The sequence below is a fragment of the Hemitrygon akajei genome, chromosome 5 (assembly GCF_048418815.1).
Source record: "Hemitrygon akajei chromosome 5, sHemAka1.3, whole genome shotgun sequence".
In the NCBI taxonomy this organism is placed as follows: Eukaryota; Metazoa; Chordata; class Chondrichthyes; order Myliobatiformes; family Dasyatidae; genus Hemitrygon; species Hemitrygon akajei.
In genome coordinates this window covers 42,127,245-42,249,140 of record NC_133128.1, presented here as the reverse complement: position 1 = coordinate 42,249,140, position 121,896 = coordinate 42,127,245, and the positions used below count along the sequence as shown (strand labels likewise).

The 121,896-nt window shown below is 40.8% G+C and overlaps 1 protein-coding gene and 1 long non-coding RNA gene across 3 annotated transcripts; one reads left to right on the top strand and one right to left on the bottom strand.

The window, feature by feature from the left end:
• Window positions 1-10,372: 10,372 nt before the first annotated feature.
• Window positions 10,373-86,490, top strand: LOC140727687 (uncharacterized). Its single transcript, XR_012098899.1, has 3 exons — window positions 10,373-10,554; window positions 75,395-75,485; window positions 85,759-86,490. It is a non-coding gene; the product is annotated as an uncharacterized lncRNA (long non-coding RNA).
• gpr156 (G protein-coupled receptor 156) lies at window positions 16,644-100,193 on the bottom strand. 2 transcript variants are annotated; one of them, XM_073045341.1, is made up of 10 exons: window positions 100,033-100,193; window positions 54,226-54,450; window positions 52,936-53,060; window positions 51,405-51,540; window positions 41,239-41,349; window positions 36,054-36,179; window positions 35,721-35,816; window positions 26,959-27,195; window positions 22,568-22,729; window positions 16,644-21,373 (listed from the first exon to the last, which is right to left on the bottom strand). In XM_073045341.1, exons 2-10 carry the CDS (start codon window positions 54,340-54,342, stop codon window positions 20,009-20,011), a joined length of 2,475 nt encoding a protein of 824 aa, XP_072901442.1. In that variant the 5' UTR covers window positions 54,343-54,450; window positions 100,033-100,193; the 3' UTR covers window positions 16,644-20,008. The 2 variants fall into 2 exon arrangements, with proteins under 2 accessions (XP_072901442.1, XP_072901444.1); XM_073045343.1 differs by lacking the exon at window positions 100,033-100,193 and having other exon boundaries at window positions 54,226-54,581.
• Between the last annotated feature and the right edge of the window lie 21,703 nt (window positions 100,194-121,896).

Genomic DNA, 121,896 nt, shown 5'->3' with positions numbered 1-121,896 from the left:
AACTCGAAAATGAAGGTATTGAATGATAGATGGGAAAACTGGTGAATCAGGAAACATCTAGGGTTGTATTGACTGGGAAATCCAAATTCTTGCTGAATAAGGTGAAATATAGGGAATGGTGTATGTTGTACATTTGTTTATTGGCGTTTAATACACTTTGAAGTGGTCTAGCAGCCAAGTCGTTTGTCAGGACAATTAGCAATGGACAACTAGGTGTGGTTTGACAAAGTCATTGATATCCTGGGACAAAAATAAATTGACCAAGTAACAAAAGTGTTCTTTTTTCCATAATCAAACAAAATCATATCTTTTTGGAATCTGATATTGTGATTATGAAAGAAAAAATTATTTCCCTGGTTTTCATTTAAAATATAAATTCAACACTTTGCATTGAACCACCTCCTGAACCACTGACCACCAAAAATATATATACTGATGGGCCCAACTTCATCTTCTTAGATTACCATTTGGAATTGAGAAAAACCCATTTCCCTTCCAGTTTTATGGGTTCATAGGAGCCTGTTGATACCAACATGAGAACTGCTGATCCTTCCGCATAAGGGCAAGTTGTGGCTAATGGGTTGTTCAACTGGGTAGCTTGTGAGGTGCTATGCTTCATCCACTTCTGTTTTCTCCCAATGCAGCCCTTTGTACCATCCCAAATGCTTCATCTCCACATTGAGTGGTCATGAGCTAGGAACTTCCAGGAATTAGTGCAGTGTTGTATTTCTTCCTGGAAGCTTTTAAACTATTGTTAAGCTAACTAATGTACTCAACATATTCTTTTCATTATCTCATGCACCATGCCTAATTATTTGGCCAGGGGAAAGCAGAATAAACAATAAGATATTGGATATCTAAAACATAAAGCAATCAGATGCTCTGAGAAGGTAAGTAAGAATCTGTGGAGCTGTTGTTTTAGGTGTTGACCCGGCCCCATCCATATTGGAAGTGAATATAAAAGCTGCTTCTGGATCTCTGCCCATGATGATACTGTAACATTTTTATCCTTCACTAAACTCACTAGTGGTATATTTGGCTGAGAACATAATGCTTTTAAGTTTGACTGCATGATTGCAAATTGCTGCATGACTACTCATTAATAACTGCAATATGTAAAATTTAAGATTTGTTTTTGTAATTATTTTTTCTAAGATTTTTCAGGGGGAAGAAATAATGTAGATAGTGCTAAACACAGAAACATACGAATAACTTGGTAGCACTTTTTTCAAACACTTTTTATATCTACTTCTTTTATTTGAAGTAGGGTTATTGGACCCTCAGTTTTAAAAATTTAACAATGATTTTTTCTTATTATCCTAGTGTTGGTAGTGCATTTCAGCATAGATATCGTATGGATTTAACACAGAAGTCACAAGCTGCAGTTTCAGAGCAGAGTATAAAATCTAAAAAATTGAGGGGAAGCTGACATTCATATGTAATGCTCTGTAGTTTGCAGCCTACCACCAGTAAACTATTTGATTGGGGCAAAAGCAGCCAGTATGAAAATGTAATGCTTGCTGCAAGATTAATGCATATATATCATGATGATATTCCTGGCACCAAAATATATATCAGTATTGATTGAATGGAAAGTGTTCCTTTTAATCTATTCATTTTATCCATGGCTGCTCAAATACAGAGGCAAGTACCGTCAGTGACATCTAAGGATTTAGTAATGGCAAAGATTGTTGCTTAGGTTCTCAACTCAGTTTATGGGACGAGAAGTCCATTTAGAAGATAGCATGAGAAATTGTTGTAAACGTGCTCTGTTCGGAGTTTGAGAGCGTAATAGATGATTGTAACACTTACCTGAGTGATAGTTGGTAATTAGCACATACCTGATAATTGTACGAATTACACACATTCTATTGACTTAACATCTAAATTTTAAAACAGACTGATAAGTTGGTTGATCAAGAAGACCATTGCAAGTCTCTGAATTCTAATTAGCACCTTGATTTCCTGAAATGTCTCCCACACATTGTGAAATTTTCACTAATAATTTTAATTTTACATGTTTTGCTGCTATTGTCTTAATTATGGAATAAAAAATTAAAACAATGGATCTGAAAATGTGAGACATTTTGCCTGAATACCCAATTTGTACTAAAATGCTTTACTTTCATTAATTCAAAATGCATCCAGCATTTAATTATATTGATTTTTTGTTCAGTTTCATACAAGCTAACTGCCAGTGTTTCAGTGACTTTGGTGCCTTAAGGGTTCTGTAAGTGAGGACCTGCCTCCTCTTTATTCTTATCAAGCTTTAATCCATATACATCTGCTAATGGACCAGATGAGAGTTGTTCTATCTTAAAAACACTAAAGCAGTGATGGTCTCTGTGTGTAGAGACAAAGTCCAATGATGTGGTTAATACATAACAGTGGTGAGAGAGTGCAGGAAAGAGAGATAAAAGCATATGAATGACACAAATATGTGTATGAAACAGAAGATGACCAGGACAAGGGTAAAAGGTGAAAGATAATGTATTATTAAATCTACAGGTGTGGATAAAAATGAAAGAAGTGACAGGCAAAAAATTGAGTAAGACTACAGAAGAGATCACTAATGGAATAACCACAGGAAAGTAAATAGGTGATTGGGAAATAGATGAGCAGATAAGGAATGATAAAGACAAAGCTGAGACAACATATCCTGTACATTAGAGACTGCAATCTACCTGGAATAAGACCCAGGACATCATTCGTACTCTTCCATTTTGAACCTAATTAAAACAGCAGCAAGTTATGGCTGATTCATGGATTCTTTCTCTGTATGTGGATGTGGTCTTCTATTAAAGATATATGTTTGTTTTCATGCAAGTAGACAGAGCTGTCGTGGATGTGGGTGTTGGTGTTATCTGTTAAATCAATTTTGATATGTGCTTTGATGCCAGGGATTTAATCATGATATACTGTATTATTTTCAGTGTTTACAAAATAAATGACAAACATGGAACTTCCACCCTTTTGTTGACACTATGTCATCACCTTTCAGGAAGGTTGTGTTGATGTAAATTAACGTGGACGCTGGCTACTGATAGAAGAGGTGCAATATGAGAATACAAGTAAATTCTGTTTCAGGAAGTTAAGGAACTAGAGGGCAAAGATTCAGCATTGGACATCCTTTTGATATGCTCAATTATAGTGTACGAGCGATCTTCAGCTATTTTCATGAATGTGTACATTGGTTATGAATAATATTTCCTCCAATAATCCAATTAGTGAAATGGTCTTATTTGTAGTTTGATGCAAGCTTTTCTCTTATGCCAACCCCTAGGGAATAGAGATATTAAATAGAGCCCAATATCATAAACAATGAACTATAAACTTTATGTAAGATTTCCTGTAATGAGCTGTATATTAAAGCAGGCATTTGTACAAAAGCCAAAACCATAAGCTAGCTTAGAAGTGGCAAGTTGCTTCTGTCTTTATGTATTATTTTCCTGGTCTTTTTCTTCTTGTCCGGTTTAATATGGATGTCAAAGATCACCACCTAGACCTTTCTTCTCTTCCCCAATTTCCAGGTAGAACTGTAGAAGCTGGGCATGGAAATTGAATTCCTAGTTAGTTTGCATCCTTGTCAAGTTTCCAATTCGCTACGTTAACAAATGTAATCTTCCAATGATTGAACTGATGTACTTATAAAAATACAAAAATTAAGAAACATAGTTTATGATGCTTTACTTTATGCATAGCCAATCCATCCCTGAAGACCTGGATTAATAGGGCAAAGCTTTGAGAAAGGTTGGTGGGGAAATTTATATTTAGCATTTAGAAAGCTTGATTTTACTGAAGTAAAATGTCTTGAATCCAAAAGATTAGAGGATCTGTCATGGCAGTTTTTATGCCTACTGCAATGCTACAGCAGGAAGTAAATGAAATGGGAATGGGAATAAACCACATGGCTGATCACAACTGATCTGATCTTGGCTTCCATTTCACTTTACAGTGATTTTCCTTTTCCATTAACTCCCCAGAAACAAAAAGAAATCTGCTTATCTCAGCATTGAATATATTGTATACAGTAATACAGCCTCTATAGCTATATGGAATGGAGAATTTCAAAGATCTGTGGCCCTCTAAACTTTAAAGTCTAAAAGATAAAATTGTGCTTTTTCTCTCAATCTACATAAACTGTTTCTAGCCATTCTAGACAGAAATCACCTACTGAGCATCTTCTTCAGAATCTTATTTTTCAATAAAGACATCTTTCGGTTTTCTCAACCTTCCCTCATAACACTGTGATAACCTGCAATGTGCAGTAACATCAATATGTGAAATGTTTCAAAGAAGTTTTACATAACTTTAGAATAAAGTTTATTACTGTTTAATCCATATAAGTTTCACATAAATAAAAAATGAAAGGTGATATGAGGATTGTCACAATTGTCTATATCTAAAATGAATATAATAAATTAATTCGATACATGTGATTAATGTTGAAATGGTTTCAAATTCATACACAGATAAATAAATGGGTGAGAAGATGCTAAGTGTAATATCAGAAGAAGAAGAATGAAGCAGTCCACTCTTGTTAAGTGGAATCTACAACATCCAATGTAGTCCTTATTTGTGAAGCATTTGAAATAGAATACAGAACAAAGTTTCATTTTTGTCAAATGTATTATTTTGGGAGTGGATGGAGGGGGTTTCAAATATAGGGAAATTGATATCATATAAACATATAACAACTACAGCACGGAAACAGGCCATCTCGGCCCTTGTAGTCCGTGCTGAACGCTTACTCTCACCTAGTCCCACTTACCTGCACTCAGCCCATAACCCTCCATTTCTTTCCTGTCCATATATCTATCCAATTTATTTTTTAAATGACAAAATCGAACCTGTCTCTACCACTTCTACTGGAAGCTCGTTCCACACAGCTACCACTCTCTGAGTAAAAAAGTTCCCCCTCGTGTTACCCCTAAACTTTTGCCCCTTAACTCTCAACTCATGTCCTCTTGTTTGAAGATCCCCTGCTCTCAATGGAAAAAGCCTATCCATGTCAACTCTATCTATCCCCCTCATAATTTTAAATACCTCTATCAAGTCCCCCCTCAACCTTCTACGCTCCAAAGAATAAAGACCTAACTTGTTCAACATTTCTCTGTAACTTAGATGCTGAAACCCAGGTAACATTCTAGTAAATCTCCTCTGTACTCTCTCTATTTTGTTGACATTTCCTATAATTTGGTGACCAGATGAGATAATTGGTCAGAAACTTCCAGTTTCTGCATTTAGTTCCAACATTTTAAACAATGTGTCTGCAAGTCCTCAAGAAAGTTGGTTGTCAATTTTAGTATTTTCATACTCTGATAATAACCTACCCATAATACAGAATAGCACGCACAAAATGCTGGAGGAACTCAACAGGGTGTACAGGGAATAGATAAGTCTCCTCAACATTTCAAAATGAGAAAACATGGATGAATTCAGGTGGTTGCAAACATTTCTAGCCTACAAGAATGTGATGTACTCCCATGTAGAAATGGTGGTCAGAATCTATCAGGGATTATCAAAGCCATAAACAATCTGCTGGAGGAATTTAGTAGGTCAAGCAGCATCTGTAGGAAGAAAGTAATAGTCATATTTTGGGTCAATACCCTGCAAAAGGACTGAAAGTGGAAAGGTGAGATGGCCACTATAAAAGGGAGAAGGGGAGACAGTAGTCTGAGGTGATTGGGGGACTGAGAAAAGGTGTAAAGTAACAGGTGAGTTGAACCAGATAGAGCAGTAAAGCATGGTTGAAGTTGGGAGACAGTGACAGGTTCATACAACCAAATGACTGGGTGTTCAGGTCTGTTGGTTCTATCTGCCTTCTCATGACTGTGTGGCAACTACATCATTACTGATAGCACTCAACATCAAAAAAGGGGATTTTTTAAAATCCAAGCACAACTGGCTGAAATGCCACATAAATCTTCTTCAAGCAATTGTAAGCAAGATTACTAAACTGCGGCCATGAAACTCTCATATCCTGGCAATCCATCCTCTAATCTCTTTGCACCTTGAACACTGCTTATTGAGTTGCAGCTCTGCTTATAGCAACGTATGGATAATTGGAACTCTGCCTGAAGAAATTAACAAGTCTCAATTTCCTAGAAAATACTACAGTAGTTTCTAGATCATTGTTGCTCCTACAATTAAAGGTGAGAGCAAGGCTTTGGGGAAATGATTAGGATACAGGTCTCCAAATAAGAGACTTTCTGCCCTTTCTCTTTCTGGATCCTCTTAATAATTTCCTTTCCTTTAGCCCTCCTCCTCCTCCTCCTCTGTGCTGTACTGGAGGTCCACATAGGATACAATAAAGGCTTTACAATTAAAACATGTTTGTGATTGAATTTATAAACTACTAAATTTCGCTGTGTTAAACTTGAGTTTCATAGAGTTGAAATGGTGTTACGATGTTTTTCCTGTTCCTGGAGCTTGCTGTCAGATGATCAAAGCGGACTAGAGCATTACTTTAGTGGCAACTGTTACTGGGATTGGTTAGCAATAGCACCATTATAAAGAAAATCCTTTGTACTAATGCTGTAAGAACTTGAAGAAACAATATTATAATGGAAAATGCAAATTTCTGACATACTTGGAAGCAGCAGGCAGTCAAGTCATTTTATGTCTTGCAATCCAAACCTCCCAATGAGTTTTGTTTGGGGCATTATTTACCAGGAAACTTAAAGTTCTTGTTATCATGTGCCCCAAACTCTGGATAGGATGAACAAGATAGGTTTGTAGATTGCTGCTATCCATCATTTGATAGGAACTAGCTGTGGAATAGATGTTGAACACCTGCTGATCGAACAGACTCCTCTGTCTAGGAGTTTTGTCTGATACATCCAGGTTGATTGCTAAATGTAGCACTAGATTTCTAGCATTTCTATATTTCTAAGGGCTACAACCTGCCCAAACAGAAAACAAGGTGCTATTCACAAGCCTACATTTGACATCTTTGAAACTGTGTGGGAAACCAAAGATGTAGATGCATGTTACAAGCTAAAGAATTAGCTTTTACAGTTTGTGTCAGAATTGGCTTTACTGAGGCAAAGTCATCCATCTGTAACATTAACAAAAGTTTTTTTCACTCTACAGATACTGTCCGATCAGCTAGGGTATTTCATGTATAAATTAATTATTTTATAATTAACATCAATCATCTTGCAATTTCAGATTCCTTGCAATTATAATATTCTTTGTATCAGTCCAAATATGTTGCTATGTTTCTTTCTGTCTTTATCTTTCATGTAATACATATGTATTACTCAAACTAAATTTCCACCATATCATATATTTTTTCCTCTCCAACACTACCCCTGCTAGATCATTTACAATACACTTGTTTTTCACTTTATCATTCTTTTGAAGAGCAAATGACCTGAGCTATTGACTTAGATTTTCTCCCCATACATACTGTCTAACATACTGTAAGTTTATATTGGAATGTTATTTTGCTTTGGAAAGTTCACATTAGCCATAATCCTAAAAGGAGATGAAGCAAATTGGTAACAAGGTTAATAATTTATAAATGGAGGTTAAAAATTCAAAAGCAAGGTGGCCATCCTGGGAATTCGTAAATCACAGGTTAGATTCTGAGAATGTTATAAATAATTATGGATTCCTGGTAATGCATAACAGCTTTAGATAAGGTCCAAAGTATGCTTATTGTATTATATCTAGTGATGAGGGACATACAGTAGGCTATGGTTAGCAAAGTTAGCAAAGTTCTACTTTTAAAAGAGGTTCAGAATTTGATAGAAATGTTCAAAATGATGAAATGTTTCAATTAAAGTAACTAATACACCACAGCAAATGAGCTGATAACCTAGATTAATTAGATTAAAAGAGAGTTGAAAGAACATGTTTACAAAGTCAAGTTAACAGGATCTGGACAATTCTGCCTGAAAAGGTGATGGATGTTAATTATAAAATAATTAATTAAAACAGGAATTAGACAGGTATTTGAGGATGAGAAATATATCAGGAAATAAATGGATGTGTGTTACTAAGTAGCCGATGTTTTAAAGAAGCTTCACAGTAACAATGGTCTGAATGACTTCCTGTGATGTAAGCTTCACTGCTTCTATGATTCCATGTTGTAACTCTGATCACGTTCAGAAGATGGCTTCACTTCCCACTATTTTGAGTTCTTTTGCAGCCTACTATTTTTATGATGAAAATTATTCATGTCCAAGGGCTTTAACGATTGAGATTGGCTGCATTGTTGCCTAGCAGCCAATACCTTGTGTAAATAACCTACCATGTTTAGAGATTTTCTTTTTTGTTCTGAGGATTTGGGTGTCAATGGCAAGGTTAGATTTTATGCTTTCATCTAATTGTCCTTGAACTGTGTGGCTTGCTTGGCTATTTCAAAGGGCAATTATGATTCAACCATACATTGAATCACATAGATTTCATCAGGTAAAAGCACCAGATTTCAAACAATAGGTTCTTAAGATAATGCATGTTAACCATTATGATATCTTTAAATTGAATTTTAATTAACTGAATTAAATTTTATGTGATGTGATTTGAACTATGACCTGAGGCAGTTAATTCAGCTCTTTGGATTACTATTTCAGTAATTTAGCAGCTATTCATGGTAACATTTCTCCTGTTGACATTGTTATGTATTATTGAATTAGATATATTTTTCAAGCCAATCATTGCCAAGTCAAATATTGGCAGAGGGTATATTTTAATATATTTTTCATTCTCTTTGTGATAGTAATGTAATTGAGATAAGCAATTTTTACCCATTTGGTATATACTTCAATTTACCTTTGGTAATAAATGAAAGATTTTTTTTGAAATAGTGTTAAACTTGAACAAAATCAGTGTTAATGATTATCTTTCTACCATCTCGTTTGAATGTTTATCATGGCATCAATACTAGAGAAAACTACCTGATGTACCTCAGATACGATCGTTCAAGAGGCAGAGAGAGGAGAGAGAGAGAGAGAGATGTTAAAAATGAGCCTTATAAAATTTGTAGTGATGATCTTTTAGTCATTAAAGAGATTATGAACAGGTATCTGCTATCAACTCTAATCTTTCATATGCCATCTGGTGCTGCTTGTTGAAACATCATAACCAACAATTATTGTAAGAATTTTCCAAAATACTGATCTCTGGAGTACAAACACTTATAAGTACGTGTTTGTTTTGTGTGTGTGTGTTTTCATCTATGCTTTTAGGTTTAGTAGATACCACTCCTATAGAAGAGGAAAGAGCAGGTAATTCTAAATCAGTCCAATACTATTTTTGGTACATTAGCTGGAATTAAAAGTAAGTGATTGGAAATGTTTATGTATTTCCCTCCCCAGCATGGTGTAGCTGAGTTCAGAACAGAGTGAAATAATGCTGAATCTTACATGAAGTCATCAGTTGCTCCTGACACAGTATGGTGTTGTTTTATCATTTAGGTTATTAATAAACAAATACCTTAGAAATAACATTATATTCCAAATTAGGAAAATCGTTTTGATTGAAACGTTGTGTAAGATACTCTTGTTGTATTTATATTTGTAAGTAAGATTGTGATTGAGTTTAATTTATTGAATGCTGAAACACTGCCTCAGTAAGATTTGTGTCTCTTGACATGATTTTATGGTCACATTAAGAAATTGCTTCACAGTTTTGAGCTAAGTAATAGGACAGTGATGGCAAAGAAATGAAAACAGATGGATATGCTGTTTTAAAGTTAATACATCCTTTTAGATACATTTTTCAAGATGTCACATCATGACATCATTATCGATGATAGTCTATATATCACATGCGATAAAACATCTTAACAAGTTATGGAATAGAGCAAGATCGGAAAATTTCTGCAACCAGATAAATATTAATATACGTTTCCCACAGAACTGTTTCAGGCTGGATTAATATTATAGATTGCTTAAGAGACAGCAAGGTAGCTTCTAGATTCAGGTTCCAAAACCAGCTGTAAACCATGTTGTTGATTCCAAAAAGGAAAGTCACCGTATGAACTGTCAGGTCGAACAATTTCCAGTGAACAGCGCAGCTGGGGAGCACAAAGACTCGACCGTCGAAATAGCATATTTTACAATGAAGTCTATACTGTATATTACTGCGCCCCTAGCTGTCCTATAATTCACTCTATTATAGAATAACTTGCTACATCTCGGTTCCAGCTGGGGGCACCGAAACTAACTGCGAGGACAAATTGCAGGTTTCAATCTTGCCTTCGCTGTCACACAGCTTCAAGAATTAAACCCATTCAATGCGGTTGGCATCTCTCGCGTAGAAACCTGGCGTCAATAATCTGCCAGCAGGCAGCTTCTGCTGGTTTCTGATAGAAGTTGGCTTTGTCGGGCTCTTTTATTTTTGCAGTTCCGCTTGACGAACTGTAACTCTTACATAGACTTGCGGATCTGTGACAGGACAAAATGCGCCCGGTGTCTGGGTTTATCTCCTTCCACGGTCCAGCGATGAGGGCATTCTCCTCACTCCGAGCGCCGATCCTTCTTAAAGGCCAAACCAATCAATCACATCGACTGTCTGCAGCTCGAAGTTCAATCAATTCTAAAGGTAGGAGGGAGTACACCGAGCAAACTGTACGGAGAGAAAACCTGCTTTCCCACCAATCATATCGTTGCTGACACGGACCATTACAGAAATACGTGGAGGGTGGGGACGTTGAGATTGTCATAGGGAAGAGGGCTTCAAATCTTGAATGGAGCAAAACTTGCTTTCGTATGGACTGGTTGAAACAAATGAACGTTTTGAATATAATATAGAAGATGCCAATCAAGATAAGGAGATTAACAAAATTAAGATGGAAAGGAATAGGTGGTTATTTGTGGCAGGGCAGTTAAAACAAAGCTCTGCGAGGAGCAGAGAAATGCTTTGTAATCTTTGTAAATTAAATCTTTGCAATATAATTTTTTACATCAATTATATATTACACCACAAAAAATAAATAAATTAAATCCAAGTTTATCTGATCAGTGTTTCCGATGTAATCAAGAAACTGGTACATTTTTACATTCTACATGGTCTTGCTCTAAAATTCAACCTTTTTGGACAAATTTAAGACTTTTATTGGAACAAATTACGGGAATAAAACTTCCTCATAATCCAATATTACTTTTACTAGGTGATATTGAAGGGACAAAACCAAAACTCAAACTTAATAAATATCAGAAAGAATTTATAAAAACTGCGCTGGCTGTAGCCAAAAAGGCTATTGCAATTACTTGGAAATCAGATACATATTTAAGTATAGATTGTTGGAAAAAAGAAATCTATGGCTGTATTCCATTAGAAAAAATTACTTATAACTTAAGAGATAAATATGAAACATTTTTGAAAATCTGGGGCCCTTATTTACAAAAGACAGGATTAAATATATAGGTGCTCTGAAGAGAAAATTAATGGCTACTTGGGGAAAGAAATAAATATATATACTAAAGTTATTAAGAACTCCATGGAGCATGTGGAGACCTACCAACAACCAGGCACTCTTTCTTTCTTTCTTTTCTTTCTTTCTTAATTTTTTTTATATAGGGTAGTTAGGGGGGAGGGATTAAGGGGAGGGGGGAAGGGTCACATATCTTTTTTTCTTCACTTGTAATCATTTAAAAATTTAAATAAAATTTAGAAAAAAAAAAAAAAGATATTATTATCCATTACAACGACTAGGAAAGAGGACTGGTAATTATTGTACCGGACTCATTCTACAAATATTCAAATAGAAAGTGAATTCCTCAGCTTAATAACCAGTAGCTAATGTACAGTAAGATACGGTGCAGTACACACGTTAGCAAACACACTTATTTGCATGCAAGCTTTAATGCAAAAGGTATTCAATAATTTATTATGACATATTAGATTAGGTTCTAGCAAAATTTAGCTGCAGGGCACCTACTGTACCAGCGATACAGGATAACACTTTTCTTCCAGTCTGAAGAGCATGTGAATTTTTGAGCATGGATTGTGCCAGACACCCTAATGGGAAGGATACGAACCATAATAGCATGAAATATAGGACAGAATTATGCCATTTGGCCCATCGAGTCTACTCCGTCCTTTCATCATGGCTGATTCAATTTAACTCTCAGCCCCAATCTCCTGTCTTCTCCCCATATCCCCTCATGCCCCGACCAACCAAGAATCTATCAACCTCTGCCTTAAATATACATAAACATGTGGCCTTCACAGCTGCCTGTGGCAAAGAATTCCACAGATTCACCACTCTCTGGCTAAAGAAATTCCTCCTCATCTCTTTTCTAAAAGGATTCCCCTCCATTCTGAGGCTGTGTCCTCTGGTCTTAGACACTCCCACCATAGGAAATAGCCTCTCCACATCCATTCTTTCAAGGCCTTTCACCATTCATTAAATTTCAATGCGGTCACTACTCAGTCTTCTGATTTCCAGTGAGTACAGGTCCAGAGTCATCAAACGCTCCTCATATGACAAGCCATTCAATCCTGGAATCATTTTTGTGAACCTCCTTTGAATACTCTCAAGTTTCAGCACATCCTTTCTAAGGGGCCCAAACCTGCTCACAATACTTCCAAGTGAGGCCTCACCAGAGCTTTATAAAGTTTCAGCATTACATCTTTGCATTTATATTCTAGTCCTCTTGAAATGAATGGTAACATTGCCGTTGCCTTCCTCAGCTGCAAATTAACTGTGAATTAACCTTTAGGGAATCCCAAGGTCTCCCAAGTCCCCTCATGTCTCAGTTTTTTGTATTTTCTCTCCATTTAGAAAATAGTCAACCCTTGCATTTCTTCTACCAAAATGCATGACTATACACTTCCCAGTACTGTATTTCATCTATTTCTTTGCCCATTCTCCTAATCTGTCTACATACTTCTGTAGCCTTTCTATTTCCTCAAAACTACCTGCCCTTCCAGCTATCTTCATATCAACTGCAAAGTTTGCAATGAAGCCATTAATTCCATCATCCAAATCACTGACATATAATGTAAAAAGAATAAGTCCCAACACAGACACCCACAGACACTAGTCACTGGCAGCCAGTCAGAAGAGGCTCCCTTTATTCCCACTCTTTGCCTCCTGCCAATCAGCCACTGCTTTATCCATGCTAGAATCTTTCCTGTAATACAGGAAAGGCTTGCAGCTTGTTAAGCAGTCTCATATATGACATGTTGTCAAAGGCCTTCTGAAAATCCAAGAACAAAACATCAGCCAATTCTCCTTTATCTATCCTGCTTGCTACTTCTTCAAAGAATTCAAACTGATTTGCCAGGCAAGATTTCCCCTTGTGGAAACCATGCTGACTGTGGCCTATTTTTTTTAAAATCATGTATCTCCAGAGAATACCCAGAGAGCTCATCCTTAATAATTGAGTCCAACATCTTCCCAACCACTAAGGTTAGACTAACTGGCCTATAGTTTCCTTTATTCTCCCTCTCTCCCTTCTTGAAGAGTGGAATGACATTTGTAATTTTCCAGTCTTCTAGAACCATTCCAGTATCCAGTGATTCTTGAAAGATCATTACTAATGCCTCCACAATATCTTCAGCCTCCTCTTTCATAACCCTGGGTGGCATACCATCTGGTCCAGATGGCTTATCTACCTTCAGATCTTTCAGTTTCCCAAGATCCTTCTCTCTAGTTCTGGTAACTTCACACACTTCATGCCCTGAAACCTGGAACTTCCACCATACTGCTAGTGTCTTCCACAGTGAAGACTGATGCAAAATACTTTTTCAGTTCATCTGCTATTTCATTGTCCCCCATTATTACCTTACCAGCATCATTTTCCAGTGGATCAATAACCACACTCACCTCTCTTTTACACTTTATGTATCTGAAGAAACTTTTGGTATCCTTAATATTATTGGCTAGCTTACTTTCGTATTCCATCTTTACCTTCATAAGGACTTTTTTGTTGCCTTCTGTTCATTTTTAAAAGCTTCCTAATCCTCTAACTCCCCCCTAATCTTTGCTCTATTATATGCCTTCTCTTTGGCTTTTATATTGGCTTTGACTTCTCTTGTTAGCCATGGTTATGTCATCTTTCTTTCAGAATACTTCTTCCTCTTTGGGATGTATATATCCTGTGGCTTCCAAATTGCTTCTAGAAATTCCAGCCATTGCTGCTCTGCCATCATCCCTGCCAGTGTTCTTTTCCAAACAATTACAGCTATCTCCTCTCTCATGCCTCTGTAATTCCCTTTACTCCACTGTAATACTGCAACATCTGATTTTAGTTTCTCCTTCTCAAATTTCAGGGTGAATTTGATCATATTATGATTACTTTCCCCTAAGGGTTCTTTTACCTTAAGTTTTCTAATCAATTTTGGTTATTGCACAACACCCAATCCAGATTATCTGATCCTCTAGTGAGCTCAACCATGAGCTGCTTTAAAAAGCCATCTTGTAGGCACTCTAGAAATTTCCCCTCCTGTAAACCAGCACCAACTTGATTTTCCCAATCTACCTGTATATTGAAGTCCCCATGACTATTGTAACACTGCCCTATTGGCATGCATTTTCTATATCTTGTTGTAATTTGTAGGCAACATCCTTATTACTGTCTGGGGAGGGGGGGTGTCTGTATACAACTTCCATCTGGGTCTTTTTACCCTTGCAGTTTCTTAGCTCTATCCACAATAATTAAACAATGATGATGATGTAGTTGATTCGTGTCCATATGTGGGGTCAGCAAATGATAGCAATGAAACTGAAAAACTGGGTGTCACCATTATAGCTAACTTTAGGTGCTCAAGAAGGAGAGGGGTAAAACATTCAATAATGAGACCCAAATCATTTGTTGGTAGTTTGTGCTCTTTGATTTCTATGATGCGTTGAACTAGTGAAATCATTGAACAATATCATATAACAAAAATAACAATAACAATGTGATATAACTCTCTTTGTCATATTATATATATTTTTACACAATGTATATCATACAATATCCTCCATTCATTGAACAATAGCAATTGTTCAGGAATTTAAGGTGACAAGATTTCTGTGATACTTGCTTGCTCCCATGCTAATCTAGACAACTGAGAGGATGTGTGAAGAGGAGGTGGTAGAGACTGATCTGAATGTGGAATACTTCACTAATAATTATTAAGCTCAGGGTTGCTAATATATTTCTGAATAGCATTCTGCTTCCAGACTAGAGCTAGAAATAATTGAAATACATCCAAATGTTATGTGAAGGGAGACATTGGTGCTATCACAAGCAAGCTAAATGGATTTCATTTTTGCAAGAGTATAGCAGGTTGCATGAACATGCAAGTCCTCCATGATGACTTTTAACTACAGTGCCCACTCCATCTGTGAAGACAACATGTCATTGTGTCATCTGCAGTTTGAGAAAGAGCCCTTTGAACTGCTTGGTAACAGTTGGCTTTGAAGGAGCCCTACAATTTCATTAGTGGGTCTCAAATTTCATGATGGTCATTAGATTTAACATTAGCACCAGGTACATTTTCTGTGTAGCCCTCTTATTGTAAGAAATAGAGGTCAGCCATTAGGTCCCTTGTGCCTGCTCCACCATTAAATAGTGACTGATCTATTACCTCAGCACAATACTCACACATTAACAGTAATCATTCACTTAACATCAATGCATCTTCCAATCTCAGTCTTAAATCTGCTGCTGTTCAGTAAACCCTCACTGCAAAAATTGTCATGCTCCATTCACAACCATAAATATGTTTAACCCTCTTGAATAAATTTTTAAAATCACCACTTTCTGGGTGAAGGAAGTTATTCATACCTCAGTCCTGAATGACCAACTTTTTTTTTTAGAGACTGTGAACTCTGGTTTTGGATACTGTGGCTTGTCAAAATATCATCCCTGCAGCTATCCCGTCAAGTCCATTAATAGTGTACATTTCAATGAAACTGTGCAGGAAGGAACACAGAAAGTATCTTTATGGCCAAATGATCCAGAACAATTCATCACGCTGCATTTCAAATAAATAATAACAATTTCTCATCTTCCTTTTCTAGCCATCACTGCACCTGCTTGACTACAATACCAGAATAAAAACCAACACAAAAATCAATATTCTAAACTTAATTCAAAACATTTCAAAACTCACATTTTCTAAGTGCCAGACTTGTGCATCCCTTTGGTGTTTTTGATCCTCTTACACAGTGCCTCAGCGGCTGCATCATGGCTAGAGAAGGCCACTGCTCTTTAGACAGCAAATGATACTGTGGGATAATCTCTCAAACAGTTCTCAGTTCTTGTTTTCACTTGTGGGAGAGTCAGGAGCAAGGGGTCAAAATAAAGGCAAGTCATTTAAAACTGAGTTGTACAGACATTTCTTCTCTGAAGGTTCTGAATCTCTGCAATTCTCTGTCTGAAGGATGACAGAGGCCTGATGATTAGATATACAGTATATAAGGTGGAAGTAGGTAAAAAGTTATTTGAATCAAAACTATTTTGAACCATTACAATACATAACAAGATGGTGATAGAAATCAAAAGCCAACTGTTCTCTAAAACCTGTTATTGGATGGTAGAGAAGCTAAGTGACAATCCACTGCAAATCGTTTTCCATACCGGTTTTTGTACACATTCGTATTAACATTTTCATGAATTTTTTTTCCGAACATTATATCAATACAAATTGTACAATATGCAAAACACACAGAAACTTTGAACCAAACAATTGAATATTATTCAATTTATCATATCTAACTTATTTATTTTCTTGTAACAAGTGGTCATCACTAATGTCCACAGATGCCATTAGGCTACAAAAGCAAAACCTACAATAAATACACATTATAATTATTATATAAATTAATGAAAATATTTGAAGACAATTTAAACTTTGGTTTTACAGCTTAGTACAGATAATTTGTGCAATATTTTCAGATTTTAAAAAATCTCTATTCTTTTGTTTCTGTGGTCTATTTTGATACTTTTATTTTGTTTATTTAAGTTGTGCAAAGGTGCAATGATACTAAGAATAGTGAAAGCATGACCTAAATAGCAAGATTCGTATGCTTTCAGAAAGAGAAAGAAAAGAAGATAGAAGTTTTTTCATAATGACTTGTACTCAGTGGCCACTTTATTATGTATATCTGCTCATTAATGCAAGTATCTAATTAGTTAATCATGTGGCAGCAACTAATTGTATAAAAGCATACAGACATGGTCAAAAGGTTCAGTTGTAGTTCAGACCAATCTTCAGAATGGGGAAGAAATGTGATCTAAGTGACTTTGACTGTGAAATGATTGTTAGTACCAGACAGGGTGGTCTGAATATCTTGAATCTCCTGGGATTTTCACACACAGTTGTCTCTGGAGTTTACAGAAAATGGTGCAATAAACAAAAAAAAACACATCCAGCGAGCAGCGGTTTTGTGCGCGAAAACACCTTGAAAATGATAGAGGTTGGAGAAGAATGGCCAGACTGGTTCAAGCTGACAGGAAGGCAACAGTAACTCAAATAACCACACGTTACAACAGTGGTATGCAGATGAGCATCTCTGCACAACACATTAAACCTTCAAGTGGATGGACTACAGCAGCAGAAAACCACAATATACACTTAGTGGCCACTTTACTAGGTACAGGAGATATCTCAGTAATTACACTGACCTAAAGAATATCATCAGTAGAATTTGCCTTAAAAAGACACAATTTTCTGGAGACAGCAAAACACTTGAAGCACATGTAGTCTTAAGTAAAGAATACTGAAAATACTTGGCGTGTCAAAAAGGACCTTGGATATAGAGGTACACAATTAAAATTTTAGGTGGGTGGTTCCATTGGACAGGTAAACAATGATATTGCATTCCAACAATATAATGGGTTTTATATGCTAAATAATTGGAAGAGGTTCCTTAAGGTTGTCATAGCTGGGGATGGTAGTAGGGTTAAGCTCCCACTACCTAATAAACCCAATGGCATGTGTCTTAAGTAGCCTCAGACAACGAAGTCTAGCTCCTGACCTTCAAGTGTGGCTTTGCTATTAAGCTCAATGGAACCATCTCTTCTAACAGAAGAGGCAAAGGCGGGTTACTGGTGTCTTAAAACCAGTCGCTTTGGACAGATGGGGTTTATCAGCCGTGTTTGGCGGCTCATCTAGGAGAAGGAAAACTCTGATCTCAAACTTATAGGGAAGGCTTTGGGAATAAACCCTGAGGAAAAATCTGGAGTTGGTGTCCCTAAGGCATTGAATTATGTTGAGTTCAATGTTGTCTGGCAACTCCTGCAACACCACTAGTGCAAACTGAGTCAACCTCTGCCTTTCCTTTGGATTCTTCAGCTACATGGAGAGGGAGAGCCTGCTACATGGGCAACAGCTGGATCTCCATGTTTAACTCCCCTGGCTTGTGTACTAGCTTGCATATCATGTGGACAGCTGGGATGCAACATCCATGGCCGACTCCAATAACTGAGGGCCTCGATTGGAAGAGAAAATCATCTGGGGCGGTGTGCACAGTGAAAGGGTGACAAATTAGCTGCCACAATTTTTCTTTCATTAAATACAATATTTTGTTCCACATTCTATGCCTCCAACATTGAATTTTAATCTCCACTGAGGATAAAAAGTACAGTGAATTTATACAAAATCCTGTTGAGGTAGACTGATAGTGAGACTGTGGGCATCATTATAGAATTATTATGGGAGTAAATGGTTCTGGTTACAAAGAAAAGCCCGAGAACCTGGGTTTTAGTTAATGGAGCAGAGAGGTTAATAGGGATTCTCAGACTTATGGAAGGTAAATTATGAAGATTGGTTGTCTTGACAAATCAGCAGTAGGGAGAAATCTGCAGCTAGGACTATGAGGAAATTTCATCAAATTTAGAAACAAATCATAAAAATATTTAAATGGAACAACAAAAAGAGCATATGATTAGAGATCTCCAGGTAAACAGCTGGGACAAATGCAGTCATGGTGAATTTCTGGATTTTTGACTAATTATTCAAAGATCCTAGCCTTGAAATCTGATAGTTATCATTCATAAATAAAAAACATTATAGTATTAATTATAGGGAAGAAATCATTCTAATATATTCTAAACAAACATTTTAAAATCTTAGATTACACTTCAAACAGAAACAAAATAATATGTACGTATAATATAGAAGCAAAATAATTTCCCACAATATTTTAATTTAAACACGTGGCTTTCATGAAGTTTTACATTCCTATCACCATAAATTAGGAGAATTCCATGCCTATTTTCTCAATATTCAACAGGTAAACAACTTGAGAGGTAACTCATACGTATCTGTATGTGCAAAGATAGACCATTTAATCACAGATCTTAATCACAGATGGAATTAATGTTTACTGTATTTGCTCCTGTCCTCCTTTTTATTTTTCTGTAAATAAAATGAGTTATTGTTGGACGGTATGTTGGCATAGCGGTTACTGTAACACTATTGCATCACTAGTGACATGGGTTCACTTCCACCACTTTCTATATGGAGTTTGTACATTCTCCCTGTGACCGCGTGGGTTTTCTCTGGGGGCTCCAGTTTCCTCCAAAGACATACAGGTTATTAGGTTCATTGGTTACATGGGTGTAATTGAGCGATATGGGCTCGTTGGAACAGTAAAACCTGTTACGGTGCTGTATCGCTAACTAAAAAAGTAATACTGGCTGAATTGATGCTTGAAATCCAATAGAACTTGGTGGCTGTACTGTCAAGTTAAATCAGTTCTCCTCTTCAGATATAAATAGTTTGGATTTCAAAATATTTTAGTGGTGGGAAGAGTTTGAGCTGAAAGATATATTTATATGTGCTGTAATTAATACTTAGGATTAGTTATGTATCTCATTTGTATGCATGAAAATTAATGTACATGGAAAATAACCCCGTTATTCTTTTTCTTAAGTATATAAAGGTCGATGTCCTACTACCCAGAAATCCCTATGGATGACATTTCAATTATATAACTATATTACTGATAGAAAAGAAAATAAATTCAATATTTCAACAAAACAATACCATCCTCTTTAAAGACAACCAACAACAAATTGGCAGATTTAAAAACATTTTAAGACTTTTAGAAAGATCATACAAATGTGGGTTTTAAGTCCTCTTTAAAATTAACAATTGGATGGTTTTGAGACCAATTGAATGTGTTATATTCCTCGCTGTCTGAAGTTTCTGAAGTACTAGAATTGCAGGAGCCTTCACAACACATTTCACAACATGGCCTGCGGTAATAACCCAATGTTTCATCTGAGCTGTTTGATTCTGAGTCTGAGTAATCATATTGGTATATTTCATGAGATCCCTCTTCACAGACTATGCACATTTCTTTTGAGGATAAGTATTTGTTCAGACCTGAATGGGATTTGTTAATGCATTCTCCTCCTGAAGTCAGGGAGTGGATATATCTGTCTCTTTGCTCCACTTTTTGAGGTGTTTTACAGCCATTGGGCTGCATTTGCATTTTCTTCACTAACCATGAAGTTGATAGACCGCTGGACTCACTTTCATCAGTTAGTATTTTGTGTTGAGTTCTTTGAAATTGACTATGATCAGTAGATAGTGTTTTTATTGTATCCCTATTTGATTCTTCATTGATATACTTTGTATAATGAGGTGATAAATATTGGAAATAATATGGAGGGTGTACACTCCTTGTTGAATAAAAAGGTGGTCTTCTTCGTCTCATTGTATATGGAGAAATATTATGACAGTGGTGTTTCAGCCACTGCATCGTCCTACCATACTGTTCAAGGTTTCGGGCTGGTAGGATCTGTCTTGCTCTATCTAGTGAATAGATAGCATTAACATTCAATTCTTGCAGAATCTCTTGTAGTTTCTCACTGTTCACAAATTTGGTTTTAGTCTCCTTTGTAGAAGGTTTCTCAGCTTTAATTGATGGTTGGACTGTAGAAAAGGCCAGCATTTCATCTTTGGGGTCCTGAATGATCTTCACATGGTCATTTGGCTTGCTCTGATTAACTAATTTCATTTTTGAGGCATCAAGTGACTTTTGGAAAGACCCTGTAATATTCTCAGGATTTGCTTGCTGTTCTGGATGGTTCTTAGTTTCTTCATACAAATCTTGAGAATCTATTAAGACTACTAGATCCTTCTGGGAATGCAGAACTGTTTCAGGGCTAATCTTGGTGTCATGAAAGATTTGTTCCAGACTACTTTGCAGTGACACAGGTTTACTATCTTGCTGTAATCCAGAGAGGCAATCTTGATTCTTCTGTATCTCTGACAAAGAGTCCTCGTTCAATAGATCTTCTGTTGCTATGTTGGGACACTTGACCTCAGAATTTATCAAAGGGCAGCAAGCAGTGCTAGATTGTGATGTCGGATCTCCAAGCCCATCGATGCATTCTGGTGCCATTAAATACATCAATCTCTCTTTCACCTTACTTACCTGCTCCTGTAAACATTCAATTGTTGCATTTTTCTAGGGAGAGAAAAAAATAAATTACTAATAGCTAAATTATGTTTTCCTGCAAACATTTAAATATAAAACCACAGGACTTATTCCTTAACAAGTGTCAATGATGGTGAGGTAATGTAGCAAACAGATTACCCTGTCATTTGCAACCACTGAACTAAGCAATAGTGAAAGAATGCAGTGTCAGATATAGAGCAGTAGATACTGCCCAGGCCATCACGGGTAAAGCCCTCCCCACCACTGAGTACATCCACCTGGAGAGCTGTCATAGGAAAGTAGCATCCTTCACCGTGGACCCCCACCATCCAGGTCGTGCTCTACTCTCGCTGCTGCCAACAGGAGCCTCAGGACTCACACCACAAGTTCAGGAACAGCTATTACCCCTCAACCACAGGGGATAACTACACTTGCCCCATCACTGAACTGTTCCCACAACCTATGACTCACTTTCAAGGACTCTTCATCTCATGATCTGGTTATTTTTTGCTTATTTATTATTATTATTTCTTATTTTCTTCTCGAATTTGCACAGTTTGTTGTATTTTGCACATTGGTTGTCCACCCTGTTGAGTACAGCTTTATGTTGATTTTTATTATGGTTACTAGATTTATTGAGTATGTCCTCAAGAGAGTGAATCTCAGGGTTGTATATGGTAACATATATGTACTTTGATAATAGATTTACTTTAAACTTTGATATGTCTACAGTTTGGAGAAGAAGCATTCTATGTCCTAAAGTTATCTATTTTCTTCTTTTTTGTGTGTTTTGATAACCATTTTAACCAAGACTGTGTTTGTTTGCAGGCAGTTTTTTAAAACAATGCTCTGTTGTCAATTGTCTTGGTGACTTACATGCAGATAAATTTTCAGGAAAAAGTATTTGTCATTATCATAAGTCATCCCTTTAATTTCTGAGTGTAATTTTGGATTTCCTGTACTATCCAGTATTCGCTAAGCCTTGTTCCAGTTGCCTCCCTGGGGTACTCAGCTGATCTGGAACTGCTTGGTTGCTGAGACCAAATTTAGCTCTTAAATTAGCTTGCAATCAATGTGAATAACCTTCAAACATTAGCACATGAATAAAGGTCACCTCCAGTGCTGGACAGCTGTTACTTGGGTACATTGGACTGTCTTGAACAACTCTCATTAATATATTAACAAGTGACAACATCTGGATTATACAGTTTTAAACCCCACCACCTCAGTGAGAAGACGTTTCATGGAATTATTCTCTCCAAGCAGGTGATAGATCTGCTCATCGCTGTACATGGAACGAAAAGTCTTGCTGGGACTATTGAAATATTTCGACATTTGATTAGGCGTATGGTTTAATTCTTCATCAAATTTCTTCCACTGTCTGACCTGTTAAGAGAGTTCAGATAATCAATTTGTATTGACTGCATTTCTTAGAAATTTACCAATGAAGCTGTCAAAAATAGCTAATGATGCATTCATTATGAAGTGCGCATCGCGAGTGGAAACAATATTAGAATGCCAAAATCATGGGCACGTTCAATTCCTGTAAGAGCAATAAACTCAGATTTGGTCCACAGTGCCATATTTTGCCCATGTAGAAAAAAAACATATTTGATTGCTATCTTTTCTAGAGAAAACCATAAACCAGGATTTCATTTAATTCATTCAATAAACAGGATCCTTAGCTAAAATGTTTATCATTACATTCTGGAAAGCAATGTTAAGTTTGCATCTTGGATATCTCCAAGGAAATATATTACAGAAAGTGGTCCAATACATCTTTGGTTTTTATAATGCTTAAGGTTTGTCCCATCTTGCTTGCAACATGGTCCAACCTTCTCCTTCTCTCAACTCGTCTACTGCTGAAATTATTATGTTTTTGTCACTTCCAGATCTCAATGGTGTTCTTCGCCAGCTTCCCTCTTCACATTTCTTCCGAGAGTTTACCTAAAATTTCTCCCACAGATGGTGTCTGACTTGCTGAGTATCAGCAGAATTTTCAGATTATATCCCTCATTCTCCCCTCTGTAAATTTTCCCTCACATCCCTCATTCTTCTCTCTGTAAATTCTCCCTCATATCGCTCATTCTCCCCTCTGTAAAATCCCCCTCATGAACCTCATTCTTCCCTCTGTAAATTCTCCCTCATGCCCCTCATTTTCCCCACTGTAAGTTCCCCCTCATTCTCCCCTCTCTAAATTTAAGATCAACCAAAATTCTACTCCCCATGATACAAATATGCCCAAGTACACTTGGGCTATTCACTCATTACCTACATGGCTCCCAAAGAACTTGATTTGAAAATTCTTGTTACTTTCAAAATTACATTGATCTTGCCTCTTTTTAACACCCCTCATAAATATTTTCATTTTACCATTTCTACCTTCTAAATGAGCCCCAAATTTATTTACAGCAGCAGTGGTAATGGTGTCTTCTGCTGCCAAGGCCCCAAGGTCTGGAATTTTCTGTCTGGATCACGCTGCTTCACTATCTCTCTGTTTCCATTAATATACTGTATTTCTTAAAAGATACCTCTTTGACCAAACATTTGTGGAGATCTGTGTCAAATTTTGTTCAAGAAAACTCCTGTAAAATGCTTGCACTGATACTTAAATATAAACAGTTACTCAATTTTACATCGCTATCTTTTAAGCTTTTCTCCAACTCTAATTCATCAATTATAATTTACTCATCCAGTTGATGTGGCAGTAAGTTCCAGATAATCATTTGCCTGATACTATACTGTGACTGAAAGTATGAACTGTTCTTTGTTCCTTTAATATTAAAATATATTGCTATTTGTAATTACACAATTGTGTTCATTTAAGGATCATGCATATTACCTTTAGCTTATCAAAAATATAATGTTACACACAACGGACAAACTGATGTTCTGATCATCATCTGAAATAAATCATTTTGTGGTACACTGTGAAGCTCTCTGCGTGCACTTAGCTGGTCAGTGAAAAGGTAATGTGATGTCAATGCACCAGTTCTGTGCCAATAAGCCTGCCTAGAACAGCACAGATAGATAAAGCTGCCACAGCACTGAGCATCTTCTAAAGCTAATAGCAACTGTTAAGATCGAGATTCTCTTTCTGCAGTAAAAATAACCCAAACAACTTGTGCCCCATGGGCCCGCGACCTATGGACACTTTACTGAACTCATCTCAGCCGAATCTGAAAGGCTAGTGCTGCTTGTTATGGGGTTTAGGCAGTAAGACCTTGAAGAGCAGCAGGGTTTGAATAAAATAATGGAGTGCTCTGGAGCAGGCCCGAACATGCCACGTAGACTAAAGTCTTCTGGGAACCTTTGATTCCTGGCAAAACCCCATCTCTATTTTTACCATTTGTCAAAAGATATTTGGGTTGTAAAGGGTCTCTGACATTCAGAATCACTTACATTAAAAACAAAGAGCTGACATTTTTCAAAGGAAATACAAACTAAAACACTTCTGAATCATTGAAAGCAAGCCATTAATTTAAAAAACTTAGTTTACTCTGTTTTTGAAACCTACAACCCTGAATGAAATCAATGAGCTAACAGTTCTTGCGCCAGTTTTAATCTGGCATAGGATCAGACAGCATTCTCCAACATAGTTTGTGGGGAATCTCAGCAAGGTTTAGCTCCACTACTGGATTCCAATTCAGACTTGAAGTGCAGCTGGGAATTAGCTGGAGCCAGCCAGGAAGTTTGATACTATCACGTTTGCCTATTTCCACATGGTGAGTCTGCAATTTTTTAAAGATCTGTTATTAAATACATGAAACAAGAAGTGTTGTAATGCACGTAGTAAAAGGGAGCATAAAACGTTGCCAAAAACAAATATGTGGGGCAGTGCACAGCTTTATTTAAAAACCTGCAAGAGCTGATGATCAGATAGATAATTGTGATGTTGCATGGTTAATCATATATAAAAATTATTATAGTTGCATTGATTTCTGCAGATAGTGCACATAACAGAGAATTCTACTTTTGGTTTGTGCTGACAAACTTATTTTATTAATTGCTGTAAAGCTTTAAATATATATATATTAGTACATTTTGCAATTCAGAAAGATGGGCAGATTGCAACTTCCAAAATTACGAATTTGGCTGACTGCTGGAAGTTATTCTGACTCACTCTTCATAGTGCTGCAACATAGCCTAAAATTAATATGGCTTGAGTTGGGCATCACGTAAAATAGGAAATGGAAGACAGTACTTAACCTGGACAAGTGTGAGGTCATACGTTTCAGGAGATCATGCAAATACAAATATCTATAATGTATGGCAGGTCTCTTAGGAGTATTGATTTACAGATTTCCCAACACAAGTCATTGTGTATAAAAGTTGGGAAGTTATCTTGCAGGTGTACAAAACTTAGGTTAGCCCATTGTACATGTATTTTATGCAGATCTAATCGTAAGAGTGTAGAAGACGTGCACTGGGATGTTGCCTGGATTACCTGAAGTATACATGCTTTGATAATAAATGTAGTTTGAACTTTGAAATTTGAGAGGAGAAAGCTTAAAGGAGGTAGCCAAGGTAAGATTATTTTGTTTATACAGATGGCGATAGGTGCTTGGAACTTGCCTGCAGGATTGGTGGTAGAAGCAGATATAACATCAATATTTATTAGACATTTAGACAGGCATGTGAATAGGCAGGGAAAAGAGGGATATGGACCATGTCCAGACAGATGGGATTAATTCAAATGGGCTTGTTCCTGTGCTTTTCTATGTTCTATGTAAGGGAATGGACCTTTGTGCTTCACAGTCCATGATGAGCATAGGTACAAAACAAATGGAAGAGGGGAAAGAAAAACACATGCATCATGTCATTCTGTAATGATAGAGATTTGCATTGAATGCGCAGGATATGCTTGAAAATTAGGAAAGACCTTGTGATGGAGCACAAACCTCAGTTTTGAGTAAGATTCAATGCAAAGACCTTGCATTGGCTTTTTCAGTGTCTTGAGAAGGGATGTAGTTAACAGCAGGGATCATAAGGAAGAAAGAAGCTTGTCCACCATTCAATAAAATCCTCAAACATAATTGTGCTCTCTCACGTGAGCCCTATAATCTTTCATTCCTTAGTGTCCAAAATATTCACCAGTCACAGCTGAATATACTCAATAACAACTGGTATGATGAATTCCAAGAATTCAATGGTCACTGAATAGAAACAAATAACCCTCATCTAACACCCAATAACTGTGAGAGGAAGAAAGTAATGCCTCTGGTCTTCTTCAATCAGTTGAGAAAAATGTAACTCACTAAATACTTGATGTTTGATATCACCAAGCGATTATAAAAAACATGCGGGTGATGAGGAAGTAAATTGATTGTCATTAGAATGCACATGCATGCAAATTCTATGTGAATGGTATCACCAATAGGCAGTAAGTTCAGAAGCTGAGACAGGAGATCAGAAGTGACTCTGGAGGTGATTGCCTCCTTTTTTCTAATCTCTTCACAGTTTAGAGATATGTTGGGTCTGAGACTTACAGTTGAGAGCCCGGCAAACTCAGCTCTATTAATTACTTGGATAATGAAGCTGGAGCCTGTCAGTGGTCAATCTTTATTTGTTGGGGACAAGATGCATTGGCTTCTTCTTTATTGACTTTTCCTTACCTGTGGAATGAAGATGAGACAGTTGATGGCTGAGGTACAAACAAATATTCCACCTGCAGTAATACCATAGGTTAGATTGGGCCAAGAATCCAAGAATCTGGTAACAGGAATGATTATTCCTGTAGTGAACATGGCCAAGTAAACTCCCACCATGATGGTGATGGTCTGGTTTACAGGGGGAGAGCTGACTTTGCTAGTTAAACCAGCTAAATATGTGCCATATAGCAGAAGACTTCCCTGTGTGAAAAAGAATAAATAGTTGTCAGTGCCATGTCATTGTTCTCCCAGAATTAAATAGTATAAACTGATTAATACTACAAAATAATGAAAACCAGTTGGACTAGATTACAACGTGATAATAAATGTTTACATATGGATGGAGTAGTTAAAATTAATTCCGACTGTGAGATGTTTCATGCTCCATATTACCTGTTCAAATGCTATAGAGAAAGTCATGTTTGAGAAGAAAGCAGAGTAGTTGAAACACTTACAGTACATATTCATGGATAGGAAATATTTGCTTGAGATCAAAGGAAGTGAAACAGCACAAAGTGATACCTGAGAGGTGGCAGGAGTATGAGTTACAGCAGTCACTGGAGGCATGCTAACAGGTATGAGAAACTGAACTGTACCTTTTAGAAGTAATAGAGGTACATTTTAATAATAACTAGTGGCAAACTAAAATCAATAGAAGAATGAGTGTGAGTCTTTATTAGTGGTGGAATTTTTACTGGGCTGCATTTAAATATTCAAAGGTATATGATATGACTAGAAGACCATTGGACCAGTTAAGTCTGAGGGTGAGACAGCTTGAATAACAATCCCAGAAGCAGATGGATTAAGGCCATGAGCTGAGACATAGGTAACCTTTTGTGACGGAAGTACTTGGAGTGAGAAATTCAGCTCAAACAGATACCAAGATAGTGAACCTATAATTAAGCACAAACAGCAAGATTATGGCTGCTCTTTTCCCTCAATTCCATTTTCTTGCCCATCCCATTCTCCCTAGTTTTCTCTTGGGTTTATTTCAAGTGCAAAAATCCGTTGACCTTTGCCTTGATTATTTTTGATGGCTGAACATTAGACTCTTCTGAAGTAATTCTAGATTTACATCACACTGGATAAAGAACTTTCGCCTCATCACAATTTTAATTGGCTTATCCCAAGAAAAAAAAACAAGTTCTATAGAAATCCACTAGAGAAATTTTATATATTTCACATGCACTTACCTCTCATTCTTAACTTTACCAAATGTGGATCAATCCTGTTCAATCTGTCCTTATGAGTCAACATTCCCAAACCATGAAAATCATTCAAGGAATTCAATCTAGTTAACTTATGCTTCACCACTTCCAAGACGTAGAGACTTCCATGGAGGTCATTGTTTTATTACATGTTTCCACACACATATTAAATTATAACCTGGGTTGTACCTAATTAGTTATCAGTTATGTTAGCATGACCTTGGAAGATACAAATTCTCTACAGAAGTTATTGGTGAAATGCGTTGGCAAAGTTCAGAACATTTTTATTGACCTGTTCTTCAAATATCAGCCAAATAGCTAAACAAATAGTTGGTCTTCCAGGACAGATCCCCTGGTTTGAAAATGTGTTTTTTTTTTCACTTCTATCCTAGCGTTTGGACATGTGAATTGAGGATGCATCTAAACTGTGTGGAGCAGAATCTGGGAGAAGGGATGGGCAGGGAAGGGAGGGGGTAGACAGCTTTGAGATGGGCCTGTGCAAATCTTAAATTTATATCCTGTTAAGTTTCATAAGATGATTAAGTTAACAAGTGGCCATTGTTTATTGACTACATGGAGTTAGATGTGTTGAAAGAATAAGTAAATTTAGGAAGGACAACAAAATTCTAGGGGCGTATAGCCCGATGGGAGTTTGGGGAGCTGGGTTAAGCACAATAGGCAGCGATTCAAACAGAGAGAGGAGAAATGGGTTAAAAATTCTATATCTGAATGCACGAAGTGTCAGAAATAAGGCAGATGAGCTTGAAGCCCAGGTGCAAATGGGTAACTATGATGTTGTTGGGATAACGGAGACATGGCTGCAGGGAGATCAGATCTGGGAAATGAATGTACAAGGGTATACGTGCTATCGTAGGGACAGAAATGTGGGCAGAGGGGGTGGGGTGGCCCTGTTGGTGAGGAATGAGATTCAGTCCTTTGCAAGGGGGGACATAGGGTCAGGAGAAGTAGAGTCTGTGTGGATAGAACTGAGGAACAGTAAGGGCAAAAGGACCCAAATGGGTGTTGTCTACAGGCCACCAAACAGCATGGATTTTGGGTGCAAGTTGAATAGGGAGTTAACATTGGCGTGTGGCAAAGGTAATGTTGCAGTAGTTATGGGGGATTTCAACATGCAGGTGAACTGGGAGAATCAGGTTGGTGCTGGACCCCAAGATAGGGAGTTTGTAGAGTGCCTACGGGATGCATTCTTGGAACAGCTTGTACGAGAGCCGACCAGGGACAAGGCTATTCTGGATTTAGTGTTATGTAATGAACAGGATTTGATAAGCGATCTTGCAGTAAAGGAGCCATTAGGAGGTAGTGATCATAATATGATAAGCTTTTATCTGCAATTTGAGAAGGATAAGGGCAGATCAGAGGTGTCAGTGTTGCAGATGAACAGGGGAAACTATGGAGCCATGAGGGAGGAGCTGGCCAAAGTTGACTGGATGGATAGCCTAGCAGAAAAGACAGTGGAACAGCAATGGCAGGTATTCTTGGGAATAATGCACAAGGTGCAAAATCAGTTCATCCCCCAGAGAAGGAAGGATTCAAAGGGGGGAAAGGGGCCACAGTGGTTGACAAAGGAAGTCAGAGATTGCATAGCATTTAAAAAAAAGGAAATATGACAGAGCTAAGGTGAGTGGGAGGACAGATGATTGGGAAGTTTTTAAGGAACAACAGAACTTAACTAAAAAGACAATACGGGGAGAAAAAATGAGGTACGAACGCAAGCTGGCCAGGAATATTAAGGAAGATAGCAAAAGCTTTTTTAGGTATGTGAAGAGAAAGAAGATAGTTAAGAACAATGTTGGGCCCTTGAAGAATGAATTGGGTGAAATTGTTATGGGAAACAGAGAAATGGCAGAAGAATTTAATGAGTACTTTAGATCTGTTTTCACTAAGGAAGACACAAGCAATCTCCCAGATGTATGGATGGGCCAAGGACATAGGGTAACAGAGGAAATGAAACAGATTGACATTCGGAAGGAAACGGTGATGAGAAGACTGATGGGACTGAAGGCTGACAAATCCCCAGGTCCAGATGGTCTGCACCCTAGGGTACTAAAGGAGGTGGCCCTGGAAATTGCGGATGCATTGGTAATCATTTTCCAATGTTCCTTAGATTCAGGATCAGTTCCTGAGGATTGGAGAATGGCTAATGTTATCCCACTTTTTAAGAAAGGAGGGAGGGAGAAAACAGAGAACTATCGACCTGTCAGCCTGACATCGGTGGTGGGGAAGATGCTAGAGTCCATTATTAAGGATGAAATAGTGGCATATCTAGATAGCAGTGATAGGATTGGGCCGAGCCAGCATGGATTTACCAAGGGTAAATCATGCTTGACTAATCTGTTGGAGTTTTTCGAGGATGTAACCAGGAAGTTAGACGGGGGAGATCCAGTGGATGTAGTGTACCTCGATTTTCAGAAGGCATTTGATAAGGTCCCACATAGAAGATTGGTGGGTAAAATCAAAGCTCAGGGCATCGGGGGGAAGGCATTGACATGGATAGAAAACTGGTTGGCAGATAGAAAGCAAAGAGTAACGGTGAATGGGTGTTTCTCGGAATGGCAGGTGGTGACTAGTGGGGTGCCACAGGGCTCGGTATTGGGACCACAGCTGTTTACCATTTACGTTAACGATTTGGATGAAGGCATAGAAAATAACATCAGAAAATTTGCTGATGATACTAAGCTGGGTGGCAGTGTGACATGTGATGAGGATGTTAGGAGAATTCAGGGTGACTTGGATAGGCTGGATGAGTGGGCAGATACTTGGCAGATGGCGTTTAATGTGAATAAGTGTGAGGTTATCCACTTTGGGAGTAAGAACAGGAAGGCAGATTATTATCTGATTGGTGTAGGGTTGGGTAAGGGAGAAATACAAAGAGATCTCGGAGTCCTTGTTCATCAGTCACTGAAGGTGAATGAGCAAGTGCAGCAGGCAGTGAGGAAGGCTAATGGAATGTCGGCCTTTATTACAAAGGGAATTGAGTACAAGAGCAAGGAAATCCTCTTGCATTTGTACAGAGCCCTGGTGAGACCACACCTGGAGTATTGTGTACAGTTTTGGTCTCCAGGGTTAAGGAAGGACATCCTGGCTGTAGAGGAAGTGCAGCGTAGATTCACGAGGTTAATTCCTGGGATGTCTGGACTGTCTTAAGCAGAGAGGTTAGAGAGACTGGGATTGTACATGCTGGAATTAAGGAGATTGAGAGGGGATCTGATTGAAACATATAAGATTATTAAGGGATTGGACAAGATAGAGGCAGGAAATATGTTCCAGATGCTGGGAGAGTCCAGTACCAGAGGGCATGGTTTGAGAATAAGGGGTAGGTCATTTAGGACAGAGTTAAGGAAAAACTTCTTCTCCCAGAGAGTTGTGGGGGTCTGGAATGCACTGCCTCGGAAGGTAGTGGAGGCCAGTTCTCTGGATGCTTTCAAGAAGGATCTAGATAGATATCTTATGGATAGGGGGAATCAAGGGATATGGGGACAAGGCAGGTACCGGGTATTGATGGTAATTGATCAGCCATGATCTCAAAATGGTGGTGCAGGCTCAAGGAGCCGAATGGTCTACTTCTGCACCTATTGTCTATTGTCTACAGTGGTGTCTTCAATACTATCATTCCAAGCAAACTCATCACCAAACTTCAGTTAATGCCTCCTTCTGCAAACAGATCTTTGACGTTCTGATTGACACACTACAATTAGTAAGAATACACAGCAACACCTCTGCCACCATTATTCTCATCACTGGTGTTCCTTTGCCTCAGCTCCCTTCCCTAATCCCACTGTAGGGGGCTTTATCTCAAATAATGGTGAGTTGAAGTACTGGAAGGAGATAGAGAGCTTAGTGACATGGTCAGGCAGAACTGTTCCTATTTCTCTTTTGGCTTCTCCCATTTTCTCCAGATTCAAGGGGCAGTCATGGGCCCCAGCTATGCTTACCTTTTTGTTGGTGATGTGGAACAGCCCTTGTTCCAAGCCTTCCCTGGTGATACTCCCCAACTCTTCCTGTGCTACATTGATGACTGCATTTGTGCTGCTTCATGCACTCATGCTGAGCTCGTCTATTTCAACTTTGCCTCCAACTTCCACCTGCTCTGAAATTCACTTGGTCCATTCTGACACCTCTTTCCCTTTTCTCGATCTGTCTCCATCTCTGTCTACTAACATGTTTTTTTTTTATAAACCTACTGATTCTCATGGCTATATTGACTTTTCATCCTGTCTCCTGTAAAAATGCTATTCCCTTTTCTCAGTTTTTTTTGTCTCTGCTGGGTCTATTTCCAAGATGAGGCTTTCCTTACCAGGACATCAGAGATGTCCTTCTTCAAACAACAGGGTTTCTTTCCACCACCATTGATGCTGACCTTACCCGCATCTTCTCCATTTCCTGGATATCTGTGCTCACCCCACATTCCTGCTGCCTTAACAGGGACAGAGTTTCTTTTGCCCTCACCTAACACCCCATGAGCCTCTGCATCCAACATATCATTCTCCACAACTTTTGCCATCTTCAAAAGGATCCTACCACCAAACCCATCTTTACCTCCCCCGCCCTCCCTCCCGCCCAACTCTCTGCTTTCCACAGGGATTGTTCTCTCCACGATTCCCTTGTCCTTTCCCAGTAATCTCCCTCCTGGCACATATTCCTGCGAGCGATAGGTATGCTATACCCACCCATTTACATCCTCCCTTGCTTCTATTCAGGGCCCCAAACAGTCCTTCCAGGGGAGGCAACACTTAGCCTGCAAATCTCTTGGTGTTGTCTATTGTATCTGGTACTCCTGATGCAGCCTACACTGGCGAGACCTGACATAAATTACGGGACCCCTTTTTCAAGCAGCACTGCTCCATCCACCAAAAGAGGAGTTTCCCAGTGGTCAACCATTTTAATTCCTATCCCCATTCCTATTCCGACATGTTGGTTCATGGTCTCCTCTTTTGCCACGATGAGGCCAGACTCATGGTGGAGGAGCAACACCTCATATTCCATCCAGGTAGCCTCCAACCCAATGGCACGACCATCCATTTCACCTCCAGTAAATTTTTCCCCCTTCCTATTCCCTTTTCTTCTATTTCCCACTCTCATCTCTTCTCTCCACCTGCCTATCGCCTCCCCCAGTGCCCCTCCTTCTTCCTTCTTTCCAACAGTCCACTCTCCTATCAGATTCCTTCCCCTCCAGCCCTTATAACCTTTCCCACCCACCTGGGTCCACTTATCACCTTCTAGCTAATTCTCTTTCCTCTCCCTCACTTTTTTATTCTGATGTCATCCCCCTGAGGAAGGGTCTCGGCTCAAAATGTCGACTGTTTGTTCATTTCCATTGATGCTGCTTGACCTGCTGAGTTGCTCCAGCATTTTGTGTGTGTTGCTTAGTGACATGGTGTCATGACAACTATCTTTCCCTTGATGTCAACAAAACAAGAGAGCTGGTCATTGAATTCAGAAAGGGGCATGGCGCATGTGCTTCTGTCTACAGTACATTAATAGTGCTGAGGGTGAGTGATTCGAGTTTCTAGGTGTGAACATAAACAATAGCTTTTTTGGGTCCAAATATGTTGATGACACAGCAAAGAAAGCTCACCAATGCTTCTACTTCCTCTCAAAGATCAAGAAATTTGGCATGCCCACACTGGCTCTGATCAATTTTTATTGATCCACCATGGAAAGAATTCTGAGTGCATAATGGATTGGTAACTGCTCTGCACGTGAGCACAAGAAACTGCAGAGACCTGTGGACACAGCTCAGCATATCACAAGAACCAGCCTCCCCTCTATGGACTCTGCCTATACTTCTCGCTGCCTCAGTAAAGCAAAAACCCCACTCACCCCTGGCATTTCCTCTTCTCCCTCTCCTATTGGGCAGAAGATACAAAACTCTGAAAGAACCTACCACCAGCTCAAGGACAGCTTCTATCCCACTGATATCAGACTCTTGAATGGACCTTTTGTACGATAAGATGGACTCTTGACCTTACAATCTACCTCCCTATGATCTTGTACTTTATCATTTACCCACACTGTACTTTTTGGTAGCTTTTACACTTTATTGTTATTGTTTTACCTTATTTTAGCTCAATGCTCTGTGTAATGATTGGATCTGTATAAACAGTATTGAGGACAAGCTTTTCACTGCATCTTGATACAGGTGACAATAATAAGCCAATACCAATAAACAGTGGATAACTTTTGGTTAGAAAGTTAAAACAATGAAGTAATGTCATGGAAATATTACTACAAATGTGTCATAACAGTAGTTATCTGGAGAAATTTTGGAGGCAGCCCAGGCTTGATATTGGGCATGCCTTTGGATAGTTAAAATGACTTTTGCATATTACAGAGAAGCTGTAAAAAGAATGTGTAAAAATAGTCAGATGGCAGATAACAATGGTGAAGGAGAAGGAAGTGTAGGCAAATACTTTCAAAAGCTTCAGGAAGTTTGAGGAAAACTAGTGTGCTGTTGTCAGATTGAGAATCAAACCACGGCAGCTTCTAGAAATTCTAAATAAAAAGTAAAATTGCTGAAAAATACACAAGTGGGTAAGTTTTAGTAGAACCAAGAGAATAAGTGTTCATATTTAAGGTTATTAACATTTTATCAGAAGTGGCCAATTCAGACACAAATTGGAAGGGTTGTTGAATCTTAAGGACTTTATTGTGTTATATTGGAAGGTGAAATACTGTTCCTCTAGTTTATGTAAGGTTTCATTGGAATGGTACAAGATGCCAAAGACATACAATGGATATGAATAGAGAAATAAAAATGACAGACGATTGGAAGCCCAGGATCACCCCGAAGATTGACTGGGGTGCTCTGCGAAGTCATCAGAAAATCAGAAACACCTTGGTAAATGTTAGGTCTGTCACGGTCAAACCATTACAATCAACATGGTGTGGTTTATTTTTCATTTTACAAAAAAAAGGTCAACATAAACAATTAACTTGAGTAACAAGAGGTGGCACAAGGTTGGTCGAGATAGAACAGAATGCCAGGTAAAATCAATTAGGAAGTAGTAATTGAACCAGAGTAACAGCTTGTTGTAAAGTATTCTTATTTCACCAATGGCACTGGGAGTGAAGCTGAACAAATCTGGGATTATAAACTGAAACCAGACAGATTAAAATCTCATAGAATTCCAAACTGTATACTGTGCAAACAGCAGAGAAAGCTTGCCAGCCCTACCCTGCCTGACCTACCTGTGATGCTATTCCCATATGACACTGTTGGCTCAATGCCCTAGCAAACAGCTTAATTGTTCAAATGATTGCTAAGAGGGTGTCTCATATCTTATCGGGTTAACCACATCTGCATGACATGAACTTAACTCCATTGCCATCGCCACAGATGCTGCCTAACCTGCTGAGTACTTCTAGCATTTTCTGTTTGTATTCCCATGGTTGGCCTCCCCTCACCCCTGAGACAGGTAACAAAACAAAAACAAAAAACAATCTTGAGCTTGAGCTTTCAAAGAACAAGAATGGGGGAAAAAAAAGACAAATTCTTACCTTCAGAAGTGAAATGAGAATAATCCAGATGTCTGTGTAATGAGAAGCACAACTTTTCATCACTGTGGCAGAGTAAGAAAGAGTTTTTTCAATTGCCTGTGGTATGAGAAATCATCCAGAAGAAAAAGATGAGGGAATATGGAAGACAATCTGACTTGTTTGTTTTCCATCCTGCCTGTGCAACACTTAGGAGACTGACTAATTTGAAACAAAATTAAAATAGTTTCACAAATGACATCTTATTTATCTTTATAAACAATTGGAATCACTACAATTAAAATAATTTTTGTTTTCATTCTTTAAATGAGCACTGAAATTAGAAGTTTTTATTACCCTTATTTCTGCGTTTAAGGACTGAATACATTCCAGTGGATCAGCAATACCCCATGTCAGCAGAACCAGTATATCCAAGCCAATTACTCCAGCTACCATTCCCAATAATTGAATGTCTTTGATTATCTGAAAGGCAAAGCAAATTCGGCTCATTGCATCTCAAAAACCTGAAAGCCCAATTTGTTACATCAGAAACAGGAATAGAAGCATTAAGCTATTACTAAAATAAGAATGGAATGTGCTAGAAATAATCAGCAGACCGAGCAGTATACAGGATTAATGGGCCACGATCATTGCCAGGCAATTGTCACACGTGGGAATTAGGCCTCAGTCTGCAGATCATATCTGCCTTTATCCTAGGTCATCCGGATGGCTTTTTGCTGGAGGCCTTTGTGCCTGGTTGTGAATGTCTCTGTTAATAAAACATTTAAAATAGATGCAAATTAATGTAAAAATTAGCAATACATTAAAGAGTGAAATTATTTTCAAACACATTTCTTTGATATAAAGTGATGAAAATGTTAATATAAATGAAATTATTATTTTTTTTTAATAATTCCAGTTCAGCTACCCAGACCCTCGATTCAGCACAGGAGCCCTAAGCATGGTACTAGTGACAGGGACAGTGACCAAGCAGCAGGTTACAGGCACAGCATCTGACCTCCAGTGTATTCCTAACATTCATACTCCCTGAAGAGGAGCAAATTCTGGCCACTGTTAGAGATTGATAACCTTCTGCAATATTCTATAAATTATGTGAGGTTTTTTATTTAGTTCATGTGCCAATTACAGCTTTTTCAGTGCTTCTCCAACCTATTTCTATACCAATTAATCTAAACATTACTAAACTTGAGGCTTCTTTATAACAATGCCTACAGTTTGTGTGGTAAAAATCTTTCCAGTTTTCACCCTTAATTATTTTTGTAAAATATAGGCAACCAACAAATTAGACCATAAGACAAAGGAGCAGAATTAGGCCATTCAGCCCATTGAGTCTGCTCGGCTGAATATTTGATCATGGTTGTTTTATTTTTCCTCTGAATCCCATTCTCCTGCCTTCTCCACATAACCTTTGATGCTCTTCCTAGTCAAGAATCTATCTATCTCTACATTAAATATACTCAACGGCCTCCACAGCTGTCAGTGGCAATTAATTCCACAGATTCACCAAACTTTGCTAAAGAAATTCCTTCTCATCTCTGTTCTGAAGGAACTCCCTTCTAGTCTGAGGTTGGTCCCAGATTCTCCATCTATTGAAAATGTTCTCTCTATGTCCATTCATCCGTGTCTTTCAATATTTGGTACATTTCAGTGAGATCCACTCATTCTTCTAAACTCCAGTGTGTCCAGGCCCCAAGCCATCAAACACTCCTCATATATTAACCCTTTCAATGTTGGGATCATTCTTGTAACCTCCTCTGGATCGTCTCTAATGCCAGCACATCCTTCTGTAGGTTTGGGGCCCAAAACAGTTCATATTACTCCTAATGTGGTTTGATCAATGCCTTATAAAGTCTCAGCATTACATCCTTGCTTTTATATTCTAGTCCTTTCAAAATGAATGTTAACATTACTTTTCCCTTCCTTAGTACTGACTTAATCACCAAGTTAATCATTAGGCAATCTTACACTAAAACTCCCAAGGCCCTTTGCACTCTCGAATTTTCTCTCCATTTAGAAAACAGTTTACGCCTTCCTTCTACCAAACATGACTATGCACTTCCCTATGCTATATTCTATCTGCCATTTCTTTGCCCATTCTCCTAATCTGTTCAAGTCCTTCTGCAGACTTCCTCCTTCCTTAGCACTAGCTGCACCCCCCCCCCCCCCCACTTACTTGCAGCATCTGCACACTTGGCCACAAAGCAATCAATTCTATCATCCAGATCAGTAATATATAACATGAAAAGCAGTGGACCCAGCACTGACCCCTGCAAAACACTAAAAGACACCAGCACTCAACAAGAGTCCCTCTTTATTCCCACTCTTCATCTTCTGCAGTCATCCAATCTAGTCCGTGCTAGTATCTTTCCTATAATGCCATGGGCTCCTATCTTGTTTAGCATCCTCATGTTCAGCATCTTGTCAAAGGCCTTCTGAAAGTCCAAGTAAACACACCCCTTTGTCTATCCTGCCTGTTATTTCCTCAAAGAATTCCTATAGATTTGACAAGCAGGACTTTCCCTTAAGGAAACAATATTGATTTTGGCCTATTGTATCATGTGCCACCAAGTACCCCAATAACTCATCATTAATAATGGACACTAACATCTTGCGAACCACTGAATTCAGGCTAACTGGCATATAATTTCCTACTTTTGTGTGTGCCATCGACTTTAAGCCTGAGTCCCTCGAGCAACAAAGCTTGCTGCAGATGTGGTCACCAAGAACAACAATAGGGTCCACCAGCTCCCACATTTTGCACCCACAACATATAAACTATTCCAGCATCCCTACTTTGTTTAATAAATTGTAATTTGGTGTATTTTTATTTAACTACAATTAAAAAAACATCACCTATTCCTCAAACATGAGGAAATCTGCAGATGCTGGGAATTCAAGCGACGCACACAAAATCTGGTGGAACGCAGTAGGCCAGGCGGCATCTATAGGAAGAAGTAAGGTCTCGGCCCGAAACATTAACTGTACTTCTTCCTATAGATGCTGCCTGGCCTTGCTGAGTTCCACCAGCATTTTGTGTGTATCACCTATTCCTACCTGTATACTCATTTTTGCCTCCTCACTGAAGCTTCTCGAGACGAAGCCTCAGATTCTCACTCCTACTCCGGTCCACTCACATTATGGCCACTCCTCTTTACCGTACCTTGCCACACAGAATGAGGGAGCACATTGGCTCTGCAGGTAGTGCAGATGTGTGGCAGCTCCGGCAACCTGAGTTCAATTCTAACCTCAGTGTGGAGTTTGCGCACGTTTCTTCTACACGTGCTTTGGCTCCAACACCTCAAAGACATTGCAATTGTTTGTTGAAATAGCTACCGTAATTATCCCTGGTGTAGGACATTGTCAGGCAAATTAGTGTGCCAATGGTCATGTAAGGGAGAGTAGTTTACCTGAAAATAAGTGAGTGGATAGGGTCGCTGGGTTTGCTCTGGCATCGTGGCAGAAGGAAAGAGAGAATATGAGAAATGCTCAAGGCTGCAAGTTTAGCTAATAATGGGAAATAAAGAAAGTGCAGAGACTTTCAGTAATCAGATCAATCTTCATGTTGGAAGATATTAAACACATACAGATAGATTATCAAGGTATAGTGGGGAGGATGAACTTAAAGCAATCTGTTTTGCACAGTTTATTTTATCTTATATCACTGGACATGGTATAAACTGGAGGCGAGGAGTGTGGGAGGATATAAGATAGAATTACTCTAAATCATAGGTATGGGCCTGTATCCAGGGTTACGGATCCCACTGCCTTGTGGGTACCTTCGGGAGAAGAGAAGGCTAAGGAGTAAACCCTACATAAATCCAGAGAGGAGCCCCTAAGGCGGTTGTATGACGTATCATGTCACCTCCCGGCAGCTCCTGCAGCCAAGCTGATGCCAAATGTACTGCTTCGCATTCCTTTGGACCACATCTGCGAGGCCAAGAGGGGGGTCTTGATGTCTGGGCAGCCCAGGATCTCCATATTCATCGCCCAGGACTGCGCCCCGGAGAGGTCACTCACACCCAATTAAGCCCTAAACCAGGCATGTCCATTGTCTACTTAGACAGACAGAGCCATTAAGTTAACTCTAAATCATAAAAATACTGTAGTCAGATTTTTTCTTTATTCTAATTTGCCAGAAAAATATCAAAATATGAAAACAAAAGCTGTTAGTGAAATATAGTGAAAAGACAAAACAGCAGAATCATTGGCCTGCTCCTCCTTTGGTAGGCCTTGGGGTCAAAGTTGACTTACATCAATTTTGTGTTTCTGTCGTGGCAAAGGAGGTTAGTGTTGGAACCATGGACTTCCATGGATGACACAAGAGATGTTTGGCAGGGGTGGGGACAGATGGACAGATGGATATCTGAAGTGATGTGGTAGAGTCCTGCATGCTCCTGATATGTGGCTTCAAACTCCTCAATATTCTCCCAAATGCGTCCTCTCCGCTTTGAGTGATCCCATTTCTTTAAGATGGTGCAATTTCTTTAAGGATCTTTAAATATCTTTATCTGGCCACCTGCTCATGGAATGCAATTCTCTCAAAATCCCAGCCATGAAATGATGCCTTTGCTGCCAGAAATTCGTTTACTCAGCTCCCACGTATCACAAAACTAAAGATTAAGATTTTAAAAAGAGAAAGGGGGAAAGAAGCACCACACCAAGACTGCAGAAACCGTGGCATTATTCACTATCAGTGACATTTCACTCAGTTTTGAAGTAAATCGTCTTCTCAATACCCAGAGTCTATAGTTGTCATCTACATCATTTATTATTACAGTATATTGAAATTTGTCCTCTACTGTGCCTATTGTCTTCTTAGTTATCTATTTATTAATTATTGTACTGTCCTGCACTGTTTTGTGCACTTTATGTAGTCCTGTGTAGGTCTGTAGTCTAGTGTAGTTTTGTGTTGTTTCATGTAGCACCATGGTCCTGGATGAATGTTGTTTCATTTTTACTGTGTACTGTAAGAGCAGTTTATGGTTGAAATGACAATAAAAAGTGACTTGACTTGAAAAAATGTTTAATGTTATTTGTACATTGAATTCTCTATGGCTATTAATAAATTTTCAGCCCGGTGTTCTAAGATTAATGTATGACACATAAGCCAATGTCCAGATGGTAATGGCAATCTGTACCTATTTACTTATTTGTAGTTATTTACATAGGGATCCATTGCCATTGACAATTAGTGCTAACTGATGACACCACTTTGATTTTAGGTTAGACAACATAGGAATCTTGGCACCAAGAGAAGCTAGTTTACAATTCTCTGTACAGCAAGTTGAGGTTGGCAAAAAGTAGAGGATATTGTACTGCATCTCTTGTATTTCTATTATTATTTCTGTCTGTCGTTGTACTAGCAAGGCCCCCCAGAAGTTTGCTGGCTGACACATTTCATTCTCCAATTGTTGTTGTATATTAAACATCAAATTGAAGTAGGTGAATTCTCCTAGTTTTTCTCCTAGGTATAAAGTTCACGCAGTTAATCTGGGTCACGGGTGCTGACGTGCTTGCTTACCACTCTCTTCTCAGGGATTCGTTGTGTGAAAATTTTGTAGAGCCGCCAGGTCTTCCCCAGAATGGGTCCAAATATCAAAGAGATTCCAATGCAAAGAACCCAGATGCGAATCTGTAATTTAAGTTGAGGCTTCTGTTCAAACAAAATCTTCTGAAACTAACAATAGCTATGACTAAAGGCAGTTAATGTACAACCTCAGAAATGAGGTAACCGTTTTAATCTCTCAACCAGTGTAGCTTTTCTTGACATTTTTTTCAGACAGCTAAAAAGTAAACATACAAGCTGGCATATAGAAATAAACTATTCTCACTGCAAGATTTCATTGGCATGTGTTACGTGCACTGAGGCTGAAGTTCTGTCCGTCCCTTTACATCGATGATGACGGAGAATGAGAGACAGCAGACTCGATGGGCCAAATGGCCTACTTCTGCTCCTATACCTTATGCTCTTATGAATATGACAAAGGCCATGATGTCAGCAGAGCTGAGATTCAGCAGATAACAAAGTTAAACTCTGGATTAACATGGATCACTTCCATGAGAAACAGTGAATTATCTGCATAAAGGTAATCCAATATATTTCATGGAATATATCATGGGGCCCTCCCCCACCCACCATTGCTTTATTGATAAATATATATTTAACATTACTATAACCCCAACCCCCATTGCTTTATTTATAAACATCTATTCATTAATTATTATGGTTGCTGGTCACAAGTAATAACTTTGTCATTTTTTACCTTAACATTTACGATGGAAAGGAGCTCATGTACTAATCAAATAATGCCGACATTTTGTGGTGGAAAGCAATGTCTGAAGGTGATAATATTGCAGTTGCAGGTCCCTGGCCACTGGGTGGTGATGTTGCGCTAGGCAGTGAGTGAAAATTCCTGAGTTTTTGTGGTGCACTTGGATCCCAATCACTTCACACAAAAAAATACACTAACATTGCTCAAAAATATTTCTTTTTTTTTTTGCAGACCTAAAATTGCAGGAGATTGCTGGGGCTCTGATAGAGACTCTTGCATCTTCATTGGCCATGGGTGAGGTACCAGAAGACTGGAAGATAGTTAATGTTGTCCTTTGTTCAAAAAGGGCAGCAAAGGTTACACCTGGATACGAGATGGCGAACCTAACGCCAGTGGTAGAGAAGTTGTTGGCAAGATTCCGGGGGATAGGATTTGTATTCTCTTGGAAAGACTGGGACTAAATGAAAGAGATCAGCATGATTTATGTAGGGGAGATCATGTCTCAGAAACCTGATTGAGTGATTTGGGGAGGTAACCATGGTGATAAAGGCAGGGTGGTAAAGGTTGTCCATGTGGCCTTACATTAAGGCTTCTGACAAGGCCTTACATTGGCAGGTTAGTCAATAAGTTTAAAGGTACAGTGGAGCGTTGGGGACATGATCCAAAATTTGCTTGGTGATAGGAGGCACAGAGGTGTGTTGATTTGTGTTTTTTGACTGGAAATCTGAAGCGAGTGGTGTGCTACAGATGTATATTGGTGTATACTGATAGATACAGTACATATGATTGACAGATAAGAATGTAGAGGGGGTTGATTAATAAGTTCCCAGACAACACAAACATTGATAGGGCCATAGATAGCAAAGAAGATTGTTTAAAGATACAATGAAACATAGGTCAACTGGAAAGTTGGAAGGAGTGGTAGCAGATGGAATTTACAGTAGACAAGTAATGCTCTTTGTGAGGTCAAGTTCTTTTAGGGCATTCAGAGTAAATGGCAGGGACTCTAGGAGCTGATGTAGAGAGGGACCTTGGGCTGCAAATCCTTGGCTTTCTGAAAGTGGCAACAGAAATGGATAGGGTAGTGAAAAAGGCATTCGTTAAGCTTGTATTCACAGGCCAGGGCATTGAGTATAAAAGTTGGGATGTCGTGTTGCAGATGTACAAAACAGTGGTTAATCGCACTTGGAGCATAGTGTATGGTTCTAGTCACCACCTGCAGGAAGGTTAGAGTCGTAATAGAGGGATTAGATAAAAGATGCACCAGGATGTTGTCTTTGACGGAGGGCAATTGTTTGGTGGGATTGGATAGGCTGGGTTTAACATAGGAGGCTGAAATGTGATCTTACAACATTATGAGGAAGATAGATAATCAGAATTCTCCTCTCAGGGCAGGGGGGGGGGGTCTAAAATGAGAGGACACAAGCTCCTGGAAGGGGAAAAATTTAAAGGAGAACTGAGAAATAAGTTTTTCCACACAGGGACTGGTGAATATTTGAAATGGGTTGCCAGAGGAAGTAGTGACGGCAGATACCACTAAAATATTTAAAAAGCATTGAGGCAGGTACTTGGGTAGCAAGAAGTAGACAAATACCGGTTTAGGATAGGCAAATGGGTTTCGTGTAGGCAGGCATTATGGTTGGTATGGATGAGATGGCCGTGAGAACCTGCTTGTGTGATGTACCTGTACATTTCCAAATTCCTCCTTATTTTGGTGTGTCCACTGGAACATCGCGATCTGTTCTCAGCTGAATGCTCACATTTTTTGAGTGTGCTGTCCAACCTAGCTTCTCACATCTATTTCTCAGTCAAACCTCCCTGCTTCCAAATGCTGGAACTTTTACCCAAGCGTTGGTTGCTGCTATTTTGTTACATTGTTGAGTCCCACCTCCAGCTGCTCTACCCCCCAGCCTGCACTCCAGCAGAGTGTTGTAACTCATCATCCTTCTGCACCATTCCTGCTGTCTTATCCAAACTCAGAACCAACTACTGCTCCCCAAGGCAACACATGCTATGGGTCTGAAGCCTGATCCTTATTCAACAATTCATCCAGAGTTATAGAGTACTGCATCACAAAAACAGACCTTTTGGCCCATCTAGTCTGTGCTAACCTGTTATTCTGCTTACTCCCACCTGGGCCATAGCCCTCCATACCCCTCCCATCCATGTACGTATCCAAACTTCTCTTAACTGTTCCAACCAAACACATATCCACCACTTCTGCTGGCAGCTCATTCCACACTTGCACCACAATCTGAGTGAAATAGTTGCTCCTCAGATTCCTCTTAAACATTTCACCTTTCACCCTTAACCTATGACCTCTAGTTCTAGTTTCACCCAACCTCAGTGGAAAACTCCTGCTTGTACTTAGCTAATCTATACGCGTCGTAATGTTGTGTTTCTCTATCAAATCTCCCCTCATTCTCTGACCCTCCATAGAAAAACGTCCTAGCCTATTCAACCTATCCCTAAGACATCCACAATTTTTCTCTGTACTCTTTCAATCTTATTGATATCTTTCCTGCAGCAAGATGCCCAAATACAGTTTCTCTCCAAACAGACCAGGCTTGGGGAGTGGTTTTTCGATATACACATCTCCTCTGCTGTATGAAGTTGTGAATCAGCTGTTATATTTTGCAAGATTGACATTCAATGGATCACTATTATTTTGATTTTGGTCACCTTCCCACAAGTTTGTTAATTTACTAGTAATTGGTACTGATTTAATTTGCTGTCACTAAATGTATTAAATGTAAGTGGCTATGGCTATATTAATTAAACAATACTTCACTGCCTGCATTGTGACAGGAGCTGATTTCTTTGGAAGCATAGTTCTATTTCATTAACTGTAACCTTTCACTCTATGAGCAATTGGCCATTCAGTTTTGAAAAGGGCAGAAGTATGGTTTTTATTTTTACTCATTATTGGCTTGAAAGGATACGGGAGGGGAGGTTGCGGGGGGGGAAGGCAGGAGACTTGGGCTGAGAGAAAAAGTGGATCAGCCATGATGAAATGGCAGAGCAAACTCAATGGGCCAAATAGCCTATTTCTGCTCCTATATATTATGGTTTTTATAGTCTGATGATTTGGAGGGGTCACTGGCAAGTGAGATATCTAACCCCCATTCCTAATTGCCTTCAGAAAAGTGATTGTTAACTACTGTGATTTTAGTAAGGATTATGATCCAGAGAACATCTGTCCCTTCCAGCTGCTCTGACATTCATCAAAATATGACTGATTCTTACCCAGCTCCATCTTCCTGCACTATCCCCATATCCCTTGGTTCTTTAAATATCCTGAAATTTATCTATTTAGGACAGAGAATTCCAAAGGTATACCACCCTCTGTGTGAATATACATCTCCTCAACTCAGTTCTGAGTGTGCCTGCTGATAACACACTCCTCAGCCAACTTTCTACTACATGCTTATAAATTTCATTAAGATACCTCTCACTCTTCTAAACTCTATAGAGCACAAGCCAAGTCTATACATTCTCATGTCAGATGACAAATCTGTCATCTCAGGAACCAGCATAGTGAATCTTCATTACTCTTCCTAGTCATTCCTTTCTGGGTGGGGAAGTTATACAGTACTCCAGAAGTGGTCTCACTTCTTTCATCCTGTACTCAAATCTTTTTTAAATTAAGGTCAACGCAATATTTGCCTTAATTTTAATTAAGACCAACTCACCATGTTGCACTGGCCTTTAGTAAACATGCCACGGTGCCTTTGAATATCACATTTCCAAACACTTTTCTGTTTTGTGCACTGAAGCAGATGATCTCGTATTTTTCAACATAATATTCTAACAGCCATCTTCCTGACCATATTTGCTTGTCTATGTTTCCTTGAAGCCTTTTTATATTCTTCTACCAGTCACAGGCCTATCTAGCTTAGTAGCAGTTGCAAACAATGGAAATAAGTCAAATAGCCCCCCTGCGTAGTTTATTGACAGAGATTGTGAATAGCTGGGTCCAGAGTACCAATTGCTGTGGCATCCTGTTTGTTTTACAGCCCGAGAAAGGCCAGTCAATTCTCACACTTGCTTTCGGCCTGTTACGCAATTCTCAATTCAGTCTTATAATGAAAGTATACTCTTGATGTTATTCATTAGGAAATTCCAAACTTTCAGTGCAGATGCAATGAAAGAACAGGAATACATTTCCAAGTCAATAGTGTTCCCATGCACCTATTGACCTATTTTTCTAGGTAATAACAGTTATGTGCTTGGCAGCAAGGCTTTTTGTGAATGTTTCACGTGTACAGTGGAGTTTTGAGATCAGGGTTCTCTGATCTTAAGTCTGGTCTCAAACACCTGCTGCCTGTGGCTATACCCACCCATGAGGAAGGCATCAGGAGTAAACCCCAAGGGGAAATCTGGAGCTGGAGTTCCTGAGGCAGTTCTATGTTGAGTTCAGTGCTGACTGGCAACTCCTGTGATGCTGCTGGTGCTAAACTGTATCGGTCTCTGCAATTCCTTTGGATTCATCAGTTCCATGGAGAGCGGGAGCCTGCTGTGTGGACAACAGCTTGGTCTCCATTTTATAGTGACCTGGCTTGAACGTGGACAGCTGGGATGCAACATCCTTGATTGACCCTGACTAACAGAGGGCCTCTATGTGCTAATAAACTAATCTGGCAGGGGAATGGGAACTGGAGTGACAGGGCAGATGATCAGGTGGTTGGTTTACAAACAGAGGCAATGTGTAGTGAGATTTCTAGCAAGGAGAGGCTGATGATAGGGCAGAATAGCAGTCAACAGGGTGAGTTGCAATGCACTAAATTGCAAAGGGTGAATACAGGACTAAAGGCATTTTATTTGAATACACGTATATGGAATAAGGTCAGTGAACTTTGTAGTACAGTTATAGGTTGGCAAAGTATGATGCTGAATGCATCACCGAATCATGGCTGAAAAGTACAATACAGCTGAGAGCTTAATCTCAAAGAATGCACATTATATCGAAAGGAAAGCAGAGGTGGCTTTGCTGTAAAAATCATTAGAAAGAGGTGACATAGGGTTGGAAGGTATTGAATCATTGTGGATAAAGCTAAGGAACTGCAAGGGTAAAAAGATCCGGATGGGGAATTATATCATGACCTCCAAACAGTAGTGAGGATGTGGTCTACAAGTTACAACAGGAGATAGAAAATACATGCGAAAAAGGGCAATGTTTCAATCTTGGGGGGTTCAATACGCAGGTATATTAGGAAAATCAGGTTGATGTGGGATTCCAAGAGGGGTATTTCTAGAATGCCTATGAGATGGCTTTTTAGAGCATCTCAAGGCTGAGCTCACTCGGGGATCAGCTAGTCTGGATTGAGTGTTGTGCAATGAACCGGAATTGATTGGAGAGCTTAAGGTAAAGGAAACCTTAGAGGCAAGTGATCATAAAATGTTCGAATTCACCCTGAAATTTGAGAAGGAGAAGCTAAAGTCAGATGTCGTAGTGTTATAGTGGAGTAAAGGGAATTACAGAGGCACGAGAGAGGAGTTGGCCAGAACTAATTAGAAAAGAACACTGGCAGGGACGATGGAGGAGCAGCAGTGGCTGGAGTCTCTGGAAACAGTTTGGATGGCTCTTTATATATAAAAGTAGAAGTAGTATTCTGGAGGCAAGATGACACAACCATGGCTAACAAGGGAAGTCATAGCCAACATAAAAGCCAAAAGAGAGGGCTTATAATAGAGCAAAAAAAGTGTGAAATTAGAGGATTGGGAAGATTTTAAATACCAACAAAAGCAATAAAAAGTCATTAAGAAGGTAAAGATGGAATATGAAAGCAAGCTAGCTAATAATATTAAAGGTACCAAAAGTTTCTTCAGATACGTGAAGTGTAAAAGATGGCGAGAGTGTATATTGGACCGCTGCAAAAGGATGCTGGATAGGTAGTAATGGGGACAAGGAAATGGCAGATGTATTTTCCATCTGTCTTCACTGTGGAAGACACTGGCAGCATGCTGGAAGTTCCAGGTGTCAGGGGGCATGAAGTGTGTTAAGTTACCATAACTAGGGAAAAGGTTTTTGGGAAACCGAAAGGTCGAAAGTTAGATATGTCACCTGCACCAGTTGGTGTACAACACAGGGTTCTGAAAGAGGTGGCTGAAGAGTTTGTAAAGGCATTAGTAATGATCTTTAGAGAATTACTAGATTCCGAAATGGTTCAGGAAGACTGGAATATTGCAAATGTCACTCCTCTCTTCAAGAAGGGAGAGAGGCAGAAGAAAGGAAATTATAGGCCTGTTGGTCTAACCTTAGAAGTTGGAGTCGATTGTTAAGGATGTGGTTTTGGGGTACTTTGAGACACACGATAAAGTAGGCCATAGTCAGCATGGTTTCCTCAAGGGAAATCTTGCCTGGCAAATCTGTTGGAGTTCTTTGAGGAAGTAACAAACAGGATAGACAAAGGAGAATCAGTTGATGTGTACTTGGATCTTCAGGTCTTTGACAAGGTGCCACACATGAGGTTGCTTAACAAGCTATGAGCCTTTGGTATTACAGGAAAGATTCTAGCTTGGATAAAGCAGTGGCTGATTAGCAAGAGAGAAATAGTGGGAATAAAGGGAGCTTTTTCTGGTTGGCTGCTGGTGACTAGTGGTGTTCCACATGGGTCTAGGTTGGGACCAATACTTTTTACATTATACGTCAATGATTCGGATGATGGAATTGAAGGCTTTTTTGCAAAGGTTGCAGACAATAAAAAGATAGGTAGAGGGGCAGGTAGTTTTGAGGAAGTTTAGAGGCTACAGGAGGACTTAGATTAGGAGAATGGGAGTGGCAGATGGAATACAGTGTTGAGAAGTGTATAGCCATGTAGTTTGGTAGAAGAAATGAAAGGGTTGACTATTTTTTTTAAATGGAAAGAAAATACTAAAATCTGAGGCGCAAAGCACTTGGGTGTCCTTGTGCAGGATTCCCTGAAGGTTCATTTGCTGGTTGAGTCTGTGATGAGGAAGGCAAATGTGATGTTAGTATTCATTTCAAGAGGACTAGAATATAAAAGCAAGAATGTAATGTTGAGACTTTATAAAGGATTGGTGAGGACTCACTTGGTATGTTGTGAGCAGTTTGGGGCCCCTTATCTTAGGAAGAATGTGCTGAAACTGGAGAGGGTTCAAAGGAGGTTCACAAAAATGATTCCAGGACTAAATAGCTTGTCATACGAAGAGTGTTTGATGGCTCTGGGCCTGTATTCACTGGAATTCAGAAGAATGAGGGGTGACCTCATTGAAACCTATCAAATGGCGAAAGGCCTTGATAGAGTGGATGTGGAGAGGATGTTTCCTATAATGTGAGAGTGACAAATACCAGAGATCACAGCCTCAAAATAAAGGGGTGACATTTTAGAATGGAGATTAGGAGGAACTTCTTTAGCCAGAGAGTGGTGAATCTGTGGAATTTGTTGTCACAGGCAGCTGTGGAGGCCAAGTCTTTATGTATATTTAAGGCAGAGGTTGATAGATTCTTGATTGGTCAGGGCCTGAAGGGATATGGGGAGAAGGCAAGAGATTGGGGCTGAGAGGAAACATTGGAACAACCATGATGAAATAGCAGAGCAGACTCGTTGGGCCAAATGGCCTAATTCTGCTTCTATATCTTATGGTCTTATATGCATAGAGAGAATCAAGAAGACTGCTGTGTTCTGGATGGTGAAGAACCAAGAGCCATGTTGATGCTATGTATTATCCAATTCTTCTGGGAGGAGGAACAAGAAGCTATTTAAACATTTTATAGTGAAGGTCAAGTAGGTAAAGAGGATGCGTTTCAATTTCTAGACAAAGGGCATCAAGAGGCAGGAGTATATAGTGAGATAAAGGATAATCCATGATGACATTGAATGACAGAATAAACTTGAGGTGCTGAATAGCCCATTCCTGCTCCTATTATCTTTGTTTCTAAAATTATATATTCTTAAAGGGGTGTCAGAAAATGTAACCTGGTAGTTCACATACCAGTTGAGGATAGCAGGATAAACTGATAAAAGCTTAATAAGCAGAGTCATAAAGCACAGAAGTTACTAAGTATACTATACTTCTTATTTAAATGAACGGTCAGGCCTCAGGCTGTTCGATGGAGCTAATTCAGATATTCATGCTCTAGGAAAAATGCCAAATGTTGAAAGTGTTGGAGGGATTTACCCAGAACAATACCAAAACTTATGGGTTAAGGAGAGAGCAGAGAAACTGGGATTTTCTCCTTAGTAAATTGTTTCACTAGTGGTGAAGAGGGATCAGTAACCAAAGAACATTGGTTTAGATAACAAGTTAGGAGACAATAGAACCAGTTAGGAGACAATAGGAGAAAGATAGACAATGTCAGAGCAAAGAAAAACAAACTACTAGAGGAATTCAGTGGGTTAAACAGCATCTGTGGAGGCAAAGGGATGGCTGGTGTTTTGTACCAAGACCCTCCATCATAAGATAATCAGATCTTTACTTATTTGGTATACACCACACAAAATATTCACTAGCAGCTTTCAAAAGGGAACTGGATATCTAATTTGAAAAAGGAAATTTTAGACACATATATAAGGAATTCACAGGTTGTGGAGATCAGACAGGATCAAGTTAGCCTGGTAGAGCAGGCTCAAAAAGTCATTCAGTGTACTTCCATTCCTGTTTTCTATGATCTTAAACCATGATCATTTATGATGATCATTTATTCTGATCAGAATTTCTGTGTCTTGCAAATTAATACCACCTTTCTAATTTAAATATTCTCCATCTCATTTTTTTTATTCATTCACTTTTTGAAGCAGCCTCTGCTTTTAAAAAGAATAATTTGAAACTTTTAAAATGTACATGTCTTTATTTCTTGTATGCATGAATGGATTTAACTCAATGCAAAATATTTACATCACAATTTTAATTTGTATTATGCTGAATTAAGTTTATCTTTATTTTATATAAATGTATATTTTTCCATTATAAACATTTACTTTTCTTTCTGACAATTAAAATTTGTTTGCATTTAGATATTCTACATTACGCCATTAAATCTTTCTTTTATGTGAATTAAATTCAGACTGTAAAATATTAATGCTCAGACATGATACTATTCAAAGCACAATTCAACACTCTAATCTGTAACCTCCATTCTACAATATGTAAATAAAAGATATCCTCAACCCCAAAGTGAGAGCTCCAGATATAGTTGTAAATTTCCACATTGTGTTCCAGGAATATAAGATTATTTCTTCTGCTCCTCTAAAATTGTTTGGTGAACATTCATGGCACAAAATTTTCAAGCCTGGGACTGTTATTTTATGAGAAGTTTTCACTGACAGGTCAGATTAAATGGGGAGTAGAAAGCCTCCTTTTTATATAGTCAGAACTAAATTGCAGCACATCCGAAAGATGGGCAGTTGAGAACCTCATCTTCACCAGCACAAGCTTCCTTTTATTTCCTCACCTGAAAGATCAGCTTGTTTGATATTTCTGCTGTAGCTGCTCTTTCTTCAAGTCCAAACATGTAACCACTAACATAAGTAAAAACACTTCCAATAATGGTTACAATGTTGAGGTTTGGGCTGGACATTTTCACAATCCTAGTAAAATTAATCAATGGAAGCAAAACCAAAGCATGAGGTGAAATCTTCAAAAGTCGAAACATCTAAGCAATATTCCATAATAATACTATTTTAGAATATATTTATGCAATATTCTACAATATTTTATTACATTTTTAATATTAAGAGTAGCTTGCCTCATCTGCCTAGGGTAGATCAATTGTTCCATACACTGAACCTCAACACCAGCATTTTGACGCTTTGAACTCACAGAATCAGAATGTTGCCAGTTCTTTACCTTAGTTGTAATTTTCCAAAACACCCACACATCCACATCTGAAAAATAGTTCCAACACTGAATCCTGCTCCCAATTACTCTTGAAGTCCCATAACCATGAGGCTTTATTAGTTGGTGGGATTTTGGGATAAAACATGCAAATTTGGCAAGACATCCTGATACAGTCACTGCATCCTCCATTGTTGGCACTGAGGTTTACTCAGTCACTGATACTCCACCCATGATACCCATTCTTCTGGAGAGGTCATGGCATATGGCGTAACTTGCAATTATTGAGAAATGATAACATTTAAAAATGGTATCCATTTCTGCTTGTTTCTTTATAAAACGGCTCATTGTAAGATTTTCAAGTTCAAGTCGATTGTCATCTGACTGTAGATCAGATCAAGAGTGCCGAGGGGTCAGAAATCCAGGTAACCTCTGGAGAATTTAAATGTATGGGTCCTTAAAAAGAGATTCCGTAGAATGTCTGTTGGATAGTTATACTAGTGATGCATTAAACAAGTGTATGACAGGAAAGATGTGATTGGGAATACAGCAGAAAATTGGGAATGTTGTCACAAATGGAGAATTTTAGTAATTGTAAATGCAGATCTGCCAGGCTAGTATCATTTGTTTTGAAACTAAAGAGGCCGGAGGTAATATTTAATTAAAGGTGCATAAAATTATGAGGACCTTCATTAGAATGGTTTGTTCCTTCAGAAGGTCAATAGATGAATAGATAAAAGGATCAGAAGGATTGTTAGAGGAGGTTTTTTTTAAATCCCAGAGGGTGATGGAGTTCTTGAGTTTTTTGCTGGAAAGATTGGTGAGAAAAGACATTTCAAAAGCACCGTTAATTGCTCAAGAGTGGAATTGGACTGACTGTTTTTCTCTTTAGCTGGTACGAATATGGGCAAAAAGGCCTCTTTCTCTGCTGCAATCTAGCTATCTGATGCTGTCTTTATTCAGGATGCAGGTGACATTCTTCCATTTCCCAAACCAAAGACACAATTCAGCCCAGACAGCAATTAAATCTGGGTATTTTCTTCCCAATATTGTTCAGGTCCAAGTAGATATCATTCCCACAAGATTTCAGAATTCGATCTCAGTACTTTTAAACCACACGTAATATTACATCACACCGTTATTTGTACCTATTGTTTTTGAATTTGATGGTGAAGAGAAGAAAAAAGAGAGCCAGTAGAATTCCACATGATAACAAAGTACCCATCATTCCAAATAATACAGGGGAGACATGTTCAGCTTCAGACATCATCTTCTTTAAAAAAAAACACATCACAGTTGTTAATACAAACTTTATGATCACAGCAACACATAATCCACATTAAACAGATTAAATTTAAAGATGTATTACTGATCAGTTTTATTTGATAGACAATGGTATCTGTATGGAAAAATAATGTGAATACACTTTATCAAGTAGAATTCAGTTCAGGGTTCAGGTGAGAAGCAAGTGGATCTATGATGATGGGTTGGCAGAGTTTTTGATGAACATGGAGAGCAAAGACAAACAAAATGAACAAATAGAATATTGGAGTACTTAAACTTGATTGTTATAAAGGGACATAGCTGGGTTGAGTTGAAATTAAATCACAGTGTGAACTTACGGATTCTGATGAACAAGATTTAAGATAGCAAACTTAAAACGTTACATAGGTTAGAAACAATCTGGCTTGCACGTTAACAGTCAATATCCAAGGTAAGGGGGTATCCAAAGTACTATTGGTGGCTTTTTCCAAACATGTAAGAGCAAGGAATTTCTGAAGATGATGTTGAGTTAAGATTTCTGACAGCCCAAGTGCAGTGGAAGAGCAATGGTGGATAGACATAGGTGAATCTCACCCTCCTCCGCTGAAAGCTAATCATATTCGCAGCTGATGTTGCCAAGGAGAAGAATGTAGTTAGGGAAAGTTAAGGATGGATCCTTAGTAATGATGTGAGAGTGGGGAAAGTCCATGATCTAAGGTAGGGTTCCCAATCTGTGGTCCATGGACTCCTCAGTTAATGGTAAGGGTCCATGCATACAAAAGGTTGGGATCCCCTAATCTAAGGTAAGAATGGAGCAAAAGGCAGTAAGTTTAGTCCTGCCTCCAGCTCTTTACCTGATTCACTTTAGACAAGCTGATCCACAGCCACAGATTTTTAATAAATAAATTAAATTTCTAATTGCATCCCCATATAAATATAAAACAAAACAAGCACTAGCATCACAATTTGACCACCTGCACTGTCATTTTTAATACTAGCATTATTATCATAAAGTGGTCTGTCTCCGTGAAACTTTAATCCAACTATGTTATACGTTGGCTCAGCCCAGCACCTTCAGGAAATAAAAGGTGAAAGAATTTGAGTGTAAAATTATGAAATGGTTTCTGAAGGGTATTTACCAAAATACTCACACTGAAGTTGTATTTTACACTTACTATTTGGAATTTACATAGTTGCTGTAGAAGTTGCATTCCATCTTCCGTCCTCAGGCCTGGATCAACGGTGCAGTGTGCGGAGCTGCAAACAGCACTGCAGTTAAGAGGTTTTTCCATATTGTGAGGTATGCAGTTCAGTGTTTTCAGCTCACCATTTTCCTTTTCTTGGCATCGTTATGTGCTGAAGTACTGCAGTTTATCACCAGAGGGAAACCTGCATCCATCCTGGCAAACAGAAAGCATAAAGCCCCCAAGATGACCACACACAGACTGATTTTTCAGATTCACTTCTCCTCTCTTCTGCTCTTTTATCCTCTTGGCAGTGATACTTTTGTGGAATTCAGTTTGGAAACATCAAAAATACATCACATAATACAGCAATACTTTTATTGGGCAACATTACAAACAAGCTTGAACCTGATTCCTTGCGAATTCTTGAGCACATGACACTAAACTGTGATCAGTATTTTTTTTAAATTCTTTCCCAGATTAGCTAAAATGAGTTAAATTGCAGCATCTTTACTGCAAACCTAGCCAAAATCAAAATCATTTCATGCTGATCTAACATTCAGTTCTTATGGCACATACCATTCTGAACAGTGCGTTTAGTCACAGGGCGCAGAGATACATTCAAAGATAAATTCAGGGTTTTGTTATGCAATCAAGAAATTGGATGTTCAATTCTCTTTTAAAACCACAGCTGGAATTCCTCTGAACTTATGACAACACAGGAAGCCCTTCAGCCCATCAAGTCCATGCCAGCTTATATTCTCACTCTGCTTCTTTCCCTAAATCCATCAACTCTCAATAACATTTTTATAATTTGGGTATACAAAGAACTAATTTACAACAACTACCAACACATCTTTGTGATATTAGAAAACCGGAGCACTAAGTAGAATCCCATAGAGTCCTAAGGAGAACATGCAAACTCCACAAAGATATAACTTCCTCTTTTCTCTCCTTCTCTTTCTCTACTTATCTTCTCTTCAGGTACTGAGTCCTCACTACCATGATCTCATTTTGAACTTCTCAGTATCACCAGCTTCTTCCACCACAGATTTACTGGGTTACATTCCCAATGCGACACATCATTATATTATATCTTCCATTCATTTCCAACCTTCATCATACCCAGACTACCGTGGATTCAAACCATTTACTAGTCCAATCTAACCTATGCCTTTGAATGCTTTACTCCTCCTGACCCTCTCTTTCAGTAGACCTACAATGTTTCATTACATAACAAGGGTTTAAATCTCACTACAGTTGTGAGGGAGTTTTATATTTAAGTAATTTAAAACATCTGCAATGAATTATCATGAGTAAGAAGAGATTCTAGATCGAGTACAAGGAATGGTGACCATGATACTACCAGGTTGGAAAACCCTACTGGTTCTCTGATATCCATTAGGGAAGGAAGTTGACCATCTTCCCTATCAAGGCACTAGGCCCCAGTGGCATACCTTGCAAGGCACCGTAAACCAGTGCCAACCAACTGGCTGAAGTGATCAAGGACATCTTCAACCGCTCATTGGTGCAGTGAAGTTTCCCACCTGCTTCAAAAGGGTACCAATCATACCAGGGTCCAAGAAGAGCAGGGTGAGCTGCCTTAATAATTATCACCCAATAATACTCACGTCTACTGTAAAGAAGTGCCTTGAGAGGTTGGTCATGGCAAAAATTAACTCCTGTCTGAGCAAGGACCTGGACCCTCTGCAACTTAACAACCACTATAAAAGATCTACAGTAGATGCAATCACACTGGCTCTCCACTCAGCCTTGGACCACCTGGACAACAGCAATACTTACGGCAGTCTGCAGATTATTTATTACGGCTCAGCATTCAACACCATCACCCCCTCAGTACTAACCAGCAAGCTGCAAACCCTGAGCTCTGGATCTCCCTCTGCAACAGGATCCTTGACATCCTCTCCAGGAGACCAGTCAGTGCGGATTGGAAACAAAACAACATCTCCTCTCTGACAACCAACACAGGTGCACCGCAAGGATACGTGCTTAGCCCACTGCTCTATTCTCTCTACACTCATGACTGTGTGGAGAAGGCCATGTATAAATTTGAAGATGACACAACTGTTGGCAGAATCTCAGATGATGATGAGGGGGGATATGGGAGTGAGGCAGATCAGCTGGTTGAGAGCGATCGCAGCAACAAATTTGCACTCATTATCAGTAAGACCAAGTAATTGATTGTGCACCTCAGGACGGAGAAATAGGGAGAACACACAGCAGCCCCTGTCAAGGGATCAGCAGCTTCAAGTTCCCGGGAGCCAACATTTCAAAAGATCTACCCTGGACCCAACATATTGATGCATTTATAAAGAAGGCGCATTAATAGCTTTATTTCATTAGGAGTTGGAGGACGTTTGGCATGTCACCAAAGACTCTAGCAAATTTCTGCTGATGAACACCACGGTAAGCATTCGGGCAGGTTGCATCACCGTCTATTTTGGAGATGCAGGATCAAAAAAAGCTGCGAAGGGTGGCAGACTCAGCCAATACGTCAGGACCACAACCCGCCCCTCTATCGAGGGCAGCTTCAAAAATGGTGCCTCAAGGCGGCGGCATCTAATGTGAAGGGCCCTCACATCCAGGACATGCCCTCTTGTTATTATTATTACTGTCTGAGGAGGTACAAGAGCCTGCCGACGCACACTCCATCTTTTAGGAACAGCTTCTTCCCCTCGGCAATCAAATTTCTGAATGCTCCATGAACAGTACCTCGATATTTTGCTCTTGCTTTGTACTATTTATTTTTATATATTCTCATTGTAATTTGTATTAATTTTTATGAAATAAACAGTACTGCTGCCACAAAACAACAAATTTCTTGACATATGTCAGTGACAATAGGTCAGTGACCAGTGGTGTTCCGCAGTGATCTGTTCTGGGACCCCCTTCTCTTTGTGATTTTGACCTGGATGAAGAAGTAGAAGAGTGGGTTAGTAAGTTTGCTGACAACATAAATGTTGGGGGGTGTTGTGGATAGTGTGGAGGGCTGTCAGAGGATACAGTGGGACATCAATAGGATGCAGAACTGGGCTGAGAAGTGGCAGATGGACTTCAACCCAGATAAGTGTGAGGTGGTTCATTTTGATAGGTCAAATTTGAAGATAGAACATAATATAAATGGTAAGATTCTTGGGAGTGTGGAGGATCTGAAAGTTCTTGGGGTCTGTGTCCTTAGGACACTCAAAGCTGCTGCATAGGTTGACAGTGTTGTTAAGAAGGCGTATGGTGTGTTGGCCTTCATCAGCCATGGGATTGAGTTCAAGAGCCATGAGGTAATGTTACAGCTATACAAGACCTTGGTCAGACCCCTGTTGGAGAACTGTGCTCAGTTCTGGTCACCTCACTACAGGAAGGATGTGGATACTATAGAGAGAGTGCAGAGGAGATTTACAAGAACGTTGTCTGGATTGGAGGGCGTACCTTATGAGAATAGGTTGAGTGAACTTGGCCTTTTCTCCTTGGAGCGATGGAGGATGAGAGGTGACCTGGTAGAGGTGTATAAGATAATGAGGGGCATTGATCGTGTGGATAGCCCGAGGCTTTTCCCCCAGGGCTGAAATGGCTAACACAAGGGGGCATAGTTTTAAGGTGCTTGGAAATAGGTACTGAGGGATTGTCACACAGAGAGTGGTGGGTGTGTGAAATGCACTGCTGGCAGCAGCAGTGGAAGTGGATACAATAGGGTCTTTTAAGAGCCTGTTAGATAGGTACACAGAGCTTAGAAAAAGAGAGAGCTATGCACTAGGGAAATTCTAGGCAGTTTCTAGAGTAGGTTACATGGTCAGCACAACATTGTGGGCCAAAGGGCCTGCAATGTGCTGTAGATTTCTGTGTTCTATAATAAACCTGATTCTGACCTTTGCCCTGCCTGGTCTGTAGGTGACCCCCAGACAAACAACAAGATAGTTGAGTTTTAACTGCCCTTTAAAATAGCTAACCATGCCTCCTTGGCTCTTGGGTCACGGGATGATAAAGACATACAGCATGGAAGCAAGCCCTTTATGTTCAAGCTGTCTCTGTCAAGTACGTAGCTATAATAAAGCCATTTTCCACCAGTCGGCCCAAAGACTTCGGTGTTATGAATAACAAGTGCTCAATTAAATCGCTCATTTAGACATAATGGAGAGTTCCAGCATAGATGTGGTGAAGTTAAAGTGGATGTAAAAGACGTCTCATATAAATGCTTGTGAAAATGTATTCAACTTTCCAGCTTGCAATTTGAGCTCCATAAGTTAGAATACTCCAAGTGCTCAATCAAGTAGCTTTTAAAATATGAAGATGGCTTCTTAGCCTCCCTGATAATTTTAATAATGACTCCAAGTAAGAACTGGAATTTGATTATAAACATGGTGGGATGTGGAAAGCTGATTGGATGAGGACTAACCAATCAGGAGGGATGATCTGTGGAGGTATAAATACCACCAGGCATAATCCCTGATGAAGATGGCAGAGCTTGTCATCAAAATGTCGGTTATAGTCGATACCTGTACCTGGCTAGAAGCCCGAGAAGAGTTTATTTGTCATAGTTGCTGGAAAAGTACTGTATCTTTTTCATATATGTACTTTGATAATAAATTGTCTTTGAATTTTCTTCTGCTGTTTTTTTGTATGACCTCCATATACTCCACCTAAAGGAACTCAAAGTGCCTTCCTGGATTCTTCTCTGCCAGTTTGAGTGGTCTTGAACCACTCGTGAGCCAACCAGAATGAAATACTCCTTCAAAGAGGCTAAGAGGAAGTATTTTCCCTGACGTCATTGGAAATAGTTTGTCATGACAAGAGTTTGGAAGAGATTGCTTGCTTCATGATTCTGGCATCTGGCACACAAACAATGTGACTAGCCTCCGGAACTGGCTGTGCATGATCAGCACTTCTGTGTTAATAATGTTTATGTGGGAGAGAATATTGACTTTGGTTCTTCTAACCCATTAGTGGATTTAGAAGATTTTGGAAGGCAAGGAACAGAAGGATTATACAGATTAATACGTGGCTGAGAGGATGGTGCAGGAGGGAGGGCTTCAGGTTTTTAGATAATTGGGCTTTGTTCCAGGGAAGGTGGGATCTGTTCCGACTGGACGGTTTACACCTGAACTGGAGCGGTACTAACATTCTTGCAGGGAAGTTTGCTAGTGCTTCTCGGGGGGGGGGGGGGGTTTAAACTAAATTTGCAGGGGGCAGGGATCCAGAATGTGAGAGAGGATAGCGAGATGAAGAATAAAGGACAGGTGGGGACTACACGGTTCCGGAATATTAAGTGTGTAGTAGAGAAAGGTGAGGCGGAACAAGTGATAAGGAGGACACATGTACAGAGGGATGGTCTGACGGAACATGGAGTTAAATGTGCAGAAAGAATAAGTAAATTTAGGAAGGACAACAAAATTCAAGGGGCGTATAGCCCGATGGGAGTTCGGGGAGCTGGGTTAAGCACAATAGGCAGCGATTTAAACAGAGAGAGGAGAAATGGGCTAAAAATTCTATATCTGAATGCACGAAGTGTCAGGAATAAGGCGGATGAGCTTGAAGCTCAGGTGCGAATGGGTAACTATGATGTTGTTGGTATAACGGAAACATGGCTGCAGGGAGATCAGACCTGGGAAATGAATGTACAAGGGTATATGTGCTACCGTAGGGACAGAAATGTGGGCAGAGGGGGTGGGGTGGCCCTGTTGATGAGGAATGAGATTCAATCCTTTGCAAGGGGGGGGACATAGGATCAGGAGAAGTAGAGTCTGTGTGGATAGAACTGAGGAACAGTAAGGCAAAAAGACCCTAATGGGTGTTGTCTACAGGCCACCAAACAGTAGCATGGATATTGGGTGCAAGTTGAATAGGGAGTTAACATTGGCATGTGGCAAAGGTAATGTCGCAGTAGTTATGGGGGATTTCAACATGCAGGTGAACTGGGAGAATCAGGTTGGTGCTGGACCCCAGGATAGGGAGTTTGTAGAGTGCCTAGGGGATGCATTCTTGGAACAGCTTGTACGAGAGCCGACCAGGGACAAGGCTATTCTGGATTTAGTGTTATGTAATGAACAGGATTTGATAAGCGATCTTGAAGTAAAGGAGCCATTAGGAGGTAGTGACCATAATAGGATAAGTTTTTATCTGCAATTTGAGAAGGATAAGGGCAGATCGGAGGTGTCAGTGTTGCAGTTGGACAGGGGTAACTATGGAGGCATGAGGGAGGAGCTGGCCAAAGTTAACTGGATGGATATCCTAGCAGAAAAGACAGTGGAACAGCAATGGCAGGTATTCTTGGGAATAATGCACAAGGTGCAAAATCAGTTTATCCCCCGGAGAAGGAAGGATTCAAAGGGGGGAAAGGGGCCATAGTGGTTGACAAAGGAAGTCAGAGATTGCATAGCATTAAAAAAAAGGAAATATGACAGAGCTAAGGTGAGTGGGAAGACAGATGATTAGGAAATTTTTAAGGAACAACAGAACTTAACTAAAAAGGCAATACGGGGAGAAAAAATGAGGTACGAACGCAAGCTAGCCAGGAATATAAAGGAGGATAGCAAAAGTATGTGAAGAGAAAGAAGATAGTTAAGAACAATATTGAGCCCTTGAAGAATGAATTGGGTGAAATTGTTATGGGAAACAGAGAAATGGCAGAAGAATTTAATAAGTACTTTAGATCTGTCTTCACTAGGGAAGACACAAGCAATCTCCCAGATGTATGGATGGGCCAAGGACATAGGCTAACAGAGGAAATTAAACAGATTGACATTAGGAAGGAAACGGTGATGAGTAGACTGATGGGACTGAAGGCTGACAAATCCCCAGGTCCAGATGGTCTGCACACTAGGGTACTAAAGGAGGTGGCCCTGGAAATTGCGGATGTATTGGTAATCATTTTCCAATGTTCCTTAGATTCAGGATCAGTTCCTGAGGATTGGAGAATGGCTAATGTTATCCCACTTTTTAAGAAAGGAGGGAGGGAGAAAACTGAGAACTATCATCCTGTCAGCCTAACATCAGTAGTGGGTAAGATGCTAGAGTCCATTATTAAAGATGAAATAGTGGCATATCTAGATAGCAGTGATAGTATTGGGCCGAGCCAGCATGGATTTACCAAGGGCAAATCATGCTTGACTAATCTATTGGAGCTTTTCGAGGATGTAACCAGGAAGTTAGACAAGGGAGATCCAGTGGATGTAGTGTACCTCAATTTTCGGAAGGCATTTGATAAGGTCCCACATAGGAGATTGGTGGGTAAAATCAGAGCTCATGGCATTGGGGGGAAGATATTGACATGGATAGAAAACTGGTTGGCAGATAGAAAGCAAAGGGTAACGGTGAATGGGTGTTTCTTGGAATGGCAGGTGGTGACTAGTGGGGTGCCACAGGACTCGGTATTGGGACCACAGCTGTTTACGATTTACATCAACGATTTAGATGAAGGCATTGAGAATAACATCAGCAAGTTTGCTGATGATACTAAGCTGGGTGGCAGTGTGACATGTGATGAGGATGTTAGGAGAATTCAGGGGGACTTGGATAGGCTGAGTGAGTGGGCAGATACTTGGCAGATGACGTTTAATGTGAATAAGTGTGAGGTTATCCACTTTGGGAGTAAGAACAGGAAGGCAGATTATTATCTGAACAGTGTAGAGTTAGGTAAGGGAGAAATACAAAGAGATCTAGGAGTCCTTGTTCATCAGTCACTGAAGGTGAATGAGCAAGTGCAGCACGCAGTGAAGAAGGCTAATGGAATGTTGGCCTTTATTACAAAGGGAATTGAGTACAAGAGCAAGGAAATCCTTTTGCATTTGTACAGGACCCTGGTGAGACCACACCTGGAGTATTGTGTACAGTTTTGGTCTCCAGGGTTAAGGAAGGACATCCTGGCTGTAAAGGAAATGCAGCGTAGATTCACAAGGTTAATTCCTGGGATGTCCGGACTGTCTTAGGCAGAGAGGTTAGAGAGACTGGGCTTGTACACGATGGAATTAAGGAGATTGAGAGGGGATCTGATTGCAACATATAAGATTATTAAGGGATTGGACAAGATAGAGGCAGGAAATATGTTCCAGATGCTGGGAGAGTCCAGTACCAGAGGGCATGGTTTGAGAATAAGGGGTAGGTCACTTAGGACAGAGTTAAGGAAAAACTTCTTCTCCCAGAGAGTTGTGGGGGTCTGGAATCTACTGCCTCGGAAGGCAGTGGAGGCCAATTCTCTGGATGCTTTCAAGAAGGAGCTAGATAGGTATCTTATGGATAGGGGAATCAAGGGATATGGGGACAAGGCAGGAACCGGGTATTGATAGTAGATGATCAGCCATGATCTCAAAATGGCGGTGCAGGCTCAAAGGACCGAATGGTCTACTTCTGCACCTATCGTCTATTTTGCTGATGCATTTTCAATGTTTTGTGAGTTGAAATGCACACAGAAAGCAGAGATCACTGCTGCTCAGTAGACCTTGAGCTTGGTGCCAGATCTATGACCCTGCTCAATGAAGCCCATGTCGGCACGCTGCTGAACATCATCACCAATAGTTGCCAAGGCAGGGTCCCATTGGAAACCTCCATTGTTGTAGAGGGCGTTGCCGAGTAGAGTGGTGGGGACACGTAATGGTGCCTTTCAGGTGCCTATCACAGATCCCATGATACAGCAATTAATGAGGAAGATAGGAGCTTAGTCTTAGAGTATGCGCAACACAAGCATCAGTTTGTTGGACTAAGGTTGGAATGACATTGTTTTGCAGTGGAGTTTGAACAGGTTTTTACTCATCCAGAGGATTAGATTGAACTGAGTAGGGTCTTTCTGGAGGGGAGATGAAGTACTGCAGCTCCGAAAATTAAGGTTTGCCTACAGGCTCTGCCTCAAATGCAGCGTACTACATCTTGTAAGCTCCTGTACTAGTGTGTAAGTGAATAGTGATTCCATGATACAAGTTTGAACTCCACCATAAAAACTGGAAAAGATAACTGCAGGCAGTGCAGAGCTAGTACCAGTAATGGGACTATGAAACAATTAGACTGTCATAACAACCCATTCAGTTCACTCATGTCAATTCCATTTTATCCAGTCTGACTTGAACATGATCCCCAGTTCCTGAGTTTTAAATAGCCTCTGAACTAGCCCACTACGTCACTCGGCTCTGTGGTAGTGCGAAACATCAGCATCAAAGTACTGACCATGCAAAGCTGTCTCCAGCGACAGACCACATCACTCATGTCTGACACCAGATTCCCAAAACAAGCACCGAGTTCCATCACAATGAATAATTTCAAAGGAGAACAGAGAAAGAAACTTAAAGGATGTCCTCAAAATGTCCTTGAAGACAAGTAACATCCTAATGAATTATGGGAATGCTTGACCCACTCTCACACGGAAACTTACAGAAAGACACACACACTTCGACTTCTGCGGCCGGGGTACATGAAAGTCAAGCACAAACAGTGAAAGGATCACCCCACAGTCTTCGCCTCTCCCCAGTCCACATTGTAGTCGAACCTGTGATAGGTCTATTCAATTACTAGTTATCATGAAATAAGTGGAGGATGGTGAGAAATTTTGAGGAGAGCCAAATTTGGAAAGAATCCTCAATAACCCCCCACCCCCCAGATGATAGACAGCTATAGAGAAGCATTGGAGGTCAACAATATCAAAAGCCCAGAACCAAGAAGGATGAGCATGTCATGTTAATTCAACATACATTGTTTTTGCACTTCAGTGAAGCCTGATTATAGGGAATTTAAATTTCAAAGTTCAAAGTAAATATATAATCAAAAGTACACAGATATTGTCATATACAATGCATAATAAATCCATTATAGAATAATAACCATAATAGAATCAATGAAGCACCATGTCTTTAGGGCGTTCATCCAGTGTGCAAAAGATAAACTGTGCAAATACAAAATGAAATTAATAATAATAATAATAATAATAATAATAATAATAAATAAGCAATAAATATCGAGAACAACAAGTTCTAAGGAGATGTAAGCTTGGAAGACTGCCACAAATTGAAGAACTTTGGAGAGGTAACAATTGGGGATAGGTCGTGGTTATTTTTTTGAGGGGGAAGGAGTTAAAAGGTTGAGGAGGAGGTGGATGGTTCCTGAAGAGAAAGGGCCACCCGCAGTATCAGCTAATCCAAGATCCAGAAAGGGAAGCCTGATGGTCAGCTATTTAGTGGAACGACACCTCTGCTTCTGGTGTAAGATGGCGCGACTGAACGCCTGCAACAGTGCACCAGCAGCTCAAAAGGCAAGGAATTTGACTTAAAGCAATATGAATAACGCCTCTACTGAAGTAAATTATCACCGCAAACAATGATGAGGCGAGCGAAGATGAAGCGAATTCGAGGGAGGAACCATTCTGGTAGGTTGCATAATCGACGCACATGGAGTGAGCCATTCAGAGTTGGGATGTTGCTGTGTTGAAGGTGGTTTGGTCAAATTTGGAGTGCTACGTGCAGTTCTGGTCACCTACGTACAGGAAAGATGTCAATAAGATTGAAAGAGTACCGAGAAAATTTACAAGGATGTTGCCAGAACTTGAGATCCTGAGTTATAGGGAAAAGTTGAATAGGTTAGGACTTTACATTTGATAGAGGTATACAGAATTTGAGGGACATAGATAGGGTGAACACATGCAGGCTTTTTCCGAGGTTGGTTGAAACTAGTACTGGAGGTTGTAGGTTAAGGCTGAAAAGTAAAATATTTAAGGAGAATCTGAGGGGGGCTTTCTTTACTTAGTGTGTTGTGAATGAATGCAGAATGAGCTGCAAGTGGAGGCGCTGGATGCAGTTTCAAATGCAACATTTAAGAACAGGTATATGGATGAGGACTGGGTGTGGTTTAAATGGAACTAGGCAGAAAAACAGATGGGCTGAAAGGCCTGTTTCTGTACTATAGTGCTGTATGACAATAAGATACATTTCCTGTCTAAGTGTTGTCTCAGGCAGACCTTTGGAGTCAGGGATGGCATGCTACCTCTCACGTGGCTGGTGAGGACAGTATGGGATCTGACATTGTGGACCAGACAGTGCCAAATGTGTTGTTCTGTATGCTCCTTCTGCATTTCAGAAGTTCCTTCTCAGTTTTGTTTGGTCATCAGCCAAGTCTACTCGTGGATCAGGGCAAATGTTATGCTTATTCAAGCAGACTTTCAGAACATTCTCAACTCTTTTCGGAGTTCAAAGTGTCAGAGTTCAGAATGGCTGGTTTGGGTGTTTGGTGGTTCATCTGAGTGGCATGATTGCCAATCCTTGGAATATAGCTGGAAGAGTCATCTGTGTGGATTAACTTATCCTGTCAAAGGAGTGGAAGACTTTGCAGATATAGTATTTTATGCTTTAATATGGCTGCTAGTAATGTGATCTATATTCTTTAGTAGATCATGAGTTTTGTGCCAGGTTTGAGATGACAGTGCAGACTTAAACAGAAAACAAAAGCACAACAGTGCCTCTTTCACCTCAGACAGTTGAAGAAGTTTGGCACCAGTCCTCAAATCCTAAGGACTTTCTGCAGGGGCACAATTGAGAGCATCCTAACTGGCTGTATCACTGCCTGGTATGGGAACTGTACCTTCCTCAATCACAGGACTCTGCAGAGAGTGGTGCGGACAGCCCAGAGCATCTCTCGATGTGACCTTTCCACTATCCAGGACATTTACAGAGGCAGGTATGTAAAAATTGGGGACATTGGGGACCTGAGTCACCCCAACCACAAACTATTCCAGCTGCTACCATCTGAGAAATGGTACCGCAGCATAAAAGCCAGGACCAACAGGCTGCGGGACAGTTTCTTCCACCAGGCCATCAGACTGATTAACTCACGCTGACACAATTCTATTTCTAAGTTATATTGACTGTTCTGTTTTATACCTTACTGTACATTCTATTTATTACAAATTACTATAATTTGCACGTTGCACATCAGACGGAGATGTAACGTAAAGATCTTTTACTCCTCATGTATGTGAGGGATTTAAGGAATAAAGTCGTTTCAATTCAGATGAAATACACTCTGGCAACATTGCCTTACTTCAAAGCGCAAGTGTCGCCAAGCTTCCTGACTGCTGAACGAAACAGGAAGCCCATTAGAATAGATCCAAGTATAAAAGAAATGTGTCAAAAGGGAAATGGTTGTTCTCCAATGAAAGTGTGAACTGCATTTTCGACACTTGCCTTCTTTTTGTTATTCAGTGAAATTCCTGCCATCTATTAGGAAGGATATATGGAGACCTGTTTTAACGCCAACGATTTGAATCTAAGGGTAGTAAAGTGACAGCTGATACTTCACACGCTGCTCCTTCGTTGTAACACATTTTTCCCCCAGCCCTATGGCATGCTGATGTGTAAACCGATCAAGCCATTTGTTCCAAGATGAGCATTAGTTTTGCTGGCATATGTTCCAACTGCAACAATGGGGAGCTGATCTCCAAGGCATATCCCGCTTATATTGATACCATTTTAGTAAATAATTAATCAGCGGAAGATATATTGGGTTGCACAAGTTAGGTGTCATCCAGCTTTAGCTGAGGATTGCCTTCTAAAATGTCGTCAGACTGACATTGTTCGGCACATTTTGGAAACAGCTACACATTAAGCAGCAAGTTCAGTTTCAAAATTAAACTGGATTAAAGACTGGTTTGATTTAAGTGCTGGTGTTGAGAATTTGTGTAGGAGTATACTAGGGTATTTACCAGAAACTTGAAAGCTTTATTTTTAAGTTCAAACCAAAATAGACTTTCTGAGATTGAGTTTTGTGAAACTATTGGGCATAAAAAAAGCAGCATTATTTTTCAGTTCTGTTAGTCCAAGGCCATATTTCCACTTTAATTTAGAATCAGAGAGTCATGCAATGGAGAGTCATCTCTCAGCATTTTAACTTTATACTGAAGATACAGCAACAGGGCTGAACATTTGCATGCAGGCTTTTATATTGCGTCTAATGCTCCTTTCATCTTTTCCAATGAATATATTGCACAATTCAATACCCTTCATACGTCCATCTAGTTTCCTCTTAAATGTGTTGAATCCATTAATCCCAAACATTCACTTTCACAATTTTCTTCTCCATTCCTTGTTTAATTTCTAAGTAACCATTTAGCTTTGATGTTCCCTCCAAGTGGAAAAGCTGTACATCAAAGAAATTTATAATTCTGAAGCAGCTTTCCTGGCTTCTTCCACCCTGTCACTTGTAAAGATGCCATTCCTTTTCATCCGTTCCTCCGTCTCCATCCGTTCCAGGGTCAGGCTTTCCCTTCCTCCATCATTGATGCTACTCTTACCTGCATCTCCCCCATTTTCTGACATCTGCCTTCACCCCATCTTCCAGCCATCTTCACAGGGATAGAGCTCCCGTTGTCCTTAATACCACCCCAACACCCTCCAGATGCAGCACGTCATTCTCCACAATGTCTGCCATCCTCAAACGGATCCTACCACCAAACACATCTTCACCTACCCCTTCCCTCTCTGCTTCCCGGAGGGATCGCTCCCTCTGTGATTCCCTTGTCCATTCAACCCTGCAAGCAGAAGTGCTATACCTGTCCACTCACCACCTCCATTCAGGGCCTCAAACAGTCCTTCCTAGTGAGGCAACACTTCACCCACGAGTCTGTGGGGGTCATCTGCTGTATCCAGTACTCCCAGAGCAGCCTCATTTCATCTCTAGCCCTTCCAGCTAGCCTCCTTCCGCTCCAGTGGGGAATGATATGCTGGCATTGTCCTCCTCCCTCCTCGGTCCTGAAGGAGGGACTCATCTTGAAAACGTCAACTACCTATTCATTTCCACAGATGCTGCCTGACCTCCTGAGTTCCTCCAGCATTTTGTACGTGTTGCCCTTGTTGGCCAGAAGGAACCACAGTCTACAAATTAGCAGATTCAGATGAATCAAGGACTGGGGAAGCAAACAATCCAGTTGTCTCGGTTTCCCCCCCATTTTGTGAACTCTGAACTGATTCTTGCTCTGGGATAATCTAATCAGGGCAACTGAATGTGGACAGGGAGCTTCAGCTAATGACCTGCTAAACCTGAGACCATTCTCTGATGAGTAGCTATTTACTATGTACAGAAGTGACCTGTCATCTTGTTAGACTCAGTGTCTGGATTACCAAGGTTTGACTGGTTTGAACCAGTCAAAGCTGAAAGGAACAAGCTGGGTGGGTGGGGGGGGGGGGCAGAAAGCATAGAATGATGCTGGTTGTAGCCCTGGACTACAGCCAGCAAGAAGGTGACCCATTAGGTCAGGTGACCTTGAGCCAATGGGATGGAGATCCACCAGTTCAACAAATGAGGAACACTCCAAGAGTCAGGAACTCTTAGGGATGATGACCCTTCAGTAACCAGAGAACAACCACCGCGGATCAGGAGGGTCCCATGGACACATGGAGACCGGGAGCACGAGGAGCGCCTGGCCAGTGTTCTCTTTTCCTGGGTAATACCTTTTATCTTCATTGACTGTTCATGGAAGGTCAGGGATTCTAGTGGAGTGTGCACAGGTAGTTAGTTTGTGAACCCACATGATTTTTGGTTGAGACAATAAAGGTTAATTGTCAGTAAATACAGATTCTCTGTGCCTCTCTAATCATTACTACAAGGGATGATCCCTATAACACCCTTCTCTCTTCTTCCATTCCAGATTCTGGCTCCCCTTTTACCTCTTCTCTTCTTCTTAAATGCCTATCACCTGCCCCTGGTGCCCCTCCTCCTTCCCTTTCTCCCATGGTTTCTCCTCTCCTATCAGATTCCTCCATCTTACCTTTTCTATCTATCACCTCCCTGCTTCTCACTTCACCCCCACCCACCTAACTTCCACCTCATTTTCTTCTTCATGGTTATCAACTCCTTCCACTCCTCCCAACTTATTATTCTGACTTCCTCCCACTTTCTTTCCTGTCCTGGTAAAGGGTCTCAGCATGAAATGTTCGCTCTTTATTTATTTTGTGTGTTACTCTGGATTTCCAACTTCTGCAAAATCTCTGGCGTTTAAAGACCTTTATAAAGGCCACTCCTCAGCTTTCTTTCAAGACACCCAACACCAGTTCATTTTCTGCTAGGTGTAGCCTATTTTCTTCTCATTTTAAATCATACTTCCAAATACCTTGAATCCTTTCCTAACATCTTAAAACCTTCTTGATAGTATGGCAAACAAAACAATACTAAAGTATGGACAAAAATGCTTTGATAACTTTAGCTTAAATTCTCAATTCTATCCCTGTAGAAATAGTAAGTAAAGCAAGTGCCAGAGCTAATGACCTGACTAACCCATTTTGCCACGAGTTTGCCCTTTACCCCACTTAGTTTTTAAATTCCTAAAGAGTAACCTCATTGTTTTCCTTACCCAAGTGCAATCCTAACATTTATCCATGTTGTAAATCATGTGCCAATAATATAGCAATTCTCTAAAATTACTAGATTTATTTTTCGTAAGTGTTCCACATGAAATGGAGTTGGATAAGCCTGCACTTTACGCTCACACACACCCTTTGCTACTGTGACTGATCTGCGAGGCAAAATGTGTCATCAGCAATGACTAAGCCCTTGGCAGCAGAAATTAAGGCACTGCCCAGCCTCCACCCTAGTGAGGGCCTTTTGTACTGTTTCTAAATCTTTCTGATTCGATGGAGGCATAGAGGAAGTTGAACAATTTAAATTAATGTGTTAAAAAAATAAAATTTAAAACTGATTTAGAACCACATTCAATTTATGGTTTAAAACTTTATTAAACTTTGTTTTAATGACTTATCTTTACCACTTTTATTGACGGCTTGTTCAAATGCATGAGGTGATATGAGATGCACTGCCTCTCGCTGGAGTAGAGCAGTTTATCTGGCCCTGCAACTGAGTCCAATACTGAACATCCCTGAACTTCTGGAGACATAAGAGGCTCGAGAAGCTGGAATATGAAGCAACAAGCAATCCACAGTAGGGACTCAGTGGTTTGAGCAACGTTCGTGGGAGGAAAGGAACTGTGGATGTTTTGGGTTGAAGTGCTGCATCCGACACCTCCTGCAGATTGTTTGTTACTCCAAACTCGTGTTGAGTTCAAGAGTCAAAGCTGGAGACTGGCTCAACTGACATTATATGCAAGTATGTTCTATATACCAGCACACTGCAATGCAGAGGAATTAAAGTCTGGAACATGCTGACTGCTAGTCCTATACAGATTCCCAGCAACCCATGAACATAATGCAACTAATAGTCTAATGTAATTTAAAAATTAATGACATTATGACTTAATTTAAAGTCTGGAAATGCTAATAAAAATGTAATGGACTCCCGATAACCCTAAAATCACACTATCACAGAAGCCAGTCCAATTCATGTGGAAATGTTCTTATTGTGGCTCAGGGGTTTACTGCAGGAGTATGACTGGAGCAGCTAAATTTCTGATCAACTGCAACCCCTCACTGTTTAACTCTAATGCCGGGATAAACAATAAATTTGAGAGAGGTTTGAGATCTAGCATATGGATTACCTCACTCCCAAACTCTGAATTAGAAGTAGAATCACTCTAACTACAGTAAAAGAACTTTGGTGGGATTGTAGATATAATGGTTACCACCCTGTTTCACTTTTGGAATTTTGAGATGGAGATGAAACAAGAAAGGAATGCACACTGAATTTCTATAAAATTGAATAGAGGAATTTAACAGAAGTAGGTCAATAAAAATTGAAAAAACTAAACACAGGTTTTGAAAACAATGATAATTTGCAATACAACTTCATTCACATTAGAGAAGGGTGGGAGGAGCAGGGGAAATGCATAAAAGCCCAAAAGGGAAGCACACACATTGGAAGCACAATAGTTACTCAGGAAGTTTGTCTTTGCAAAAATGTTAGACTTTCATAAACTTACTGAAAACTTTTAATTGTCCTTTTAGGAGGAATTATAAATATTGAATTGACATTTCTGCCTTTAGAATAAAGGAACTAATTAAATAGTATAGACTAGGAAAGGTGAAACTGAACCTGTAAAATTGAACAGAGACAATGACATCTTCTAGCATAGGTTATACCATATTGTTTCACCCTGTCAATAGAAAACAGAACGCTAGCTCTAGTTGTACAGCACAGGAAAAAGGCTCATACTAGTCCATGCTGACCAAGATGTATATCAAAGCTCAGCCTAATTCCTCAGCACTGAGCTTGTATCTCTTTAAATTCTTGTCATTTATGTACCCAACTGCATACTTCTTAAATGCATCTATTGTACCTGCCTCAACCACCTTCCCTGACAGCTGGTTTTATACATTTACTATCCGTTGTGTAAAAAGGTTCCCTTCAGGTTCTCATTAAATCTTTTTCCTCAAAACTATGTCCTCGAGTTTTTGATTCCTCAACCCTGAGAAACAAGGACAGCTTACCTTATCTATGCCACTCATGATTTTGCATACTTGAATGGGATCACTCCTCAGTCTCCTACCTTCCAAGGATTAAAGACCCAGCCTGTCTAACCTTCCCCTGAAACTCAGTACCGAGTCCAAGCAACATCCTCGTAAATCAATTTTTGTATCTTTTCCCCGGGTTAATCACATCTTTCTTAGAAGAGGGTGACTAAAACTGAACACTGTATTCCAAGTGCGGCCTTAACAGCATCTTGTACAAGCACAACATCAGAATCACTTTGTTGCCAATATGTGAAACATACCAGAATTGATTGTGGCTCGGTGCCAAGCATAAAGCACAGGACGGTATCAATAATCATGATCTCCCAACTCACAACTCAGTGCTCTCTATTCATTCCAATCTTATTGCTCAACTTAATTCCATGGATTAAATGCACCATTGTATACTTCATATATTTGCTTTAACATAGACACAAAAGTTCACAGAGCTTTATAGTGAGGAAACAAGCCCTTTGGCCCAACTCATCCATGCTGATCAAGATGGTTATTCTATGCTAATCCCACTTGTTTGGCCTCATCTCTCTAAGCCATTCTATCTATATACCTGTTCAAACGTCTTTAATATTGAAATCATATCTGGCTCTATTATGTCCTTTGGCAGGTATTCCATGTACTCGTCACCCTCGGTCTGAAAACATTGCCTCTGAGGTTCCCTCTAATCTTTCACATCTCATCATAAATTTTAGTTTTAGACCCCAATGCACTGAGGGAAAAATTGTGACCATCTACTCTAACTACATTCCTCATAACTTTATAGACATCAATAAGGCCACTCCCCAGCTCCACTGCTCCAGTGAAAGTTCCATTAGCCATTCCCTTGCCCACTTTCCCAGTTTATCTAGCTTTAGGCAACTTTCTTCACAGTCCACTATACTACCAATTTTGGGATCATCTGCAAACATTAATTATGCCATCTATATTCTTTGACAAATCATTGATGTATACGGTGGCAGTAAAGGACAAGGTACTGGTTACTATCTGAAAAAACAGCCCTCCAGTACCAGTCTGCTTCCTACCACTGACCTAACCTCCTACAGGTTAAGACCTACAAGTATCTGGGAGTACAGTTAGACGAGAAGCTTGACTGGACTGCCAACACAGATGCCTTGTGCAGGAAGGCACAGAGTCGAATGTACTTCCTAAGAAGGTTGGCGTCATTCAATGTCTGTAGTGAGATGCTGAAGATGTTCTATAGGTCAGTTGTGGAGAGCGCCCTCTTCTTTGTGGTGGCGTGTTGGGGAGGAAGCATTAAGAAGAGGGACGCCTCACGTCTTAATAAGCTGGTAAGGAAGGCGGGCTCTGTCGTGGGCAAAGTACTGGAGAGTTTAACATCGGTAGCTGAGCGAAGGGCGCTGAGTAGGCTACGGTCAATTATGGATAACTCTGAACATCCTCTACATAGCACCATCCAGAGACAGAGAAGCAGTTTCAGTGACAGGTTACTATCGATGCAATGCTCCTCAGACAGGATGAAGAGGTCAATACTCCCCAATGCCATTAGGCTTTACAATTCTACCGCCAGGACTTAAGAACTTTTTAAAAGCTATTATTAATGCTTTTTGAGATGGTGATTTAGATGCATATCATATTTTTTTTACTGAGTTAAGTATTGTATGTAATTAGTTTTGCTACAACAAGTGTATGGGACATTGGAAAAAAAGTTGAATTTCCCCATGGGGATGAATAAAGTATCTATCTATCTATCTATCTACTCAATTTGCTGACTCACTCTGGATTCCATGTATTCTAATCTTCTGGCCAGCCTAGTATGCAGAACCTTATCAAAGCCCTTGCCAAATCCATGTTGACAATGCTTATTGACCTGCCCTTGTCAACTCTGTTGCTCATTTCCTCAAAGAAAAGGAACTTGATAAAACTCGTGACTGATGATATCCCACACACAAAGCTTTGCTGGCTGTTGCTGCTTTTCCAAAGGACTTAGCATTCTTACCAGTAACTTGCCCACCACTAATGTAAGGCTCACTGGCCCGTAGTTCCCTGGCTTTTTTTTGCAGCTCTTTTTAAATAAATGCACAGCATTGGACATCTTCCCGTCTGTGGGGAAACTACAGTAAGACTTTTTTTATGCCACGATCAAATATTATTTTGCAAGGGTCCATGGACCACCGGTTGGAATACACCTGCTAAAGCCCAAGGGATTTATCCACCTTTATCTGTTATAAGATTGCCATAATCACCTCCTCCATCATGTCAAAATGCTTAAAGATATCACAATTCACTTCTCTGAACTTACAGTCCATGGAAATACAGACTGTATTTAGACCTCACCCATCTTCTGTGGCCCTCCACGTATATTTTACCATAGTGATACCTACTCTCTCCTGAGTTGCCCTTTCATTATTTCTATACTTATGGAATCTCTTAGGATTTTCCTTTATTTTATCTGCTAGGGATATCTTTTGGTCCATTTTGCCTTCCTGATTTCCTTAAGTGTAGGCCAACATCCCTTATACCTCTCAGGTGACTTGTCTTCACCAGATATAAGCCTCCTTATTCCTCATCAACCAGTGTTCACTAATCCTTTGAGACCTTTTCCTTTATATTAGCAGGAACAAATTAGCCTCAAAAAGTCTTCATCTTCAATTTTAAAAGCCTTCCACTTGCCAGATGCCCCTTTACCAGTAACAGTCTTGCCCAAACAACCATTGCATGTTCCCCTCTACTGCTACCAAAAAAAAACTTTGCCCCAATTCGGGACTTTTAACTTGTGTCTGTCCTTTTCAATAACTATCTTGAAACTGTGGCCACTGTTCCTGAAGTGTTCCCACACTGATACATCAACCACTTGCCCTCCCTCATCTCCAAAGAAGAGGTTGAATATAGATAGCCCTTTCTCAAGTAGGGCCTTCTACATATTGTTCCAGAAAACTTTCTTGCATGCACTCTGCCAATATTAGGGAAGTTAAAATCAACTATTATTCACTTACCTCATGGCAATTTCCTCTTGTAGTTGCAATTAGAAACATAGAAAACCTACAGCACAATACAGGCTCTTCGGCCCACAAAGTTGTGCCGAACATGTCCCTACCCTAGTAATTACTAGGCTTACCTATAGCTCTCTATTTTTCTACACTCCATGTACCTATTCAAAAGTCTCATAAAAGACCCTATCGTATCCGCCTCCACCACCTTTGCCGGCAGCCCATTCCACGCACTCACCACTCTCCGCGTAAAAAAACTTACCCCTGACATCTCCTCTGTTCCTGCTCCCCAGGACCTTAAACCTGTGTCCTCTTGTGGCAGCCATTTCAGCCCTGGGAAAAAGCCTCTGACTATCCACATGATCAATGCCTCTCATCATCTTATACACCTCTATCAGGTCACCTCTCATCCTCCGTCGCTCCAAGGAGAAAATGCCGAGTTCACTCAACTTATTCTCATAAGGCATGCTCCCCAATCCAGGCAACATCCTTGTAAATCTCCTCTGCACCCTTTCTATGGCTTCCACATCCTTCTGGTAGTGAGGTGACCAGAACTGAGCACAGTACTCCGTGGGGTCTGATCAGGGTCCTATATAGCTGCAACATTATCTCTCGGCTCCTAAATTCAATTCCACGATTGATGAAGGCCAATACACCGTACGCCTTCTTAACCACAGAGTCAACCTGTGCATTCTTGCTGATGACTGGAGAGGCCTGCCATATGATCAAGCTCAATGCAGAGGATTAATATCTTTGATCTCACAATTGATATATATTTTTAAATAGAGATCCTGGCTTATTTTCAGTTCCTCTTTATTTTAGGTATGACATTATACCAAGAATTCCCTGAAAACCGGAAGCACTGTTTTGAAGAGAATGGAAATTATTCTCAGTGTAAATAAAAATTATAGAGGTAAAGATTAACTTTATTTGCCACATGTACATCATCTGTGTCAAATCAAATCAGCAGGGATTGTGCTGGGCACCTGCAAATGTCACCATGCTTCCAGTGCAAACATAGGATGTACACACTTACTAACACTAACCCGTACGTCTTTAGAAGGTGGGAGGATATTGGAGCACGTGGTCACGGAGAGAACGTACAAACACTTTATAGACAGAGGCGGGAATTGAATCCTGATCTCACAGTGAAGCGGGGTAATCGCTACACTAAGGTGCCACTCCACATTAGATATAGAGATCACTTAATCAGCTTTATCAAAACAAATTATCTCACCATTATCAGTATGTAATAGGAGCCTGCTATGTGACAATTTGCTGTCGTTATTCTGGAATGTTTCATTTACTGTAAAGTTCTTTAGGACATCATGCAGTCATAAATGGAAATCCTTCAGCAACCTAAAAACAGGAAGCAAAGGAGCCTGAAAACATTAGTAGTGTATGTCTGCATTCTGTGGGTATGAGCAGACAGCCAAACCAAAACTGACGAATAGACAAGTGAAACATTATATTAAAACTACATTCACCCAGATGCTGATATTTTAGGTTTGTGTGCCAAGATACAAATTCTAATGTTTATAAATAGCCTAGAATTTCAAAGTTCAAGGTATATTTATTATCAAAGTAAAAACCCTGAGATTCGTTTTCTTGTGGGCATCCTCAATAAATTCACAAGAGAATAATAACCACAATAAAATGAATGAAAGAGTGAACTTGGGTGTTCAACCAGTGTGCAAAAGACAACAAACTGTGCAAATACAAGAAGAAAAATAAATAAATAAATATCAAGAACGTGGGATGAAGAATCCCTGAAAGTGAGTCTGTAGATTGTGGGAACAGTTCAGGGATGGGACAAGCGAAGTTGAGTGAAGTTATCCCCTTTACTTCAAGAGCCTGATGGTTGAAGGGTAATAACTGTTCCTGAACCTGGTGGTGTGAGTTCTGAGGCTCCTGTTCCGTTTCTCACTGCAGCAGTGACAGTAGAGCACGATCTGGGTAGTGGGGGTCCCTGATGATGGATGCTGCTTTCCATGTAGATGTGCTCAATGGTGGGGAGGGCTTTACCCATGATGAACTGGGCCATATCCAATATTTTTTGTAGTGTTACGTACCCTGTAACTGGGTCACTTACCAGCAAAGATAGAGAGGTCTGTTGAAGTCTGATGGTACTATTTTTAACAGTATTTATTGATAGAAATACACAAAAATAATATCAATGCAAAACACACAGGTAATATACGTCATCAATACTAAATCTAAAAGCGCGGGTATAATAATAATCAATAAGAAATAGCTCTATCGTTGCCTAGGGGATAATGTATTGTCCGATGGAAATATAAAAGTCACTTTAGTTCAGTCAAGCTGTAGGCTGTAGCCTTTGGTTGGAGAGAGAGACGGGTTAAAACTTGCCCATTCCTTTTATGTCAATCCCTCGAGAGTCGTTGGGAGTTGAGTTCCCCATTGTTAGCTAAAAACCGTTTTTCCGTGGCAAAGGCCACCAATTCCGGGGCAAATGGAAGCGGACGCACGTGGCCTTCCACCGGCTTTCGCTATTATGGGATCGCTAGCGTTTCTTCTGGTGCGTCTGAGGGGCTGTTCCCCCAGACCCTCTTTTTATCCTGACTCACAGGGTCGCAGATGTCGATCAGGTTGGGATGATGCAATCCCTCCACCAACCTCCCCCTCGGTTCATTGCCTGGGGTAGGTTTCGATGCATCGTGCAGGATGCAATACACAAGTCCGTCTCCAAGAGACAATAGCCGGTATCAATGGGTCCGCCTTTCGGAGGCCAGGACACATTCCAACTCTTTGTGGATTCTGCATGTCTTTCTCTCATTTCCTGTGTCCCCTGAACTGACTTAATAGTGATCTTGCGATTCTCACAAAGGAGGGGGCTACCCCGCACCCTTCGGCCCCTCAGAGCTGTGGCACATTCGTAACAGTAGGATCTTCCATTCAAGGGCATTGGTATTTCCATACCAGGCTGTGATGCAGCCAGTCAATATACTCTCCACTACAAATCTATAGAAGTTTGTCAAAGTTTTAGAATTTGTTCCAAACACCATAACACCAATAATGTTATAAAGTATGGCTCGCCTTTTTATGCATTTGGCAGCTCATTTTTAGCCTTCATCAGTCCAAGAAGTTTAACAACATTCTAAATGCATTCCAAAAAGCATTTCATCATTAGTTTTAAATAATCAATAATGTACTTCCTGGGAAATTTAATTTGCTTTGCTTTTTTTATCCACTTGATTATCTGGCTGCAAATATTTACAAATGTGCTACTGCACAGACTGAACACAAAAATGTTTATTCACTAAGGTTGCAAACACAGTTCCACATAAACCATGGTTTTTGCAATATTCAGGATGTATTTTTTGTACCTAGCTCAATGAATCTTTTGGAACAAGGATTGGGCAATTTTAAAATGCACAAAACTACTCCTGGATTATGTAAAATAATAGTCATAGGAATGATTTAGCAAAGAAGGAGCCCTTTGTCTGATTAAATCTAAGATAGCTTGGGGATGCAACCCTGATACCCTCCTGACCAGGGTATAGGGGATCTTGACCAGCTTGGCTTCTTTCCATACATCTTTATACCCGTTACACTCAAGTCTACCTGACATAAAATACAGCTGGTCATTTTTAAGATTTACCTACACTCAAAATATCCTCATAGAAGGATCAGAAGTGGAGAGAGTGAGCAGTTTCAAGTTCCTGGGTGTCAAGATATCTATGGATCTAACTTGGTCCCAACATATCGATGTAGTTATAAAGAAGACAAGACAGCAGTTATACTTTGTTAGGAGTTTGAAGAGATTTGACATGTCAACAAATACACTCAAAAACTTCTATAGTTGACCCGTGGAGAGCATTCTGACAGGCTGCATCACTGTCTGGTATGGAGGGGTTACTGCACAGGACCGAAAGAAGCTGCAGAAGGTTGTAAATCTAGTCAGCTCCATCTTGAGTACTAGCCTACAAAGTACCCAGGACATCTTCAGGGAGCGGTGTCTCAGAAAGGCAGCATCCATTATCAAGGACGCCCAGCACCCAGGGCATGCCCTTTTCTCACTGTTACCATCAGGTAGGAGGTACAGAAGCCTGAAGGCACACACTCAGTGATTCAGGAACAGCTTCTTCCCCTCTGCCATCTGATTCCTAAATGGACATTGAAGGTTTGGACACCAACTCACCTTTTAAAAAAATATATATACCGTATTTCTGTTTTTGCATGCTTTTTTGTAACCTTTCCCTAGGTATTTGCCCACAAATGTGTCATGAGCCACAGTTAGTTTTCACTCTCTGCCTCCACACCAAGAAAAGATAGTCCACATGAAGCTGGAATCAAGCCTTCAGCCATTCCTGCTTGCACAGTAACAAGGGAAGCACTGAAGCAAGATGGTGCACATTAGTTCTCGGTGTTTCAGAGTTCAAAGAGCTATGTTCTGTTGTATATGATGGCAGGTGATTCATTCAAAGGCAAAAAGGGACAGATGATGCAGAATATAGTTGAAGAGATTTGTAATCAAATAGAAATAAGCTTAAGGTAAAGACTGTAGATGCTGAAAATCTTAAATAAAATATACTGGTTAGGACAATATATTTGAAAAGAGAAACAGATGTAGTCTTGCAGGTTGATAAACATCCAGTTTTATTTCTCATTCTGCAGAACCTATCCCTGGTCTTATTTTAGAACTAATCCAAATCCTTTTGAAAACTTTAAAAATATAGAGTAGCTGAAATCCTCGGAAGAAGCATCATACTAGCTCAAAGTGAATAACTTGATAGGCCGTTGTAGATCACTACACATTATAATTAAACTTGTTTTTCATACCAATATCAGCAGTACAAAGAGATAACAGAACATGGATTCCAAAGCCCAGTGGTGAGCAATGATCTGCTTGAACAAATATAGCTGAACACAAAGTGCAAGCAACCACTTTAAATAAAAAGGAGAAGACAGCATCAGTGGAATGTAAAACCTATTCCTATAAAAGAAGTTTCATTGTTTGTTGATTAACTTCCTTTGGCAAACCATTAATTATCCATTGTAGAATTAGTAAATGAATTCTTCAGAAATAAAATTCTTTAGCTTTGATAATTTTCTACTCACATAGACACAAAGAACACTCCCCCCCACCACACACAGAGACAGCTTTTCCAACAAGTTTATATTTCACAGAATTTAGACGTTCCAGGAAACCGGACAAATGTAGATAGGGTTTCAGTTCTTTTGATTGTGACCTGCTTCAAGAAACTAAACTTCCAGGCAATAAGCAGAAGGTGCCATAGAAATACTTAATGTTAATCAATGCGATTTTGCATAGCCAAAGGTGGCACTTTGTGAGAAGAGGATGAAGTAACAACATACTGATCAGAAGTTCGAACCATTGTTGTTCTTTAAAAGCAGACATTGGACCTATCAGAGTTGCTTCAGTGCGTAAAAATAAACTTCTGTCAGGTCCAAAGCCCATTTCTAAAACTAGTGAAGATTCAAATGTTCAATTTTCCCTGTGCTAAAGATGCATTTATGCAAAATGTTTCTACCCCATGATTTTAACTCTGCCTGAAAAATAAATGTCCAGAAAATCAACGAGTTCTCTATAAAGAAAGATGGGAAAACCCGGGAAAATAATTGTACAAGTCAGGAAAACAATGGTCTCACAATATTTAGTATTCAAGCTGCCAAAAAAATATTCTTCCCTGGTCAGTAAGTATCACAGATGTCATGCTTTGTAACTCCAAAAACTAACTGGTGAAACACGGAGCTGCACGTGTATATTTACTTTGTTTTACTTTTAGTGAGGCACGCACTTATGATGTGTTGGCGTAATGACGTATGCCATTCATGTAATTCTGCATTCAACCCATAATGAATTATGTAAACAAAGAATGCTTAATCAAATAATATTTACAATATTACCCAAATGTTACTGAAATATTAAATACACAGCTTTCCTCCATACATGGCTATAAACTTCACCTCAATATAGATCTCACACACACACACACACTCACTCACACACACACAAAACCCTACATAATACAACTACTATATAGACATCTGCAGCATAGTGCATTTTAAATCATTCCGTTCGGGCCTGATGATTTAATCACAGCGAAGGATTTCTTACTTTTCTGGGATAACATCTTTCCTGACTGGAGGTGGGGTGGGGGAACAGCTTGGCAGGTGAGACTTGTGGCTGTAAAACAATCACAGATTCTGGGGCCTCTACCGTTATGGTTGTGGCAGTTGACTCTGGGACTGCAGAGAGTGGTTCTGACAGCTCTGGGTACTTCTTCTCTAACAGTTGACTCTGCTCTGCCCAACTTATTGATGAGTCATCTCCGGACGATATCAGACGCATTCTCCACTGTGCAGGAGAGTGGTCCAATTCTGTCCTTAATCCTTCCAAGTACCCACTTTTGATCACCGCTGTAGTCCCTCGCCAGGACTGCTTGTCCAGGAGTGAAACATCAAACCGCCTTGTTTGAGGAGCCCTCAATCTGTATCAGCTGTTTATCCTGCATACTCCTTCTGAGACTGGGTTTGAGGTGATCCAGGGACGACTGACTGGTGGGTTGTTGGTTGTGGAGTGTGCTGCACTGTGATATGCAAGGGGGAAAGAGGCGAGCTTCTGATTCACTGCCAGTGTATGTGTTCTGCTGACAGTGCTTGCAGACTCTGGATAAACCTTTCCACCAAGACATTTGTAACTGGGTGGCACAGTGCAGATTAAATACATCTTATTCCATTTATGTTCAGGGATAACTTAAACTGTTCGGTAACAAATTGTGGTTCATTGTTACCCGTAGTTTTGGAACAACAGTCATTGAGAAGAGGCTTGTCAACACATCGACAGTGTGTGGGGCTGTAATGGGGGCCGTTGGGAACACTTCCGGCCACTTTGTAGCAACATCCACTGCTACCAAGAAATTTGTGCCCGTGAGTGGTCCGGCAAAATCCACAAATTCCTCTGCCCAGGCAATGCAGGCCATTCCCAGGATGGAGAAGTGCTGCTGTCCGCATCTCCTGGACATGTTGCCATCCCGTGCTTGGTGCTCAGTCTGATCTGTCCCAGGCTTCCAGACAAAGTTTTGAGCAAATGCTTTGATTTTCACTATGCCTATTGACCGGCATGAGCTGCAACACTTTAGCTCTTAGCTGGGATGGTACAACAACTCTCAATTCTCATATAAGGCAACCTCCATCAAAGAACAAGATTATCCAGGCACTGGTAAACGCGGAGGAACTGGAATTTCTGCTGCATATTCCAGCCATTTTGTGTTGCCGTGTGGACCTGAGACAGTGTGGGATCTTTTCTGGTTTCCCTTTGGATCATCTCTGCTGTAATAGGGAGACTTCCGATTTGCATTAGGGAGAATATGTCAAGAGAAGTGTCTTCTTTTGTAAATTTTCTGGTAATTCTTTTTCCAAGGGTGAATGGGACAATCCATCAGCATTTCTGTGATCAGTTGTCCTCTTGAATTCGAACTTGTTATTGTGTCCCTCAAGAAACAGAGCCCATCTCTGCATTCACACTGCTGCTGTTAGTGGAAAACACTTTAGTGGATTGAAGATGGACATCAGTGGTTGATGATCAATAAAGAGGGTAAATTGTCTCCCATTATAGTACCATTGAAATGTTTTACATCCCAAACCAGACACCAGGCCTCTCTGACCATCTGTGTGGAATTTTTCTCTACAGTGGTAAGGGAACATGATCCAAAGACTATGGGGTGTTCACTTCCATCATTCATAACATTTCTGCTTATTGATTATTATCGCCAGATACTCATTGGTTACAAACCCATGAATTTTGTCTGTTTCCTGCCTTTTTAAAAAAAACTCAGTTGTCCCTCTGCTTTTCCAAAGAAAGCACATGCTGCACTTTATTACTTGACCGCTTCTTTCCTTTTTGAAGAAAATATGCTTCTTTTAAACTCAAAAATCTTGCTGCGCTTCAAAGGTAGGTTGTCGTGTTGAGTTCTTTTAAAACTTACTCGTTGCCACTGCTATGTCTTGTAGCTCCAAAAACTGATCAAAGGGAAGACATGGGGCTGAGGATTACATGTACACTTACTTCGTTTTACTTTTAGCACCTTTGACATTGTGGCATTCACATACTTTTACAATAACTCATAATGAAATATGTAAACAATCAAGAATGCTTCATAAAAACAATATATTTCAATGTTACTCAAATATTACTGAAATATTAAATACACAACAAGAGCCAACATTCATCATTAAACTGTGCAAGAATTTGTCGGCCTGGATTTTGCAATTGCATAGATCTAAACTCCACATTCTTATCATTATATTTGAAACCGGCAGCGAGTTAAACATTTCTGTCTAAAGATTAAAGGGAAAATCCTAAACTTGCCGCCAACAAAACATTCATTCTCTTCAGCCCATACACTTTGAAGTTTACTCCTCTGCAGTCAAGGGTAATCATTTGAACTAAGATCTATTCCAGGAGCTTATGCTACTGTTACTGTAAAATATCTTTATACTTTTGCCCTCAGTTACAAGCATAAGTGAGTTTTTAAAATGGTATTCAAAGTCCCGATGATTGCTTAGCAAACTAATTGGTGCTATAAAATGGCACTTTAACTGTAAATTACTCACAAAAATAAGGCATTTAAACATTGTTACAACATTTGATACTTTGCCTATTCTAATCACCTTTCAATCATTCTATATTTAAGGTCTTATTTAAAATTATGCTGATAGTTTGCTCATTAGGAATTATTTAACATTAATCAACTAGCTTGATACTACCATAATGAACCTCGAAAATCTGCAGAAGGTGCTGGGCCTTTGGACTCCTTTCTTTGAGGGTGGGCGGATATCTTGTTGCTTTGCTATTAACATTTGTGCACACTAATGCATCATCAGTATAAATGGGTCAAGACTTTAATTCCTGCTTATTAGTGAAAAGAAATTAATTGTCAATTTTGCATTGAAGTAAAATGGTGAAATGCTAACACACTCTACACCAAGCATACCTTTTTGTTCAATTTCCCAATCTTCCACAATGAAATGACAATTATTAACTTAATAGCTTGTTTTATTCAACATAAATCCATTGTTTCAGACCAAAGGGAATGATTTTCAATCCTTATACAGAATTTTGTCTATATTATTATCACTCTTCCCCTACGTTAACAGATCATCTGAATCTAAATAGTCTGTTCCTTCCACATACTGTCGATGCTGGAAATCCAAACAGCACACACAAATTGCTGGAGGAACTCAGCAGGCCAGGCACCATCTATGGCAAAGAGTATAGTCAACATTTTGGGCCAAGACCCTTCGGCAGGACAACATCGACTGTACTCTTATCCACAGACGCCGCCTGGCCTGCAGAGTTCTTCCAGCATTTTGTGTGTGTTGCTTACTGTGTTCCTTCATTAGTTCCTTGAGAAAATGAGTTATGAAACCACCTCTCTTTCAATGCTTAACTTCAATCTCTCTGCTATCAGTGTTAAATTTGTTTTATCCAGTGCTTGTGCAGATTAAAGTCTCCCATGATTGTTACATTAGAACCCCTAAATTCCCGATTATATAATACCTTACACTACCATTAAAGTCTGGGTGTTCATTGATTACCTCATCAATATTTTCTGTCCTTTGATGTACCTTACCTTCACCCAAACAGATTCCACTTGATTTTCTGAGCTAACATCGTTCCTCGCCACTGCCTTCATCCCCGTTTCATTTTGCCATTTTGTCCATCTCTTTTTAATGGTTAGTGTACTGGAATGTTTAATTCCTAATCTTGATCAGCTTGCAAGCTTCTATCAATGGATTTATTTAATATGTTAGAATTAATTCTTTGTACTATTAATTCACTTACTTTCTTTTGAAAGATGCATGTAATCAGATAAGAAGGTTTCATCATTGCCTCTCTACCATTTTTCCTGATTAATTCTAATAGAAGGCACACTCTTATGTTTGCAAGCACCATCCCTTCTTGATAGGCTCGATACCCGCCTTGTTGCCTTGCACCATAACTTGTCCTTTCTTTAACCTTGTAGACAGAAGGACCTAGGTACAGATTTCTCCCCCCAGAAGTGGATAATGGAGTAAAGCTGTGAATTTGAAGTTCTCACTTGATATTCCAAGGACATTCATATCCATTTTAGGAAAGTTAGCAGCCTAATATAGCTAATTGACAGATAGACCTCAGTATGTGCGGTTGGGAGACTGTAGGTCTGACACGGTGGTCAGCAGCACAGGGGCGCCGCAGGGAACCGTACTCTCTCCGGTCCTGTTCACCCTGTACACATCAGACTTCCAATATAACTCGGAGTCCTGCCATGTGCAGAAGTTCGCTGATGACACGGCCATAGTGGGGTGTGTCAGGAATGGACAGGAGGAGGAGTATAGGAAACTGATACAGGACTTTGTGATATGGTGCAACTCAAACTACCTGCATCTCAATATCACCAAGACCAAGGAAATGGTGGTGGACTTTAGGAGATCTAGGCCTCATATGGAGCCAGTGATCATTAATGAAGAATGTGTGGAGCAGGTTAAGACCTACAAGTATCTGGGAGTACAGTTAGACGAGAAGCTTGACTGGACTGCCAACACAGATGCCTTGTGCAGGAAGGCACAGAGTCGACTGTACTTCCTAAGAAGGTTGGCATCATTCAATGTCTGTAGTGAGATGCTGAAGATGTTCTATAGGTCAGTTGTGGAGAGCGCCCTCTTCTTTGTGGTGGCGTGTTGGGGAGGAAGCATTAAGAAGAGGGACGCCTCACGTCTTAATAAGCTGGTAAGGAAGGCGGGCTCTGTCGTGGGCAAAGTACTGGAGAGTTTAACATCGGTAGCTGAGCGAAGGGCGCTGAGTAGGCTACGGTCAATTATGGATAACTCTGAACATCCTCTACATAGCACCATCCAGAGACAGAGAAGCAGTTTCAGCGACAGGTTACTATCGATGCAATGCTCCTCAGACAGGATGAAGAGGTCAATACTCCCCAATGCCATTAGGCTTTACAATTCTACCGCCAGGACTTAAGAACTTTTTAAAAGCTATTATTAATGCTTTTTGAGATAGTGATTTAGATGCATATCATATTTTTTACTGAGTTAAGTATTGTATGTAATTAGTTTTGCTACAACAAGTGTATGGGACATTGGAAAAAAGTTGAATTTCCCCATGGGGATGAATAAAGTATCTATCTATCTATTTTAAACACAAGGGATTCTGCAGATGCTGGGAATCCAAAGCAACACACGCAAAATGCTGGAGGAACTCAGGCAGCGTCTATGGAAATGAACAAACAGTTGACATTTCGGGCTGAGACCCTTCTTCAAGACAACTTTAATCCTGTTCTTGCCAGATGTCCACTTGTGATAGCAGTTACTAAATAACAAGAAAGGGAAGAAAAGGTGGATATCTGCTCCCACTTTGACAGACAATATTTGACACTCCCAGCTGTCACATTTTTCACTTGTGCCGGATAACCGTGGATTCAGCAGAAATGAAGCTCACTAATATAGGATTAAATACTTGGCCGCTGTGAACACAAAATCTATGAATGTTCAGCTCTAAGGAATGTGCCTTAAGACAGGCTTTTAGACAAATGGATGTAATTTACTTGATTGTCTAGAAACCCCTGCTGCTGCAATATTATTAAAAAATTAATAGACTTTACTGTAATAATGTCACCAATTGCCAATTTAAAGATGTAATTTAATAGCCAATTAAATCATATGTAATAGAGACTAATTAATACATATCAACTTTGAAGATAATATGAAGGTAAGAAAAATTAATTATGGTTCTAATAATGGAAATGGTGTAATTATTTACTATCAGTGCTTTTACAAGCTGGTCATATCAGTTTTGATAATGATTACACAGACCAATAAGATTAGAATTCCTTATCCATGCCCTTTAAATTGTATTGGTTAAGCAGGGGGAAAGCATGGCACTGTGAAACAAATCAGAACTTCTACTTTCTGCATCTGATCTAATAAAATAGTCTAATTCAAAGAAGAAATTTGGTTACATTCAGTCCCAGTGCAAACATACATAAGAAAGAAGAATGTTAATCTTTTATGACTAAATATGTAAGTTTTCAGAAAACAAGTGGAATGTTTTGTGCACCTGGTAGGCATCAGACCTGCCAAGACTACCATTATAAAAGCCTAGAAGTGGGTAACCTCCTTCAGTGAGTCAAAATGAGGAAGGCCACCCAGCCAGGAGAGAGTAATCTCACAAGACCAGTGTCTCAACAATTGGAGGAGACGTTCCTCCTAACGGGCAGAGGGACAGATCAACTCACAAATCTGCCGGTCATGTTCATTAAGTGTTTGATTGGCTCGATCGACAGTAAACACCCTGCTTACCATCAGTCTTCACTACTACATCACCTTAAAGTGAAGCCATGTTCAATTTTATCTTTGCAGGCTATTGGAAGATATCCTCTCCTTTCCCCTTGCCACGACAAGCAGACAAAGTGAAAGGAAACAAGTGTGCAGTGATGGTAATTATGATTATTATATTTTGTAACTCCAAAAATTAAAACGAATTGGAACATAGAAAATATACAGCACAATACAGGCCCTTCGGCCCACAAAGCTGTGCTGAACATATCCCTACCTTAGAACTATCTAGGCTTTACCCATAGCCCTCTATTCTTCTAAGCTCCATGTACCCATCCAGGAGTTTCTCAAAAGACCCTATCGTATCCGCCTCCACCACCGCCGCCTGCAGCCCATTCCACGCACTTACCACTCTGTGTGTAAAAAAACTTAACCCTGATATCTCCTCTGTGCCTACTTCCAAGCACCTTAAAACTAAAGTATTTCGTGCTAACCATTTCAGCCCTGGGGAAAAGTCTCTGACTATCCTCACGATCAATGCCCCTCATTATCTTGTACACCTCTATCAAGTCACCTCTCATCCTCCGTTGTTCCAAGGAGAAAAGGCCAAGTTCACTCAACCCTTTCTCGTAAGGCATGCTCCCCAATCCAGGCAATGTCCTTGTAAATCTCCTCTGCATCCTTTCTATGGTTTCCATGTCCTTTCTGTAGTGAGGTGACCAGAACTGAGCACAGTACTCCAAGTGGGGTCTGACCAGGGTCCTATATAGCTGCAACATTAACTCTCAGCTCTTAAACTCAGTCCCACAGTTGATGAAAGCCAATGCACTGTATGCCTTCTTAACCACAGAGTCAACCTGTGTAGCAGCTTTGAGTGTCCTATGGACTCGGACCCCAAGATCCTTCTGATCCTCCACACTGCCAAGAACCTTACCATTAATACTATAGTCTGTCATCATATTTGACCTACCCAAATGAACCACCTCACACTTATCAGGGTTGAACTTCATCTGCCACTTCTCAGCCCAGTTTTGCATCCTATAAATGTCCCGCAGTAAACTCTGACAGCCCTCCACACTATCCATAAGACACCCAACCTTTGTGTCATTGGCAAGTTTACTAATCCATCCCTCCACTTCCTCATCCAGGTCATTTATAAAAATCACAAAGAGTAGGGGTTCCAGAACAGGTCCCTGAGGCACACCACTGGTCACCGGCCTCCATGCAGAATATGACCCATCTACAACCACTCTTTGCCTTCTGTGGGCAAGCCAGTTCTGGATCCACAGAGCAATGTCCCCTTGGATCCCTTGCCTCCTTACTTTCTCAATAAGCCTTGCATGGGGTACCTCATCAAATGCCCTGCTAAAATCCATCTGCCACTTCTCAGCCCAATAAAAGTTGAAAGCAAAACAAGGAGCCAGAAGATAAACATGGTGCTGTACTTCAGTTTTTTACTTTTGCAAAGAAAGAATACTGCCCTGAAGAAGTAAAAAACATGCTGTGCTTTTTTAAAGCTCTAATGTCTCACTGTGCTTCAACAGGTAGGTAGTCATTCTAGGTTCATTTTTAAAAACTTCCTCATCACTGAAATGGAAAAATTTTTGGGTTCATGATCAGTGAGTATGGAGTGATATTAGTCATTTAAAAAGGAGCAGGAATTGCTGGATACATCAGACTGACATGTTTGAATACAGAAAAAAGATAACTGGAATATGTATATGGAACGGACTGAGCAGTATTTAAAAGCAAATGAAATAGCCAATGAGAAACGAGTACCAGTTTCACTGAGTGCATTGGGTTTAAAGGCATAAAGTTTGCTTTGAAGTTTAACAGTTCCAACCAAACCAGCTGAAATGAGCTTTGCTGATATTGTGTAAGTAATGCAGGAACATTTAGAACCGAAACCATTGTTGATTGCAGAATGCTTTAGGTTTCATAAGTGGAATCGAAGGAAGGGTAGTTAATTTCAGTATACGTGGCTGAATTGAAGAAGTTATCTGGGCATTATCAGTTCAATGATGGCCTTAATGATGCACTGAGAGATCATTTAGTTTGCAGAATCCTACAAGAAAGCATTTAAAAATGGTTCTTAACTGAAGCACAACTTACATTTAAAAGAGCAGATGAAATAGCTGTATCAATGGGAAAAAAATGGAGATGCAATTGAGTTGCAGTCAGGAATAAAAGTGAGAATGAACACAGTGTGATACTATTGAGGCAATGGTTCATGTATGCCAGACCAATGCAGATTTAGGCTGAACTTCCAGAAAATGCAACAAATAGGACACATACAAAGAGCATGTTGGGCTGACAAAACTAAATGGTCTGCACAGTGACAAGAAAAAGCTAAAAAGTCAAGTTGTAGTTTCAGAAAGAGCACTAATCTGCATGCTGCTAATAAAAAATCTGATAATGATAAGAGTGACACAGGACTGATTAGCCTTGAGATTTACAATGTGAAAACTAACAATGGACAAGCAATGTAGCTTACGCCAGAAGTAAAGAGCAAATTAATTAAAATGGAATTGGACACTGGTTTAGCTGTTTCAAGTCATTCCACAAAATAAGTTTGAGCGGCATTTTAAAGATACTAAACTGAAAGCTGTGGGAATGACATTTGTAACAATGAAATACAACAACCAACAAGCCACACTGGCTTGTATGTGGTAAAACAGAAAGGCAAGCATTGTGAGACAACTACAATTTGATTGGAGATGCAGCCTGAAATACAGCCGACCAAAAGCAAGTTAAGATTGGTACTGGATGATGCCACAACTGTGTCCATGAACCACTGGCCCACAGAAGGCAAACGGGTTTTGGTGTCAACCTCTGTGCCTCTGGTTGGAAAGCACATTGGACCAAGGAGGGACCATGCTTCTCAGAGGAATCATGAAAGCAGTGGTCCGACTACAGCAGCTTTGTTGGGTAACTTATTTGATATGTTAATCAGGTTATTACTTGTGAAATTTGGCTTAGTTTAAAACTGGAAAAAAGTTCAATGAGCTTCAGAAAAGTGGCAAGCATTTGGTTTTTGTGAGTATAAAGAACGTGACTCTATTCTGCGTGCATTAAGGTTATTGCAGGAATTTTAAGTGGGAGACCAAGATGTAGCCTGGACCTCATTGAAATCAGTGAACTAAATGAAAACATTTCTTTATGAATACATTGCCTGGGGGACATCTCAGAACAACGAGCAGCAAACCAGGGGACAAGACAGATCTCCACTACAGCCGTTTGGAGAGGAATGACCATCGCCTGCTAGCACTCACATCTACTGTGATGGAAGGGTTGGAGAGGTTGTTCATGGTCATGTTAATTCCTGCCTGAGCAAAGACCTGGACACATTGCAGTTTTTCCCCTACCGTCTCAACAGGTCTGCAGCAGAGGTAAACTCACTGACGCTCCACTGAGCTGTGGAGCACCTGGACAACAGCAATACTTACGACAGGCTGCTGTTTCCCAGTTACAGCTCAGTGTTCAACACCATCATCTCCTCAGTACAAATAACAAGCTGCAAAACCTGGGGCTCTGTACCTCTGTTTGCAACTGGATCCTCATTGGGAGGCCACAGACAGTGCAGATTGGAAAAACAGCTCCTCACAGCTGACAATCAACACAGATTCAACTGATGCTCAAAGATGCATGCTTATCCCACTGTTCTACTCTCTCTACACTCAGAACCACGTGGCTAGGCGCAGCTCAAATACTATCTATCAATTCACAGATGACATAACTGTGGTTGGCAGAATCTCCAGGCAGACAGTAGTCAGGAGTGAGATAGATCATCTGGTTGAGTGATGTCACAACAACAACAACCTTGCCCTCAATGCCAGCAAGACTAAAGAACTGACTGTGGTCTTCAGAAAGGGGGAGTCGGGGGAACACACACAAGTCCTTACTGAGGGGGTCAGTGGTAGGAAGGGTGACTTGGGCAAATTTCTACAGTGGAGAACATTCTGACTGGTTGCATCACCACCTAGTATGGAGGCTCCAGTGGGCAGAATTGGAAGAGGCTGCAGAAGGTTGTAGATTCAGCCACCTCCATTAAGGGTACAATCCTATCCATCATCTAGGACATCTTCAAAAGGCAGCACTTCAAGAGGTGGCATCCTCATTAAGGACCTTCATCATCTGGGACATGCCCCCTTTTCACTACTACCATCAGGGAGGAGGTACAGGAGCCTAAAGGTGGACACGCAACCTTCCATCAATTTACATTTGCCTGCATCTTAATTTTGAAAAGATTATAAGTTATGAGCTCTCAAATCAGACATTACTATAGCAATGCAAGATAACTTCCCAGCTATATTTACGAAAGAAGCTGCAGAAGGTTGTAAATCTAGTCAGTTCCAACTTGGGCACTAGTCTACAAAGTACACAGGACATCTTTAGGGAGCGGTGTCTCAGAAAGGCAGCGTCCATTATTAAGGACCTCCAGCACCCAGGGCATGCCCTTTTCTCACTGTTACCATCAGGTAGGAGGTACAGAAGCCTGAAGACACACACTCAGTGATTCAGGAACAGCTTCTTCCCTTCTGCCACCTGATTCCTGAATGGACATTGAAATTTTGGACACTACCTCACTATTTGTTAAATACACAGAATTTTTGTTTTTGCACATTTTTAAAAGTCTATTCAATATACATAATAAATAAACAAGTAAATCAATTATGTTTTATTTTATTTGTTATTATTATTCTCTCTGCTAGATTATGTATTGCATTGAAATGCCGTTGCTGCTAAGTTAACAAATTTCACATCACATGCCAGTGATAATAAACCTGATTCTGATTCTGAAATCCCAACATGTTCTTAGCGCATTTCCTGATCACATACTTCATAATTACAGAAAACTGTACAAAAGTTTCTCTGTGAGTTTATGATGAATCCAAATGTTAGCTTGTCACTGACTTTACATGGTGCTCATTTGTTAAAACAGTCCACTGGGGAAGTTTATAGATATTCTCTGGAATTATATCTTATCCCATTACAAAATTCCAGTGAAGAAGAAAATGTAGCTAAAATCAAATCATTGTTGTAGGTCGTGCTTCGAAAATGGATGTGATCTGAAGTATAATTAAATGTTATTTTGCATGGAATTGTGCCAAAATGCAGCCATGCTGATAGACATTACAAAATAGCTTTGTTTACCACTGCCTAAGTCTCTAATTAGACTGAAAATAGCACATTAAACCTTTGATGCTACATTACAGACGAAACAGCATTGCCCTTGGCAATGTAAACAGTCATCGGGGCCAGATTAACTACATCTCCACATATCACATCTGAGCAGAAATAAAATTTAAAAAATAACACATCAATCTTCAAGTTAGATGACAAAATACTTTGATCGAGGTCTCAACAACTGAACTATATTTAGGGCTTGAATTTTTCAGTTTTAACTTAGTAAACATTTAGCTTTTTAAATTAAGTTTCAGTGATAACAGTATTTTCCATTATTATTCTCACCAACACAATATGTAAACAGGATACGCATAAATTGCCATGCAATTTAGGAGTTTCATCGGGGTCTTGGCATTTCTTTTTTTTTATGACTCACTGTACTTGCTATGCATTGCATATCACTTTCAGATCTCCAGTATACAGCCACCATCAGGGATCCGTAGACTTTAGAGTTCAAGGTCCCTCGGTTCCTCAATACTTCCAAATACTTGGACAATTGCTCCAAAGCTTCCAAAATGTGTCACCCCACATTAAAATCCATCATCTACTTTTCAGCCCTTTTCACCCACTCATTGATATCTCTCTGTGGCTATTTTCCGCACCATGAACAATTCTGCTCATCGTTATGTAATCTGCAAATTTACTGATTGTGCCTCCCACATCTTCAACCAAATTATTAGATATATTTCAACCAGCACTGAATTGTGTGGTGCACCACTAGTCATAGGCATCTAATCACAAAACACAATGTTCTACCATTACCCTCTTTCTCCTGTTGCCAAGATAATTTCAGATCTGGTTTGCCGACTTGCACTGATTCTATGGGCCTTAACCCTTTGGACCAGTCATTATTGTGGAACCTTGTCAAAGGCTTTTCTAAATTCCATTTAATCACAGCCACCACCCTACACTGATACACTTACCTCTTCAAAGAATTCAACTAAGTTGGTCAGTTAGGATCTGCCGCAAGCAAAGTCACCTCTGATTAGTCCCCGAGTGGGCCATTAATCTACTCCTAAGAATGTTAAGCATCTGCCCTATCTCTAATCACAGATCTACAGTTACAAAGCTTTTCTCTGATACATTTCATGACATGTGCTGCCCTCCAGTCAGCTGGTACCTCAATGGACCCAGCTAAGATTTGAAAATCTTGGGTTGTTGCGTCACTTTACTTCTGAATGAACAGAGTTCACACACCAATCCAACGAACAATTCTCTAACCACAGTTGTGAGGAGAAGTCAGATAATGATATTTCCCCGTGGAAAAACTGCAACTGGATGCATGTCCTTCTGAAGATCATGATTATCATAGCATCTCTAAGGTCCCCTAGCTTGTCCTCCGATTCCCAGGGGGTGATATGGGGTTGTAAGAGATTGAGAATGTATATTGAAGTTCCTCTCCACCAAGCTTTAGAACTTCAGCAGTGATATTTTCTGCCCCCAAGACTTCGTTGCTTTCCAATTGACATAAGTCCTTATCAACTCCTTGTTGGTCTAATGAGCTGGAATAGCCATCTTATTGTGGGATGGAGTGAAGGACACCAGGGTCAACGATGGAATTTTTCAATATGTTTTTTCCAGCAGGTAATGACTCCTTAAGCTCTCCTCTGAGTATTTGGAGACAGATGGTCCTGATAGCAATGAATTATTCACTCATGCCATGGTTAAAAGCAAGCTGGACCTCCTATGCTTTTTCTACCCACTGTGTACGTTTTATTCTGCCTTGGATAAAGTGCTTGGAATGGTCTCATCATAGCATTTTGTCTCTGCAAGGATGTCCGCATTATTTGTGTCATGGTAGGACAGTAACACTTGGACTGAACACTGCCTGATTGTTATGTTCCTCAGCTCGGCCCCAGCCTCAGCTCAACAGTGGCAACACAGACACTGCTGCAAGAAAATCAAAGTTCAGTTTCTCAAAGCAGCTCTTCTGGGCCTGAACGTCAAGCCTGGGTCCAACTTATTAGACCATAAGCTAAAGGAGCAGAATTGGGCCATTTGGCCCATCGAGTCTGCTCCACCATTTCATCATGGCTGATCCATTTTTCTGAACCCCAATCTCCTGCCTTCCCCCTCCCACACCCCCAGTACCCCTTCATGCCTTGACCAATCCATAATCTATCAACTCTGCCTTAAATATGCATAAAGACTTGGCCTCCACAGCTGACTACGGCAACAATTTCAACAAATTCTCTACTCTCCGGCTAAAGAAATGCCTCCTCATCTCCGTTCTAAAAGATACCCCTCTATTCTGAGGCTGTGTCCTCTGTTCTAAGACTCTCCCACCATAGGAAACATCTTCTCCACATCTGCTCTATCAAGGCCTTTCACCATTCGATAGAATTCAATTAGGTCAGCCTCTAATTGATGCAATCATGAAGAAGGCACACCAGCTACTACACTTCATTAAGAGTTTGAGTAGATTTTGTACGTCACCAACGATTCACAGGCATATGCCCCCCCCCCACCCCGATGAGGCCATCTTCAAAAGGCAGTGCCTCAAGAAGGCAACATCCATCATTAAGGACCCTCAGCATCAGAGACATGCCCTCTTCTCATTGCTAATATCAGGGAGAAGGTACAGGAGTCCAAAGATGCACACTCAATGTTTTAAGAACTGCTCTTCCCCTCTACCATCATTTTTCTAAACTGTCCATGGACCCATGAACTCTATCTCACTATTACAATAAACACAAATGATTCTGCAGATGCTGGCAGCCTTGAACAACACACACAAAATGATGGAGGAACTCAGCAAGTCAGGCAGCATCCATGGAGGAAAATAAACTGTCAATGGTTTGGGCTGGGATCCTTCATCAGGACCAGGAAAAGGGCGGGGGGGCGGGTGAAATCCAGAATTAGAAGGAGGGCTTCCTCTATTACCACAATGAGGCCAAACTCAGGTTAGAAGAGCAACACTCATGTTCTGTCTGGGTAGCCTGATGGCATGGGCATCGATATCTCTGACTTCCAGTAATTACACCCCTCTCCCCCTTCTCGCTTTCTCCATTCCCCATTCTGGTTTCTTTCCTCCTCTTTCTCCCATGGTCAACTCTCCTATCAGATTCCTTCTTCTTCAGCCCTTTACCTCATCCACCAATCAGCTTCTCACTTCATCCAGCCTGCCCCACCCACCCACTTTCCCCCTCACTTGGACTCTCTCCTATCACCTGCCAACCCCTCCCCCCCAACTTCTTATTCTGGCTTCATGCTCCCTTCTTTTCCAGTCCTGATGAAGGGCCTCAGCCCTTAAACGTCAACTATTTATAAACCCTCTGTGAATGCTACCTGACTTGCTGAGTTCCTCCAGCACTTTCTGTTTGTTGTGCTACCTCACTATTCCTCCTTTACACTATTCATTTATTTTTTTTCTTGTAACATAGTAATTTTATGTCTTGCACTGTACTACTGTCACAAAACAACAAATTTCACAGCATACAAATGATAATAAACTTGATTCTGATTCTCTGGCACTGCCTCTGAGACAACTTGCTGACCCCACTGGCAGAAGCCACGGTGTTTCCAATGCTCTTAAGTGGATGGTAATTAACATCTCTGGAGATACTAAGATGCTCTTGGCTCTCTTGCCAGAAAATGTGAAGCAAACGTTTCGCGAAATTACTGGGTAGAGAGGTGAATGCACATAGCTATTAGTGTGTCCTCAAGTAAGATTTTAAATTAACATTTATTCCATCATAAAATAAAAACAAAGCAACTAATTTAGTATAAGAGTTTCATTGTGTATTAGTTGGTCGCTGCTTTGTTCTGCTGTTCAGCTTTTCAATGTGTCTTTTGTCCTGCAATTTTTTCCCCCATTTCATAAGTACGGAGTCAAACACTATAGTTACCAACCATTTGTTTCCAAATACTCCAGACACAGGGTAACAAGCTACTGCATTTATATTGAATGACCAACTCTTAGTGATTTTTCAGCTCAAGCATTTTACACTCTTCTGTAGGAATTGCCCTCTACCACTATAATTTTAACAGCTCATGCACAGGCTGCTGAAGTTGCTTCAAGGTCAGTGCCACCTTGATATGTTTACAAAATTAGAATGGGCAAACTTTTAATGCATTCATCAAGAATTTCCTTCTCTTTGGGCTTAATATAGATATTAACTCAGAGGCAATTGAGCAGCTAACAGAGCATTTCGATGAATGTGCTTATGTTTTCATTCCACTTTTTTTTTACAATAAATTCAAAGTTCATAATCATATAACATGGTTGTTGAGAAATGTCCTTACACCCAGGAGTAGCCAACCACTCTGCAAATCCATGCAGAATAATGTAAACTAACTGTTGGCATGATTTTAATCATTCTACTCTACAACTAGTCCACATTTTTGGCACTTTGTGCTTTATTGTCATGACAAATTTGAAAACCTCCAAATAAGTGTTAAAGGAATTAATTAAATGCAAGGTCTTTCTTTTGCTGCTGGGAATGAAAACGAAAACATAATTAAGCCTTGAGCTCAAATGGATTCGGAATGTAAACACAAAGTACACTGCAGATGCTGGGGTCAAAGCAACACACACAACAAGCTGGAGGAACTCAGCAGGTCGGGCAGCATCCGTGGAAACAAACAGTCAACGTTTCAGGCCGAGACCCTTCGTCAGGATTCAGAATGTAGTTTTCTGTTGTTTTGGGTGTGATTAATAATGTGTACAAATAAAAGTTTACTGTGTCCCATTGGGATTTCATGGACTAAAGTTACCCACGTTCGCTGGGACCAATAAGCAGTTGCCAGAGTTCCAGCACAATGGGTAAATAAGAATATTTAGAATCACACTCAAAATGTTGATAATTAAACCAATGAATGTGATCAATGTAAGTAAGTAATCAAAATGTATTATTATCTTAGTGCTCACAATAGGGGTGAGGTTTCCAGCCCATAATATGTAGATTTGGATGGGAAAGAGTGGTTGGAGTTGAGCAGTGATTTGCAGGGACAGAGTAGTCTTAGGAGCTTTCATTCCATACAGTGCCTATGAAAAGCATTCACCAAGCCCCCCAGAAATTTTCATGTTTTATTGTCTTATAACATTGAATCAGTGGATTTAATTTGGCTTTTTTTGACACTGATCAATGGAAAAAGATTCTTTCGTGTCAAAGTGAAAACATATCCCTACAAAGTGATCTAAATTAATTACAAATATAAAACACAAAATAGTATTCACTCCCCCTTTAATATGACTCACCAAATCATCACTGGTGCAGCCAATTGGTTTTAAAAGTCACATAATTAGTTAAATGGAGAACTGTGTGTAGTCAAGGTGTTTCAATTGATTGTAGTAAAAATACATCTGTGTCTGGAAGGTCCAAGAGCAGGTCAGTCAGTATCCTGGCAAAAACTACACCATGAAGACAAAAGAACACTCCAAGCAACTCTGCAAAAAGGTTATTAAAAGGTACAGGTCAGGAGCTGGATACAAGAAAATTTCCAAGCCACTGAATTTCCTTTAGAACACATGCAAAATGCTGGAGGAACTCAGCAGACCAGGCAGCATCTATGGAAAAAAGTACAGTCGACGTTTTGGGCCAAAACCCTTCACCAGTCCTGAACGCAGGGAAATCCTGGCGGAAACCTGATGCAGTCTGCCAGCGAACTGTGACTTCGAAGAAAAGTTGTTTTCCAGCAAGACAATGACCCCAAGCATAAAGCCAAAGTTATACAGGAATGGCTTAAAAACAACAAAGTTAATGTCCTGGAGTGGCCAAGTCCAGACCTCAATCCAATTGAGAATTTGTGGATGTCCTTGAAAAGGGGCTGTTCACTCACAATCCCCATACAATCTGACAGAGCTTCAGCAGTTTTGTAAAGAATGGGGAAAAATTGTTTTATATTTGTAATTTAGATCAATTCATAGAATTTTTTTCTCTTTGACACGAAAGAGTCATTTCTTTTGATTAGTGTCAAAAAAGCCAAATTAAATCAACTGTGATTCAATGTTGTAAAACAATAAAACATGAAAACTTCCAAGGGGGTGAATGCTTTTCATAGGCACTCTAGGTGGTCAGGAATTTATTCATTGAGATACAGTGTGCAATATGCCCTTCAAGCTGTACCACCCAGCATTGTCCCGATCTAATCCGAGCCTAATCATGGGACAATTTACAATGACCAACTGACCTTCCAGTTGGACTTTGGACTGCGAGAAGAAAAACCATAAACTCCTTACAGGTAGCTTTTTGGAATTGAACCCAGGTTACCTGTACTGTAAAGTGTTGTGCTAACCACTACACTATGATGAATTGAAATGTGAGGAAATTTTTTTTTGTTGTTTTAAATCGGGGGTGGCTAAGAGAGACAAAAGCCCATTACAAAAAGAGTAACAAGGTAATGTCAGATTTATTAGAATATCTTCCCCAGAGCAAAGAATCAAGAACCATTGGAGTTCGGGCTTAATCACAGGAATCTGTATTATAAATGAATAGAAAGTATCGTTCGTTCAGTGTTCCAGTGTTAGGCACACACAGTCGGGAAGTCAGGTAACACAGTTACAATATTTAAAAGACATTTAGAAAGGTACATGGAGAGGAACGGTTCAGAACAAGGGTTCTCAACCTTTTTGATGCCATGGACTCCTACCATTAACAGAGGGGTCCGTGGACCCCAGATTAGAAACCCCTTGTTCAGAGGAATATCAGCCAACCATAGGCAAATGGGACTAGCTCAGGCAGTCAATGACATACAGGGCTGAAGGACCTGATTCAATGCTGTATGCTTCTATGACATAATGATTAATTGCATGGGGAAGGGGAATAGTGAAGATTCACCAAATTAATGAAGAGTTGAGGGAGCTAGGTCAAGGGATATGTTTATAGCCTAGCAAGTATAGAAGACTGATCTGCTGGAGGGGTTTAACAGTTCACAACAGGCACATACAGTAAACACTGGGACTATCCTGACCAAATGGAAACGATCAACAGCATTTTAAGGCCCATTTTAAGAAGGACAATTGAAGTATTTTTTCCACAATAGGGCTGCAGTAAGGTAGAAATCTGGATACAACTCCTAGAATGGTCTGGAAAACAGAAGGTTCCAAAATTCAGATCATTTTTGACACACAAGAATAATGAGAAATGAGTCAATACAAACAAAGAGGAATGGACTGTGACGGATGCATGAACGATGAAGCAGGTTGGAGAACTAAAACCCTACTCCGAGTCCTAAGGCGCTCCTCCAAACAACTTGAACTAGAAGACCTTTACACTAGAGAGCCCAGCCAATTTTAATAATTATAAATTCCAATAGATGTAAAGCTTTAATGGTCCATCAATAACGAAGTAGACAACTAGAGTGAAATCAATAGCACGAATTTACCATCAACTCAGATTACACCACGTAGTTGTCTTCACCTGTTTATGCGTCTTCAGAGGGTTCGGTGACGGACCTGGAGTCCGAAGCGTCTCGATAGAAGCGGTGTCTGTTTCTCTTTGCACAGATGCTGGGTTACCTACTCGGTGCTTCCAGCATTTTCTGGTTGTTTCAAAATTCCAAAACCTACTGTTAGTTTTCAACCTGAAAGAGGGCTTCTAGTAACGTTACCTTAGATTTCCCCACAAGCTCTCCTCCCATTTCATCTGCCACTCATCTCCCCTCTTCACCTTTCCCACCCTGTAACACCCTTAAAGACAACCAGCTTGCTTCTGATTGATTCCACAATTAACTACTACACCAAATTACAAACTTGCGTCAAAAACAACAAAATAACGTTCATTTTTTTTTCAGGATTCAGCAATTACAAAGATCTGTTTGTCAGCAATAAGATTCAAGGTTTTATAATTTTGTAAAGTTAGACACAATCTTTTTAATATCATAATTGAATGAGATACAATAGCAATTTCGGAAACGTAGAACAATTGATTACTGCTGCTCTCAGAAAACATATAACGATAAAGGTTTTCAATTGCTGTATTAAAGTCGGGAATATTTCCCAAAACTTTCAGAAATACCTGCAGTATCGCCCGATACATCTCCAGATAACAGCACGTCCACAGAATTTATAAAGGTGCTGCTTCTGTGGGAAGAGTCATGTTTCTCAATTTTCTAGTTGTATTGCACTGGTATCACTGAAAGACCTCCGCCAAGTTAGTCCTGAATTGGACCATTTCAAAGCTGCTTCTCAGGATAGAAACACGCCAACACCTTAAAACCCTCCGAACTGCAGCAGGAACTGGTTTAATTAAAGGGAAGGAGCTTCGCCCTTCGGGCTTTTTTTTAAGTCGGCAACGAGGTTTTATAAAATTGAAACAAATATCGGGGCAAGACAATAATTAAAGTCAAAATAAAGGAAATAGCTTCAGGTATAAATTGCTGAATCTACTCAAGTTAACAGAGTCAAATTTAATGTTAAGAGTATAGAATTCCGTTCTGGCCCATGTATGAATGAATCCATTGCTCCCCAAGTAAATGATCATGTTACAATATGAAACTCCACTGTGAATAGTCAGCTAACATTAAAAAAAAACATTTTTGTTATGGATTAAAAAGTACATGCTATGCTACTGAATTTTCTACTTATCTATTCACTATTTTGACATTAACTAAATGAAACCACACAGGAACTAACATTTCTAAATTCCCACACAATAGTTGGCATGGGTAATTGGGCTGATGGACTTGTTTCTGTACTGTGTGTCTCCTGCACGCTATACGGTACCTACCAGGTATCCGAGGAGAATACTGATTCTTCCAGCTCTAATTTTGATCTGGTGAAGAGGTATTACTTTCAATCATTTTAATCTGCAATATATACTGTACAAGCTTATGGCTGCTATTGCTTAATCACAGAATCACCTTGCCTTTGAGATATCTGGAAATTACCATGATCTTTCACAGACTGGCCTTTCCATTAGTGATGTTGCCGACAATTTTACCCAGTTTTGGAATTCTGTTCTTGTACATTCATCAACTCATGATTGAAACATCCGATTCGTTCAGTCATTCTGCACTTCCAAGTAAGATACTGGATTGAAACTGGCTCAACAGTCATCTGTCCAGATGGAATAGCAGGGACCTTCCAGGTGGAAGAGTTTGAACTTCACTCCCAGCAAGTGGAGTCTAGAAATCTGGTTCAAAGCTCCAGTCTCAGGGGATGGCTGACTGAATAGCTCTTTTGTCATGGAAACTCACATAACTCTCCATCACATGAATCTAAACATCAAACCTGTTGTTTGAAAGATGGATATGGCCTGAAAGATAGTATTTTTGTCATGGGATATAAAATCACCAGTCAGTCTGCAAATACTCTCAACACTGGCACCTCACTACCCACAGAAGGTGTAATTTCAAAAATAAAAGCCCTGAAGGAATGAGCATTAAAAGGTCATCGTAGAGTTATATACAAAAGTGTATTACTCTCAGCACTGCCCTGTTGACAACTTGCAAGTTGTATCAAGAGCCTGTTGCAATTCCAAGACTCAGTGTTTAGAGTCTGGTGGTTGGCAGGCCTGGACAAGTGATGTACGTGTTCAGTGCTGAGACATGGGTTCAGGGCTATGTTACAGAAATGATGTGAAGACATTGGAGAACCCAGAAGAGAACGTAAAGCAAGGTCAGGTTCCCAGCATAGCAGTGCACCTTTCTATACATAAAATGCTATGATGACCTCCTGGGAATCAATCATCCTTCAGATAAGGATCCACGGTTACAATACTAGATTAGAGGCTAATCTTATTTTATTTTTACAAGGCCAAGGGGAGATGTATTTGAAGTATGTAAAATGGCAAGGGGTCTGTTCAGAGTGAAATATAGGAGGCTGCTTGTATTGTTGGTAATGGTGATGAGGATGAGGGCTGTTTGTCACAGATATGAAAAAAGAGGAAGTGAGACACGAGGAAGAACTTTTATGTTGTGTGTGGCTGGAAGCTGGAATGCATGAACTACAGACGTAATGGAAGCAGGTCTCATTTTGGATTTGAAGAAAGAATTGGCTAAGTATATGATGGAAAACAAGATGCAAGATTGTGAAGGAAGAAGCCGTCGGTGGAAGTAGCTTCTAAGGTGAAGAGCTTGCACAGCCATGATGGGCCAAATAGCTTCATTCTGTGCTGTAACAATGACATCAAAGAGGTTGCAAAAGGTATTTTTCAGATATATAAAGAATAAAAGGGAGGCAAGTGTAGATATTGGACCACTGGAAAATGATCAAATGTGGATGAACTCAAGTATTTTGTGTCAGTCTTCACTGTGGAAGACACCAGCAGTATGCAAACAAATTGAAGGGGGGCGGAAGTGAGAGTAATTGCTACTTGGGAAGTCGAAAGACCTGAAGATACATAAAGTCATCTAGACCAGATGACCTGAAAGAGGGAACTAAAGAGATCATGGAGGCATTAGTAATGATCTCGATGAAACACCAATGACTTTGAGCTGAAAGTCCTACAAAAAGTAATGGATGCAGCCCAGTCCATCATGGGTAAAGCTCCCCTCTCCATTGAGCACATTACTCCAAGCGCTGTTGCATGAAAGCAGCATCCATCATCGGGGACCCCCTACCACCCAGGTTATGCTCTCTTCTTGCTGCTGCCATCAGGAAGAAGGTACAGGAGCCTCAGGATTTACCCTGCCAGGTTTAGGAGCAATTATTACCACTCAACCATCAGGCTCTTGAATCAGTGGAGATGACTTCATTCACCTTCACCTGCCCCGTCACAAACCTATGCCCATAAGAAAATGAATCTCAGGGTTGAATATGGTGACACATATGTACTTACAAATAAATTTACTTCGAGCTTTGAAATTTTGAATTAAGAACTTTCAAGAATCACTAGATTCTGGAATGGTTACGGAGAACTGGAAAATTGCAAATGTCACTTCACTCTTTAAGAAAGTAGGGAGGCAGAAGAAAGGAAATTATAGGCCAGTTAGCCTGACTTCTGTTGTTGGGAAGATGCTGGAATCCATTATTAAGGATGAGGTTTCGGGGTACTTGGAAGTGCATGATAGAGTAGGCCAAAGTCAGCATGGTTTCCTTAATGGGAAAACTTGTCTGACAAATCTGTTGAAATTCTTCAAGGGAGTAACAGGCAGAATAGACAAAGGAGAGCCAGTGGGTGTTGTTTATTTGGATTTTCGGAAGGCCTTTGACAAGATGCCACACATGGTGCTGCTCAACAAGTTAAGACCCATGGTACTACGGGATAGAAGCTTGCCTCCTGCTAGTCAGACAATGAATCAGAATAAAGGGGGCCTATTCTGGTTGGCTGATGATAAGTGGTGCTGTGCAGGGGTCAGTATTGGGACCGCCTCTTGTTATGTTTTATGTCAGTGATTTGGATGATGGAATTGATGGGTTTGGGGTCATGTTTGTGGACAAAGACTGCAGAAAGACTTAGACAGATTAGGAGAATGGGCAAAGAAGTGGCAGAAGGAATAAAGTATCGTGAAGTGAATGACCATGCACTTTGGCAAAAGGAATAAAGATGTAGACTACTTTCTAAACAGGGAGAAAATTTAAAAATCTGAGGTGCAAAGGGACTTGGGAGTTCTCGTGCAGGTTTCCCAGAAGGTTAACTTGCCAGTTGAGTCGGTGGTGAGGAAGGCAAAGACTATGTTAGCATTCTTTTCAAGAGGTCTAGAATACAAGAGCAAGGATGTGATGCTGAGAGTTATATAAGGATTGGTAAGACCACATTTGTGGTACTGTAAGCTGTTTTGGGCCCCTTATCTTAGTAAAGATGTGCTGGCATTGAAGAGGGTCCAGAGGACATTCACGGAAGTGATTCTGGGAATGAAAGTGTTAACATATGAGGAGCATTTGATGGCTTGGGGCTGCACTCTCTGGAGTTTAGAAGAATGAAGAGGGAAATGTATTGAATATTGAAAGGCCTAAACAGAACGTATGTGAAGAGGATGTTTCCTATAGTGGGGGAATCCAGGACCAAAGGGCACAATCTCAGAATAGAGGGATGTCCATTTAGGATGGAGATGAAAAGGAATTTCTTTATCCAGAGGGTGGTGAGTCTGTGGAATTCATTGCCATAGATGGCAGTGGAGGCGAGGCTATTGAGTATCTTCAAGCTAGCGCCCGCAAAACCTGACCAACGGTGACGTCCGGCATACAGTTCACGAGATTACTTCTTTCAAACATGCTTCTGCTGTGAAGCTGTGTGTGATTGGAACCTGTGATTTATATTTTGATGGTGTGGTTTTGGGCCGACTGAGCGATCTGGTGCTCTGCTGTCTCCGAGGGAGTTTGGAGAGGTTTGGAGCGAAGCGTGTGGCCTGCAGGTTTGGCGTTGCTATTTGTGAGTGGTTTGATTGGGGTGACTGATTGGGGACTGGGGCGCTTTGGTGAAGAATGGCTGTGCGACCTGCAGTGTACTAGCAGCACGTTGCTGGGCTGAACTACACTGACTAATACTGGACTCCTGGTTTGATGTTCGGAATTCCATGAGTTGTTTGCTCATTTTTTGAACTATGACAGCACAAACAGAGAGCTGCTTGCGGTCAGGTTGGCTTTGGAGGAACGGCGTCATTACCTTGGGGGAACCAAGAACCCTTTCATTGTATGGACGGACTACAAGGACCTAACATACTCAGGAGGCCAAAAGACTGAATTTCAGGCCTGCCAGCTGGTCTCTTTTCTTTAAATATTTCAATTTTGTCCTGAGCGATCAACCGGGTTAAAGAATCAGAAACTGGATACCTTGTCCTGTCAGTTCAATGAACTCGAAAGAGAGGAGCAGTATATCATGATTTTGAACCAAGCCAAGGTGACAGTGCCAATTCATTGGGGAATTGACACATTCAGGTGCAAGAGGAGACTCCCAAGAATGGTCCTCAAGGTCCGTCAGGTCACGCATCAAGAGTGATGCGCATCAATGGGGACATGCATCAAGAATGACCGCTCGCCCAGGGATTGCCAACATGCTTAAGTTCATCAAGGGGAGACACTGGTGGCTTGGAATGGCGAGGGAGGTATGACAATATGTGCAGGCACGTGTGGCGTGCGCCCTGAACAAGGAGCTCTGTATCCAACCTCAAGGGCTCCACCATGCTCTACCTCTCCCATAGGTGCACATCCCCATGGACTTTGTCATGGGTCTTCCTCATTCAAAGGGAAGACCGTCATCATGGTAATTGTAGATCATTTTTTGAAGGCCTGCAAATCCATTGCCTCGAACAAACTACCATTTGCAGGTGAGATAGCTGAAATTGTCCTGCACCAGATCTTCAGGATCCACGGACTTCTAGTGGACATTCTGTCGGATCGCGGTCCTCAATTTGTGTCATGTTTCTGGAGTGCATTCTATACAATGATTGGGGCAACAGTGAGTCTTTCCTCTGGTTTTCATCCACAGTCCAATGGCAGATGGAGCAGGTGAACCAGGATAGATAGATAGATAGATAGATACTTTATTCATATGAAATAAACATTGAGATGCCCAGCCTCAGAAAAAAACAAACGAGTGGTGCGACAACCTGATGTGGGCAGAGGTCACCCACAACATTTTACAGCATTCTGAGTATGAAATGTCCCTGTCTGAATGCCAGTTTGGGTGTCTTCTGCCACTCTTCCCTGAGCAGAAGGCTGAGGTTTTGGGGTTTCTGTGGCCGAAAATCTCATCCAATGCTGTATGGAAAAGTGGACTAGGGCAAGGGAAATCTTGGCGGCCTCTACCCAGAAGGGTGAAATAAAGGCTAAACGCAAGAGAAGACAGGGTCCACTGTCTAGTCAGGATTTGCCTCTCCGGGTGGAGTCTAGGAAGTTGGTGCCCAGATTTACTGGATCCTTCAAGGTTCTTAAGAAAGTAAACCCGGTGGCTTACACCATGCAGCTCCCCAAGACCCTCAAGATCAATCCACGTTTCCAAACTGAAACCTGCAAACACCAGTCCTTTAGCCCCACCCCCATCAGTCCTGCTGCCACCCAGGTTTGCTGATGGGAAACAGGTCTTCACCATAAAAAGAATTCTGGATTTACAAACTGTTTGGGGTAGTCAGCAATTCCTTGTGGACTGGGAAGGATTCGGACCCAAGGAACGTTGCTGGGTTCTGGAATGGGCCATCAGGGCTCTGGGGCTTATCTATGGTGACCATAAATGTCTCTCTGAGCAGCCAGGCCATCAGGAGTCGGCCTTGGGGAAAGGGTTCTGGTATGATGTGCACCGGAATGCACCGGTCTCCAGGGATTAGACGCTTTAACTCTCCGGAATTTGGATAGCTGGTGCAGCCTCTTTAAGGACTCAGGCCTGTCCCGCTAACTGGTTGCCATGTTTTGGCAATAAGATTTTAATTTTAAAGAGCATCTGAGCTGAGGTTCGATGATCAATCGTCAGCTCAACTTTGGATTCTTGTCTAGTGTCTAATTTAGTACTCTGTCCTTGTTTCAGTCTCGTATCATGTCTTGATTCATCAGTTGCTCATAATGAGCATTTGACTTTTACAAATTCAGTTATTGTAATACTCATCATCTCCACTCTCCATAAAAATGCATTTCTCCCTTTGTGTCCCAATTTTTGGCTTACATTTCATTTTTGTCTTCTTTGAGTAATTTTTCCATGTTAAAGGTGGTATCTCTATACAAAAATAAATTGTTTTTCAGCTGGAGTCCTTTTACATATTATCAGTTGCTTACTTCTCAAATACCCTTCCATAAATATCATGTCAAGTTTATTATCTAATGCACAGGCATGATGAGGTGCAGACATAGTGAAAAACCTGCAGCAGTTTCACAGGCATGTAGGTTCAAACAACACACCAAACGTAAATTATATTATATTATGTGGAAAGCGGCCAGTGAGTGAGTGGGCCAGTGAAGGAGTGGAGATTTGAGGCTTTGACGCGAAGACGCTGAGGACGAGCTTCACTCCAAGTGAGGTAAGGCCGGGTAAGTTCCTTTCAAAGGAGAAAGTTTCAAAAGTTGAGGCTTATTGGGTAGGTCATGGCAGCTGAGATCGGCCCCGTGGTTTGTTCATCCTGCAGCATGTGGGAAATCAGGGATACTTCCAGTGTCCCTGACGACTATGTGTGCAGGAAGTGTGTCCAGCTGCAGCTTCTGGCAGACCGCATTGAGCATCTGGAGCTGCGATTGGATTCATACTGGAGCATCCGCGATGCTGAGAAAGTCATGAATAGCACATTTAGTGAGTTGGCCACACCGCAGGTAAAGGCTACACAGGCAGAAAGGGAAGGGGTGGCCAGTAAACAGCGTAGCAGTAGGCAGGTAGTGCAGGAGTCCCCTGAGGTCATCTCCCTCCTAAACAGATATACTGTTTTGGATACTGTTGGGGGAGATGTCTCATCAGAGGAAGGCAGCAGCAGCCGAGTTCATTGCACCATGGGTGGCTCTGCGGCACAGGAGGGAAGGGAAAGGAGTGGGAGAGCTATAGTGATAGGGGATTCAATTGTAAGGGGAATAGATAGGTGTTTTTGTGGCCGTAAACGAGACTGCAGGATGGTATGTTGCCTCCCTGGTGCAAGGGTCAAGGATGTCTCTGAGCGGTTGCAGGACATTCTGGAATGGGAGGGTGAACAGCCAGTGGTCGTGGTGCACATAGGTACCAACGATATAGGTAAAAAATGGGATGAGGTCCTACAAGGTGAATTTAGGGAGTTAGGAGATAAACTAAAAAGTAGGACCACAAAGGTAATAATCTCTGGATTACTACCAGTGCCACGTGCTAGTCAGAGTAGAAATAGGAGGATATTTCAGAAGAATACATGGCTTGAAAAATGGTGCAAGGGGGAGGGATTCAAATTTCTGGGGCATTGGAACCAGTTCTGGGGGAGGTGGGACTGGTATAAACAGGACGGTCTGCACCTGGGCTGGACTGGAACCAATGTCCTAGGGGGAGCGTTTTCTACTGCTGTTTAGGAGGATTTAAACTAATGTGGCAGGGGGATGGGAACAAGTGCAGAGAGACAGAGGGGTGTAAAATGAGGGTAGAAGCAAAAAGTAGTAAGGTGAAAAGTAAAAGTGACAGGCAGTCAAATCCAGGGCAAAAAGCAAAAAGGGCCACTTTTCAACATAATTGTATAAGGGCTAAGAGTGTTGTAAAAACAAGCCTGAAGGCTTTGTGTGTCAATGGGAGGAGCATTCGTAACAAGGTGGATGAATTGAATGTGCAGATAGTTATTAATGAATATGATATAGTTGGGATCACAGAGACATGGCTCCAGGGTGACCAAGGATGGGAGCTCAACATCCAGGGATATTCAATATTCAGGAGGGATAGACAGGAAAGAAAAGGAGGTGGGGTAGCATTGCTGGTTAGAGAGGAGATTAACGCAATAGAAAGGAAGGACATTAGCCTGGAGGATGTGGAATCGATATGGGTAGAGCTGCATAACACTAAGGGGCAGAAAACGCTGGTGGGAGTTGTGTTCAGGCCACCTAACAGTAGTAGTGAGGTTGGGGATGGCATTAAACAGGAAATTAGAAATGCGTGCAATAAAGGAACTGCAGTTATAATGGGTGACTTCAATCTACATATAGATTGGGTGAACCAAATTGGTAAGGGTGCTGAGGAAGAGGATTTCTTGGAATGTATGCGGGATGGTTTTCTGAACCAACATGTCGAGGAAGCAACTAGAGAGCAGGCCATTCTAGATTGGGTATTGAGCAATGACGAAGGGTTAGTTAGCAATCTTGTCGTGCCAGGCCCCTTGGGTAAGAGTGACCATAAGATGGTGGAATTCTTCATTAAGATGGAGAGTGACGTATTTAGTTCAGAAACAAGGGTTCTGAACTTAAAGAAGGGAAACTTTGAAGGTATGAGACGTGAATTAGCTAAGATAGACTGGCAAATGATACTTAAAGGGTTGACGGTGGATATGCAATGGCAAGCATTTAAAGATCGCATGGATGAACTACAACAATTGTTCATCCCAGTTTGGCAAAAGAATAAACCAGGGAAGGTAGTACACCCGTGGCTGACAAGGGAAATTAGGGATAGTATCAAGTCCAAAGAAGAAACATATAAATTAGCAAAAAAAAGCGGCACACCTGAAGACTGGGAGAAATTCAGAGACCAGCAGAGGAGGACAAAGGGCTTAATTAGGAAAGGGAAAAAAGATTATGAGAGAAAGCTGGCAGGGAACATAAAAACTGACTGTAAAAGCTTTTATAGATACGTGAAAAGAAAAAGATTGGTCAGGACAAATGTAGGTCCTTTACAGTCAGAAACAGGTGAATTGATTATAGGGAACAAAGACATGGCAGACCAATTGAATAACTACTTTGGTTCTGTCTTCACTAAGGAGGACATAAATAATCTTCCGGAAATAGTAAGGGACCAAGGGTCTAGTGAGATGGAGGAACTGAGGGAAACACATGTTAGTAGGGAAGTGGTGTTAGGTAAATTGAAGGGATTAAAGGCAGATAAATCCCCAGGGCCAGATGGTCTGCATCCCAGAGTGCTTAAGGAAGTAGCCCAAGAAATAGTGGATGCATTAGTGATAATTTTTCAAAACTCCTTAGATTCTGGATTAGTTCCTGAGGATTGGAGGGTGGCTAATGTAACCCCACTTTTTAAAAAAGGAGGGAGAGAGAAACCGGGGAATTATAGACCGGTTAGTCTGACATCGGTGGTAGGGAAAATGCTAGAGTCGGTTATCAAAGATGTGATAACAGCACATTTGGAAAGAGGTGAAATCATCGGACAAAGTCAGCATGGATTTGTGAAAGGAAAATCATGTCTGACGAATCTTATAGAATTTTTTGTAACTAGTAGAGTGGATAGGGGAGAGCCAGTGAATGTGGTATATTTAGATTTTCAAAAGGCTTTTGACAAGGTCCCACACAGGAGATTAGTGTGCAAACTTAAAGCACACGGTATTGGGGGTATGGTATTGATGTGGATAGAGAATTGGTTGGCAGACAGGAAGCAAAGAGTGGGAGTAAACAGGACCTTTTCAGAATGGCAGGCAGTAACTAGTGGGGTACCGCAAGGCTCAGTGCTGGGACCCCAGTTGTTTACAATATATATTAATGATTTAGACGAGGGAATTAAATGCAGCATCTCCAAGTTTGCGGATGACACGAAGCTGGGCGGCGGTGTTAGCCGTGAGGAGGATGCTAACAGGATGCAGGGTGACTTGGATAGGTTAGGTGAGTGGGCAAATTCATGGCAGATGCAATTTAATGTGGATAAATGTGAGGTTATCCACTTTGGTTGCAAGAACAGGAAAACAGATTATTATCTGAACGGTGGCCGATTAGGAAAAGGGGAGATGCAATGAGACCTGGGTGTCATTGTACACCAGTCATTGAAGGTGGGCATGCAGGTACAGCAGGCGGTGAAAAAGGCAAATGGTATGTTGGCATTCATAGCAAAAGGATTTGAGTACAGGAGCAGGGAGGTTCTACTGCAGTTGTACAAGGCCTTGGTGAGACCGCACCTAGAATATTGTGAGCAGTTTTGGTCCCCTAATCTGAGGAAAGACATTCTTGCCATAGAGGGAGTACAAAGAAGGTTCACCAGATTGATTCCTGGGATGGCCGGACTTTCATATGAAGAAAGACTGGATTGACTAGGCTTATACTCACTGGAATTTAGAAGATTGAGGGGGGATCTTATTGAAACGTATAAAATTCTAAAGGGATTGGACAGGCTAGATGCAGGAAGATTGTTTCCGATGTTGGGGAAGTCCAGAACGAGGGGTCACAGTTTAAGGATAATGGGGAAGCCTTTTAGGACCGAGATGAGGAGAAACTTCTTCACAGAGAGAGTGGTCAATCTGTGGAATTCTCTGCCACAGGAAACAGTTGAGGCCGGTTCATTGGCTATATTTAAGAGGAAGTTAGATATGACCCTTGTGGCTAAAGGGATCAGGGGGTATGGAGAGAAAGCAGGTACAGGGTTCTGAGTTGGATGATCAGCCATGATCATACTGAATGGCGGTACAGGCTCGAAGGGCCGAATGGCCTACTCCTGCACCTATTTTCTATATTTCTATACAAAACAATGAATAACAGTGGTGTCCCAAAGCATACCAGACAGCAGATTTTCAATACACTGCATACTTAGCTGTCAAATTAATAAACCTCACATGAGTCCAGAGATTAGAAGAAACACTTTCTTTGCAGAATGGTAGTTAAGTAGAAACAATTCCTATGAACGGTAATTCAAGCTGAGTTAATTAACTCCTTCCAAAAAGAACTAATTAAATATGGCATGAATAAGGCTCAAGTTTATTTGAAATCATACCAACAGGAGTGATCAAGTACTTGACAGGACACAATGGCTCCTTAGTGTTAGATCAGGAAGGAATGTGTTAGTAACCTACCAGCGTCACACAACATGACCATAAGAATAATTGAGTGCTCTGAATTTTTGACTCCATATTAGAGAACCCCTGAATTATAAAATGAGCTTGCTACAGGAGATGAAGTGGATTGATAGGAGACTATAATAGAATATGTTGTGCATGGAAACAACATGATGGGTGAAATCACTTCATTCTGTTTTCACAAGATTTTGTGATATAAAGTATTAAGTTTGCTTATTATTAGGATGGAGACGCTGAAGTCAAAGTCAAAGATGAGTTCATTCTTGTACGGACAAGTACATATGACATTCACAAGAAAAACATTAATTAAACATAAATTATACAAATTTCATGAAAACACAAGTAGAACAAAAAAGGAGCTCATAGTGTTGCTAAATGTGATTACAAGGGCTTTGCTGGTTGGCTGGAGAACAGAATGGGTGAAGGAAAATGGCTGCTTTTGAACCTGGTGTGGTGGAACTTCAGGCTTTTGAATCCCCTGCCCAATGGGAGCTGTGAAAAAATGGCATGGCCTGGATGGTGGGATTCTTTGACAACACATGTTGCGATCTTGAGGCAGTGCCTCCTTTAAATACTACCACTGGTGGAGAGGGATGTGCCTGCGAAGTATTGCATAGAATCCACTGCTCTCTGCAGCTTCTTATGTTCCTGCACATTTGAATTTCCAAACCACCCCATGATGCTTTCAACAGTCTATCTGTAGAAGTTTATTCTTGACCTCCTAAGAAAGTAAATACACATCCTTACAATTGTATCTATATCTGTGCCCAGGATACATCATCTGAAGTATTAACAGCCCGCAACTTAAAAGCTGCTGATTCTCTACCACCAGTTTCTTGATGTAGACTGGTGTATGGTTCACCCTCCCTCCCCTTCCTGGATGTTGGAACAATGTGAGGTGCTCTCAGGGCTGCTGTACTTGGCGCAGGTGTGGCCAATCCCCCATTCCTTCTGCTCGGAAATCACCCGAGCCGTCTTCCGATTCGTCTGGGGATCCAAGATGGAGCGGGTCAGACGGACCACCATGCACAAGTCCGTGGACAACGGGGGAAAAAAGTCCCCAATGTCGCCCTCACCCTGATGGCCAGCTTCGTGTGTGGCTGCATCAGGTTGTGTGTGGATCCCAGGTACGTGGGCACCAAGTACCACTACGTGCCCAGATTCTACCTGTTGCCCTGGCTACGAAGGATGGGTCTGGCCTCTTTCCCGCGCAACACCCCTGTCAGCTGGTCGTTGCCGCCATACCTGTCCTTCGTGGAGAAGTTCTTTCAGGTCAACGCCTTTGACCACAGGGCCATCAGGCAGTGGTCAGCACGTAAGGTCCTGCAGGCACTGCAGGAGATGGACACAGTGGGGTGGTTCCCTGAGCAGACCGTCCAGTTCATCTGGCAAAATGCCTCATCACCAGACCTCACCAACGGGCACCAAGACCTCGCCTGGCTGGCGGTGAGAGGGGCCCTCCCAGTCCGATCCCTCCTGTACGCCCGGAACGTCGCCTCCACACCCCTCTGCCCACGGGAGGACTGCAGTGAGGAGGAGTCAGTGACCCACCTCTTTGCACACTGTGGGTTTGTGGAGAAGGTGTAGAGGAGGATGGAAGGGGCAGTGTCGAGGTTCATTCCCAGCAGCTGCGTAACAGAGGACTCTCTGATCTACGGGCTGTTCCTGGGGACGCACACGGAGACCAACATCCGGTGCTGCTGGCAGATCATCAACTCGGTGAAAGACGCTCTTTGGTTGGCCCGAAACTTGATGGTCTACCAGCACGCGGAGATGTCCGTGAGGGAATGCTGCCGACAGGCACATTCTCAGCTGCAGGAGTACGTGCTGAGGGACGCACTCAAACTTGGTGCAGCCACCGCAAAGGCCCGGTGGGGAAGGACCACAGTCTAGGGTCCTTCTCCCGTGGGAGTTGAGGGGTGGGTGGTGGGTTGTATGCCCCTAAACCACTGTATGTAAATATGGAATAACAGAGTGCCACCTGGGTGGCAAAAGTGTGGGAGCGTAAAGACTGTAATGGAAACATTTGTAAAGGACTGAGAGTCATTGAATGGTTTATTGTACCTAAATTTATTTTTGAATAAAGTATATTTTGTTTCATATAAAAAAAATATGGTGTGAAAGGAGAAGACGGCAGAACTGCCCTTTGAAGAACACTGAAGTAACAGACTAGTTGTGTATGGAATGATTAGAAAGAAAATATTTGCATTATTTGTTATCTCCAAGTTCTCAGTACAAAGTGCTGCATAGCAACTGTGGGTTTTTTTGAAAAATGGTCATAATCCTAGTGCAGGAAAATGCAATAGCAGCTGTCCTGTGAACAACAGACAAATAATCAGTCAATTTGCCTACAGGTTACAGTTCTCCCGCTCTTGCACTAATTTTGTAGGATGCTCTTCGAAGAAGACAGACCTAGATTAAAGCCCATTTTAAAGAAAACACTTCCAGCTATGCCTCATTCTTAGTTTGCCACTGGATTGCCAGTCGTATGCTCCACAGAGGCAAACAGTGAGCCATATTAGCAGTGTGCCCTTGAGCTCGCTGAGGAAGCAAAATAATTGTTTCTCTATTTGCTCTCTAAATAGCAAGCCATTTTTAATAAGCATTCATAAAATGCTATTGTGAAAAGGAGACTTTCAGAGCTTAAATGTGGGGTGGCACCATTCAAGTAGATTAATTACAGCTGTAAGATGTTAGAAATCACTAAAGCAAATACAGTGAACGTTGTCTGGTACAGTCCAAGTTCCTGTTGATTGGTGACATTTAAAAATAAATATTTGTTCTAATTTTAAACCCATAGGACACTCAAAGCTGCTGTGCAGGTTGACTCTGTGATTAAGAAGGCATACAGAGTATTGGCCTTCATCAATCGTGAAATTGAATTTAGGAGCCGAGAGCTAATGTTGCAGCTGTATAGGACCCTGGTCAGACCCCACTTGGAGTACTGTGCTCAGTTCTGGTTGCCTCACTACAGGAAGGATGTGGAGGCCATAGAAATGGTGCAGAGGAGATTTACAAGGACATTGCCTGGATTGGGGAGTGTGCTTTATAAGAATAAGTTGAGTGAGCTCTGCCTTTTCTCCTCGGAGTGTTGGAGGATGAGAGGTGACCTGATAGAGGTGTATAAGATGATGAGAGGCATTGATCATGTGGATAGCTTTTTTCTAGGGCTGAAATGGCTAGCACGAGAGGGCACAGGTTTAAGGTGCTTGGAAGTAGGTACAGAGGAGATGTCAGAGGTAAGTTTTTTTACGCAGAAAGTCGTGAGTGTGTGGAATGGGCTGCCAGCGACGGTGGTGGAAGCGAATATGATAGGGTCTTTTAAGAGACCCCTGGACAGGTACACAGGGCTTAGAAAAATAGAGGGCTATGGGTAACCCTAGATAATTTCTAAAGTAAGGACATGTTTGGCACAGCATTGTGGACCAAAGGACCTATATTGTGCTTTAGGTTCTTTATGTTTCTATATTTCTATATTCTAATAACAGCATTATTTATGATCAGTGTGTCACTATTTATGATCTAGGAATAATGGTGCACAGTTCCCTGAAGGTGGAATCTCATGTGGATAGGGTGGTGAAGAAAGCTTTTGGTATGCTGGCCTTTATAAATCAGAGCATTGAGTATAGGAGTTGGGATGTAATGTTAAAATTGTACAAGGCATTGGTAAGGCCAAATTTGGAGTATTGTGTACAGTTCTGGTCACCGAATTATAGGAAAGATGTCAACAAAATAGAGAGAGTACAGAGAAGATTTACTAGAATGTTACCTGGGTTTCAGCACCTAAGTTACAGACAAAGTTTGAATAAGTTAGGTCTTTATTCTTCGGAGCATAGAAGGTTGAGGGGGGACTTGATAGAGGTATTTAAAATTATGAGGGGGATAGATAAAGTTGACGTGAATAGACTTTTTCCATTGAGAGTAGGGGAGATTCAAACAAGAGGACATGAGTTGAGAGTTGGGGGACAAAATTTTAGGGGTAACACAAGGGGGAATTTCTTTACTCAGAATGGTAGTTATGTGGAATGAGCTTCCAGTAGAAGTGGTAGAGGCAGGTTCGGTATTGTCATTTGAAGTAAAATTGGATAGGTATATGGACAGGAAAGGAATGGAGGGTTATGGGCTGAGTGCAGGTCAGTGGGACTAGGTGAGAGTAAGCATTCGGCACGGACTAGAAGGGCCAAGATGGCCTGCTTCTGTGCTATAATTGTTATATGGTTATGTGGTCACAAATTTTGATACATAACTCCTTTGTGGGATTACACAGAAATGATTTTACAGTGCTTCCTTACACTAAGTGTTGAGAGGACGTAAATTACTTTTTATGGTAAATATTAAATTAAAATCTTGATAATAAAACAACCATTCCGTTAAGTGTTATGGTCAGGATAATGTAAATGATAGATTTCCCAATATCAGGAAGTCACAACAAGGGAGGGACCTATATGATAGTACCCAGCTTCAGGATAAGTGTAAACACAAAGTACACTGCAGATGCTGTGGTCAAATCAACACGTACAAAAGCTGGATGAACTCAGCAGGTCGGGCAGCATCCGTGTTTTCAATGGATGCTGCCCGACCTGCTGAGCTCATCCAGCTTTTATACGTGTTGATCAGGATAAGTGTGTTAGGCATGAGTGAATATATGAAATTTCTTGGCCCAGCTTCATAAACGCATCTGATGAAGAAGGATGTGAAAGAAAATAGAGCCGGGGATTACTGACAAATGAAATTATCTGATAGTCTAAATATAGGCATAAAAGACATAATGAAGTTTGGATTGACTCTCATAAATGAAAGTTAGACATGAAAGTGCTCAGTATGACTAATAACTCAGTACCATTATCTGTTTTAGAGCCACGTTAGCAAGAAAATTGCGAATTTAAATTTTCCCACCCGTTATTTCCCACTCTGTGTAGTCCAAAAGGCAGCCCCCAGTGCTACTTGCCAGGAAGGGTCAGTCATAAAGGTAAAACAAATTTGGTATCACTGTAACAATGGCAGAACATTTTCATTTCCTGTTGCACCAAGGGACATGATGGGGAGTCATACCAAACTTTCATTCTGACTGATGTGAACATAGGACATAAGACATAGGAGCAGAATTAGGCAAATCAGCCCATCAAATTTGCTCCACCATTTCATTGTGGCTGATCTATTATTCTGCAGGTACAGTTTATTGTCCAAAAGCATCCATTAAGACAACACTGCACCAGGTCCAACGTCTGAGACATCCCACCTTCACAATGAAGGGAAGGTGAAACCAAAATGGGAGCTGTCATGAACCGCAGTTTGAACTGTGAAAAATCAGCCTTCATTTTGGTAGTCCAATCAAAAGGGCCCTTCTATCTCTTAGTGCTGTCAGCAGAAATTCCACTTAGCTGAAGTTCCTATAGTAGTTGGCAAATCCCAGAAATCGTTGGACCTGTGTCACATTGGATGGTTGTAGCCGATCTCTGACTGCCTATGTCTTAGTAGGGTCCATCTTGAGATTGCCATTAGAGATAATAAAACCTAAAAATGAAACCACAGTTACATGAAATTCAGATTTCTCCAGCTTGACATAGAGTCCATGATCTAGAAGCCTCTTTAAGGTTTTTCTAATGTGAGCAAGATGCTCCTCTGTGGACTTTGAGAAGATTAGAATATCTTCCAAGTAGATGAAAGCGCACTTATGGAGATCATTCTGAAGCACGTTGTTTATAAAGTCCTGGGAAACTGCTGGTGGGGCTGATATGCATGAACAGATACTCACAGTGCCCTGTTGGTGTGTTGAATGCTGTCTTCCATTCGTCGCCCTCCTTTATGCAAACCGGATTGTACACACTCCGCAAGTCTAGCTTCGAGAATATTCTTGCCCCTTGAAGAATCTCGAAGGCAGTGTTCATGAGGGGAAGGGGATAACGACTCTTAGTCATTATGTGATTCAGCCCTTTATAGCCAATGCATAGCCTCAGGCTCCCGTCCTTTTTCTGTACAAAGAAGCCAGCACCAACTGGAGATGTGGAGGGATGAATGAATCCCAGGGCAAAAGCCTCCTTTATATACTCCTCCACAGCCATTCTCTCTGGCCTGAGACCGGGTATAATCAACCCCAAGGACCGGGCACTAGATCTATAGCATAGTCATAGGGTCAGCGCAGTGGAAGAGTCGAGGTCTTTCCTTGCTGAAGACTTCTTCTAAGTCCTTGTAGACAAAGGATTTTGTCTGGTTTGGGTTTTGCGACTACTCCCAAAGCTCCCTCTGAGGATGACCCCTGAGGCTAGTGGGGGTGATCAGGCAGACCTCAGAGTCTCCTCCATAGGTTCACCAGAGTCTTCAGTTGAAACAAATTCCTCTAGTTCACAGATGGGTTATGCTGGGACTGCCAAAGGTGCCTGAGGATCAGGGGTATGTGTGGAGGATCAATGATATAATGTCCTCTGCATGTTCCTCTCTGCAGTCCTGATGTCTGCTGCAGGATCTGCCCGGAACCAAGAGGGCAACCATCCAGGGCTGTTGAGGGCACGGGCTGTCTCAGATCTTACAGAGGTATGTTGAGCTAATGGGCGGTCCCCAAATCCAGGAAATTACCGGCTGCCCCAAAATCCACAAAAGCATTCACCTCTTGCCAGTTGTTACCCCAGGAGATCCCTGCCTTCAGCATGATACCAGAATCAGAAGGGTTGAGAGTAGTGGCTACTACTGTCACAGTCCTCCCGACAATAGACAGTCTTGGTAGTGATAGCTGCAGCTTGAGACAGTCAACTCGCAGGTGACCTGCTTCCCCGCAGTAATAGCAGCGACCTCAACTCCGATGCCGGGAGCTCTCATCGGCAGAGAGTCTAGTGCAGCCGATTTGCACACTCTCGAAAGGACCCTGAGCAGGAGACAGGCTGGTCATTGTCTGAGGTCAGGAAGTGGAACTGTGATGCCTTGAGGCTGGGCTTGGGCTAGCCCTCTTCGACCCCTTGAGCTAGTCCCACTCTCTCTCCGCCAGGCGATCATTGAGAAGGATGGACTGATTGATCAGAACCTCTAAGTCCTCTACCGGCACTCCCAAGGCAATGGCATCCTTTATTTCTCCGCGGAATCTGTGGCGATACGAAAGGGCTGAGGCCTCCTCAGGCTGGAGACCAACCACCCTGACGCACCTTCATCAGACAGCCCGAGGCTCTGCTTGCTTTGGTGGGGTGATGCAACACCCTCTTCATGATGTCTATGAATTCCTTCGAATCCGAGCAAATCTCCAACTTCACTCCCAATGCGCGGTGACCCAGGCCAGGGGCTTTCCTGCTCAGGAGACCAATCATAAACCGAGACAGCTGGAGTTCAAACACCAATGACGACTGACTGAGGAAGACGTGACAAGAGCTTCGACAGCAAACCTCTCCGGGGTTGAGAGATGGACTGACTCTGCAGAGTGACCAGGAGCCTCGGCCGAGCGACTCTGGCTTCCTCCTCGCGATAGTTGGCGCATGGTGACCTGGAGGTCGTGTATCTCCAGGCTCGGTCTAGAAATTTTCTAGCTGTGCCTAGCTACAGCTGATGAGAGGCTCTGATACCCCTCTGGGCCAATTGTACTGTGACGAGAGACCTGGGCGACAATTGTTAGGACCCAAGTGCTGGAGTATCCGAGTGCAGAATGGAGACACGATTCCAGACTGCAACAAAGACAGGGTTCTAAACCCGATACTACACAAAGGTCCAAAGTTGATCTGATGATTGAGCACCAAGCCTCAGTTCAGGTGTTCTTTAAATATTAAAATCTTGGCGCCAAAACATGGCTGCCAATTAGCGGGGCAGGTCTGAGACTTTAGGGCGGCTGCACTAGCTGTCCATATTCCAGAGTTAGAGTGACTAAAACAGAGGATGGTGCAGTCGTAACAATGAATTGAGGCAGAGGTTGGGATGTCACTGTGGCACAGCAGTTAATGCTGTTGGGATTACCCGGGTTCATACTGGTCCCACTTCTCCAACTTGAAACATGACAGTCAGTGTCATCTGTCAAACCTGCCGAAGGGGATCTGGTAGCGACGGACGAACCTGCTGAAGGAGATTTAGTAGCATTTGCCGAATCTGTCGCACCTGCTGAAGGGGATCTGTTAGCAATGTACATTCCGTGTCTGGCAAACGTCAGACTGTCTCTGGTGGAGCTGAGCACCATGACTAACAATCCTGATATGGAACATCCGGGTGCCTTTCCTATCATTGTGGGGTCATCAGAACCAGGGCAGATTGAAGTGGTCTCTGATGAACGATCACCAACACGTCACCCGTGGAACCAGAGGGACTACCACACTCAATTGCTGTTACACCACCATCAAGAATACCTACCATGCAAGACTTTTACACCCAGCAGATAGGCAGAGACCAGAGATCGTAGCACCAGTGGTGAGGATTGCAAAGGAATGGTCAATGGAAGTGGACTAGACCATATTCAGGGATTCATCTTTGGATCTGAACAAGTATGTCACAGCCATCTCAGACTTCATCAAGAACTACGTGGATGAGTGTATCCTGAGTCTGCCCAAACCATCTTATGTGCATTTTGATAGGGAGAATAACAGCATATCTCTGCGAATCTCCATAGCATCTGGTGACATTCTGATCTGTCTTGGAGGCCGATGCCAGAACATCTTTCAAGAGGGTGAATCCCAGAAGGCATTATGCCCCAAGAGTGTACTGAATAGTGTACCTGGTACAGAAAAACTATGCCAACCAACTAGATGGCATGTTCATGGGCATCTTCAACTTGTCACTGCTGCAGTCAGCGGTTCACAACCACTAACTAAAAGGACATTAATCATACTGGAGCCGAAGAGGAGCAGGGTGAGCTGCCTCAGTTACTACCAACTGGTAGCACTCACAGCTGCCGTAATAAAGTTGGCTATAGCTTGAATCCTGTCTGAACAAAGGGCTGGACCCACTGCAATTCACCTACAGCAACAACAGGTCTACAGCAGATGCCATCTTACTGGCTCCACTCAGCCTTGGACTACCTGACAACAGCAATATCTACATTAGGCTGCTGTTTATCTATGACAGCTTGGTGTTCAATGCCATCATCCCCTCAGTATCCAAAGCTGGGCCTCTCTACCTTGCAATGCAACTTGATTTTCAGCTTCCTCGTCGGGAGACCACAGTCAAGGCAGGTCAGTGGTAACATCTCCTCCTTGCTGATAATCGACACAGATGTACCTCAAGGATGCGTGCTTAGCCCACTGCTCGTTTCTCTCTATTTTCATGACTGTGTGGCTAAGCACAGCTCAAGTACCATTTATAAATTCTTCACTGATGCCGCTGCTGTTGGCAGAGTCTCAGATGGCATCAAGGAGGTATACAGGAGCAAGATAGATTGGCTGGTTGAGTGGTGTCATATCAACAACCTTACACTCAACGTCAGCAAGACCAAGGAACTGATTGTGAACTTCACAAAGGAGAAGGCAGGAGAGGATGTGGCTGTTCTCATTGAGGGGTCGGTGGTGGAAAGGGTGAGGAGCTTGAAGTTCCTGGGTGTCAACATGTCAGAGGATCTATCCTGGGCCCAACACATTGTGGCAGTCATAAAGAAGGTCTAATTTATTAGGAGGCTTGGTATGGCATCAAAGACTCTTGCAAATTTCTATAGATTTACAGTGGAGAGCATTCTGACTGGTTACATCACCACCTGAAGCTCCAGTGCACAGGATGACAGGAAGCTACAGAGTGATTCAACCAGCTCCATTGTGGGCATAAGCTGCTCAGCGGTTGAACACATCTTCAAGAGGCGGTGTCTCATAGATAGCAACCATCATTAAGAGCACTCAGCATCACAAACATGCCCTCTTCGCCTCGTTACCCCCAGGGAGAAGTTACAAAAGTACAGGAACGGATTCTTCATGTCTGCTGAACAGCTCATGAATATTGCTTCATTACCCCTTTCTCGAACTTGATATCTGTTTTGTAACCTATCGTAATTTTGTGCCTTTGCACTGTGCTGCTGCAAAATAGCAAAGTTCATGTCATAGAAGTCAGTGATAACGACTCACATTCTGATCCTAATCTCTTGTAACGTCTGCATGGAGTTTGCAAATTCTTCCTTTTACAGTGCGAGTTTCCTCCCACATTCAATCTACTGGAATTAGAAATGGTTTATTATTATCAGACACACAGATACAGTGAAAAGTTTTCTTGCATATAAGGATCAGATCATTACACTGTGCATTGAGGTAGAACAAGGCAGAACAAGTAACAACTGACTCACTGTAAATTGTGCCTCGGTGTAGAAAAGACGTAAAAGAATTGAAAATTATGTGAGGGAGAATAAGTCACAAGAGAAAAATGTGCCGGGCAATTGAACTGATGAAATTGATCTGCTTGGAGGCAGTGGACCAAATGACTTTCTACTAAGTTATAATAAATAGCTAAGTATGATGATACTGAGGTGACAGGAAAACTTTATTTTTAATGCCTCTTGTGTGTGATCCTGAACTGCAGCAACTTAAGTTAATTCTAAGGCGCTTGAATACAATTTTAGATTATTTACTGTAATTGTAAGCTAATATTGATTGCATTGTCTAGGATGTTGCATCATGGCTGGTTATTCATGAAAATTTAAT

What these genes read in the sequence shown, in the direction of transcription:
- gpr156 (XM_073045341.1), bottom strand. Translation starts at nt 54,342, where the DNA reads ATGGAAAAACCTCTTAACTGCAGTGCTGTTTGCAGCTCCGCACACTGC. An exon ending in CCTTAAACGCAGAAATAAGG is followed by an intron (nt 35,817 to 36,053) that starts GTAATAAAAACT and finishes CTCATACCACAG; the next exon opens with GCAATTGAAAAAACTCTTTC. An exon ending in TGAAACGTCTTCTCACTGAG is followed by an intron (nt 21,374 to 22,567) that starts GTGGTGGGGTTT and finishes TTCTCTCCCTAG; the next exon opens with AAAAATGCAACAATTGAATG.